Raw genomic sequence first — 144,179 nt, forward strand, 5'->3', positions numbered from 1 at the left:
AGTTGGCAGCACACTATGCTAACCACAGATTTTTTGTTTAGGTGTTTTCAGCCAAGCCCTTAATGATATTAGCCACGCCCCGTAGAGAGATCCCCCTCCCAGTTTTTTCATCCCACTTAAAGCCCTGCACACTCCCATGCCAGATGCAGAAAGTCTGCCTCAACTGCCCCGCATCTGGCACATGTGTCCTCAGCGCGCCACACAAATTTGTGAAGCTGTACGGGAGAGCAGTGGGAATGTTGTAAGTATTTAAAGTGTATTATCTTGAGGTTACAGTTTGAAGTAAGCCTATCAAACAGTGCACCATTAGTTATAATGGGGTAACCCAGTAACCCTCAGAACCTGGGTCATGAAGCTAAACAAAAACAGTGGTTCTGTGGGGTAAACAACAGAACCACTGGGCCTCTTTTATGAGGCTGTGCGTCACTTTTACGCCGACGGTGCGTCACTTTTTGTGACGCACCAGTGGGGTAAAAAATGCGCCTTGTTGCGCCATATTTACAAAGTGACGCATCTAGGTAGATGCGGCACTTTCTAAACCCCTGCGCCACATTATACCTGTGCCAGGTATAATGTATGCAAGGGGGGGCGTATTGACGCAAGGAAGGGTCGTAGAAGTGACGCAGTGAAATCTAAGAGATTTCACTGCGTCACTTTTAGGACGCCGTTGCGTCACAATCTTGCCCCTGCCTCACAGCAGGCGTAAGACTGACGCAGGCCCTCTCACATGGGGCTTGCCCCATGTGAATGGGAGCATTGCTGGAGTTGCGTCACTTTTGTGACACACTCCAGCAATGCGTCACTTTTGCGCTTACAGATACATCAGAAATACGGACGTATCTGTAACTCCTTGCGACATGATGCGTCATACATTAAATATGACGCATCAGGAATGTGGCAAGTAGTGCGCACTGAGAAGTGACGCAGCGATGCGTCATTTCTCATAAATGAGGCCCACTGTTATTATCAAACAGTGCACAGCAAAACTCCCAGTCTGCCTGCGCCATCGGGCCCCCAGAGCTACCTCCCATTTCTCCTTAGCTTTATCTATGGACCCTCTATTCTCGCTCTGCGAGGTGCTGTAGAGTTTTTTCCTGTCAGCGCGTGCCAGCAGGGTTTGCAACAGTATCAACGTGGGTGGTTCTTGTGGAAAGCTTGGGAGTAGTGCTTTCAGTGTTGCTGTCTTTTTAGTAACGCTTGGTCCGTTTGAGCTAGAAACAATTTTTCTGTTCTTAAAATCTGCAGAGAATCCATAATTATGCGGAAAATACAGCAGCCACAGAACTGCAGTAATCAAGTGGCCCTGCTTCTAGCCTCTAGGATATGTGATCAAACATACCACAGCAGGCTTAGATAACTATAACTGTGCTAAAATACATCAAGATGTACACACTCTTCTCATGCACCTTCAAGGGGAGAGCTTCAACGCCTCATAAGGAATATGAAGCGCCTTATAAATGCAGCTACAGTAAAATACAATGAGCACCCTGCTGACCAGACTCAGCGTGTACTAAATCTACCTTGGTTCATCAAACGGAGCACCACGGAATAACCTATTACTGAACATGTGTTAAACAATGAATTAGAATGAGCAATCCCAGTTTTATGGTATTTATTTTGCAAATTTAAATCTTTTTATTTGGTAAAATACCAAAACAGAGTAAACTGTAACCAAAAAATTTAGATACAGCTAAACCTATTGCTCACAGCACTGGAAAATAGGAAATAATAATATAGTTTCTATTGTTAATATTATGGGAAGCATGCCGTTCTTTTGAAAACCAAAATATCTTAAATTGGTTAACAGACTACTTAGGGGAGGTGTGTTTGTTGTGGCAAATTTGTGGCAGAAGTGCATCCTAGGTAAAACATTACCATTGCTGCAGACAGGCTGGTGGCTGGTAGCTGATGAGGTCACTTTTGACTCGCACTCCTCACCTTGTCATCTAAAGGCCATTGCTTCACTCAGTTGCTATGGGCAGAGACCTCAAGCTTTAGCATGTTACATGCAAGGGTTATGGGAGCATGACTACAAGCTCAACAGGGTCATCATTACATCCCACACTCCTGCTGCAACATTTATTTATTGATGTTAAACCACAAAAAGGAGTCTCCCACTGAAACTGAGAGTCTCACCTGCCAGGCTGCTGCAAAAGGTTGAAAGGTATGCCTGATCTGCACAGACGGTGAAAACCCGCTCCTACAGCCCCGGTGATTACACTAGGAAAAGAACTCTCATGCGTCCATCAGATCCACCTGCTTTTTTAACATAATATTGAATCATTCCCTGACCTCTCTCCTATGGATGGATTTGTGACCTAGCTAGATTTAATGCAAAAAGAACAGATGATGGACGGAATGCTGAATTAATCAAACATTCACTCCCAGTCACAGATCTGGGTTAAATCCATTGATTTGTTGCACGCTATAACATGCTGATGAGGGGCAATGCCTCAAAACCGGTCCCAGGATGCTTGTTTCCAGTCCAGGGAGGATCTGTCTTGGCAGTTCGGGCTGGACTGATCTCATAAGGCATATGGCTGGGTATAAACTGGGGTGGCAAGGTGAGCAAAAGAATGATGGATTTAACTCAGATCTCTTGACTAGGGGTGAATGTTTGATTTGCTCTGCACCCCTTCCATCACCTTTTGCTTTCTCGTCCTTAGTGCACCGGACATACCCAGATATGGGTCCGGGCGCACAGTGCCACTGGATTCAATCAAGCATGGCTGATGACAGGTGATGTCCCAAATCCATTTCCAGGATGCTTGTTTCTGGTCCAGTGAGGATCTGGCTTGGCAATTCGGCTGGACTGTTCCCAAGAGGCACAGGGTCAAGACTGTTTTGAATATGGCTGTATTTAAGTCAGATTTCTTGACTGCAAGTGGATGTTTCATTTGCTCTGCATTCCATCCTCATCTGTGTGTCTTTTGCTTTCTTGCCCTAAGTGTGCCAGGTATGCCCAGACGTGGTTTACGGGCTCACTGTGCCACTGGATTCAAGCTAGTCTGGCTGATGAAGGGTGATGGCCTGAAACTGGCCCTAGGATGCTTGTTTCCGGTCCAGGGAAGACCTGGTTTGGAAGTTCGGACTGGACTGTTGGCATGAGGCACAGGGTCAAGACTGATTTGCATATAGCTGGGCCTAAACTGGGGTGGCATGGTGAGCAAAAGAAGGATACTGTGCCACCGATTGAAGCTAGCCTCGCTGATGATGGGTGATGCTCCCGAAACCAGGCCCAGAATGCTTGTTTTCAGTCCAGGGAGGACCTGGCTTGGCAGTTCGGGCTGGACCATTCCCATTAGCCACTGGGTCAAGACTGATTGGCATATGGCTGGGTCTAAACTGGGGTGGCATAGTGAGCAAAAGAACGATGGATTTAACCCAGATCTTTTGACTAGGGTGGATGTTTAATTTGCTCTGCATTCCATCCATTATTTGTGTGTCTTTTGCTTTCTCACCCTAAGTGCGCTGGGTATGCCCAGATGTGGGTCCCTGGCTCACTGTGCGCTCCAAAGCGCTGCGAGGCCTCAGGGCAGTTATGCGCTATACAAATTCAATTTTTCATTTCATTTCACTGTGCCACTGGATTCAACCTAGCCTGGCTGATGAGGGGTGATGCCCGAAGAAAACGGTCCCAGGATGCTTGTTTCTGGTCCAAGGAGGACCTGGCTTGGCAGTTTCCATAAGGCACAGGGTCAAGACTGATTTGCATATGGCTGAGTCTAAATTGGGGTGGCATGGTGAGCAAAAGCACGATGTATTTAACCTAGATCTCTTGACTGGGGGTGAATGTCTGCATTCCGTCCATCATCTCTGTGTCTTTTGCTAGATAGGTTTAAGCTATATAACTTCAAATACTTACATAAAAGCTTAACCCAAATTTCTTGACTGGAGGTGAATGTTTCATTTGCTCTGCATTCCATCCATCGTCTGTATGTCTTTTGCTTTCTCGCCCTAAGTGCGTCAGTTACGCCCAGAAGTGGCTCCTAGTCTCACTGTGCCACTGGATTCAAGCTAGCCTGGCTGATAGGGGCGATGCCCTGACACGGGTCCCAGGATCCTTGTTCAGGTCCAGGGAGGACCTGACTTGACAGTTCGGGCTGGACTAATCCAATGAGGCACAGGGTCAAGACTGATTTGCATATGGCTGGGTCTAAATTGGGGTGGCATGGTAAGCAAAAGAAGGATGGATATAACCCAGATCTATTCACTGGGGTGAATGTTTGATTTGCTCTGCATTATGTCCATCATCTGTGTGTATTTCGCTTTCTTGCTCTAAGTGCACCTGGTATGCCCAGACGTGGGTTCCAGGCTCACTGTGCCACTTGATTCAAGCTAGCCTGGCTGATGAGGCGTAATGGCCCATAACTGCTCCCAGGATGCTTGTTTCCAGTCAAGGAGGACCTGGCGTGGCATTTTGGGCTGGAATGTTTAAATGAGGCACAGGGTCAAGTCTGATTTGCATATGGCTTTGTCTAAACTGGGGTGGCATAGTGAGCAAAAGAATGATGGATTTAACCCAGGACTCTTGACTGGTGGTGAATATTTGTTTTGCTCTGCATTCCATCCGTCATCTGTGTGTCTTTTGCTTTCTTGCCCTAAGTATGCCGGGTATGCTCAGATGTGGGTCCCGGACTGACTGTGCCACCAGATTGAAGCGAGCCTCGCTGATGACGGGTGATGCTCCCGAAACCGGTCCCAGAATGTTTGTTTTCAGTCCAAGGAGGACCTGGCTTGGCAATTCGGGTTGGACTGTTAACATGAGGCACAGGGTCAAGACTGATTTGCATATTGCTGGGTCTAAACTGGGGTGACAAGATGAGCAAAAGAACAATGGATTTAACCCAGATCTGTTGACTGGGGTGAATGTTTAATTTGCTCTGCATTCCATCCATCATTTGTGTGTCTTTGCTTTCTCACCCTAAGTGCGCTGGGTATACCCAGATGTGGGTTCCGGGCTCACTGTGCCACTAGATTCAAGCTAGCCTGGCTGATGAGGGGTGATTCCCTGAAGAAAACAGTCCCAGGATGCTTGTTTCTGGTCCAAGGAGGACCTGGCGTGGTAGTTTCCATAAGGCACAGGGTCAAGACTGATTTGCATATGGCTGGGTCTAAATTGGGGTGGCTTGGTGAGCAAAAGGACGATGTATTTAACCCAGATCTCTTGACTGGGGGTGAATGTTTGATTTGCATTCCGTCCATCATCTGTGTGTCTTTTGCTAGCTAGGTTTAAGCTATGTAACTTCCAATACTTACATAAAAGCATACACAAAAATTAAGGAACCAAAAAAGCATAGGCCTGGTAGAACTACTCACCCAGGATGTTTGCACTGCTAGATTTTAATTCTGACAGTACTTAATTTGAACTAGTGCTTTCCAGTGCATTGTCGGAATTGACACATTTGTAGGAGTGTGATGGCTGGTAGTTGTGTTGATATTGTCATTGGCAGTGTTGGCAAGTGCAATGGGCAGTGCAGGCTGCAGTGGATTCCTGAGAAGGGTCCTGATACATATTGTTTTTTACAAATTAAGAACTGCATTCTGGTAAATACTGTCTGGCTTTTTATACAAGTATGTGTGATGATCCTGTGGGTTGTGACTGATCCTGAGGTCATACTCACTTGGTTTGGAAAGGGCCTCAAGTTCTGTGATCTGCAGTCGCCAGTGGGTATGGGAAGTAGTGTGGTCTTAGTTTGTCTTGAAATAGGAGTGTATCCACCTAGCTTCTTATTAAAGGTGTTGAGGATATTCTAATGGGCTGTGGCAGCGAAAGCCCACTTCTCCCCCTCACAATGAAAGTGCTTTGTCACGCAAGGTGGTTTTCATCATTCAAAGTCCTATCTTTATCTGTGGAACAGGGACTTAGGATCCAGCCTTGTGGTGTAAGCTCCCTAACTGCCCCAGTGCATGTTGTGAATTGTCCACTAAATACTAAGACTCACACTATGGGGTTGAATATGATGCAGTTCAGAAAGTCTCAGAATCGGATTCGGGTCTTCTGAATCCAATTCAGAACCTGTCTTTCCGACCGATTCGGAAAGGTTTCCGAACAACCGATTATGTTTGTAAAGCATTCAAACTTTCCGACTCGGTTGCTGATGGAATTCGGAGGAACTCATACAGGTCTATGCAACGTGTTTCTCACCGAGCGATTACGATGTCAGATTCAGACAGCCTTTCCGAATCGGCTGTTCTGACTCAAATCGGCTGTCGGAATCTGACTTTAGGGAACCGAAGCAGGCCTTCCTTCACCAGGTACCTTCTAATTGGGGCCCGTGGGGGTACCCAAGGAACCCACCCCCTTTCAGACATGCACATTCAGGAATTATAAGCCGCTACTCACCCGTGAGGGTCTCAAGGCGCTGGGGGGTGAGGGGGTACTCCACTCCGTTCAGCTGAAGAGTCAGGTCTTGAGAGTGTTTCTAAAGGTGTTTAGGGAGGGGGTGAGTCTGATGTCTGCCAGTAGCTTGTTCCAGGTCTTGGCTGCAATGTGAGAGAACGATCTTCCGACTGCCCTGGCCCTGCACAGAGTTTCAGCCAGTGCAAGGTTGGACGATCGCAGGTTTCTTTTGGGTACATGGAAATTTATTCTGTCATTGAGGTATTTGGGTCCGTTGTTGTGTAGGCATTTGTAGGCGTGAGTGAGGATTTTGAAGGTGACTCTCTTCTCCACGGGGAGCCAGTGTTGTCGCCGTAGGTGTTGGCTGATGCGTTTGTGCCGGGGGATGCTGAGGACGAGTCTGGCTGCGGTGTTCTGTATTGTTTGGAGTTTGCGGAGTAGGGACTTGTTGATGCCTGCGTAGAGTGCGTTGCTGTATTCAAGTCTGCTGGTGATGAGTACATGGGTGACTGACTTTCTTGACTCAGGGGAGATCCATTTGAAGGTCTTGCGGAGGATGAGGAGAGTGTTGAAACAGCTGGAGGTGACGGCGTTGACCTGTCGGTTCATGGCGAACAGTGTGGCAGGCACCAGGTGGTGCCCACCACAGGGTGCACGATTCTTGCCAACCACCCATTTGTAGATCTGCTTCTTATGGTTATGCTTCGGGAGAGACGATGTTTCACGCCTCAATGCTTGCGCAGAGTAGGGGATGCGTCTTGGTCCTTACTAGAGAGGAGGTGATGCCTTGATTCTCGTACTGCGGCCCGGTTACGATGCAGCAAGATGGTGCCTCGATTCGATGTGACAATCGTCTGGGTGAGAGATTCTGGATACATATTACATCTAGATTATATCCTTCCCTAGGCTACTTCCTTTTTCTCAAACTGCTGAATTGTGGTGTATTCCATTTTATGGTTCTCAGATTTTACATAATTTCTTCAGACGCCCAATGATTTTGTAAATAATTTTTTCATTAGTCATTCATTCAGTTGTCAATACCTCTAGACCAGATCCTTCTAGTAGTATGAGGTTTGATCCTGCAATTGTGCGGTGATCTACTGTTTACATCTCATAAAATTCGATTCCATAAAAATGCACTTGTAACGTCAGATTTAAGACCTTGTGAAGTTTTGGGCCTGATATTTGTGTCTGTCTCGTAAACCTGGCTAGTGTGAAATTCAGTTTACATCAGAATTGCTGTATTACCTGGCAATTGCAAAAGGTTCATCTCAGGGAATTCGGCAGCACAGGCAAAGTGGCAATTCAGTTCACTAAACTCTGATCACCTAGCCTTTGTATAAACAGTCCAATGAAACAATTTAGGCTGCATTGGACCACGCCTGGACTTTATCGCTTTCTTCTTAGACATGATATAGCTTGTACCCATCTCCTTTCCTCTAGGTATCTCTCAGTTGTCTCCCACTTCTCTCTAAGTTTGACCAATACATTTATTGCATTGCATGACAATATCTCCTATATTTGCCACAGTACAAAAAACCTGAGTACCTACAGAGACCGGTCTACAATGTAACCCTACCCAGAACCCTAAATTCAGCTACACCAGGCCAGTCTGTTAGGCTAGGTTACTATGTAACAAAATAGAGACAGACCCTTCTTAGCATAAAGCACCTGTGTCAAGAACACCTTGGATCCTCCCTAAAGCCTAAAAGCCTTGTTTATTCTTCCTAACATCATGAATGACTTGTAAATAACTCCCTCCCTAGACAATCACACCAGACCCGCCCACTCTGAATGAGCAACTGAACCCCACAGATTGTAACTATACCACAAGGGATGGATTATGGAAAGTGCCCTACGGGAGCAACGGGCATATGCGCCCACTTTGTTCTCCCCCAGAGCACCTTAGTATTACAGCAAGGGCTGCATACGCTTTTGTGGCCCTTTCTATAATACAGATAGTGCTAGTGCACATATAGCGCCAGAAGTATCACCAGAAGGTATTCCCTCATGGGGGTGTGACCATCCCTCTGAGTGTGCCACCTAAAAGGGGTGCACCGTGAGTGCGCCCCCTGATGGCAGCCCTCTGGAGTCACCCGGGCATCCCTTGCAGACACTCACTGCACCTGCCTGCAAGGGGATCTCTCTCTGCTCTTTTAAGTGGCAGTGGTTGCTCTCTCACAGTGAAATACAGAGCGGCTCCTTCAAAGCCGCTCCATTTATTACTTGAGTGCACTGCCCCCAAGGCAGCACGACTTCACAGCTGCCCTGGGGGCAGCACATTCAATGTACTAGGGTGCCTGTTTTAAGGTGCGCCATGACACAAGCAGGGAAAGTGCAGCCTATGTGTAATGGGGCCCCAAATGAACAATTCTGATGAGAGACTACTGATGGAGATACCACCTGGATAGAACCCTTTCCCACTAATCAGTGCTGTCAAAGTGTATACCTACTGCTAAAGGCCATCTCCCCAATTATAGGCCATAGCCATAGAAGAGGGCCTATAATGACTGTTATAGCCTGATGAGCTCCCATCATTCCAATGTTCTAGTAATAGATATGTTACAATGCTCATGCTCAGCACGATGAGCAGAAATGTTGCTCCGCTGCTTTTAAGTCTCGTGGACGGCACTGCTTTCTCCATCCCTGGCACGGGCCCTGCAATTGGGCAACCAACAGCAGCCTCAACATGTAGCCAGGAGTAGTCTCGACAAAGTAGCAGGGATGACAGAGGGTGCGGAACATGTGACAATGTGACTATGAAGTCAGAATACCAGATTTAATGTGGTGAACTTCCTTAAATGTATGAAGGGAACACTTGGGAGAGGTATTCTCTACTTACGTGCATAGCTAAGTAGAATGGAACAGAAAGATTAATTAAGGAGAATGGCACAGGAATAAAGGGAGTTTGCCAGCAATATCCATCTGCAAATGTCAGAGACATTGAATACTACCGAACGACCCCAAGGCCGGTCTTCCAATTTCTCTATTCTAGAGTCCCCCTCACATGAATGTAGCAAGAGAGAAGATACATAAGGAGGAAATGGGAAAGGTATAAAATAATAAAGAGTTACTGAGTCCCCACCTGCTCCTCCGCTCCAACTGGAGTGGGAGGACGTGTGACAACCCACAACTCACTACGACCGACACACTCACATAACACATGAGCCATCTCTTCTGGATTCACATTTTCTTATCTAGTTTCCTTGCTTAGTGTCTCTCAGTGGAGAATGAAGCATAGGCGGAAGTGAAGTTCATCTTTAACACTTTGGCATGTTTGCTGAGCTTGAAAGGCCGAAACAATAACATTGTGTAGTGGAAGGAGTGGTATTGTATGTGTGGTCAGAGCCCACACAGGTTTTACCTTTGAAAGGTTAGTACATATCTAAGCAATAGTTAATCGAGGCAGCGTACCAAATAGCCCGAAAATAGCCCACACATCCATGAAGAGAAAACACCTGATGAAGAAGCATGTCACCTTGTGTAAGTGAGGGTTTGCATATTTAAGACAAGACAATCAGGCAGTACAGCTGTCTGCTTGCGAAAGACACATAGGGCGATATGTACAAGAAAGTGACGGAGCGTGGCGTTAGCGCGCTCTGAAATGCTAGGCTGAACCATATTTACAAGAATGTGGTGCAACCATGAGTTTCCCCCTGCAATGGCACTACGTTTAGCAAACTTAGCGCCAACGCAGGCACCCTTGCATCATAGTGCAAGGGTGTCTGCATGCAGGGGAGGATTGTTTATGTGTAGGAAGGTGTCCCTTCCTGCACATAAACAATTCTAAAATGCCATTCTGTCACTTTCACATGTGCTGCTTCATGCAGCACACATGAAAGTGACAAAATGGCACTTTTTTAAAGGTGTGTTTATGTACAGGAAGGTGCACCTTCCTGTCATAAACAAACCATGGCATTTTGCTTTTTTCGTGTGTGCTGCACAATGCAGCGCACATGGAAAAAGCAAAAACGAGGAGAAAAAATGCATTTCTTCTTGTTTCGCCAACTAAAGACCAGGATTTACCTGGTCTTAATTTTGGCGCTGCCTCCTATGTATGCCACGTAAATAGGGGGCAGCATCAAAATGAATGGGTGTTGCAGTGGAACGCCCACCGCAACATCCACTGCCTACCCCTTTAATGCTAACCATAGTGTGAAAGGTGGCCTTATGTACAAGACAGCGTTAAGCCACTTTAGGTGGCTTAACGTAAGGTGCAGCCCCTATCGCCACCACAACGTCGGTAAAAGTAACGTTGTGATGGTGAGAGGGGCCTGTACATGTGCCCCATAGTAGGCCTACCAAGAATATACAGGGGCTTCAAGCCTTCCCATTGCTTACCATTTGTTGACTTCCTGTTAGCCTCTTTTGCATGCTTCTTATTTTTATCCCAGCTTGTCAATCGTGTGTTTGTCCCTCCCATGGAACATAGCCTCTTGACTGCCTGGCTTTTACGCTTCCACAGCCTGATTTTCTTCTGTGCTAAGGCCTCTATGAGAAGGCATTGGTTTTCCAGCTCTCTCCCTCTTGTACTTCTCTCCCCCTGCACTCATGTTGTTTTTTTGTCACCCATGTGCTTCTCCCAGCACCTTCTCCATGTTACACTCGCTCTCATGTACCTCCACCCCATTGCTTTCTTGCCCATATGCTTATCGTCTGCCTACTCCATGTTCCTACTACACCTGTCGCTTCTCCTCTCCTTCCTCCAGGTTTCTTCCCCCAAAGCACCCTGCTTCTCTCTTGCCTGTTGCTTCTTCTTCTTCCCACCCACGCACTCTTTGTTTCTTCTCCCACATACGCACTTCTTCCCTCTTGCCCATTGCATTTTCTCCCCACCCCGGCCTCTGTATTGCTACTGCCCAAAAACACTCTTAAAAAAAAAAGCAAAACAGCTTGCATCATTTTGTAGGTGTGCTTTTGCGTGGTGAGCACACCTACACATGACCTGATGCCACATCATAGGACCTTTGTTTTTATTTACTATTCTTTAGCCATGCTGCACAGCATTTGGGATGCCATACAGTATGGCTAAAAACCATTGGCAGAGTAAGTAGATCCCAAAGGCAAGAGCTATTGGCTTTGCTAATGCTTCCCTTTATACAAAATAACGAAACAACTGGACTGTTTCTATTGAATTCGTAGAATTACTTGCCCTATTTTTCACTGACTATATCTGGAGCACATGAACCTAATTGAGCCTCGACCACAAATCTACAATGTGGGATTGTCGGCAAATAACCACATGGATTGTGGTGCAAAAAAACATATTTTGAGTCCAAAACATTGGTGCCCACATGGCAGAGCCTTTAACTCCTGGTACGTGGTACAAGAAAGTTTTGAACCTTAAGACAGCTTCTGTCTACCAGCCTACCTAGCAATGTATGTACTGGAGTGGGAGGGTGGTGTCTAGCGTAAACCCAGGAGGGACAGATCCATGCTAAATATTCAGCATAACCACTGATTACAAATACGTCCTATTTAGATACTTTGTAATAAATGAATCTTCTGTAGATATCCTACAAATCTGGTATGGATTGGTCCTCCTGGACCCCTGTTGGCTCGTCCTGTAACACAGACCACCAGACCTGTTCGGGATTCTTTGAGGTTGTAAATGTGGACACTTGGCTAAAATACCCCATCCTTACGACCATTTTTATTGTCTATATCTTAGTTGTCTAATCTGGAAAGCCATGGAGTGGTCATACATGCTGAGTGATCACAAGTTAAACTCCTGGGAATGGGGGACAGTCTGCCTGTAGGCTGGTTAAGCCAGATTCTGGGAGTTTACCATGCCATCTACCAACTGCTTTAAGCAGATGGTAAATGGCTGCAGACCTCCTCACCCCATTCCTTGGCATCCACTGATGCCAAGGGTTGGGGTGAGGAGGTCTGTGTTTGCCAGGCTGTGGCCTGGCTGGGGGTGGAGCATTGTTTACTCCCCCTGTAGTCCCTGGGAGGTAGTGGCATGGGGTTAGGCTGTGCTTCTCTGTATCCCTCTCCTCCAGCTGTGAATTTACCTGTGCGAATCTTACCTACCACTAATTTGGCGTCCAAAAATAGTGGACCACTTTCCTGAGAGGTAGTTCCCCTCAGACACACCACTCCAGGCAACTCATGATGGGTTCCTAAATGTGTAGGGGAGAAAGGAGTCTGTTTCAGAAGAGTTAGTGGGAACTGAAGCTCTGTTGTTACAAGGCCCAACTGGAACACTTTTTGCACAACTTTAATCAGCACCGGTGCTCGCAAAGTGCCACGTAAACATGGAATCACTATAACCCGATCCAATGGGGTTACAGCTTCGTGGGTATGCAGAAACCCAGCCAATGGCTTCCACACCAAATCTGCCTACCTAATTTCAGTGCCAAAAAGAGCTGGATAAAGGCTGAAAAGTCGGTGTGAACACCTATAGGTTTGAGGTTTGTAGAGGAAGAGATTTGTGTTTTCCCTGTGTGAAAGAGTAACATCCAGTTGGAGAAAGAAATTAAAATTATATCTACAGTGTAGTAGCGGCTACTCCCGGGAAGCAGTAGGTGGGCTGAGTGAGGATGGGGGTTTAAAAAATGTTTTTAAATCACTTTCCTGCCGGCTGGCTCTCCTCCGTCATCTCCGTCCTCTTCTGTCTGTAGAAGAAGTAAACACCCAGGCTCCCCAAAGCCAATCACAACGCTGGGGTCTGAGCGCAGTGGTTCAGCGCTCAGAGAGGGACTGGCAGCCTGGGCATCTTCTCCACCCAGGCTGTACAATACAGCCACTGGATCTCATGCAAAGTGCGCATGACTGTTTGGCCAGCCCAAGACGGCCAGCCAAACAGCAATGCGCACTTAGAGAGTGCAACCACTCCTCTCCCCTGTTCTGCCCTGCCCAGCCCCAGCCCGCAAAACTGCCTCAGCACAAAAAAATAAATGATAACATTGCGTTGCACACTCCTGGGTCACTTTTGCGTGACTTTAACTAAAAGAGAGAAAATCTCTGAATCTGAATGAAACAAACTAAAAATGTGTACATGTCTGCATTTTCGATGATTTTAGTAAATCGGACACACAAATAACTATTTGAGTAATAGATTCTCTTTAGTTAAGGCTTATTTTTCCAATCTGCCTTGTGCTATAAAAGTTAAGACATTTTGTGAGCTGATGATTTACCAACGGAGAAAGAATAAATGTATGTTACAAGTTGATTCACTGTTCAGCATAGGATTTCAATGCCTTGCTCGTCGACCTTTAAATGAAAACTAAAATGTTACCATTCTGTGAATGCCTCTGTTGATTAGCACATATCACGATTCCGCCCACCTACCAGGGAGAAAGCATCAGGAAGGAAATCGCTGCCAGATTTCCTCCTCCCTGCCGGCAACGGGCACTGTGACCTCCAGCACCACCTGCAAGTAATTAAGATCACCAAACGCAAATGAAAATTCTAATTTCTTTCTACCTACTTCCCACACACATCTTTGTGGGGACGCCATCTTTTTTGGCTGCATCACAATTGACTGAAAGTTGTCCCCACATTATCATTTTCAAAGTGCACGAAAGATAAAGAACGAAGGCTCTAAGTAAGGAAAGCAAGTCATGCTCAACCAGTGCTTAATTTGTAAAAAAAAAACCATAAGTCCCAGGGCTCTCGTCAGGAGGCCAGTACAGAGCTTGCCCCAAACATTGCCCTGCTATGCTGCCAGTGATAGTAACAACACAACTACTAACCATCACACTCCTACAAGTGAGACAATTCGGACTATTCCAGGCCCCCAAAGTTATTAAAAAAGAGCTTGGGCGGTTTGTAATTGTAATTTTTAATGTATAATGAATGAATAGTTAACTGTTGTTGTGGGCATTTCTAAATTAGCCAGACCACCTTGTGGCAGATTCTGACAGACGCCGGCGCTGACAATTCAGTGTCAGTGCAGAACACAGGAGATCACCGGCTCAAATTAAGCACTGATGCTGACCCCCTGAAATAATTTCATAGTCTTAGGGTGACCAAATTTTGAAAACCAAAAACCGGGACACTACGCACACATAGATTTACTACAATTTTACCTCAACTATGAGCACAGAATTACTTAAATGTCTACACTCAACATGGAAACAGAGTCTACGAGACACTAAGGGAGTACATTAATGCAACTTTTAATTAAACCCAGTCCCATGCCTCTTAATTAAATTGTTTCTGCTAAGAGCTGCTCACTAGTCCTCTGCTTCAGGATAAACAATAACATCCCTCGCTCTGTATTCCATCAACCCTTTCTCAAAACTTGGACATATGTTACATTTGCTAAATTCTGCGAAGACAGCTGCTGAAAAACAGGGACTGTCCCGGCAAATCCAGAACGCCTCGTCAACCTACATAGATTGCATCCTCAGTATTATCAGGGGAGGTTCATAAACTTTTTTATGTATGCAGAAAGTTTAATCTTGATGTGAGAATTCCAGTTCCTCAATCGCTATGTCAGGACTTGCAGAATTTTCTGACAACTTCTATCAATCATGCAGCTTTTTCAGCATTTGTGGGAAACGTGTAATAATGGTGATTTTTCTTAATCATTATTCACCTTGCATCAAACCACAAAATTCTGTGTCCCACCAAGTTGGGTGTGACCTTATCTAATGTGTTACTGTCTCTATGTACAGCAAATATTGCAAAATAAATAAAAAAGTGGATGTGCCTAGTGGTGTGCTAAACTGCAACTTTGTGCTTCTCGCAAACATTTGCAATTACATACAAACACTTTTCTGTACTTCCAAAATTACCCCTAATAGTACAAGATGTTAGTGATGCAATAAGCATTGGAAGTACATGCAACACTTCCATTTTAGAGTTGGTGGAATAGAAGAAAATTCTTCATATACAACTTTATTTGAATAAATTGCAGCCGCCATTAGATAACGTGGGACTTGGACCAAACATAAGGAGCCAAAAGGAGGTCGGAGGAGCATCCCCTGTCCTCCGTGCACCAAGTGGGGTGCAGGGGCCCTGGTGTTAAAACATTTTTTACATTCAGATTTCAATACAGGATTGGCAAACATTGAGGCTGGGTTCACAACCCCCATTATGGATCCCAAAGTCTGCGAACAATGCCCTTGGATGCCTTGAGGCCCGCGGCCCTTGTTGGGGATCCAGTGGGATTAGCAGCGCTTGTGATGGGTCTGCGGACCCAAAGATATGCCCAAGAAGGGTTTAGGAGTTTGCCAGTCTGTGGGCACTCAAACAGAGGGCCTGATTTAAAGTTAGGTGGATAGGTTACTCTGTCCCAATGATGATGGATCGACCATCCGCCAAAATATAAATCCATAGGATATAATGGAATTTATAATTCGGCGGATGGGAAATCCATCACAGTTGTGATTGAGTAACCGTCTGCCCAAATATAAATCAGACCCAGAGTCCACAAACCCTTAAATAAATGTACAAAAAAATGAAGAACTAGGCCACTGGCACAGTTAGTTGCATTGCTGAGCTCTTTCACCTTCCTTCACTGTGCACAACTGAAGCATTGTGTAAATTACGATTTTGTCATAGCTCCTCTGGTGACAAGGGTAAACTTAGTTCAATACACCACGATGAATGTGAAAGACAAGTTATTGTAGCCCCGCAAACACTACTCAATGTATAATTGATATAGAGGTATTCCTTTTGGGTCACTAACAATCCCATAAAGGGATCAGGGGAACAGTGAAAACAGCAACAAACCTTACTTCGTTATTCACAGAATCACACACCCTGTATTAAGAATAATGAACACTTTTACATTAAAAGCTTATATCAAAAATATGCTATAAAGACGGGACCTGCTTGTTCTCTGGGAGTCTCCAGCCAAAGCTAGTTCACTACCTAAGTTAACAATCAAAACAAGTTGAAGGTATATCTCTGGGAAGAAGAAACACAGAAATGTGAACCAGGTAGTCTGACAGAAAGATTTCTTGACTACAAATCCTTTCTCCTGTGTGAAACATCATTCAACAAGATATCTTGTCCTTTAGCCAAGCAATTGTACATTAAGTTCAGACATGGGATTTTACCAATTAACAGCTTTCACATTTATTGAGGTTATTGCACCAGCACTTTATGTCTGTCATGCAGTTTAGAGATTGAAACATTGCCTAATTTTTTCTTCTTCTGCAACGCTTTTGTAATCCACACAAAAAGTGGATCCACCCTGTGCGACATTTTGTGGGAATTAGACAATGTGAATTTACATTGAGAATTTTCAATTAATCAGGGTGCTTATATAGCGCGCTACTCACCCGTGAGGGTCTCAAGGCGCTGGGGGGGGGGGCCGCTTTGGGTCAGTCGAACAGCAAGGTCTTGAGGTCCTTCCTGAACGTGTGCAGAGTCGGGGAGCGTCTGATGTTCACAGGGAGCTTGTTCCAGGTTTTTGCCACGATGTAAGTGAAAGCTATCCCACCGGTTCTGTTTCTGTGGATGCGGTGGACCTCTGCGAGGGTGAGGTTGGCGGAGCAGAGGTTCCTCTTGGGTATGTGGAAGGGTAATCTCTCGTTGAGGTATTTGGGTCCGATGTTGTTGAGGGATTTGTAGGCGTGGGTGAGGAGTTTGAAGGTGACCCTCCTTTCGACAGGGAGCCAGTGGAGGCCTCGTAGATGTTGGGTCGTGTGCTTGTGGCGCGGTGTCCTGAGGAAAAGTTTGGCTGCGGCGTTCTGGATGGTTTGGAGTTTGTGTAGAAGGGTTTTATTGATTCCGGCGTAGAAGGTGTTGCCGTAGTTCAGTCTGCTGGTTATGAGTGCGTGAGTGACGGTCCTTCTGCAGTCAGGGGGAATCCATTTGAAGGTCTTACGGAGGATGCGAAGGCAGTTGAAACTGGTGGAGGCGACGGCATTGATCTGGCGGTTCATGGGGAGGGAGGAGTCAAAGATGATGCCGAGGTTCCAAGCGTGGTCTGTAGGGGTGGGTGGGCTCCCGAGTGCGGAGGGCCACCAGGCGTTGTCCCCGGCGGCGGTGCAGTGTCCGAGGATGAGGACCTCGGTTTTCTCTGAATTTAGCTTGAGGCAGCTGTCCTTCATCCAGGTTGCCACGTTCTTCATTCCCTCCTGGAAGCAGAGTCTGGCGTCTTCGGGATTTTTTGTGAGCGAGAGGATGAGCGAGTGTCATCGGCGTAGGATATGATGCTGAGCCCATGCTGTCGGACGATGGCGGTGAGGGGGGCCATGTAGATGTCGAAGAGCGTGGGGCTGAGTGATGATCCCTGGGGTACTCCGCAGGTGATGTCCTTGGGTTTGGAGAGGAAGGAAGGGAGTCGGAACCTCTGGGTTCTGTCGGAGAGGAAGGATTGGATCCAGTCCTTGTATTCCCGCGTCGTGCAGTCTGGCTGAGGGTCGTGGTGTGTCCCTGATCCAGTAGAATGCGGATGTCGTCTGTGGCGGCGAGGAGGGCGGTCTGGGTGGTGTGGTTGATGCGGAATCCAGACTGGGAGGCATGCAAGATGGAGTTCTCTTCTATGAAAGCGGTCAGCTGGGTGTTTATGATTCTCTCAGTGACTTATACCACGAAGGGGAAGAGAGAGATGGGCCGCTAGTTTTTCAGGTCCGTAGGGTCAGGCGTTAGTTTCTTGAGAAGGGGTTTAACCTCTGCCCATTTCCAGTCGTCTGGGCAGATGCCTGATCTTCGGGAGGCGTTGATGGTTTGTCTTAGTTCGGGTGCAATGACGGTGACGTCCCTGTGGAATATTTGCAGTGGGCAGTGGTCCGTTGGAGCTCCTGAGTGGGTTTTCATCATGGTTGCGGTGATGAGTTCGATGGTAACAGGATGCCAGGACGTGATGGTAGTTTATCGGCGGCGGTCGTTAGGGGGGTGGTGTTCATGGTTGATTGGCTGAAGTTGTCGTAGAGGGCCTTGATCTTCAGATGGAAGTAGTAGCTGAACTTGTCGCAGAGTTCCCGGGAAGGTGTGACGTCCGTGGCTTCGCTGGGGAGTTTTGAGAACTGCTGTATGACGTTGAACAGTTCCTTGGCATTGGTCACGTTGGTCTGGACTTGTTCTCTTATGAAGGTCCGTTTGGTGTCTCTTATGCGTTGGTGGTATTCCTTCAGGGCACTCTTGTGGTTGTTACGTGATTCTGTGGTTTTGCCAGGTTTTCTCTAGGCATCTGCAGGAGCGTCTGGCTTCTTGAAGTTCTGTGGTGAACTAGGCGGATTTTAGAAGGTGTTTGGCAGGGGGTCGGAGCGGTGCGAGCTTGTCGGCACAGCAGGAGATCCAGCGGTGAAATTCCCTGTCCCTGGCTGCGGATTTGGTGTTGTTCGTGGTGATACGGGGGTTTTGATGGAGGGTGGTGCAGTGGTGTTCCTCTGTGACTTTACTCCAGTTCCATCGTGATGGGCACGGGGCAGGTTTGGGTGCAGTGGTGGGGTTGAAGGTGAAATGGACGCAGTGGTGGTCAGTCCAGGGTGACTGGGTGGTGTGGCTGAAGCGGATGTTAGTTCTTCCCGTGAAGATGGGGTCGGGGTTTGACCCGCTCTGTGGGTGGGCATGTTGACGAGCTGCATCAGTCCAAGGTTGGCAAGTTGTCGAGGAGAGTGGTGGAGTTGGGGTCATTGCCGTTGTCGAGGTGGAAATTCAGGCCCCCGAGTAGAATGTAGTCAGTGGAGGTGATGGCGTAGGGTACGACGAGCTCGGCGATGATGGCTGGGTGGTTAGTGCGAGGTCCTGGCGGTCTGAAGCCAATGAAGTGAGCGTCATTAGTACTACCAAATGTTTGTATTCAACATGGATTAAACATAAGAAGTTTGCAGATTTTGAGGCTGATCTTGTCTCAATTGGTTGTTGACTCTGTTACTGGTTACTAACCCTTGCTGTGCTTCGATTTTTAGTACATAAAAAATTGATTTATATAAGTAGGGTTCAAGCCACAATATGCCCACACTAGAAGCATACTTCTGCTTAACTGTATAATTATTTTTATAGTTGAAATTGTTTACAATTGGTATTTTAGCCAAATGTGGTATGGACCTTTGACTTTTAGAAGACTGGTTTTATGTGATTTTAATGTAAGTTGATAAACTGAATTTTAGATTGTTAGGAGCATGGCTATGCTCAACATTTTTGTGATAAGTATGTGATGAATTTATATGGAATTTAAGTATGCTTTATGGATCGTATATCTGAAATAAACAGAATATGATTGTTTGAAATTGGGATTCTGGGTCGCAGAGGTATGCACCCTGTCCAAGCAGGAAACACAATCCTAGTCAAGGGAAATCAGATACACACCATAAATTAACCTATGCTCACCCTCTGGCAGCTTGGCACAGAGCAGTCAGGCTAAACTTAAGATGTAAGGTGTAAAGTATTTGTGCAACACTTAAAACAGTAAAATGGTGAAAACACCACATAAAAAGATACCACACCTGGATACAATAAAGAGCTTTCTTTATTCAACAAAACAAGACCAAATGACAATAATCCAATGAGTGTAACCGGAGTTATGAATTCTTAAAGAATATCTTGAAATATTGTGCTTAAAAACATAAAGCACCAACTGGGGCTAACTGCTCGTGCTAGACTGGGTCTAATCCAAAACTTCAGGCTAACAACAATGGAGCGGGTTGGACACAGGGACAAGCCATAGCCAGCCTTAACCCGCTGAAACAGTACCTTGGAAGCAAAATAATCAAAGATATCTTAGCACTCAGTAGAAGTCCAAAAAAGTGAATCCATAAAGTAGGAATTCTTGTAGAGGTTTCAAATCTGTAGGTGATTGTAAACAGAAAGCAGGTATTTTGTGATCATCTTTACATGCGTATTGAAAACAGCAGAAAATAGCCGACACGTGTTTACCCACATAGTGGCTGGGCAATCTGCAAGTAGAGGGATCTGGAAAACGAAGTCTGGTTGTCTGTTATAAAGCGTGACGCGCAAGATGATGCACCCATCCACCAAGGATCATATGGGTCAGTCCTGCAACCACTGTTAAGACGTTAGGGAAATAATTTAGTGTTGTAAATGCGGTTGGAAGGGGTAGTTTTGTCTATTGTTCTCACGGCGTCCCGGAAGTGTGAAACAGGCTACCTTGGATGTGTCGACGCCAAAAAAGGTGTGTGGTTGTTGATCATTTCAAAGAAAGTGAAGGGTCATACCGAGCTGCACAGCGCCGAAGATGCATTAAAGGCGAGAAGCACTGAAGCGATGCATCAATGTTGCACCACTGGTTTAAAAGCAATGCAGCAGCCCCTAGGTGCGCAACGTCGAAGATGTGCCAAAACCTCAAGGCGATGTGAGGTTCATAGACCATTCAGCAGAGGCAATGCATCGGCATCGAGGGAGATGTACCAGTTCTGATCGGCGCAATAACGTTGATGCATAGATTATTGCTAGAGCAGCACTTTCTATCAACATTCCACGGTCCCAGTACTGGATTGTCACCACTTGGTAGTGCAGGAATCAAAGATAGCAGAGTGCGGGTGCTGTAGCAGGGTTGGTGGAAGCCTTTGATGTCCCTGAGAATTAAGAACAGGAGGCAAGCAGGCAAGCCTTTTGAGTCACTTTGGTTCACTTTGGTTCTGAGGTGGAGAGATGCAAGTCCAGTCCTTCTCATTCCAGACAAAAGGGCAGCAGGCAGCAATTCAGTACAGCAGAGCAAGAGTCCAGCAGAGTAGCAGTCCAGCAGAGTGGCAGTCCTTGCAGCAGCAAAGTCATCTTTCTTCTTTACAGAGTATCCAAAGGTACAGAAGTGTACTGAATTGGTTGTGTCAGAGGTCCAGTACTCATACTCAGTTGGGCCTTTGAAGTGGGGAAGACTTCGAAGAGATGCCTTTGAAGTGCATATGTCCCTTACTTTCCTTTCCTGGCTCCAGACTCAGTTCAGTGGGGTATGCAGCCCTTTGTGTGAGGACAGGACACAGACCTTTCAGGTGTAAGTGTCAGTGCCTCCCTCCCATCCTGCCGAGGATCCGCATGTGGATGGCCCAACAGTCACAACTAAGCTCCATTTGTGTGTCGCTATCTAGAGGGAATGCCCAAAGCCAGCTGACACCCACTCCAGATGTGTATTCAGAAACAGACAGAAGGCACCAAATATTTAAAGTAAGAATATGTCTACTTTCTAAATTTGTAATTTTCAGAATTGCAATTTAAAATCCAACTTCACTATAAGTTGAGTTTTGAAATAGTGATTCAAGAGACACCAAATGTGGGGGTTCTATCTCTTTCTAATTGGAAATTACATTTATAAAATGTAATAAGGCAATCCCAAAGTTCCCATATTTTAAGCAGAGAGCACATGCACTTTAGCACTGGTTAGCAGTGGTAAAGTGCCCAAAGTCCTAAAGTCAACAAAAACTAATTCAGCAAAAGGGGGTGAAGGAAGGCAAAATGTTTGGGGTGACACTGCAGAAAGGGTCATTTCCAACGATAATGATTAAAATTATTCATTACTGCAGCTATATTGGGTATCAGATAAATTGGGGCAAATCGTTGGTGTTTACATTGACTGGGGATCCCCCCCCCTGCCATCCAATTGTGCGGCATTGATGCGGAAAGATGAGTTTCAATACCTGGGTATCCGCATCACTCACTCCGAGGGGTAATTTTTATCCCTCAATATACTCCTGCAGCTGCTGAGATTGAGGGAGGAAGTGGCCCACTGGTGATGCCTGCTCATCTCCTTGATGGGTCAGGCTGTCCTGTTTAAGATGATGACCCTCCCACTCCTGTTATATGTACTCGAGAGCACCCCCTACAGAATCGCATCTAAAGTCCTGCAGACAATCGACTCTGAACTTCGCACAATGCTTTCGGAGGGAGGAACCTCGCGTATAGCGTTGCGTAAGCTCCAGCACGGAGTATACGAAGGCGGACTGGCGGTTCCAGATATCAGATGTTACTATCTGGCATCCCAACTCATAAACATAAATGGCTGGGTGTTTTCAGACACCTTGGAGCTGGCATACCGGCTGGAATGGCATGCCATGGGATTGATGGGCTATCTAGCGGTGCTCTATCGGAAAAGCCGCGAGAGGGAGCACCTGGCACATACTCAGGCGGTAGTGTGAGCTTGGCAGCAAGCGACAAACTGTTGGGAAGGGAGAGCAAACTGACAGCCCTCTATGGACCAGGGATGGACTGAGAGATGTGGGACGACTACAGGGTTACGCCTGTTGGAGCCTTATTGGGACTGATCGCTTAGGGCACAGCTGTCCAAACTTTGTGGCGCGACACGGTAATGTGTCGCGACCCACGCGTAGGTGTGTCGCGCGATGCGACGCAATGACGTCTGCCGGCCGGCCGATATTAGGGGAGTGATCGCGACATGCACGCGACGTGCGAAGCGGAAGGCGGAACCTCGTGGTCAGGAGCTCGAACCTGGCATCCCGAGACTCAGTGTGTGTGGTGGTGTTGCAGCGAGATCCGGATCCTACAGTGGGTGCGATGTTTACTTCCTGCCTCTGCACTGACATGACTAATTAGCGTGTATCCCAGGCAGTGATAGATTTTAATGATCGTGCAGTCGTTGGAGGTGGAATTATGTGCCTGTTAGGCGATTTCTAAACTGAAACGTCATTTCATTATTTAGGCCCATGATTCTTTTATGTAGCTGATGTTTTTGAGGTGTATATTACAGTCTTGCTTTCTATATTGACCTTTGTTGATTAATATAAACGGATTTAAACATATCTATGTATAGAGAGCCTTTCAATAATGAGGTTTGTCTAACCTCGTTTCAGCATTTTTTCATTGGCAATGTAAAAGCAAATTGCTCTATTGTTTGTTTGTTACGCAATTATGTCTGTACAGTCAGAACTGTATAATTTGGTATACATTTCTAAGAAAGTAGAAGTGTTGTGGGCAGTCTCAGCTGACCTCTACTCCCCCAATGTGCCTCCTGCCACATCCCATTCTTAGGGCCTTCTTCCCAGTTGGACTTCTCTTGACGTGGCAGTGAATACCTTTCCAGAGTTTAGTTCAAAAGCAAACAGTTAAGTACAATAAAAAGCTTAATGCCACCAGTTAATGATAAATGATAGTCTGTGTATGAATTGTGTGATGCAGGACACCCACTGTATTAAACACACAAAATATTGTGATCATTGAAACTTAACCCCTCTTTTTAAACTTTGTGTGTAGGGTGTGGGGATGTGTGGGGGTGTGTGTGGGGGTGGTGGTGTGTGTTTGTGGGGGGTATGGGTTTGTGTGTGTGGGGGGGTTGTGTGTGTGTGGGGGTTGTGTGTGTGTGGGGGGGTGGGGTGGTGTGTGTGTGGGGTTGTGTGTGTGTGGGGTTGTGTGGGTGGGGTTGTATGTGTGGGGGTGTGCGTGGGGGTGGGGGTGGGGTTGTGTGTGGGTGTATGTGGGTGGGTGTGGGGTTGTGGGTGTGTGTGGGGTTGTATGTGTGGGGGGTTGTGTGTGTGGGGGGTGTGTGTGGGGTATGTGTGTGTGTGGGGGGTTGTGTGTGTGTGGGGTTGTGTGTGTGTGGGGGGTGGGCGGGGTTGTGTGTGGGTGGGGTTGTGGGTGTGTGTGGGGTTGTGTGTGGGGGTGGGGGTGGGGTGTGTGTGTGTGGAGTGTGTGTGTGGGGGGTGTGGGTGTGTGTGTGTGTGAGAGGGGTTGTGTGTGTTTGGGGTGTATGTGTGTGTGTGTGTGTGTGTGTGTGTGGGTGGTTGTGTGTGGGGGTGTTGTGTGTGGGGGGGTTGTGTGTGTGTGGTGTGTGTGTGTGGGTGTGTGTGTGGGTGTGTGTGTTTGGGGGCTTGTGTGTGGGGGGTTGTGTGTGTAGGGCTGTGTGTGTGGGGTTGTGTGTTTGTGGGGTTGTGTATGTGTGGGGGTGTGTGTGTGGGTTGTGTGTGTGGGTTGTGTGTGTGGGTGTGTGTGTGTGGGGGTGGGGGTGTGTGGGGGATTATATTATTGTTTCATTAACCTTCCTGCTTTCTCAAATTTGCTTGGAAATGCACCATTTGCCCACTACTTTTTCAAGTAGTGGGCAAGTGGGATTCGGCTCACGTGCTGCGGTCGCTCGCGTTACCGTGTCGCTGAATTTGTTTTCACAAAAAGGTGTGTCACCAACATGAAAAGTTTGGAAAGCTGTAGCTTAGGGATTATCTGGCGAGATGGGGCAATAATCTCGTTTGACGATTTGCTGTCAGAATACCAATGGGCAGACACCGAGCACTTTCAGTACCTACAGTTGCGACACGCCCTGTGTTGCTGCCTACCTGAGGTCGAGCTGATTCCAGACTGCTCTCCCCTTGAGTACCGGCTCCTCCTTGGTCCAATGGAGGAGAAGGCAATCTCCTGCACCTACCAAAAACTTCTTAATAATTTTCTGGACCCTTTGGGCCCCCTGAGAGAAGTTTTGGAGACGGATTTGGGTCTTTTAGAGGATGATGACTTGGTGGAGGCACTGCAGAGAGATATCAATTTGTGCGCGCTTCTGCTTGGTACAGATCCATAATCTGCATTGATCATATGCCTCCAGGACACTACAACATAGGTGGGGCTGGTGTGACTCATATGGACGTGCCCAAGTGTTTGGCACTACTGGAAGGGAGTGAGTGAGGTCATGCTGCAGCCACGGGTCTCCAGGTACCCCTAAAGGCAAGGTGGCACATCCTGGGCATAATGAGGGAGGAGCGGTGGCCCAACTACCTCGGCATTTGGCTCATGATGGCCTCAGCGATTGCAAAGAGGAACATTGCCAAGGTGTGGGGGCAGCGACCCTGCCAAGGGTGGGTGACAGGGAGCATGGAATGGACTAGTGCCAGCTGGCGGAGAAGCCAGTTTACCAAAGTAGAGGATGCCCCCAAAAATGGGAAAAGATCTGGGCCCACTGGGGCGAGTATAGGCAGGATTAGACAACAGCTGGGAAGGGGTGTTCTGATGGAACTGAACTGCAGGGGTGGGAAGTAACGATGGGAGAAGGGAGGACCCACAGAAGAAAGCCCCTCACTTTCCAACTATGTGTACCATCGATTGTTTTTCACCTCTGTATTTGTGTCAATTGTATTGGTGTATCCAGCAACTCTTTAATAAACAGAGTATTAAACAAACAAAAAAGTATTCATTACTACAGGAACAATCTGTTTCTTAGTACTCTCAAAATATTATAAAAACAGCAACTAGGCACATTTTAAATATTGAGAACAAGATGAACATTCCTAGCATTGTTAAAATGTCATTTAAAATGTTATCTAGAACCTAACACCCTAATGTCTACTTCTATGCGCTATACTATGAGTACATGAAAGGCAAAGCAACTTCCAGTCTAGAGTTTCTGAGGGGGAAAAGGCTCACTGCATACATTGTTGACAGCAAAGCCTCTGTTTATCACCACGAAGACAGGATTCCCTGCGAAGGACAAACACCCACAGTTGGTCTTCCTTGGTACGTGGCTTTATTAGCTTCAGGCTTCAAGCGAGATGTATCATCCTCTAAGTGTGAAGTGCGCTGGCAGTAGGTGAGACCGCCTTTAGCAGAATCTCAGGCAGTAGCTACTACCGAACAGGGGTGTTGGGCAGGAGGGGGCTAGAGGAAGCGGAGAAATAATTTGTTTTAAAAAAGCACTTACCTATACCGAAGACCACCAGCTCTTCTTTCTCCGTCCTCCATTCTCTTTCCGCAGGAAGTACACAGCTTCCCAGAATCCCCTGATCAATCACAACGCTTCCTTACAGCAGTATTTTGATTGGTCTGAGCACCGTGGTTCGGCACTCAGCCAGAGGCCGGCAGGCTGTGCTTGTTCTCCATGCAGGCTGTAATACAGCCTGTGTGGAGAACATGTAGAGTCTGCATGACGCTTTGGCCGTCCCGAGACGGCCGGCCAAACCATCTTACGCACTTTTGGTGCTGCCACCACTCCTCCCCCTGTAATGCGTGGAGCCTAGCCCTACCCCCCCCCCCGCCTTCAGCTGCAAGCTGAAAACAGAAAACAAAATGATAATAACAAACGTTATTATCATTTTATTTTTTGAATTCAGCGTGCAGTTTAAGCAGTGGAGCGATGCTCCTACGCCTTGGAGCAGGATCCGCCACTGATCTCAGGCGATAATCTTGCCGAAGGACCTCTTCGGATGAGTGGTCAAGTGAAAGCCCTTATATCCTAAATCTTATCAGAGATTGGGATTTATCAAATAAGTTTAGGATTGTCTGACATAGATTATGTGCATCAAGATATGCTTTTCATATGTCTCCTTATAGACATATATGGCTAACGGACATCAAATCATGCTACATTGTTTTGGTTATGTCTATATGTATTCTTCGTAAACCTTGACATAATGAGGAAGAGACATATGACCCAGACAAATGTTGTCTTCGATGCTATGTCTATTTAATGAATCAAAGAACTTGATAATATCACAGTTCCTAGAAAGATACTGTCTAGCAACATCTGCGTTGAAAGACAGGCACGACAATGATTCTGCATTAATCCCAGAAATTAGCAGACCCATTGTCTAAATTGAGGAACTTTCATGGTCTAAAATGCAGTTGAGGCCTAGATAAGATGGAGTTAGAACCCTGGGACTTTACGTCAAAAGGTCATTGCAGTAAAACTAAAAACCCACTCAAATTTGCAAGATATGGTTAGGTTCCAAAACTATACCTCGCACAACAGCCAAGCAAACCATAACTCACACCAAATGCAACGCTTTGCTGTCCTAACCATAACAATTTTAGTGGTTTTTTTCCAGCTTTAATTCATAGCCATAACTCCACTTATGCTGTGTTATTTTAAGTGATAAGTTGCCATTGTGTAATTCTAGTTAGATCAGGGCTTCAATGAGGAGAGCGTTTTTTGTTTCATAATAACTTTGGTCTCATTTTACGGATCTTCACAAAACTTTCCAAAAAAACTGTTCCACTGCCTCAGCTCCTTCCAGGTTAGTTTTGGAATGGTCTGTCTTGTAAGGGTCAGAAAAAGGGGGTCCTAAAATGCAAATTGTAAATTTCTGAATTCAATTTCTATAGTGATTTTTGAACAGCGATATAAAAGAAACAGCTGAACAGAATTACACCGAATTTGACAGAAAGCTAGAACTTTACACAGAAAGAGTGCTTTATGTTAGTTAATGTAAATCTGTTCAGCTGTTTTAGAGATATTAATGATAAAAAAATAGAACTCTCTAGTCCTGAAGGAGTCTATAGTGAGTAGTACAGGATAACAATGCAAATTAAGCATTCTGATTGGCTGGACTCCTAGGACCGATAGCTGTGATTGGCTGGATGCATCATGAAGAGAAATGTTGCACCTATCATTACAGGACTCGGGAACTCGGTCCCAGAGTCCTGAGTTTACAGTAAAAACAAGGTATAAGGGTGCAGGTTTTTTGGAATCGTTTGCCCGCTGGGGCGGCTCAGCATAGCTCTCAGCGCTGTTTGGTCAGCGCGTTCGTTTTAAATACCCGTTTTGTATTTTTGTTTGTTTGTTTTTACCTTATTCCCTGCTTTTACTAGGGAGTGCCCCCTTACCTGCATGTAATAGTTTTCCACCGCTGTTTTAGCGGGTCCGGGTCTGGGGCTGTAGGGGTTCCGTAGCGCTACCACTTTGGGCGCCATCTTGGGTTGGTCAGTGACGCTTTGGCGGCGCCATATTGAGCGTCCTCGTGGGGCGGTCTCTACCTCACCTGGAGGCCCTATTTAAGGCGGTCCTCTGCCCTGACGCGCTGTTTGGAATCGTTTGCCCGCTGGGGCGGCTCAGCATAGCTCTCATCGCTGTTTGGTCAGCGCGTTCGTTTTAAATACCCGTTTTGTATTTTTGTTTTTACCTTATTCCCTGCTTTTACTAGGGAGTGCCCCCTTACCTGCATGTAATAGTTTTTCACCGCTGTTTTAGCGGGTCCGGGTCTGGGGCTGTAGGGGTTCCGTAGCGCTACCACTTTGGGCGCCATCTTGGGTGGGTCAGTGACGCTTTGGCGGCGCCATATTGAGCGTCCTCGTGGGGCGGTCTCTACCTCACCTGGAGGCCCTATTTAAGGCGGTCCTCTGCCCTGACGCGCTGTTTGGAATCGTTTGCCCGCTGGGGCGGCTCAGCATAGCTCTCAGCGCTGTTTGGTCAGCGCGTTCGTTTTAAATACCCGTTTTGTATTTTTGTTTGTTTGTTTTTACCTTATTCCCTGCTTTTACTAGGGAGTGCCCCCTTACCTGCATGTAATAGTTTTCCACCGCTGTTTTAGCGGGTCCGGGTCTGGGGCTGTAGGGGTTCCGTAGCGCTACCACTTTGGGCGCCATCTTGGGTTGGTCAGTGACGCTTTGGCGGCGCCATATTGAGCGTCCTCGTGGGGCGGTCTCTACCTCACCTGGAGGCCCTATTTAAGGCGGTCCTCTGCCCTGACGCGCTGTTTGGAATCATTTGCCCGCTGGGGCGGCTCAGCATAGCTCTCAGCGCTGTTTGGTCAGCGCGTTTGTTTTAAATACCCGTTTTGTATTTTTGTTTGTTTGTTTTTACCTTATTCCCTGCTTTTACTAGGGAGTGCCCCCTTACCTGCATGTAATAGTTTTCCACCGCTGTTTTAGCGGGTCCGGGTCTGGGGCTGTAGGGGTTCCGTAGCGCTACCACTTTGGGCACCATCTTGGGTTGGTCAGTGACGCTTTGGCGGTGCCATATTGAGCGTCCTCGTGGGGCGGTCTCTACCTCACCTGGAGGCCCTATTTAAGGCGGTCCTCTGCCCTGACGCTTGTTTGGAATCGTTTGCCCGCTGGGGCGGCTCAGCATAGCTCTCAGCGCTGTTTGGTCAGCGCGTTTGTTTTAAATACCCGTTTTGTATGTTTGTTTGTTTTTACCTTATTCCCTGCTTTTACTAGGGAGTGCCCCCTTACCTGCATGTAATAGTTTTCCACAGCTGTTTTAGCGGGTCCGGGTCTGGGGCTGTAGGGGTTCCGTAGCGCTACCACTTTGGGCGCCATCTTGGGTTGGTCAGTGACGCTTTGGCGGCGCCATATTGAGAGTCCTCGTGGGGCGGTCTCTACCTCACCTGGAGGCCCTATTTAATCCTGTCCTCACAGCGCAGCGGGATCGCGCAGCGGGGTTGCCTTCGCTTTGCCTGAGTCTTGCCAGAGTCCTGCCCGTCTGCGCCCGTCAGCGTCCCGGAGGTGTCGGGGGGGCGGGTAGGCCTGGCTGCATAGGGCTCTCTGTTGCGGGAAGATGGTTGGTTATTCACCGCAGGAACTTCGCTCTCTGCAAAAATCTTCTTGCGCCTGTCGATCCGTTTTCCCGGGTCGCTACAGGGGAAAAAGGCAATGTCCTGGGTGTGGTTGGACGCCTGGTTATGCCCCCGCCGCCTCACTGCAGAGAGGAGAGGATCGTGTGAAACACCTCTGCTTATTGCTCAACCCAAGATCAGTATGTAGACATGCCCTGGAGATCTTTGACCTCCTTGTTAGGGAAAAACCATTATGTCTGATGCTGACTGAAGCTTGGCTGGGGGAGTTGTCCAATCCTGACATCATGGCGGCTATTCCACCGGACTATAACATCTTTCCGCAAGATAGAGCGAAGGGAAGGGGAGGTGGGGTGGCTTTGGTGGTGAACAACCTTGCTTCGTGTTCTATTCTCCCTCTGGAAGCGATCGCAGGTTCTGAATCCCTCGCCTTTACTATTATGCTGGCCCCACATAAAGCTCTGAAAGGGTTGCTGGTATATAGACCCCCTGGACCAGTGGGTTCCTTCTTTGATGACCTTCAGGCAGCCATTTCTGGATTAGCTCTGAGAGCTCAGCATTGTCTGCTGGCGGGAGATTTTAACTTTCACATGGACGTGTGCGAGGATCCGGATGCGAACAAATTGTTCGATATTACGGCCCCCCTTGGCCTCGTCCCTTTTCTTTCTGGCCCCACACACGACAAGGGGCATACCTTGGATCAGGTTTTTTCCTCGGTCCCTTTAGTGGATATTGAGCTTCTCTCGGTGCTCTGGACCGACCATAGGTTGGCCAGGTTCTCTGTACTGGGCAGGGAGAAATTATCTAGTAATGCCCCTAGACAGCATGGATCTGCCTCGAGGGCGTTTCACCGGGTGACTCCTGAGTTGTTAGCTCAGGCTTCTATGGATCATCCGTGCCCCTTTTCAGGCGACCTAGAGCAGGACGTAGAGTCCATGCAGGCGTGGCTGATGGATAGGCTGAATTACCTAGCCCCTGTGATGGCTCCCCGGGCCACGGTAAAGCGGGTTTCTGCCCGTGGTTCACTGAGGCATTGTATGCCACTCGCCGCCAGTGTAAGGTAGCTGAGAGGGCGTGGCGCCTCCAGTATGACCTGGAGGCCAGACTTGCATATAGGACGGCGGTCAAAGCCTATCATCGCGACATCCTCCGTGAGAAAAAGGACTATCTTGCCAGGAGGATAGAGGCAGCTTCCAATTCATGCAAGGAGATTTTTACTGTGGTGAGGGAGTTTACGGCCCCTAGATCCAATTTGCCTCAAATTGCTCCATCTGAGTCGTGGGTCTGTGATCTGGCCAAGTTTTGTACGGACAAGATTAAATTGATCCAGGACTCCTTCACAGAGAGGTCGGCTGAAGCGCTTTCCAGCACGGTGGTTGCTTTAGCTCCTTTGTCCACTCGGGACTCCGTCTTGGTGGAGTTTCCTCCCATCTCCACCGATGCATCTCTGGCACTTTTGGCCAATCTCAAATCGGGGTCGCCATTAGACTCCTGTCCGGCCAAATTCCTGACCAAGATGGCGGCTGTGGTCAACCCATTGGTTAACCCACTCTTGAACCTTTCTTTGAGGGAGGGGATGGTCCCGCAGTCCTGGAAACGGGCAATGGTGATCCCCCTCCTTAAAAAGCCTGGTCTAGACCCGGAGGTTTTGGCCAATTATAGGCCCATTTCCCTCCTTCCGGCGCTGGCTAAAATCACGGAGAAGCATGTGCATGGCGTACTCTCGAGCTTCTTAGAATCCAATGACCTGCTGCACCCTACACAATCCGGTTTCCGCCCTAATTTAAGTACGGAGACGGCACTCTTGGAGGTGTCAGAGGCCATCAGGGAGACGCTGGATTCAGGAGGCAAGGCCATGCTTGTCATGCTTGATCTGTCGGCGGCCTTTGACACCGTCCCCCATGAGGGTCTCCTCGCCAGACTTTATAACATCGGTCTGAGGGGGACGGTGCTCAACTGGTTTACATCTTTTCTTGAGGGTCGCCGACAAATGGTCTGGGCCTCCCCGATCTCCGCTGAGATGCCGCCATTGGGAGTCGGAGTTCCGCAGGGTTCTGTGCTGAGCCCGACTCTTTTTAACATCTTTATGACCCCTTTGGCGGCACTGGTGGAGTCCTTCGGGGCCCAGATCGTTTCCTACGCTGATGATACCCAGCTGCTTTTCACGTGTAGGAAAGATCAGGTTTTTGACGGAGAGAGTATTCGGGGCTGTCTTGGGATGGTCTTCAATTGGTTTCAGCAGAACAGCCTTAAATGTAATTCTAACAAATCGGAGGTGCTGTTCTTTGGTTGTTCCTTAGATCCTGATTGGCTGGCTTGGTGGCCAGTGGGTATGTTCCCCCTGCACAGGCATCCCAGGTGGCAAAAAATCTGGGAGTCAAGATTGACAATAATCTGACGCTGAGATCCCAGATCCTTGGTTTGACGGGTACTTGCTTCGGCATTCTTAAGATGCTTCGGAAGTTTTTGCCTCTGCTCACAGAAGAGCATAGAAAGATCACCGTGCAAGCCTTAATTGGCTCCAGATTGGACCATGCCAACGTCCTCTATTTGGGTCTTCCGGACTATCTTGTACAGCGGCTGCAGGTTGTGCAGAACTCTGCGGCTCGCGCTATCTTTGGCCTCCATAGGCGAGCTAGAGTGTCCGGTTTGGTGCAGTCGCTTCATTGGCTGCCCATCCGGAAGCGGATTATGTTCAAAGCGTTGACCCTGGTTCACAAAGCGCTTTTTGGCTCAGGAGCAAAGTACTTGCAGCGCAGGCTTGTCTTCTACCGCCCGGCTCGATCTCTGCGGTCTGAAGCCTTGTTTTTGGCCGTGGTTCCCCGAGTGATGAAGGCTCGTATCGGGGGGCGCTCCTTCAGTCTGAGGGCCCCACAGCTCTGGAATACTTTGCCTCTAGCCTTGCGCGGTACATCTAATCTTCTTTTGTTCAGGAAGGGCCTTAAGACCTGGCTTTTTAACCTCTAGTGTGTCTTTTGTCTCCTGTTTAGCTGTGTTTTTTTATGGTGTTATGTTCTTTCTCTCTGAGCTGCCAAATAAAGCGCCGGGACACTCTTATTGAGTAGCCGTGCGCTATAGAAATTAAATGTAACATAACATAACATAACAGTGTAGGACTACCTTAACAAACCTTGTCCTTGTGGGAGGGTATCAGAGGGACCCTCTTTGGGGACAAATTTGGGGTTGTTACCATCCTGTGGAACTGCCTCAGAACTCCCAAGGGAGTCCTGAGGGACCATAGTAAAAACAGAAAAAGGGATAATGTGGGGTTGGAATCTGTGGGGGTTTGGACGTCCGGAGGAAGGGAGCATGCCCAGGCCCTATGCAAAGGTATTGTGAAAAGGTAGGGCCGAATTCGACCAAGAACCCTTCAGTGTTTGCCCGGCGTTAGCCGCCTCTCATACCATTCAAGATTACCAAACAAAGAGGCAGGCGCTGGAGACGGAAGGCAGGAAACAGGAGTTTATTCCGACGGAGCAGAACACGTCAAATCAGACAACAGGGTATCTTCTCGAGGTGCTCTCACCGCATCTCTGAGGCCTGGCCTCTTATACACGAGTTTATGGCTTTATTACATTTATGACATCCGTGGTATTGCTTTGAAGTATGATAAAGGCATCTTTGGAATCCCCGGTTCAGGCCCGTTCTCACACATATCTACAGTAGGAGTCCCCACCCAAATCTCAGCATGATGGCTATCGCGCAGCTGGACATTCCGCTGGGGTCTAGGGGTGTGAAGGCATTGATTAATCCCCGCTCCTTTGATGTGAGGCGAGGTCCTACTGCAGGGGGCAATAAACCGTATCTGTAGAGCTAGGTGATGGCCTGGGATCAGGCCGGACAATCGGGCAGGGAGGAAGAGGTTATCAGAAGGGCCTGTTCTATGAATGTTCTATGAATGAGATGAAAGAGTGAGGGGGTTCAGCACGGGATGTGGCTCGGGGACAGGGTCGCGCTGGAGGTGCATTTATGGCCCAAGCAGGGGAGACCGGGGCTGTCGGGGCGCGGGGGGGGGGTGCTTGCGAGGCCGGGGAGTGAGGGGGAGAGACGCGCAGGCTATTGGCAGTGGGCAGAGAGGCCATGGCACACAAAATGGCTGCCACTTACGTGCACGTATGGATCCGAAAAGGACAAGATGGCGCCGATAATGTTTACGCCACAATCCAGATTTTAACAGTCCTCCCTTTTCAACATATCTAGCCAGCTTGTCAATTTATGTCTATCCCCATTATATTACGTATTTCGATATCATACAGAGCTTTCATACGTTCAGCTTCGAAGTTCGGAGTCTTAGGGCAAATGCAGTTAGCAAACAGTGAGCACAGAGGCGGCAAGCATTGAATACCCAGGCAGAGTCCACATATTACGACGATTGGTATCAGTACAATCATGAACAACCTCCATCCCCAGTCTTTTACAGCACTCCAGAACCAAGTGCCCATCCGTCTTGTTCCTGATGAACTTCTGAGGAGAGTCTGTGGAGGTGTTCAATGGCTTTGTAGACTGAGGGCGAACTGTCTGGTATGTAGGTACAATAGCTGGACCCGATGATACGGCATGCTCCTCCACGGTCCGCCAGAACCACATCTAGAACAAGGCGGTTTTGAAGAGCCACCAGACGGACCGCCTGAAGCTCGGCTGTATTGTTTGTGAGGATACCAGCTGTAATGTTCATCGTTGTTTCGACTGCCTGGGACAAATGCCGAATGGCACGACTGTTCGCCATCGGACCCCAAAGTGGAACAAGTCCCTTTATTGCATCCAAGAATTGTGCTCCAGTGGAGTCGGCCTGCTCAATGTCCTTTGCTCGTTTTTGTCGGTGAAGGTTTGCCGGAGCCACATAGGTCGGAGGAAGGATGAAGGCAATGTAGCAGGTACCTCCCCAGCCCTTTGGGAGCCAGGTGTAGGCTTTTGTACCGCAGACGAAGTACATGTTTGGAGAGGTGACAAAAGAGGGCGGGTCGGTTGAGTCCAAAGTTCTGGTGATGCGGCAAGCGCTGTGGCCCACCAGTTGGGTCCCATGGCCTGTGATGCATACAAGGCCCGAGACATTGACGACAGATAGGGCCACAGTCAGGGTGGCAGCCGTTCGTTTCCGGAGGTAGGAGAAGGTGGGTCTGGCTGGATTGTTGAATACTTGCATCTCCACCCTTTCTTTGGCGGGGATGTCCATGTGAACAGAAGCATTGGAGGATAGAGGGCAGAAGGGAGCAGCAGTTCTTCCGGTTTTGTTCAGCCAGACCCCATGATAAAAGTGCGACATAGTTCTGCTGGAAGTGGCATTGTCTCTGTAGCTCTCTTGCAAGAGGATCAGCCAAGCAAGGCAGGAACCATGAACAGAGAAAGGTGAAGGGATGAAGGGGATGGAATGTCCGGTGGCATGTGGTATCAACCCACAGATCCAGCAATTCGTGGCATTGGCAGCAAGGTTGTGTTGGTGCAGCAACTGTACGAAGGAGTTGTTCCAGAACTCCTTACGCCTTTCTTGGATTTGAGGTGAAAGAGAGACCAGGTAGTGTTCTTTCATGGTGGTAGGCTGTGCAGTCGTCAGAAATGTCTTATGAGCCGGTGCGTTCTCTTCCACGATCCAGAAGGTAGTCATGAGGAGGAGGCAAAAGAGAAGTGCGATAAGAAGAGCAATAGTCTTTGAGCTGTGCAACCTGTCAGTTTTCGGGTTTCTGTAGTGGGTCTTCAGATGTCCGGTTGCTTCCATCATCTTCGTATCGGGCACTTCCATCATCTTCAAGGTGCTCGGTAGTGGGCAGAACCACAAACTTCGTTGGGCTTCTCTCCTGGCAGTCTTCATAGTGTTAGGCCACCAGTCTGAGAATTGTAAATTAGTCAGTGGTCTGCTTAGCCGAAGCTCCCTTCTTTCGTCGCAGGTTATACCCTTCTCTGGATGGCACAGTGGGATCAGGGAATTTCGCCAATTCGAGTGTCTCTGTCTCAGGGTAGCAGCTCAGGGATGGTCGGTCTTTGTTCAGGAGCTCTTCTTGGGTGGTCACGTCTTCGGTCGACGTCAGGGTCGGAGAAATTTTCTTGCAATGATGTGCATGCAGCCAATTTCGCTTCCCCTCCACTCGAAGAGCTGTTCGGGTGGTGATCAAGACTTGCCAGGGGCCCGTCCAGCGGGGTTCCAGACTCTTCTCCCGCTGGAAGTTCCGAATTAGGACAAAATCTCCAGGCTGGATGGTATGTCCGGGGCCCCTAGAAGCATCGGGGATGGCCTGCAGCACCTGATGATGAATAACAGACAGTGTTTTAGTTAGGTTATACAGATAGTCAGACATTAGGACGTCCGGGACGTCGTGAATGGATGTCGGTTTGGGTGCAGACCAGATACTCATAGGCCGGCCGAAAACGACCTCGTAAGGGGTCAAGTGGTGTTTGGTGGGGGTGGAACGCATTGACAGCAATGCCAGGGGGAGAGCGTCTGGCCATTTTAGTCCTGTGGTAGTCACTATTTTTGCCAGTTTTAGTTTCAATGTGGCGTTGTGTCGCTCGACCAGTCCAGCTGATTGGGGGTGAAAAACTGCATGGAATTTCTGTCGTACCCCCAGCCCCTTCAGTATAAGCTGGATAACCTCGGCTACGAAATGGGGGCCTTTGTCACTCCATAAAATACGGCAAAGGCCGTAGCGAGGGAAGAACTCTTTCAGTAGTACTTTTGCAGTGGCAATGGCAGTGTTGTCACGCGTCGGGTAGGCTTCCACCCATTTGCTAAAAGTGCATACAACAACAAGTACATACTTCAGTCCTTGACATCTCTCTAACTGAATATAGTCCATCTGTAGGACTTCAAATGGATGGTTGGGGACCCCGAACCCTCCTCGGGGTACGACAGTTCCTTTCCCAGGGTTGTGTTGCAGACAAACTAGGCATTGTTGGACAAGACGTTTGGCTGAGTCTGTAATTTTGTTGTTATGCCACACTCGGGAGCCAAGTTCAGCCATAGGGGCTGCTTCTATGTGTGCAGGGGAGTGAGCCATGGTCAGTATAGGGATCAAGTATGAATTGGGTAGCAACCATTTGTTCGTGTCTTTTGTCCGCCAGCAGCCTTCATCGTCCTTCAGTCCCACCCGTGCCTATTCAGTCAATTCGTGTGGTGCACTGGATATCTGGATGTCCCTAATGGTCTCCCTAGCGTCCTTCCATTTTTCTGTTTGTGACCTGGTCACGTATATGCGTGTTGTCGTCCTATTCGCTGCTGTCGTCCGGGCGGTGATGTCCGCCAGTGTATTCACCTGTCCGACGATATCTGTCACCCTTTTGTGTGCCTGACATTTGATCACAGCAAGTCGTTTGGGAAGGAGAACTGCCTCAGTCAGAGCGGAGACTAGATCTCCGTGTAGGATTGGGGTGCCGTGTGAGGTCAGGAATCCCCTTTCTTTCCACAGGAGCCCAAAATGATGCACCACCCCGAAGGCATACTGACTGTCCGTGTAAATGTTTGCTGTCGTCCCTGCTGCTAGGATACAAGCTCGTGTGAGGGCAATCAGTTCTGCTGCCTGTGCAGATTTCTGTGTGATGCGGGCGGTCTCAACTACAGTTCGGGCTGTGGTGACTGCATATGCGGCTGAGGTGGTGCCATCGGTGAGTTTGATGCAAGAGCCATCCACCCATAGCTCACCGTCAGGATCTGGGAAAGCTGTGTCTCGAAGGTCCACTCTGCTCCTAGTCTGTTCGTTCGTGAGAGTCACACAGTCATGTATAGGGGGCACATCGGGATCATTCTCAGGCAGAGGCAACAAGGTGGCTGGGTTCAGTGTGGTGCATCGTTTCAACGTGATGTGAGGTGCGAGCAGTGTCAGTTCATACCTAGTCAGTCGTGCGCTGGTCAGGTGTTGTGTCTTGGTCTGGTTTAGGAGGGTGTCAACAGCATGGGGCACTAGTACAGTGAGGGAATTCGAGAGTACGATCCCCTCACTTTGTCGGATAGAGACAGCAGCAGCAGCTACTGCTCGAAGGCAGGCAGGCAAAGCTCTCGCTACAGGGTCAAGAGTGGCGGAGAAATAGGCACATGGTCGTTGTTTGGGGCCGATGGTTTGGGTCAGGACAGACAAAGCGCATCCCTCCCTTTCGTGGGTGTAGAGAGAGAAGGGTTTTGTATAATCAGGGGTTCCTAGGACTGGAGCTGAACAAAGGGCGTCTCGTAGTTCCTTGAAGGAGGATTGGCATTCAGGGGTCCAAGGGAGCAGGAAGGGGACATCTTTAGCCAGTAGGGAAAGTAGTGGTTTCACAATGAGGCTGAAATTTGGCAACCACTGTCGACAGAAGGAGGTGAGGCCTACCAAAGAGCGGACTTGCTTCGGGGTTCTAGGGATAGGGGTCTCTAGAATATCCTGAATTCGATCGGGTGTGAGTTTTCTCCCATCTTTGGACAAGAGGTGGCCTAGGTAAGTGACTTGAGGTTGGCAGAATTGCAACTTCTTCTTGGAGACCTTGTGGCCGTTTTCCGCGAGGAAGTGCAGGAGTTGGATGGTGGCTGTGACTGCAAGTGGAGTGGTGTCGGCCGCCAAAAGGATATCATCGACGTATTGTATCAACACCACTCCATCCGGTAACTGGACTGCATCCAGCTGTCTCTTGAGGGCCTGGCTGTAGATGCTTGGACTTTCAGTGTAGCCCTGGGGTGCTCTACAAAATCTATATGAGCGGGATTTTAAAGTGAAGCCGAAAAGGTAGCGGCTGTCTGAGTGGATGGGGATGGAGAAAAATGCGTTCTTGAGATCGATTACCGTGAAGGTGGTGGCAGTGGAAGGAATCAGGGTCAGAATGGTGGTGATGTCTGAGACCACAGGGTACTGAGGTACGACTACTTTGTTGACTTCTCGTAGGTCGATGATGAAGCGGTACGCTTTTTCATCTCCCTCACCCTGCTTCTTCACAATGGGTAGGATAGGGCTGTTGCAAACATTGCTAACTACTTCTTCTACCACTCCTGCGTCTACCAGGGACTGGATGATTTTTACCAATGCCTTCTCGCCTTCGGGCGATATCCGATACTGTGGGAGTTTTGGGAGCACTGCGTCCTGTCGAACAGTGATGTGCACAGGGTCTATCATCATGCGTCCTACGTCCGAGTCAGTCTTTGCCCATAGGTACAGAGGTAGGGTGTCGAGTAAGGACAAGTCAGCGTCAGTGATGGAAAACATGCGTTGTGTGTGACAAGATCTGAGCAGCGTTGGGTTGTCGTACAGAATGACTCGAACTCCGTCTTGTGAACACCTAATAGTAGCTCGAAAATGTTTCAACAAGTCAAGTCCCATAATAGCGTTGGGGGTGATGGAGGAGAGCAAAAATGTCGTGTCAGTGGTGTTATTGTCCAAGTTAAAAGAGATCAGTGTGGACAAGGGATTAGTGGAGGGCGTTCCATCAAAACCTATTGATGTCACATGTGAGCCAGGCAAGGGTGCCCTGGGAATCAATCGTTTAGACAACGCACTACGTGTTGCACCAGTATCTACCAGAAATGGAGACTTCGTACCTAGGACCTTAGCGGTGACATAAGGACCTTGCTGGTCAACATAGAGCTCGACTGGATCCCTTCCTTGCCCTTGGCAGTCCTATGCAAAGTCGTGGGCATTGTCGTAGTCAGACTGCTGGCACTTATTCTGTCGGGGACGGTCAAACGTGTTCGGTCTGCCAGTTCTGTCATTGTAGGTGTCGTTTGTGTGCCCTCGTCCCTGTCCTCTATTTCTTGGCCTGTCCGCCATGTCTCTCGTGTCTTTATTTCTGAGTGCTTCTTGCAGAGCTGGACATTGAGACTTCCAATGGCCAAATCCTTTGCAAAACGCACACTGGTTCTCATCGAGGTCTGTTCGTGGAGCGCCGGGCGCGGGTGTGGGTTCTCTAGGGGGTGGATTTCTAGGAGCATTCGACTGGTAGTTCCCTCTATACTGTTCCCTTCCTATAGTCACCCCTTGCAACTGAGCAATCATCACCCTCTCTTTCAAGTCCTTTTTCTTTTTCTCAGTCGCTCGATCGTTCTCGTTCTTTTGTCGCTCATAGTATTGAGCCATCTGAAGGATAGCTGCGGGCTTGGAGGCCGCCCAACTACTCTCGCTAGTCTGTAGTTTCTGCAAGACTTCTGGTGTCAGGCCTTTCACATAGTTCTGGACAAACAAGTGATGTCCGGTTGCAGTGGTCATGTCCTGGCCGCTGTAATCGGAGAACACCGTTTCAAACCGGGAGAAGTATTCTGATACGTCTTCCTGGGGTTTCTGGTGACAGGCCGTTACTATCGACCAGTCCACCTTCCTTTCTGGGACTAAGGTTTTTAATTTCTGCACGATCTTATCTGGTAGGTCTAGAATGGCTTTCAAAGGTTTCTGTCCCAGCTCTCGCTGTTTGTCTACATCACCGAGTTGTATCCAGGTATGTCCGAACAGCTCAAGGTGGTCGACTTTCCGGATTTGCTTCCACGCATCAGCTGGCAGACATAACCCGAAAAACAAATCGATACCTGCTAGGGTCATAATCGTCGAACCCAAAGCGGTGGCTAATTCTGTATAGAAGGCTGTGGGGTTCTTTCGCAGATCAGGCAAGGACTTTCGGAAAGTCAGGATGTCTTGCCGATCCCATGGTTGGTAAACCCAGTTGTAAACTACCCTCCCTCTCGCATCTTGGTGGTTAATATCGTCGTGTGTTCCCTGTCCTCGTGGGGGGACCCAATAGGGAGCGGCCTCCTTTATGGGCATCATAGTGTCAATTTTTTCTACTCTGGCTTCAGTCGCTGCAGGAGTCGTGGCGTTAGTCTCTGGTTTCAGTTCCGTGAGGTGGCGGAAAACTTCAAGCGTAAGCGTGAAGAGGTTCGTCACATCACACTCGCCCCCACCTCTGACATCAACTTTGCTATACAGAGTCGTTAGGTTTTCAGGGCCTTTTCCTTGGTATCGGTCCTCGTAGGCATTAAGGGTGTGATAACAAAGGCGAACGACAAAGTGTCGTCTGTGGCTATTGGCATATGTATTGTACATATCCGTTACATAATCCTCACTTTCCTTTCGCACCACCAGTGTCTTTACAATCTTATCGATCCCAGCTCGTTCATCCTTACTTAATCTATTCGATCTCGCAGGGTCTTTCCTCCCAGCTTCGGGATCATCTGAAGTCGCTGCTCGCGCTGCGCTGAGTGCGAGGGGTTCGGTCGGCGCAGAGGCCATGAGGACCGAGGCTCCGGCACTACTCTCGCCTGTCGTCGGGGGTTGCGGGTGCTGCGCTAAGGGTTGGGAAGGGGCATATGGAGGGGGCATGTAGATGATCGGGGGACCTAGTAGTAAATCATCATTCGTTCGCTGTTTCGAAGGTAGCTCGGGGTAAAGTATAGAGGGTGTCCTGATGGGACACTGGCCCGATGATTCGGAATCTTGTTTTAGCTTGGTTTCCTCTCTTTCTTTTATTTCTTCCTTCAATTTGTTAGCGGCTAGGTGAGCTGCTTTGCGTAATTCCTTTTCTAACCTGACCTCATTTCTCTTTTTCCGCTGTTCTGTTTCTTTGCGCCACATGCCGAAGCTATCGAGCATAGTGGGTGTTGTCTTATTGTTATAAAGGGCTGTTCCCAGCGCGTTTATTTTATCGTTATCAAAGGATCCTATCAGTGGCCACTGATTTTCCCGATCCTTTCTCGTGTATTTATGCCACAGCTTACTATAAGCCACGGTGACTAGTCCATATTTAGTAAACATGTCCTTATTAGGGGTGCTCTCCAGTGGAGCCGGATGGTTCACCTCTAATAAGCGGTCCGGGTTGAACCAACTACCAACAAACGGGGCAAAGATAGGCATGACGGGTTACAAAGGGGACAAAAGTCTGCACTACCTATCCTTCACTATCCGCAAAGACTAAACAGAGTATTGCGACTCTGTGCTTATTTGTGAATAGAGAATAACCCAAAGAGAACCAATTCCGAACGATCAATGTTCGGATAAACAATCAATCAAATGAGGGATAAAAATAGGCACGACGGATTACAACGGGGGCAAAAGCCTGCGTTACCTATCCTTCACTATCTGCAAAGACTAAACAGAGTATTGCGACTCTGTGCTTGTTTGCAAATAGAGAATGATCCAAAGAGAACCAATTCCAAAACAGTAAATGCTTGGATAACAATCAATCAAATGGAGAGGGAAGCAGGCACGACGGGTTACAACGGGGGCAAAAGCCTGTATTACCTACCCTTCACTATCTGCAAAGACTAAACAGAGTATTTCGACTCTGTGCTTGTTTGCAAATAGAGAATCTCTCAGAAACAATCAAATGAGTAATACTAGTATTTTCAAACAATCAAACAATCAATTCGCAATTCGTCGTGTTACACCACCTTACGACCGGACCGCATGGACGGTTTCTCGTCTTCCGCTTCCAGCGCCCGATCGTCCTCTATTCTCCGTAATTGCTGTGGCACTCCTGATGGTTCCCAGTCAGGACCGTAGATCACTCGAGAGAGGTCTGCTCAGAACCGGTGAAGTTCGGATGATCGGCTGCCAGACGAGGGTCTATCGGGCAGGAGCTCTTCCCGATCGTTGCAGTTCTTCACACTGTCGTCGGGACCTCTCCCACTGGATCCACGTGTCGCTGATGGGCCCCACGTTTGGGACGCCAATTGTGAAAAGGTAGGGCCGAATTCGACCAAGAACCCTTCAGTGTTTGCCCGGCGTTAGCCGCCTCTCATACCATTCAAGATTACCAAACAAAGAGGCAGGCGCTGGAGACGGAAGGCAGGAAACAGGAGTTTATTCCGACGGAGCAGAACACGTCAAATCAGACAACAGGGTATCTTCTCGAGGTGCTCTCACCGCATCTCTGAGGCCTGGCCTCTTATACACAAGTTTATGGCTTTATTACATTTATGACATCCGTGGTATTGCTTTGAAGTACGAGAAAGGCATCTTTGGAATCCCCGGTTCAGGCCCGTTCTCACACATATCTACAGTAGGAGTCCCCACCCAAATCTCAGCATGATGGCTATCGCGCAGCTGGACATTCCGCTGGGAACAGGAATGCGGGCGATCGGTCAGATCTAGGGGTGTGAAGTCATTGATTAATCCCCGCTCCTTTGATGTGAGGCGAGGTCCTACTGCAGGGGGCAGTAAACCGTATCTGTAGGGCTAGGTGATGGCCTGGAATCAGGCCGGACAATCGGGCAGGGAGGAAGAGGTTATCAGAAGGGCCTGTTCTATGAATGAGATGAAAGAGTGAGGGGGTTCAGCACGGGATGTGGCTCGGGGACAGGGTCGCGCTGGAGGTGCGTTTATGGCCCAAGCAGGAGAGACCGTGGGCTGTTGGGGCGCGGGGAGGGTGCTTGCGAGGCCGGGGAGTGAGGGGGAGAGACGCGCAGGCTATTGGCAGTGGCCATGGCACACAAAATGGCTGCCACTTACGTGCACGTATGGATCCGAAAAGGACAAGATGGCGCCGATAATGTTTACGCCACAATCCAGATTTTAACAGTAAAGGCATGGTGTTGCGGGAGATTGGCATAGTCAGGTATGATAATAAAATCTTACCATACTTTAAGAAATACCCCTAAAAATTAATTGGAAAAAAGATAAAACTGGAGTTATGAATAAATTAATAACATTTTTTTAAGCGCGCTGTAACTCTAAGATAGGGATTTCTTGCGCTATGCTAAATATCAGCTAGCTTTAACACTCAAACCAAAATTTGTGAAACAGCCAGATTTTTAAAGACTTTCTGAAATTAAAAAAAACAGGTAACAACCTAGGTACAGCTGGCAAGGAGTTCCAGACCTTGGCCTTATGGTAAAAGAAGGGAGTCCAGTCTTGCAATAGTGTCTGAATTAGGTAGCTAGAGTAGACCAGTTCCAGAAGATTGCAAATTATATGCAGGAGAATTAAGGTAGGGCACCTTCCTTTAAGTGCATTAAACGCTGGGCAGCGAGCCTTAAAAATTGGGAGCCACTGAAGAGAAAGCAGATGAGGTTTCACTGAAATTCTTCAGGAGAGGTTTAGGATGACCCAAGGAGTGGCATTCTGGACAACCAAGTGCAGGTCCAAAAGTAATGAGGGCCTACCCAGGTAGAGAGCAATGGCATAATACAACCAAGATGAAACAAAGCCTCTACCATGGTTTTTTGGGCAAATGTGGGCAGATAGGACACGATTTTACACATGGCAAGAAGCATCATTAAACACTTGGTGGTCAGCTCTTCACTGTCAGAATTCTCTTTGGCGCTGGGAAGCCCCTGGGCAGCCATAAGCTCTATAAATCTATACATCAAATCAATCAAATCAACTGACATGATATGAGATAAAAATGAAAGATTAGTATTGAATATCACTCCTAGGTTTCTAGCACAGGAAAAAAGAGATGTTAATGGGCCAAGGTCACCCGGGCAGGTTTTCAGATCCCACATTGGGCAGTCGGCTCTATAAAGTAAGATTTCAGTTTTTCCAGCATTGAGCTTCAGAAAACTTTGTTTCATCCACACAAGCTGAGAAACAATCTTGTGTTTCCTCTAGACTGCTGGAGATGGAAACACGAATCTGGGCATAGTCTGCGTATGCCATGCAGGAAAAACCATAGGATTTGATCAGCACACCCAAAGAAGCCTTGCATATATTAAACAATGGGGAAGATAAAATTCTCATAGGGATAGGGGGGAAGAAAAGCAGTAACCAAAGATTTGTTACAGATTTCTTCTAGTTTGGGTGCCACAAGACCTTGTACTAGAGCTACGATCCAATGGGGGAAAGGGTCGATTGGCTAACCTGATTTGATCAAAGACAACAGGGAGTTAAGAGTTCATATAGTGAGAGGGGAAACTGCGGGCAGCCCAGGGCTAAAAGAGGAGGCTATGACTAAAATACATCAGGTGCCGCTGAAAAAAAGGATCTTATCTTTACTATTTTATCTTTGAAGAAACCCACTACAATGTTAAACTGTTCTTGAGAATGGATTACGGTATGAGGCCAGAGAGCTAGAGATAAACAGCTCTTTAGGATGGAGAGTACCACTCTCGAGAAGTTCTTTGCATTTTTGATCCTGCCCGCAAAAAAAAGGCGGATCTAATTTTATGATGGTAGTTCTTAATGACGTTAGAATATAGCACTTTCGTCTCCTTGGTGCAGTCTCTCTTCCATTGAGGTCCCAGGGCTTTCTAGTGTAGTGTCATCACATGGCACTCTTCAGAATACCAAAGTGCAGAAGTTCTGGCTCTATCAGATTTAAAAATCTGGACCAAAGCTTTTTTATCTAAGGAGGTGAACAACCAATTGTTAAATGCTAATACACCTGCAGATAAAGACACCAAAGAGTAGAGTCTGCAAAGCAGCTAAAACCTAACATTTTAATCAAAAACAAAATCGAAATTCACTAGTTATAGTTTAATGAAGGAACAATAATTGGCACCCTCTCTATGCACTGCTTATGACCTTGCACATTACATCACTCAAGACATGTTCTTTGACACCATTGTTGATTACATCTGAAATTACATCATTGATGACATCACTATGCATGGCAGGGGTGCAAGTTATAGGAAGCTCACAATATTTGAAAGGTTTCTGGGTCCCCTAAACTCTGTAAGTTCTGCAAAGCTACCAACAATTAACAAAGCAATATGTACTTTGGGGCCGATTATGATTGCGGTTTTTCCGCATCCTCCGGGCCGGTGGAAGCCACCGCCGGGCCGGAGGATGCGGAAAAACCGCTGCGGAGCCTCCAAAGACCCACCGCCATATTAGGATGGCTGGTGGGTCTGGAATTCCGTCCGCAGCTTTTCCGCTGCGGTCGCCTTCCGACCGTGGCGGAAAAGCACTAACATGGCTGGCCGTGTCTATCAGACACCGCCAGCCATATTAGGATGTTGGTAAAGGCATGCTTTTCCGCGGCGGCTTTTCCGTCATGGAAAAGCATACGGACTTTCACTTTGGGGGCCCGTTGCAGGCCCTCTGGGTGAAGAGGGGGTGGGGGGGTGCACATGGGGGGTACCTATGGTACACCCCTGTATTTGCGTGCACAAAGCAGCAGGCACTGCGCGGTGCCTGCCGCTTTGTGCATGCAAATGCGATGCATGCATTTTTAACCTTGCGGCGGGTGAAGCTTGAAGCTGCACCCGCCGCAATGTTAAAGATAGAGGATGTGACCGCCACCCTGGCGGTCACATCCTAATCTGCTCGGAGGGAACGCCGCAGCCCTGGCGGACGTTCCCTCCTCCTCAGGGGTCGCGGACGGACTCAAGTCCGTCCGCGATCATAATCGGCCCCTTAGTACGGATACATCTCATAGTGATTCACTCCTCAAAGGTGGGTCATACATGATATAGTCTACCATTCATCATCTTACAAAGGATATAGGTTGTGCATGTCTTGCAGTGGCCCACTATTGAAGGCAGGCTGCCACCTTGGTCTGGTGGTGAGCTTTGTTCATGGTCCGAGTTTAAGTTGCCATTTTTAGGTTCCTCTCAATCATCACTCGGTGTTGTTGCAGTTTCTGGGGGGAAGGGACATGGTTTTGTCTGTTCTTGGGCTTACTTCACCTGCTTCCTGGTGTCTTGGTTTGTTGGTCTGTGGCTATATTTTATTTCTGAGTATCGCACCATGGCTGTCATAAGACTTTTTGTTCCACCACTCAATCCAAGGAAGATCCCAGAGTGCTGAAGAACAACGTTCGGGTGTTTTGTATCACTTTGAGCCTGGCGGGGAACAGCACTGTATATTGTAGTTGCATTGCTCACATCTCCTTTGTTACCTCCTAAACTATTTTCCTTATGTTTATCTGACAATTTTGATACTTACAGGACATTTTTAGAACAGGATCTTGGTCTCTATAGATGAAGAAGCTGGCAATGAGGGGTGAAAATGGGCCCTTGGTGGTGGCTTTTCCATCAAACATTATGGGTCCTCACAATTACAAAACAAGCAGAGAGTTTCTATCCTGGGATCAATGTCTGAGACAGCCTTCTAGGAATTTCTTTGGGTGTCTGCCCTCAACTCCCACTGGCATATCAACTATCCGCAAGTTTGTTCTGTGAGCTCAGCTCTCTGCATCCCCACCCTATTCTCCATTGAGAGGGACGTCACTGCAACTTGTTGGACTTTGGTCCACAGTGTGTTCATCTCGTCTTCTTATTCTGACACTCATACTTCCATGTCTGTCATGCAGCCATCACATCCCTCAAGTCCTGTTGCAACATTGCTACATCAATCCCAAACTCTCTGATCTTGCTCTCCAGTGTGGTCTGTGAGTCACTAATACCCTGCAGGGTGTTGTCTGTGTTGGTAGTGTCAGTTGACTGCTTCTGGTCCCTGCGTGAGTACAGCTGTCTTATTTCCTCCTCCCAGAATAGATGTTTTCATATATTTCTCCATTTTCCCTTCATTGAGTAACTTCCCGATTGTCTTTCACCATTATGTTCGCCAAGATGGATGTTTAGTCTTCATAAGGGAGTCTGTAGGCAGTGGAGTCAACATAAGGGAGTCTGTAGGCAGTAGAGCAGTATGGTGCAGGAGTGGGCCAATGGAAAAGTTCACGCCTATTCCTTTTAGTCGTTGGTCTGCCTGTAATGATACTTTTTTTCAGTGGAGAGGTCCTTCAGGCAATGTCTTCAGGCCATTGTGTGTGATGGGACAATGTCATGTACTTGGGACAGGCAACAGTGGAGGTAGACTCCAACCAGCATCAGAGGAAAATCTAGAAGACTGCTAGTTCATGTATCTTGTACAGACTGTCAAGAATGTGCTACCACCTCCAGTCTATCCAGGGGGAAGATGGGTCTCTCCAGCAGAAGGAAAGGGGTGAGGCACTCACAAACACCCATCTTATCGTCCAATTAGGCCCATTGCTCCTCTCATGTGCACTTCCAAATAATTGTGTCTGTGGCCATCCAGACTTCATGTGGCCACAATCTGGCACAGAGTATGAGAAGTTGGGGGTAAAAGAAGGCAGTGATCAGGACCTGGAGAAAGTCCCTACCCCCTGTATGTCCTATAGAATTGTGGCTATGTAGTCACGGCCACGTAGAATCTGTTGAGATTCCACCAACTCTGGTCTTGACAGTTAGACATGGTTGGAGGCAAGCGGACTGCTCTGTGTCTGTCTAAAGAAATCATCTATAATCCCATCCTCGTCGCCAATATGTAATGATGTCTCATTTCTGTAAATCAAGCTGTATGTCAAGTTTTGCATGACTACAGAAATACACCTCATGGTTCGACTGGGAAAAGTCCTTCAGAGCTGATGTTTGGCCAGTCTAGACAACACATCTACCACAAATGCCGTTGAACCCTCCTAAGGAACATTCACAAATTGCAAAAAGAGACAAAATAATGAAAGAAAAGATTAAACAATATGCAGAGCAAAGAAAATATGTTCACACAGGAAATTACAAAGTAGGAGATCTCGTTCTTGTAAGACAAAATCAAACATGAACTTCTGTGAGCAGATTCCACCCATCTCCTTTGGAAGTGACAAAAGTAAAGGGTTCAGCTACTACTGCTCTGAATGGAGATAAAACAATAGTAAGAAACGAGGCACATTTCAAGAAATGTATAAACCCACCTCCAAATGAAGTGCATGGAGAGGGGGATGATGTCAATGATTGCATTTCTCTCAGAAGAACCGGAAGTATAAAAAGAAGACATCAAAGACTGATTGAACAAAATTAATGATTCATTTCTGTTTTATTTTGTTTTGTTATTTACTGTGTATAGATTAACAGCAATGTTCCATTCTGTTGAGAAAGGGGAAGAGGTAGTGATGTCATATAGAATCGTGGCTATGTAGTCATGACCACGTAGAATGTGTTAAGATTCCTCCAGCTTTTGTCTGGATGGTTAGACACGGTTGGAGGCAAGCAGGCTGCTCTGTGTCCGTCTAAATAAATAATCTATAATCAATAATGAGGCTCCGCATCATGACACCCTGGTGGCAGTAGTCATTATTACAGGCTACGGGGCTCCTGAATCTTCATCACTCACCATTGTCCATGGCGCCTTTCTCCACGTGCTTCCATTGCCCCATTCTACTGAGCGTTTCACATTGCTATCTGCTCATGGCCAATTCCTTCAGGAGTCAAATAGTAGAAATAAAATGTCCCCTAGTCCAACTGCACCCCGGGCCTAATACTAAAAGTCGACTGCTAAACTGCTGTGTCCACAAATGTTTTCTCCTATGTGTTGATTACACTCTTTTTTCTCCCAGCACATCGAGTCTTAACATGATCGTGGTCTATTCTTCTGGGGTCCGAGACAGCAGGCCGCCCATGCAATCCTCCTAGTCGCATTCCGTATTCTCTCCCACTGAGTAGTGCAATCCCAGAGTGGCTTTACCCTGGTCAGTGCAATGGGATCTTCGGTGTGTCCCACATACACACCAGCCTCACTTACTGCCCTGTCTGTGGCCTCAACCCCAACCCCAACCCCTTATTATTATTATTATTATTATTTTTGAAGCTTGTAAAGCGCATGGCTACCCCCAACGGGGGTGTCCTGGCGCTATAGACTGCAGACTTAGAAAGGAAAAATGACACTTAAGGGATAGTGAACAACCAGGTTTTCAATTTGCTCCGGAACAGTGATTCAGAGGAAATAAACCTAAGATCCAATGGAAGGCTGTTCCAGAGCTTAGCGGTCATTGCGCCAAACGCTCTGCCACCAATTCTAGAACGGCGAAAGCGAGGAACAACCAGGATGCGCAAGTTGTTCGACCTCAGAGATCTAATCGACTGGGACAGTTTAAGTCTCTTTCTCAAGTATCCCGGGCCCGACCCATTGAGGGCCCGAAAAGCAAGAGTCAGAGCCTTGAACTCAATGCGACGGGCAATAGGAAGCCAATGTAGCTTCCTGCGATAGGATGCGACCGAGTGGTGGTAAGGAATATTGCAATCAATCTCGCCGCCGCATTTTGTACAATTTGCATTCGTTCAATTTGGTACAAGGGGGCACCAACATAGAGACTGTTGGCGTAGTCAAGGTGTGAGGTGATCAGGGCATGAATGATGGTTCTACGGGCATCCAGCGGGAGGTACGGGAAGATCTTTCTAATCATGCGCAGTTTGCTGAAGCAAGCTGCCGTGACCTTATTAATTTGTGGTTTGCAGGATAGAGCATTATCAAATTGAAAGCCCAGATTTCGAACTGTTTGGACTGGAGAGGGAGGAGGATTGAGCACAGTCGGCCACCACAGAATGGCCGGCACCGAAGTTTTCTGATTAAAAAATAAGACCTCCGTCTTATCAGTGTTAAGTCTGAGATGATTAGAAGTCATCCAGGAGCAGATATTACTAAGACAATGGCGAAAATTGGTAAAATTAGTGTCAGAGTGATCTCTAAATGAAAACACAAGCTGAGTATCATCAGCATAAGAGATCACTCTGACCCCCCAGGATTCCACCACCTTAGCCAGAGGGGCCAGATAAACATTGAAAAACAAAGGGCTCAAAGCGGAGCCCTGAGGCACGCCGCATAATAGAGGTTTACCCTCTGATTCAAAAGGTCTGAGAAAGACCTTCTGAGTCCGTCCTTTAAGAAAGGAACCAATCCAGGTCAAGACCAAGCCTCCCATTCCCGTCTGACCGAGACGATCCAACAGTATCTCGTGAGACACTGTATCGAAAGCGGTGGATAGATCGAGGAGGACCAACATGGCCTCCTCGCCCCTATCCACACACTCACGGATCGTCTCCGACACCTCTAGAAGAGCGGTCTCGGTACTGAAACCAGTTCTAAAACCAGACTGCGAGTCGTGTAACAATTGGTTGGCTTCTAAATAATCAGCCAATTGTATCTGAACAGCCTTTTCCAGGATTTTAGCCGGTTTAGGAAGGAGAGAAATTGGACGATAATTACTAAATTGCGCAGGATCAGCGTCTGCTTTCTTTAGGATTGGGACTAGCATAGCCTCCTTCCATACAGTCGGAAATTGGCCCGTGCATAGCGAAGTGTTCCAGATGGAAAGGAGTGGGTTGATCAAAAGAGGAGCCAGATTGCCCATCACCTTAGCAGGAACAGGTTCTAGAGGAGAGCCAGATTTGCACTGGGCAAGCAGACTCAATGCAGTCTCAATAGTAAGCTCTTTAAAGGATACCAGTGATACTTTCCAGAGATCCATGTCACTAGAAATAGAGGGGGCCATAACAGGAGTGAAAGAAGATGTTATATTAGTGAATTTATCTTGAAAGTAGTCCGATAATCCATTTCATAAGGACTGGCTGGGGGTACTCTGAGACACCATGGCTGGGGGATTAACAAAATCCTTTACAATATTAAAAAGGGTTTTAGAGGAGTTATCTGCATTCTTAATTTGTAGGGCATAAAAATCTCTCATGGTAGACCGTTTTAATTTTTGAAAAATGTTCTGAGCAGTCTTATAAATAGTTTTAGACTCAGAATCATAAGTCTGCCGCCATTTGCGTTCCAACTTTTTACAACAGCTCTTTTCCTCACGCAACGCAGGGGAGAACCAGGGAGCAGATGGCCGGGATCTGGCAGAGGCGATAGGTAGTAATGGGGCAATGGCATCAATGGCAAGTAGAAGGGAAGAATTGAGTTTAGCCACTCGTTCATTAAGGTCATTAGATAGAGGGTCTAGTTGGTGGGAAAAGAAAGGAGCCAACGCGGCACAAGTTACTTTATGCCATTTTCTCCCATACTCCCTACCAAGTGCTAGAGGACTTGGTACTAAAGGAAGAGTTAAATCAAAAGGGAGAAGGTAATGATCTGACCATGTGAGGGGGAGAGAGGGATGCACTATGATCCCGGGGTGATTTGTAAGTATTAAATCAAGAGTGTGGCCCGCTATGTGGGTCGGGCCCTGAACTAATTGAGTCAAGGTCAGGCCCTGCAAAGTCTCTAATAGATGGGTAGCCTGTGTGCATAAGGAATTTTCAACATGAAGATTAAAATCACCAAGCACTATAAAGTGCGTATGTCTAAGGGAAACATCCGCTATCGTGTGTAATAATAGTGCTATGAGGAGGCTAAGGCATTGGGGGGGTTGAACACTAAGATACCAGCCAGAATAACTGAAGCCGAATCTAAGATGGTAAAGTACATGGCTTCAATAAGCCCAATTTTCGAGAGTTTCCTGATAGTCATATTAAAATGTGATCTCAGGATGATAGCAAGAACTCCACCAGTTTTTGCGCCTTCTCGATTAATACCCATCAATCGATAACCTGAGGGTGTTGCTAGGTGGATGTCAGGTTTAGATGTGTCTTTTATCCAGGTCTCGGTAAGAAACAGGATATCCCAGGCATGAATGGAAAGTGACATCCAAATATCGCTAGCGTGGCGAGGGAGAGAGCGGCAATTGATCAAACCCGCCTTCAGCGTCATAGGGTGACTAGGACGTTTGGCCGGATTCGAATGGTGAGAGGAACGTTTCAACCATGGGGTTAGAATATGGTCACAGTGCGGGCATTTGAAAGAGCGTCCCTCAAGGCTGCATGGGCAGCAACGGGTAGCTGGCACACACGTACCTAGTCTCAACTCTAAGAGCTGAGTTCTAGACCAGCTAATCTGTCTGACAACGGAGCGACCGACATGGGGACTGGCGCTGGTCGCGGGCCAGGCGCGGACGGGCGCAGACGGGCTTGCCTTTGGCGCGCCCGCTGCGCGGACAGGAAGTCCATCGGTTTTTATACATAAGGAGGAGGGTGGGAGGCATCCAAGAGCTGGACCGCTACCCTGCCTTCCACTAAGATGGCAGCTAGCCCTCTGACTCCCGGCGTCAGCGCCTCAATCGGCTGCGCCGGTGGGGAATCGAGTGCAGGGAGCCTTGGTGCGACGCTAGTCTCGCACACCAGGATCGACACAGATGGTAACCCCTTGGCAGTCTTCTGCCACCTCCCGGGCCGAGCCTGACACCACTGGATCTCCAGCATCCACCTGAGCTCCAGGGCCAGCCACAGGACATGGAGTATGGAGGTAAAGCCTGATCTCCCTCTCTCGTGCCACACCTTACCGGTTTCCATTTCAGCCTCTAAATCAGTCATGCCATGCCTTGCCTCTTTGCTGAGGTTTCGCTATCACCTAGGTCGCCACAGATCACACCAGTCCACTGGGACAGTTCACATAATATTCAGTGGCATAGCAAAACTTGTAGTCCCCCCTGAAGAGTACTTAGAGACCCCCCACGCCCCTGAGCCCAGTCAGGAGCCACGCCTAGGCACAGTGCTGGAGGGGTCCCTCTGGCGCATGGGGCCCCCACAAACCGTGGGGCTACAGGGGCATTTGTTGTGCCACTAATTATCTTATGGATATGTCTGACTGTCAAACAGTCAGTATTGGGTTATGGTGGCAGGGTAAACATCCTTGACGATGAATGTGTTACAACGCATGCCATTACTTCGCATTTTTTACTCCATAAAATCTTTTACAACGCTGGGCTTTACAATGCAAACCATTACAACACATTCCCCAAAGTAACGCCCCGGTGGAGTTAGAATAGTAAATTGCGTTGTAGTGGAGAATGCGTTTTAATGGATTGAGTTGTAAAGCCCTGCATTATAAAAGATTTTGCAGAGTAAAAAATGCGGGGTAATGGCATGCGTTATAAACACGTGCGGGGTAAAGCGTCATATTTTGTGGCAGGTTTATGACAAGATAATGACAGATTAACGGGGATGCCTGTTGGAGCCTCATAGGAGCACATTCACCATGTTTCATGCCAGGCCATGACTCACCCGAAACATTTTCTAAATGCTAATTTCTCAAAAGCTGCTGAAAAAAATTAACACTAAACCAAACAAAGGCACTTACTTGAGTAAAGTTCTACGTTCATGTAAAGTCTGGGGTAATTCCGTTCAACTTTTTTTTATTTATCAGAGAGAGCCTTGATGGGTGTTAAAATAGGACCTTACACTTTTGAACCCCGTTTTTTCCACCTTCACATATCTGCACAAATCGGATGAATTTTTGGAAAGGTTCATGCAGATACATTGAACTGTCCTTATCATAGCTAATCAGCTGATATCTATGACTGTGTAATATGTACAGAGAATACATAATCCGTAACTGTGTAATATTGCCTATATTGCCATGAAGGGATCTGGTAATATTTACAGACTATTGGAAGCCCAAAATGTCAATATAGAACTATATGACACATGTTACTTAATATGTATTTTATTATATTAATTGATTTAATAATTGTTTTTTATTACTTATTTTTTTCAAAGGTTTTATTGTTTCAAATACCACATACAGTAAATGCAGGGACATCACATAGACACATCGGCAGATCATATTCCAAGCGATACATTTCTGAATCATCAACTTAATCCCACCCACCCTTCCACCTGTGTATCAAGAACCTCCCTAGCTGACATGAACTGGGTACAAAATCTCGCCATATATTAAGCCTAATGTGTATCAATCCTCCCAGTTATCCACCCACAGAGGGTTGGGTGCAGGGCATGAGTGGTAGCCACCCCTTAGGGCCATGTGCAGTGGGAGGATGGCTGCAGGGTGCCTGAGGGGATTGGTAGTTTGCTCAATAATAACTATAAGCAAAGAAACTGAGAAATTCACTGAAAAAAGGTTACGGTAACATTACAGTTAGGCATGGTAAAAAGACCCGAGCTTACATTAAAAAACACAGACCAGTCCAAGTGATATTATAATTAGGCTTTGAAATGAGATAAGAACTAACAGATAAAAATAGAAAAACCACTTAAATTCGCCAGTTCTAAGTTAGTTAACTAACTATAGCGTGCAGCCATGTCATGCACTGCTTATGAACCTATTACATCACTCATGATATGCTAATGGACATCATTGATGACATCTCTGATGAATTCACTGATAACATCATCTAGGATACTGTGATTTACATTACTCATAATTTTTTTAAAAAAAGAAACGTATTAGTAGAGAGCCTATAGCCACTAAAAAAATATTACTTATTAAGTTTTAAAAATATAAGTCATACAAAAAGTGCTTCACTTATTGCACGTCTTGCTCAAGGCAAATTTCCTTTTTCCTGCCTCCTGTCACTCAGAGGCCCATGAACAATCAGGGCTCACTATTTCAGCTCATCTTTGCATTAGTCTCCGTCGTGGGTGCTGAAATTCAGGTTGGTGTGTGTCCTATCTGAGTGTTTCGCGTTTATACGCCTATCACGTGGTTGCTCAGCTAAGGTGGGGTCTGATGTCATTTTTGGCTCCACCTTTGTGATGTATACATCCCAAACCAGGGCCATAGGGCCACGTTTAGTTTGCATTCTGTGCCATATGATGGCAGCTGCTTCAGCCTCAGCCCATGTCAGTAGATCAAGCATCCGCAATCCTACTTATGGGGCTGAGTTTGCCTTCCATGACATAACAATGTGACGCTTAAATAGTACCAGGGCTAAGCCTATGAATCTACATAGCATTGTTTCTTTTTAGGTCGAGGGACCGTCGCACTGCGTAGCAGTGGGCGGAGCCCGAGATTTAATGATTCTTAGAGGGGGCTTGGAACCCGCCCCTCTTCTCCTTTGGCTGGCCTAGTAAACGCTGGCCAGCCATTGGAGGAGAGGGGCGTCACTCGGTTCAAGCCCCGTCTTTTTCGGATTCGGGGGCGTGTTTTTTGCGTTCTTTCTACCTGTGACGTCATCCGTCACTCAGCAAAAAACACGCCCCCGATTCCGAAAATTTCGGACTTTTGCGGCAGCCATTTTTGAGAACCCGTGGCTGGTCCGCGCCTATGCCTCTTCCGCCGTGCACCCCTTCGCATCGGTGGCGGTGCATGAAGTTTTCCAGAGCGCAGTTATCCGGTCGGATACCGATTTCCAAATCTACAGGTGAGTTTTCTGTGTGTCGTGACAGGGCCTGAGAACCCGTGGCTGGTCCGCGCCTACGCCTCTTCCGCCGTGCACCCCTTCCCGTCGGTGGCGGCGCAGGAAGTTTTCCAGAGCAGATTTATCCCGTCGGATACCGATTTCCGAATCTACAGGGACTTTGGAAACATTCCAGGTAGGTCAGGAGCTTAGAAATTCTTTAAGCAGCTCACCCGCGCATTAACAAACAATTGTAATTTCAAATATTTATGTGCCCATTGTGCTGCGAGGCTCAATAAGGCACGCTGTAACTTTACACTGGGTGCTTTGATTTTACATGGGAGAACAGCCTGGAGAGCGAGCCTTTCAAGTGGCTTCCACAATAGGATTAAAATAATAAATAAAACGTGATAGCATAAGAAAATGAAATTCGAGGTCACCAAGGGGCGTTTCTTCCAAAGTCGGCTTTTGTCTTCTCGTGTCTTTTTGTCACATGGATGTCTGATTCTCAGTGAGGTGAGCAGAGCACACTTCGATGTCTGGTTCGCTTGGGCAGGTGAGCAGAGGACACGTGATGCCTGACGAGCAGTGCACAGAGCATGTCTTCTTCACTTGAGTAAGCAAATAGAGCACACTTGAGTAACCAAATAGAGCACACATGGATGTCCGATCCTTTGGGCATGTGAGCAGAGCACATATGTTGATGTCTGATTCTCTTTGGGAGACCAGCACAGCACACGTGGATATCTGATTAGCAGAACAGAAATTGATGCTTGATTCACTTTATGAAGCGAGCAGTGAACAAAGGGATGTCTGATTCTCTTTGGGAGGTGAGCAGAGCACACATGAATGCCTGACTGTCTTTGGGAGCCTAACTGAGCACACGTGGATGTCTGATTCTCAGGGAGGTGAGCAGAGCACACTTCGATGTCTGGTTCGCTTGGGCAGGTGAGCAGAGGACACGTGATGCCTGACGAGCAGTGCACAGAGCATGTCTTCTTCACTTGAGTAAGCAAATAGAGCACACATGGATGTCTGATCCTTTGGGCATGTGAGCAGAGCACACATGGATGGATGCCTGATGAGCAGAGCACACATGGATGTCGGATTCTGTTTGGCATGTGAGCAGAACACACGTGTATGTTTGATTCTGTTGGGCATTTGAGCAGAGCACACATGGATGTCTGATCCTCTTCAGATGTGAGCAAAGCACACAGGGATGTCTGATTTGTGCTTTTTCTTAGTTCTTTGCTGTGAAACAGTCAGTTCCACGCCTTAGCCATGACTTCCAGGAGTCCCACGTTGTAGAAAGAGAACAAAGGTTGAGCTCTCTCTCTGCCCCCTCGCTGTTCTGTGATGCCATCAAATTCTTTCTCTTAGCATGAACTTTTCTTTGTTATATCATGACTTTGGGAGAGGTTGCTCTTAATTCTGGGGAGCTGGTTTGGTAAAGCTTTGGCTTCTGTGTGAAGACATCGTGCCTGAACGGCAAAGCATTAGCTAGCTTGTATGATGTCATCATAATTTTAGGTAAAGCATGGCATTGTATGTGTGTGTGACGTGATTATGGCCCACAAATAAGCTATGGTGTGTACCTACCATGTCATTGTAACTAGAGACTAAGCACAAGACTGTCTGAGTAATATCACAACTTTGGACAAAACATAAATTTGTCTCTATAATGTCATCAATGCATTTTTTTTATTAATTACTTAGAACAAATTATAGACTTAGTTGTATGAAGCTGGGATCAACAGTGTTATAATTTATATATCCATCGCTCTGTGGCTGTTTACTATAACCACTTCTCAAATGTGTTTTGTTTAAAGACGTGCAGCATGTACTTCTAACTGGTTGGAAACCATGCTTCTATGCTATAGAACAGAAGTTACTCTTGAAAAGATGTTGTAAATGTGCAAACACATCCTTCAGATCCTTGTAGATATCAGGTCCTGCCACTGTGCTTGCTCCCCTGCCCCCTCGCTGTGCTTGCTCCCCTGCCCCCTCGCTGTGCTTGCTCCCCTGCCCACTGGCTGTGCTTGCTCCCCTGCCCCCTGGCTGTGCTTGCTCCCCTGCCCCCTGGCTGTGCTTGCTTCCCTGCCCCCTGGATGTGCTTGCTTCCCTGCCCCCTGGTTGTGCTTGCTTCCTTGCCCCCTGGCTGTGCTTGCTTCCATGCCCCCTGGCTGTGCTTGCTACCCTGCCCCTGGCTGTGCTTGCTCCCCTGCCCCCTGGCTGTGCTTGCTTCCCTGCCCCATGGCTGTGCTTGCTCCCCTGCCCCTGGCTGTGCTTGCTTCCCTGCCCCCTGGCTGTGCTTGCTTCCCTGCCCCCTCACTGTGCTTGCTCCCCTGCCCCCTGGCTGTGCTTGCTGCCCTGCCCCCTGGTTCCCCTGCCCCCTGGCTGTGCTTGCTTCCCTGCACCCTCGCTGTGCTTGCTCCCCTGGCTGTGCTTGCTCCCCTGCTCCCTCGCTGTGCTTGCTTCCCTGCCCCCTCGCTGTGCTTGCTTCCCTGCCCCCTCGCTGTGCTTGCTCTCCTGTGTATGTATGTGGCTCTGGGTGTGTGTATGTGGCTATGGGTGTGTTTGTGTGTCTGTGTGTCTGTGTGTCTGTGTGTGGCTCTGGGTGTCTGTGTGGCTCTGGGTGTGTGTGGGGCTCTGGGTGGGTGTAGGGCTCTGTGTGTGTGTGAGGCTCTGTGTGTGTGTGGGGCTCTGTGTGTGTGTGGGGCTCTGTGTGTGTGTGGGGCTCTGTGTGTGGGGGGCTCTGTGTGTGTGTGGGGCTCTGTGTGTGGGGGGGCTCTGTGTGTGTGGGGCGGGCTCTGTGTGTGTGGGGGCTCTGTGTTTGGGGGGCTCTGTGTGGGTGGGGGGGCTCTGTGTGTGGGGCTCTGTGTGTGTAGGGCTGTGTGTGTGTGGGCTGTGTGTGTGTGGCTCTGTGTGTGTGTGGCTCTGTGTGTGTGTCTCTGTGTGTGTGTGGCTCTGTGTGGGTGGCTCTGTGTGGGTGGCTCTGTATGTGTGTAGGTGGCTCTGTATGTGTGTAGGTGGCTTTGTGTGTGTGGCTCTGTGTGTGTGTAAATGCAATAGGTCATGCATTTGCGAGCTATTAAGCTATTGGCATTGTAAATGACAATGCCATTTATTTAACGACTAAGCTATTGGCAATGTAAATGACAATGCCATTTATTTTTGATTTAAAAAAAAAAATAAAAAAAATGTCATGAGCAATGCCAATAGCTCTACCTTTAATAATGCCGAGACCATTGCATTGTAAATGCTTGTTTGGGTCTTGACATGAGGCCCATGAGGCATAGGTCAGTGTCGCAGGGTTTCTGTTCTCACACAGAACTGTGCACAGAGGATTGGAACCTCGGCGAATTAGGGTGACCCAAAACTCACCTTAGTACCCAACTTACCCCTTACCAAGCTAGCTACAGTGTCTCATTGGTCTTATCAAACTCCCAATGTTTAGACAAACCAGAACATGAACTTACAGTACCTCAGGATACGTGGAACTCATGAACACTCTTTCGTTATATTATCATTACAAACCAAAACATGGAGTAAAGAAGAACACATGTGCATTTGAAATGTTTATTTACTAATGCCGTCTTCTCAGGCGCAGTATCTTAGATAATACAAGTATACTTATTATCAGTAGCAAAATTACCAGCGTAGTTACTAATACATAAAAAGCGAATGGTGACAGCATGTTAACATGCTGTAATGAATAAGAGTTAACAACACTTATATCTCACCCTCCCTAACACATATATTATATTATTAGCTAAGAAAGTCTCTTTGGGTTGGTTTAGGGCGGGCCCATACCTTAGTGTCCTAGCATGACGGAATCACATCAGCATACACCAGCTCTCTCTGCATGTGCACCGCATCAAGTGTGTTCTATGTGCCTCATGCAAGGCAATATCAATCCTGCCTAAAGCCAGAGTTGGCAAAGGCTGCACTTGTGTTATGACTATGAAGGCGTGGAGATCAGACCTCATAACAATTCCATATCGTGTTGTTCCTGAAACTTCAGCACTCTTCGTGCAGACATAGTTTATTAAGCAAAGCTGATATCAGAGCAACAACACATCATTCTCACATAAACCACGGCAAACTACTAGGTCGAAAGCTAAGTCAACAATTAAGTGTTGTGTGCAGAAGTTGCAAGAATGGAAAATGGCGTTTAAACCTCAAATGTACCTATGCTAACTTAACACGATATAAGGATATTCAGGAGCTACATGACACCCCCCCTTGATCCGAGAACGGACTAAATATGATAACAGAAGTGCCATCTCATGAGAGCAGAACTCAACAGAAAACGAGCATGATCCGAAATTAAACATCAAAAATTAATGCTAAAAAATAGCCCAAAAATATAATGTGGCTCAAGCCAATAGGCAAGAAAATAATATAAAATATGACAAATAAGTCAATAAAATCAATGAAATGCTATTGATCAGCATGTCAATCCGAGGCAGTGTCTATGACAAAACTGTATATGCAAAGTAAGTAGCAACAGCCTCCAATAGGAAATCACTGTCCTCATCCGAAAACAGTTCAGCCATCCAATTTAAAAGATGAAAAGAACATACGTGTTCTCCCAGCACCGGATCCTCTATAACCATCAGAGGACAGCTCGGTGGGTTTTCAAGAAAACTTAGTTCCAAGAAATTCTGTGCTGCCGACAATATATCCCAGGGACCAATTAGTCCATGCGCCACTGCTAAGGCCATAATCCTCTCGTCAGAACAAACCAACTCGTGAGCAATGATAGGACTCATCAGCTGATTAAAATCGACGTCAGGAGAAACCGGTCCGCAGAGACACAAATCAATGGCCCAATGGAAATCACAGGTCAGGCAGTGAAATACAGGCTGGACACAGGTGAAATAGGAGAATCGAAAAGATAATCCATATGCCGCGCTCAATGTCGCCAATGGCAGTGTGCCATAATATTCAAGCATGCGGTTGCGAAACTGCGTCAGTAGCTGTTGCGCGGGGTCTTGCACAGGAAGGACATCCATATTTAAAAAGACAGAAAATCACTAGAGCGCCAGCCGCTAATGCAAGTAAAAATGGGAATCCTCCAAACAAGGATGAAAAAATAGAATGGAAGAAAGCAGGGATGACTCCAAAAATCTTTTCAAAGGAAGTCACGAGACCACTACTAACAACTTTAAAAAAATGCGCTAGGCCTTTTGTGGAGGATGCGTTAAAGATAGTACGAACCATCGCTCCGAAATGCAAAGGCAAATCAGTATTCAAAAGAGCCTGAACCTCTGTACGGGTGTTTGCAATATGAAGCACGAAAGTTTCACGGGCCGAGCTCAAGGCCACCTCTTTCTGGGACAAAAGAGCCCTTATTCTCGCCATGCCGCTGAATTCTGCTCCCAAGGTTGGTATCTGTGGCCAGATGGAAGACTCCCTATGTTCATGTGTGGGAGGATAAAGCACATTTCTGCAGCAAATAACCCGCTCACTTACTGTTACGATGAAAGCTATACCTTTAATTAACCCACAACAGTCTTCATTATTGAGCATTAAATAACTACCATTTTCTAATAATTTAAACGTGGGGATGATAGCAGGAACTGGCGTGCCTTGCAAAACGCAAGCCATATTCGGTCGGTCTTTGTTGCATGAACCGTGTAACGTTATGTGTCTACACATTAAAGAATGATCTGGTGTCTCAGTACACTCCTCCCCATTCAGATAAACTTCTTGGTCATCCTTGAAACATCTGTATGTGTATGGAAGCGACCAGACTTCATGAAGGAAACCGCTACCTAAAGGTTCATAACGACCAATGGGTACATATTTCATACAATTTGAAAACTTATATAAAGCAAAAGGCAGCGTTATTAAACCGTGGATAAGCCACGTTGCAGCAGTGGCCTCTGCCACGGAAAAAGGTAAAGATTCTAACCTTTCAATATGTAACATAGAAAAGGAAGCATCACGCATTGAAAGCAAGCGTTGTTTGTCAGTTAAATTAAACGGTGCAAACAAAGAAGAAACGTTCATGTACCCCCAGGGAACTTTACCATTTTTCAGAGTCTGAAGGGTCCATGCAAATTGCATGATTGAACGTAATTGATTCTGACCATGGTATAATACTGACACTTCATCATGCACAATATCGACAACTGACGACACAATATTATCCAATGTGTAAATTCTAGAGGAAAGCACGTTAATACTATTGTCAACAACTGCAAGCACTTTCTCAAGATTCGCCTGATCAATAGCCCTAAGGCGTGTAGCAGCCTCAATCTGTGATAGTTTCCAAATTTCATTGTAAACTCCATATATCCACCTTTTCGACCTGCCACTAGCCGGGCCTTTAATGAAATCATTTAAATCCACGTCTGCATTCAGTTTAGATAGGTGACTCTTCACTGCAGGTAAAGTTGAATGTTTCAGCCAATTTTGACACAATTTGCCTACAGAATAAGAGGTGACAGTATGAACCAAGTCAAACCTGGGATCAGATCTAACAGTTTTAAAACCGTCAGTTAAATTCAAAAATCTATTTTGGCAAGAATCAGCACTACGGTGCCAAAGCAGCCAACCTTTAGGATTCATACTGGAAATGTTAAAGGAGGAATTAAGGAGTAGAGCCTGTAATTCTCTAATGGACAACTGAGTAAAGTTACTCCAACCATCATATTCCTCCAACTCCGGGAAAGAAGGAGTGTTTAACTTTTTAGAAGTAGCCAATCCATAGCATGTAGTCTGGGAAATTGTTTCATTTAAAAACAAAATATGATTCGGGATGAGACATGCACGGTGCAAAGCCTCAGTGCCTTGTACCTGCCAGGCCCTTGAACCCCAAACTGATTTAAGGTCTATTGTTTCCTTCCATAGCTCATAGCCTCCAGTAACTAATTGATCAAGGAAGGCCTTTGAATACAACAATTTAGTATCAGTAAGTCTAACCTTGGACATTGGCTTGTTATGAAATTTAAAATAAAAGGACTCGGGATTGGATTGGTTAAAGTCAGTGAAATAAGTATACTTTTTCAGAAACGTTTCTGAACTCCCTTGTTGAGGTGCTGGGCAATGTTCCCACTGAGTAAAATTAACAGTATCCCTTCGGGATGATGTTTTGTGTAAGAAGTGATTGCCATAATGTTGGTAGCAGAATAATTCACCATAATTAGCAGATTCTAAATATAAATCCTCAGCATCAAAGGCAGCATAGTATTGTAAATCAGAAAACAAACTTTCTACAGCATTAACATCCCAGTCATCAGAACGAATGTTCTGTTTCACCACATCCCCCATATTCACTCTAAGTACATTAGGAACATTAACGACTTCCGTCGGGCCATGAATCTGAAACCGAACTGCATCCCACACGATTCCATCAAGGACAGGCCATGCTGTGATGTTAACCAAAGTCAAGTCTCTTTTAAATCTGTGTGTAGAATGTGACGAGGAAAGTGGGGCCAAAGTTCCATTTAAATGAGTAATGCATGTTCTTTCCTCGACATAGTGTCCATTGATGATTCGAAAAAAATAAAACACAAAACCAATTGACATAAAAAGGTAAACTGAAAAAAGGACCAGCCAAATGTATGTCCAAGGGGGAATCAAAAAATGTTTTTTAAACAGGCTAGCATAAACTGCAAGTCGAGAGGGTTTCTTCGAGGCAAGGGAAGCAGAGTCAAATGAAAATCTGGATTCCGTGGCTAAACGTGCTTGCAGGTCAGGCATGGACAAATCAGTGGGGTAGGTATAGTCTATCTCATCAATGTTAGTTCCGGGTAAATTATTTAATAACGGACTGGAAACAGCAGGTAATTCGATGGCCACTTCAGGTTCAATATTAGAAGCAGTGGGCATAACTGAATTTCTCACAATGGAAGGACAGGAAACAGCCGGTGTCATGCTAAGAAGAATCGGCCACTCTGTGTATCTTGACATTGTCAATTGAAATAAACCTGTTTTCCTTACGACCAGGAAGTGGTGGTAAAATGACTGTTCTTGTGCCCTTCACTCCAAGGACTGGAACCGGAGCTCGATAGGAAGGACCAAATTCTTTCTTGTTATCGATCTTCTCTCGAACCAGTTCGCCAACTCGGGGTAGCCAGCCAACTACCGGGATCTGCAACGCATCATCCGACGTGGAGGGCAAATGTTCCTTTGCAAGACTGTCTCTGGTCTTTTGTAGATTCTGTAAAACATTGCAATGTTCATCTGCGTCAAAGGAAGTGGCGCGAACCACACAGTCTAGACCGTCAAGGTCAGGGACGTACATCTTGATGCCAAAGAGCATTTCGTATGGGGTCCGCCCACCCAGAGACCTTCTAGGGAGATTATTAAGAGCACGCTGCACGCCATAGAGGTGAGCCAGCCAGTTTCTGCCAGTGCCTATAACTCGGGCTGTCAAAGATTGCTTTAAATCACGGTTCATTCGCTCAACTACACTGTTACTCTCAGGTCTGTAGGGAGACGAAAACTTGACTTGGACCCCCAACGAAGTCATGGCATCCTTATACGCCTTAGAGGCGAAAGCCGGACCCTGATCCGAATGGAAGGTACCACAGGCAAAAATCCCTATAAAGACACGCAAATCTCTAATGACAGTCCGTGAATCAGCGCTGCGATGTGGCCATACCCACACAAAGCGTGTGCATGAGTCAACTGCTACTAAGATGTACTTATACGCAGTATCAGATGAAAAAGGACCGCAGTGATCTAAATAAACACAACCTAGCGGTTTATTAGAAATGTACAACTGAGTCTGTGGCGGACGCGCAGCAGTCGAAGGTTTAATCTGCTGGCATATGTCACAAAGAAGGACATAATCACGCGTCTGTTTGTACAGTCCCCGCCACCAGAAACGTTGTTGTAATTGAGTTACAGTGGCCGAGACGCCCGCATGCGCAGACGCCACACCTTCATGTGCCGCTGTAATCAAGTCTGCTCTGCGATCCGAGTTGGGAATCAGCCGTTCCCCAACGTCAGGAATTGTCACAAAAGGAACCTTTTCGGGACTTAAGTGGTATTTGTACTTCGAAGGGAATCCCGCAGGATGTTTACTTCCCTTCTCAGAGGCAGCAACAGCCGCCAAGATGTCGCTATCAATCTTGGTTTTGGATCTAGTAACCGCTGCAACTAAGTATGTAGATACTGCTGATTTCGCCGCTTCATCAGCAAGCGAATTGCCAACAGCGTGAACTCCCACGCGCTGATGACCGAGAGTATGAATCACAAAAATGAGTGGCAACTTAGCCTTAAGCTCTGCCACTCGAACCCAGATAATTTTATGTTTTATTGTGCTACCCTTGGAATCATGAAAATCATTTTGAATCCAAAAGAACAAGTTCTCATTGTAAGACTGAACACAGTAGTAAGAATCACTTACAATCAGAGTAGTAACACTTGGATCTGCGTACTCCAACGCTAGTAAAAGAGCACGAAGCTCTGCCAATTGTGCAGTGCAATCGCCCAGGGGCAACGTGTGTACTTCCCTGGAAATGAACTCATCGTTCAACATAGCACCAACCACAATAGCGCATGCGGAAACGTAGGCATGTTTAGAGCCATGCGCAACCTGCGCCGACCCATCAGTGTAAATGATGCAATGTAAGTCCTCCAAAGGTCGCATAGCCAGAGGAGCAGGATGAACGAACTCATACTGCAAGTACTCTTGCGACCGTAATGAGGCGTCAAAAATAAACGTGACATCCGTGGACGTCAATGACGCTGCCCATTGAATCCACCGTGGGTGCAAAGCTTTAGAATTCGGTACACTGGCTTTCGTCACTGCCTCCAAATGAGGACAGGGTGTTACCACTAACATGCGCTTGCCCTGTGACAGAGCTCGTTCTTTAAGAATCGCCATCTGTACAGCAGTTAAAACTTTCTCCACAGTGGAAAACCGCAACTCAGCCGAAGTGTACAAGTGTGACTTGTAAGCAATAGGTACTGTGTCACCTTCATTAAAAGTCAGGTACGTGAAACCCACCGCCCCTGGAATTATTCTTATCACCAGGTTGGTGTGGTTATCACGAGTCAGTAAGTATTTAGAGGCGAGCAGATCAGCCTGCAATGATTGCAAAATGGCCGAATGCTCAGGCAGCCAGCATGATTTTGAGAAAGTTGGTTGTATCAAAGCATACAAAGGCTTGATACGCTGGGCATATTCCGGAACATAAGTTCTGCCGAAATTCAAGAAGCCCAGCAAAGACTGTAACTTTTTCAGTGTTGTAGGAGCGCGCAATTGTGCGCATTTCTCCAAGAAGTGAGGAGCCAAACCCCGACCTTCATTGTTCAGCTCATAGCCGAGGAACAACACTGTGTGTTCTGCAATGTGCGATTTTGCAAAATTAAATTTGTAACCCATATCTGCAAAGTTACAAATGATCGAATTTACACGACACAGATGCAACCAAATCTCGTCGTCTGTGAGATAAATATCATCCACATAAGAACATGCATCCGGACCGATACTCTCTAAAAGAGTGACTATTCGGGAGGTGAAAACTCCAGGACTATTCTTGTAGCCCATCGGGAGTCGCCGGAAGCGTTTTTGCACACCAGCGGACGTAAAACTTGTCCATTGGGAGCTAAAGCTATCCAGTCTGTGGGCATAAAAACCGTTGGAAATGTCAAGCGTTGTCTTGAAACGCTTACGCACTAGACTATCCACCAGGGCAGAGCCGTGAGTATTCTGTACTGCACAGTTACGGCAATGCGAGTTCAAATGCCGGTAATCCAATACCAAACGATATGATCCGTCAGGCTTGGTCACAGTAAAAAGGGGATTATTCATCGGTGACACACACGTTTCAATAACTCCCTGATATTCCAATTGTTCAAGGATTTCTGCGACGGCAGCTTTTGCTTCCCGCCGTATAGGATATTGAGGCTGAGGCTGCGGCTGAGACCGCAACGGAATCTCGTGGCAAGGAGACAATTTATCCCAACCACATTGGTTGCGGTACAGAGCCGGCGCAAGAGCCCGAGCCCACTCTTCTGCAAAATGCTGCGCATGCTCAGTTGAGACAGTTTTCGCGAAACTGGGAAGGATTACCTCCTCCCCTCGCGGCGCCGCGAGCACAAAAGGTGGGGGCCAGTCAGTCTCCGAAAGCAAAATGTCATAAGTAGAAGAAAGATTCTCCCAAAATACCCCTCTGACAGTACGCTGTATGTCACCTTCAATTAACAGGACAATTTCAAAAAGTCTTTCAGGGGGAGCTAGTCTCGTATCGGCTGTTTCTATTACAACGAACACTTCAGTCGCTGTCACCCTCAGTAGTGGACGGAGCGCCTCTCTGACTATGGTAATCTCCGCCGCCCTGTCCAGCAAGGTCAGAGCCCACGTCAGATTCCGAAGCCGCGTTCTCACTATCTGTGGCATATCTATGCGCTGTTAAGGCTGCGACTTTCTTTTTTGCAAACTGCGGACGCTTAGGCGTAGAATCCTCCTGCTTCACTGCGCCGTCCGTCTGGCGGGACTGACCACGTCCTTGTTGGCCACCACGTCCACGTCCACCGCCTCCTCCACCGGTCTTCCGGGCCGATGTTTCCTGAAAGGAACGAGGAGAGCGTTGATCAGAACCCTGAAATCGATCAGGTGATTTAATCATCGCGCGATCGCGCAAATCATAAACTTTGTCTGTCGGCGCAGGAGCTTGTATTGCAGGAAAAGAATCCTGAGTCTGTTTATTTTGCTTCCCCTGTGTCTGTTTTTTAGGCCAATTCTGTTTTTTGGACTTGGGCTGGACATCTGTCACTGCAGATTGTCCCTGAGGTTGTTTTTTCTCCTTTACTGAAAAATATTTCAGACCTCTACTTGTGCGGCCAATTGTCTTATAAGCGGCCACAACGATCTTTGCTAACTGCCGGGGTTTATCGGCATCGGGCAGAGCAGCCAAAGCATTCGACACCTGAAAGTTCACTGCATCTCCTTTAACATTGGAGAGTATGAGATCACTTACAATCTCAAAAGAACCACACAGGCGCATACCCAATTCAACCGCTGCCTCAGGTCCGTGATCATTCTGAACACGTTTAATGATCTCAGGCAGTGCATTCATAGACGGGGTGCCAAAGCATCTCGTATAAACGGCTGCAAATGTTTTCCCCCAGCTTTCACAGTCAACAAGCTCAGGAGTTAAATCCTTCGGTAAAGTGATCGTCAACATTCTATGCTTATCAGCAGGAGTAGAATTCGGAAATACCGCCTCGATCCAAGGGAACGGCCGCACCCCCCTGGGGACCACCAGGTAGATGCCGACCGATGTATTGCACTAATGCTCGAATCACGGAAATGGAAACCACATGTAGCCAACGAATTTCTGCAAGGGTACAAGCGCCGTGATTCGGGTGCGGGGTAAACCCACCCAACGCAGGCCAGTTTGCACCTGGAATTGAGAGTGGACCTAACCTCGCAGCGGACAAAGAGTGGGGGAGGGCGCCATCAAACCAAACGCGATGCTGCCAATGATCAATAGGTATTTCCAGTGCCCTGTACGGTGTATATTCAGCCGGGACAGCGGAGGCGGTGTAGGAGTGGAACAAACCAGAAGTTGCGTCCACAGCCGGAAACGTAACCCAAGAGTAAAACAACTCAAAAGGGAACGCCGGATCTTCACCCACCACTAAAATCACAGCCATACCGTCCACTGGGACTTGGTACGCCTGCAGATGTGTGCGCACCGCTACGCGACTATGTTGCGCAATGGCCACCGCCATGATAACACTGGAAACAAGAAAACACAAAGAAGACTTTGTAGCACAACTGGGTAGTAATTCAAAGAAACCGTTTAAGAAAGAATCAAGCTTGAAAAAGACCTAAAAATAGGTAGGTTTCACCGACACCCCGTTTTCCGGATACGGAGGTGAAGGGGTTAAGGATTGAATGATATACTACTCGAGTGTCATGATATAAGACCACCGAAAACGTTGGGCGCCATGTCGCAGGGTTTCTGTTCTCACACAGAACTGTGCACAGAGGATTGGAACCTCGGCGAATTAGGGTGACCCAAAACTCACCTTAGTACCCAACTTACCCCTTACCAAGCTAGCTACAGTGTCTCATTGGTCTTATCAAACTCCCAATGTTTAGACAAACCAGAACATGAACTTACAGTACCTCAGGATACGTGGAACTCATGAACACTCTTTCGTTATATTATCATTACAAACCAAAACATGGAGTAAAGAAGAACACATGTGCATTTGAAATGTTTATTTACTAATGCCGTCTTCTCAGGCGCAGTATCTTAGATAATACAAGTATACTTATTATCAGTAGCAAAATTACCAGCGTAGTTACTAATACATAAAAAGCGAATGGTGACAGCATGTTAACATGCTGTAATGAATAAGAGTTAACAACACTTATATCTCACCCTCCCTAACACATATATTATATTATTAGCTAAGAAGGTCTCTTTGGGTTGGTTTAGGGCGGGCCCATACCTTAGTGTCCTAGCATGACGGAATCACATCAGCATACACCAGCTCTCTCTGCATGTGCACCGCATCAAGTGTGTTCTATGTGCCTCATGCAAGGCAATATCAATCCCGCCTAAAGCCCGAGTTGGCAAAGGCTGCACTTGTGTTATGACTATGAAGGCGTGGAGATCAGACCTCATAACAATTCCATATCGTGTTGTTCCTGAAACTTCAGCACTCTTCGTGCAGACATAGTTTATTAAGCAAAGCTGATATCAGAGCAACAACACATCATTCTCACATAAACCACGGCAAACTACTAGGTCGAAAGCTAAGTCAACAATTAAGTGTCGTGTGCAGAAGTTGCAAGAATGGAAAATGGCGTTTAAACCTCAAATGTACCTATGCTAACTTAACACGATATAAGGATATTCAGGAGCTACATGACATCAGTTGTGCCGGGGATTGAGCGAGCTACTGTTTCTGAGATAGTTTCTAACACTGTCATCCATGTGTGTTGTAGTGTTCTGCACTCCCATACCATATGATAAAAACCTGCATCACTGTGTCGGCAATGGGGAGAGCCATTGGGAATACCCCTGAACGTCTTGTGTTGTGATGGGTGTGAGGTACATCTGATGTACAGCCTGTCTCCTGCTACGACAACCCTGCGATCTGTCTTGCAACAGTGAACTCTGAAGCCCCTAGGAGGTCTGTTGTCTTCAACAAAGACTCCAATCTCCCGTGGGCAGTGGGCCTGTCCAGAAGAAACCAACTCCAAAGACTCCGGATTCCGGCAGATCCGAATCCCCAGCCCACTCTGCATCTGACACCCACGGTCCAAATCTGAGTGGCTCACCTGCGCAGTGAAATCTCACCAGTGATCCTTCCCTTGTGTCCAGAGTTGGCTGACCTCTCCTGCCCTCCACGACTTCGCCTGCAGTGTGAATCCAGAGGCTCCCCCCGACCGCGACTGGCTCCGATAAGAAGACTCCGACGTCGAAAGGCACCCCTGCACCCGAAGCCCCTGGGCTTTGGTGTGCCGTACCAACAGTGCCCCAATGACCCTCTACATCCCAATTTAGCTCTGCTGTCATTGGTCTTCCTCCTTTAACCTCTGGTGCCACGCCTGCAGACTCTTTGCTGAAATAAGAATCCCCATTGAAAAGCATTGGCCGCCCAGTGTTGAATTCGCACCCTGCACCCGTCCGCCCCTGTGCTGCTGGTGGTGTATCTTTGAAGCTGCTCTGTGGCTCCCCCTGTGCTTGTGCTAACCCCCAAAGCTTGGCCCCTGGAGCCAATTTACTTAGCTCAAAGCAGTGTGGCTCCAGGCACCCACTATCTCTATTGGAAAGCATTGGGTCGAACCCCGATTTTGACCTCCGCACCTGACAGCCCCTGTGCTGCTGGTGGTACACTTTTTTGTATTTACCTGGCCCTTGCTAACTTTTGGCTCAGAAGACTGAGATTGTAAGTTAAACACTTTATAACCTCAATATTGTTTTCACCATTGGAGAACATTGGACTATGTGAAAAAGTTTCTAAGTGTTGACTTTTCAAAGTGAAAAGTATTTTTTATTAAAAATTTACTTACGAAGACCTGGGTCTTTAAAAAAAAGTACAAACAAAGTATAATTTTATAAAATTGGTCTGGATCTCCTTCTTGATTCGGGTTTCTCAATATTGATCACTGTTGTGCAAATATATTACACTCCTCTGTGTTAGGCCTAAGGCTGCTCGCCCACACTACCACTAATAGAGCACTTTGGGTTTTAGATTGAGCCCTGTACTCTTTTGGGGAACCCCTGACTCTCTGCATGGTGTTACCACCTAGTGATAATTTCATATACAGAGCCAGCAGATCTAATTATAGTTATCTCAAGTAACAAAGGGGCACATCCATCAAGCAAAATACTGGTCGCAACGGGCCGATTCACAGAACTGACCCCTTTGCGACCAGTATTTTGCCATTTGGGATACATCAACCCAAAAGCAATTCACAAAATAGGTAATCGCAAAATTTGCGATTACCTATTTTGCGAATGCAGTTAGGACATCGCAAATTGTGATACATTATGCATTCGCCAATTGCGTTTTTGCAATTTGGAATCGCAAATTACCATCAACTTCAAGTTGACTGTAATTTACAATTCCTTTGAAAAATGCAAAAAAATTAATTTTTCAAAGTGCATTGTGGTGCATACACATGCCCTTAGGGCATGTGTATGCACCACATGTGCATACTTATCTTTTTTTGGGGGTGCATCAGGGTGGCCTTTTGGCCCCCTTGAAATTGTGTGCGCAATTTGCGAGTAGCTATTTGGTACTCGCAAATTGTGAATGCAAATGCAATTCCATTCATTCCTATGGGCCTCTAGGCCCTAATAGCAAATCACAATTTGTGTTTCGCTATTTGGGAATGTGTTGGAAATCGTAATTTTTTAATGATTACTACATGCATAAGGAATTGTGAATCCTTAATAGCGATTCCTTAATAATCGCTATTAAGGAATCACAATTTCTTACTTTGATGCATGTGCCCCTAAAACTCGTGCACTAAGGTAAATAGAACTTGCGCCCTTGCCATGCACTGTTAATTACATTACATATTACATTACTCATGACATCTTCTATGACATCATTGATAATATCACTGCTACATTTGCAGTGAAATTATTGATGCAAAAAACTGTGTATGGCAGAGGCATGAGTTAATGAGTTATAGTTACCTTAGGACACATGTTATAGTGACGTGAGATAATTTTATAACTGCTGAATTTCTATGGTTTTGGTGTGAAAAAACTGAACCTAACTATAACGTCCAGTCAACGTTTGGTTTTATAGTGAATTTCGAAAGTTTTTTCAATTCTAGTGCCAGATGTTGGTAAATTAGATTTACCGATTCATAAATACTGAATTTTACCGATTCGGTATTCATGAATCGGTAAATCTAAGGTAGGTAATTATTCTGTAAAAAATACTGAATCTGTAGGATTCGGTATTTACCAATTCTGTAATTACAGAATTGGTATTTGTCATTGATTCCTATGGGTCTTGAAGCCCATAGGATTCAATGGCAAATACCGATTCGGTAATTACCGAATCGGTAAAAATACCGAATTGCCAAGGGTAACAGGGTGTCACTTTGACACCCTGTTGCACCCCTGTTTCTGGCTTGTGTGCCATGTGACACACAGACATGCCCTTAGGGCATGTCTGTGTGCCACATGGCACAGGTGTACATGCACAGATGTGCATGTACACAGGAATTCGTTATTAACCATGCAATAGTATTACATGGTAAATAACGAATCGGTAATGGCCTGTGGCACTGTTTTCAGTGCCACCTACATCTGTATTTACCGATTCGGTAAATTTACCGATTCGGTATTTTACAGAATCGGTAAATTTACCGAATCGGTAAAAATACCGATTCTGTATGTTTTGAGGCCCCTACATCTCCATTGGCAAATACCGGTCGGTAACGGCCGAAATCGGCCGTTACCGACCGGTATTTGCCGACCTACATCTGGCCCCTAGTTCCTACGTCCCGGTAACCTTTGTTTTTTTCAGTGAATATATATATACATATATATTGCACCAAACCTTCCTACACTACACTCAAACCTATGCATTCTTGGCGACCATAACATATGTTTTGATAAACCTAATACGCTGCACCCAATAACCATCCTCTTTTTCCTAGGCAAACACAAGCTATAGCAACTGATTTCTAACCCCACACACATCTCTGGGCACACATTAGATATGATTTTTGCCAACTCAAGCCCAGCCATACTCCAAACAATTGCTCCTGTATGTGGTCAGACCTCTTCAGCATTGGCTTCCATCACCACAACCCACTACAATTAAAACTATCCTGCCCTCAACCACATACCCACCATGGAAGAAGCTGAATTTGGAGGAACTAGAAAAACTGCTTACCTCCAACAAAGATAGCACTTAAAGCCCAGAGTAAAAAACTACAATCAGCATCTTCAAGTGACACTGCATTTATGTTCTTCCTCCCATCATATTGTAAAGTGCTCTGATATCCTTCGGGATCTTGTTCGCGCTATATAAAACTTTATAAATAAATAAATCTGTTCACCATCAATTCTGTACAAACACTTTATGGATGGCTCCAGAGAGCTTTTCATCTCCAAATTCCTCTGAAGATATCTAAGCATAACAAAAGAAAGTACACACCTTGGATAAATACAGAATTAAAAAAGATCAAACAACAAGATGCTAAGCTTCAATGCAAATAGCTCAAACAAACAACCCTGAAGACAAGATGTGCCTACACAGAGACAACAGACTATACAAAGCAACAATCAAAAAAGCTAAAAACTATACTATTCAAACCAAATCCACAATGCAAAGTGTGCCAATAAACATATCTATCCGAGTCTCATTGAATTCCATAACCCAAAATGCACAGAAGCTGCCAAACTCATTTCTCAAAATTTTTGTAACAAGTTGCCGGCCCGTTACATATTTAATACATATATAAAGGGGTCCCGGAGGTATGGCGTATCAAGTAGGAGTACGCAATTAGTAGATAAAAACCTTTATACTTGCAAATTATATCTCATTTTATTTAATCAAGCAACATTGTCAATTAATCACAATATGCTGTTAAATTTATTACAGCACACAGCTCCTTCGACGAACTATCACCAACTTAATTTCTGGATCTTGTCAGAGCAGGTAAGCTAGCAGGCTTCCCCTCTAACCCGTGTCTACTACAAATCTCCAAAAACAACGACAGGTAGCAGTAACTACCGTAGAAAGCTGGCTGTGATGAAATTGTTGGAGATGTCAACTAGGATCACAGACCCAAAAAACGAAGTGATGGAAGGAATGTTTGAATTCGATTACCCAAATAAAGATTGTGTGTGTCAGATACCAAGCTATCGTTTCTCGCCCACTGTCACTTTAGACAGACACCATCCATATGCAAAAAAGTTTAGGTCCTACTCCTATAGAAAAATTCCTGACGAAACTTCCTGGACAGGTCCCTTCAGACTATAACACAAGCAACTCCAGATTGGTTTCAGTCTATTTAGGCCCAGTTGGTGAAGTGCAATTTTGGACATGTGGCGTGGTGAGTATGCTACTCACCTCTTTGCAAATCCATTGCACAGAGCGCATACACTGAAACAAACAACAAAGTCATAGAAGAAGTGCTTAAATTAATCTCAGTTTCTAGCTGAGATTGCTCACAATCCAGTTCAGCATTTTTCACCCACTGTGCCACTCTAGAGAGAGAGCAACCATATGCAAATCAGTCTTGATTCTACTCCAATAGGAGATGTTCAAGCAGAACTGCTGAGCTAGGCCCCCTCCAGATGGGGACGCAAGTAACTCCAGACCATTCTTTGCTTACTTAGACCTCATCTGTGAGGTATGCCTTGAGACCTGTGTCCCTTTCCCATTGACATCCACTGAAACAAGTAACAAAGGAATGCTTGAATCAATCTCATCCACTGGCGATCACTCAGAGTCACATTATATTCAACTGCTTGTCACCCATTGTGCCTTTCTAGACAGACCAGCCATATGTAAATCATTCTTGGTCCTGCTCCAGTAGTAACAGTCCAGCCTGATCACAGGAACAGTGCAGAATGTTTTGCTTGCAAGCAAAGTTTTGCAATTGTGACACAATATTACGTCGTTCATAAACTGCAATGTTATAAACTATACAGAGGAAATTTTTAATTTAGACCGCCAACGTTGCATAAGGTTAGGTCTTTTATCTGCTATAGTAGTAGAACAATAAGTTTCACTGTGCCATTAATTCCCTGGCATGTTCACTGCCCATACGGGCCAGCACAGTGCTAACATTCCCACCCAGGCTTTCTCCTATCATCACCGGCACATTACCATATGTGTGTGTGAGGGACTACATAACGGTGTGATTGTAATATGGCAAAGTTTGGGTTCACCAACCACACGGGATGATTACTGATTCCCCAGATGGGGTATTTATTGGGTTCAGAAAATACTACTAATTAGTTTGCCAAGAAAAATTAAGAATTTCTTACAGGTGCCTCATATACCTGTTATTGCTTGCATCAAAACATGTATGCGTATTTCCCCCGAAACATTTCAACATGTTTTACTTGACAAAGTCTACCAGGGAAAACTGCTGGGGGTGTGGTTTCTATGCAGGGATCACCACTACTTGGTAGGGGACACCTATAGTGTTGCTGTGGTAGCCTGAGCATGTGCAAAGAATTACATAAATAGAATGTCATGATGCAAGAGAAGCTCCATGCATCCTTTGAATACAGGAGCAGGTACTTTGGTGGTGGAGAGCTGATGATGGCTGAGGCGGAATACAGATACACTTAATATCTCATCAAAAAACATTCTTGGTAACCCTTCTTTTCAAGCTGTGGTTGACCACTGACATCTTTAGAGTAGCCTTGTTTTTAGTGCCTTGCGTGATATTGATACGTTTTGAGACACCCCCGTACCTATTTACCTTACTTCATTCATCCACTTCTACAGCTCTGGAACAAACTCTGTTTTTTCTAGATGATAAGTAAATGAAAAATCAGCACATCTCTGCCTACAGGTTTGCCTGCGGGCTTCTAGTATAGCAATTCTGCAGGGTTCTGCACTTCCTAGTTATTCCTTATGTTGCTTCCAGAGTAAAGAAGGTCAGAAAATCGATCCAGATAATGATCCAAGAAAGGTCACAGCTTTTCCCTGGATCCATAGGACATACAAGCCAAGAGATTGGCAGGAACTCCAGGGGTTTCCCAGAGTTTCCAGAAGCGGGAAGTGGCAGATTAATTTATTGTGTCAATCTCACTAACTTGATGTCAATCAAAAGAATCAAACTCAGAGTTGGTTTCTCCTGAGGCGGAGGAAATTAATTCCTCAACATAGTGATTGCATGTTTGCCATACATGGATCCTTTGGGTCCAGGCATTTGATTAAGGAGGGTTAATATTCGACTCCATTCAACCAGCAACTAGCACCAGAGATTCTGCACACCTGCAAAAATGAGGAAGCCCCTCTTCATTCCCAGCTGCCTCTGCTGCTCTAGCCACAGATTCACCGACCTGGAAACTGACTTTTGGAACAGGTAACATTTGATTTAATTGATTTACTGACGCATTATTTACAGATTTGAAGATGTCATTTCTGAGTATCGCGATTAGGAAATTGCTATTTCAAATATATGAAACAATTTTGAGTCATTCATTTGGGATTCCTTGTGGGTCGCGAATATACCTACCTCATGAATAATGAATGAGGCAGGTCACAATTTGTATCCCACTAGGAATCGCAGCCATCGCAGGGATGCAGGCGTGTCGGGTCAGCAGACCACCATGACTTTGTCTGCTGTTAAATAAAGCATTTTTTTAAACACATGCCATTTTATGTAAAAGAAAACGCGATGTGTTTAAAAAGAAAATAAATGAAACTATGAACTTTCATTTTTTACGAGAGTTTTTACGAGAGGCAGCTTAATTTGTAAAATAAAAGGTGCGAAACCCGAAACTCAGCTCAGAATCCCGACGCTAGTGTAAATAAACGTTGGCGTGCCAATTTACAAGACTGGTAGTCTAAATCCACCTCATGTCTTCTATAATCCACTATCAGAGACTCCCTGCCCCTTTATTTCATTCTTGAAGGCCCCTGCTCTCTCCCTTTGTAAAGGGTTTGCTGTCTTCCTTTGTTGTTTATCTCTTTTTTCGTCTTTCCAATCTCTGTGTTTTTTCCTGTCTTGTGGTCGTTAAATATCAGATGGGAAAAAAATAAGCACAGGTCCCCACAAGTAAGTGCTGGTTAACCACTGGCTCAAATAAAATACTGCCCTTACACCCCTGGCTGTGGTGCCACAGTATCTATTGCACCAATGAAACAACACATATGATTTACAGTTGTTATTCCTCATTTAAGTAGAAGTTACAATACCTATCGTTGTCCCATACATTGAGCCATGGTAGGCCACCAGTGGATATATTATTGGAAAAGTGTTCAGGAAGTCGCAGCTGCAAGTGACTGCTAAGTGCTGCATCTGTGTACTCCACGCAGTGGCCTACCAGGAATGGCGAAGGCACTCTCTCCTGTGGTGGTCGATGAGACGCACTAGCCCAGGGCTGCAGAGATTACAACATGTCCAAAACATGGAAAATACAAGTGGGAAACAAGCCTGCAGTGATCCCTAAATCGTCTGGTCAGCATGTCAAACAGTTTAAGATATAAAACTTTATTTTCAGCTCAGGCTTCGAAAATGCGAACCTTTTGAACTTTCCATGTTTTACTCCCCACACCTGATTTGGAAGTAGAGGTCTTTTTGTTTCCACTGACTGAACCCGCTTGGTATGCATGTATTGTGCACTTTTAAATAGAATTTACATGTATTAGAGACACCATCATTTCTGTATGCTGAAATTTCACAATGACATTATATTCATATAAATGTAACTGTGTGTTGTTTAAGTTGCCTGCACAGTAGGCCCAGAGCTCGGAGAGGTGAACAAGAAGTGGGTGCCAGCATCTTTCTGGAGCAACATGTGAAAAGACTGGGCGCTAAAACAGAATGCTTCACACCTTTAATCTGAGCCTCCACCACGTCTCAAAGCCTATCCCGAACTCACCCAGTCTGCCTCAATCCAGCTCTGCCACGAGCCAGCCCTCAGCCACGACAATCCAATGAAAACCATATGTACTTTCGCGACAGGCATGTGTGCTCCGCCGACATCACCAACGTGATGATAATGATGCACATTCAACATGCCTGGACAAGGGCAGGTCAGCCCGCGAAGAACCACCAGGCAGACCCTAAAGGATAGGCAGATTTATCCTTAATAATTACCAGGCCTAGCGCCAAGGGGAGAAACATCACATAGACCTGGCACTGTGAGATAAGTGATGGTGCTGAGCACCGGACAGCACCGGCACAAATTAAGCAGGAGTACTGCCTGCTTAAAAAAAAATGTGTTTCCCATTCTCAAAGGGGAATGGGTCTCTTGATGAGGAGCACTTTTGCCGGGTGGTATTGAGGGAATCTGAGGAGGAGGTCATCATTAGCCAAAAAATATTGTCACACCAAGCGCCATTAGCGCTAAAGTCAGCCCTCAATTGGACAAAAAACAATAGTACAGTGGATTGTAAAGCCTAGAGTATCCTGGCTTTTTGCTTGGATGTACCGATTAGAATACCATGACATGGGCCTGAAGAGTCCTTTGAGGCAATCATGTAGCCATTCTCTAGCCAATCCTTGCTGCATTTCCCTGTGGGTGGGGGGGCGGAAGTTAATTGGCGACTGTGGAGTGTGGGTGCGGGGGCAGGCAGCGATGAGCAGAGAGGAAGGAAGAGAGGGACAAGGCATGAAGGGAAGAGAGAAAGGGTAAAGCACAACAAGTAGGATGACTAAGGAAAGCAGACAGGCAGGGGTGGGACTTGCAGCTGTGTACCAGGTGAAGAAGTAAGGAGAAGTCATGGAGAAAGAGAGAGAGAGTAAAAATACAACAGCTAGTACGCTTTCTTGCACAGAATAATAACCATTGACAGGAACACATTTCTTCTCCTGTAACTCCTAGTTTTCATGTGTGCCTGCTCTCATAAAGCTGAATCTCACAGGCCTTTACCCTTCATCTGAGTTTTATAACACATGGTTTATCAAACCTACCACCCATTCTAGACTGCTGCCCCCTCCAACTGGTTCAATGACACCCTCCGGTTGGTTAAAAAGCACTGTAAACACCTTGACAGAATTTAGCGAAAATCCTATGATAATGAAGTTTCAAAACAAAGTAGCCTTGAAAGAATATCATAAAGCTTGCCATTTCACTCAGGCTACTTTTCATTCAGACAAGATTACCTTACCTCAAAATTGTCCAAAAACACTTTTTCCCCTCAGTCCCTCTGACGGTAGAAACAGCAAACTTTTTCGCTGGCTGAGGTAGAAACTAACATAGGTAGGATAGTCCCCGCCAAAGCTCTGGGCCCAGATGGCCTCCGTGGGGACCTGTTTCTTGCAGATCAATTAAACTGGGCACGTTACATTCTACTCTTAATTAATTCCATCTCTAATGGTTGCCTAGTACCGGAATCATGGAAGGGGGTGGAGGTGGTCCCTATTTTTAATAAGGGAGCTAGAGAGGACCCTGCCAATTACAGACCAATTAGTCTGATTGATGCTATTCAGAAGGTAGTTGGCTGGGTCCTGCTGCAGAGGATCCAAACTTGGGTTGAGGATGAAGATATCCTCTTCCAATATCAAGTGGGATTTAGGGCCAATATGGGCACAGTGGATCAGGTCTGTAGGCTTCTTATGATTTATTGAAAAGTCGTTGTGAGCGGCAGAGGCAGTCTTTACCTAGCTTTTATCGATTTAAGGACTTCCTTTGACCTGGTCCCCAGGAATAGGTTGTGGCAAATACTAGAAGAATTGGGCATCCCTCCACTAATTCTTAATTTACTGATCAGGCTCCATGAGGCAAACTATGCACAGGTGAGATGGTGGTCCCAAGGACAGCTGACGGAAAGGATACCTGTAAACAGGGGAGTAAGCCAGTGCTGATGGCACCCACCCTGTTCTCTCTTTATGTGAACGGGGTGGTTAGCTTCCTACAGGAAGTTCCAGCTGATGCCCTGTCCCTGGCGGGTGACAAGGTACCTACACTCCTTTTTGCGGATGACACACTACTGATCTCTAAGACCCCAGCCGGGTTGCAGAAATTACTGAACAGGTTCCAATCGTTCTGTAGCTCCCAGGGGCAGATCATAAACACCTCTAAGACCAAGTTTATGACTTTTAACCCCCACAAATCCTTCAGAAATAATCTCACCTTAGACGGACACTTTGGTGAGAGTCAATACATTTGACTACCTCGGTATTCAGCTCTCAGAAAAAATGCAATGGAGGCCTCATCTCGATAAAATGCTGTTGGACCATAAACGTGCAGTCGGGGCACTAAGCAAAGAACATCACTCTTCGCAAAGTAGGCCAGTTGCCCCGGCACTCACTGTTTATGATGCAAAGGTAGTTAGTTTGGCACTTTATGGAGCCGAGCTATGGGGTTTTGATAATGTTGATGAGATTGGTAGGTCGGAGCATACGTTTTTAAGAGCTTTGGTCATGCTTTAATATGCCTGCTCACTCTCAATGTCTTTGGCGGAGCTGGGTTGCTGGGGCATCCATGCGCGTAACAAATTTAACAATAAATAAATAAATAAATGCTACCCTCTTTGTTTGTGGAGTGGCAAAGTTCCTAAGCTCCGCCTGGACAGTCAGACATAAAGCCTTACGAAGGGCGACCTAATTTTATATCATAAACTCCATGCAGAAAGCACTAGAGCACAAGACAAACAGTCAAATATCGCTTGAGCAAATACCTATGCACCGTCACTTATATAAGGCACATTGGGTTTTATTCTCTTAATGTAATTTTTACCTATGGATCTTATCAAATATCAAATATTTTTATCATGGTGAAATGGTATTTTATCATGCCCTGATTGACCAAATGTTATGTATTTATGCCCTTCTTTGATAAGTTTTATCTGTACAGAGTTTATTTTTTTATCAAGGATTGTTTGATGCTTTTATGATACTTGTTATCTAATTAAAGCAATTTGACTGACTGACTGACATTTTCAAGTGGTAAGAGAGCCATCAGATCCTGAGTTGATCTCCCCCTTCTCTTCTCTTCTCTTCTCTTCTCTTCTCTTCTCTTCTCTTCTCTTCTCTTCTCTTCTCTTCTCTTTCACAGGTGCAATGTGAAGAATTGGCCGGCTTCTTTGGCAAAAAAGTGGAAGGCATTCAGGCCTCCATAATGTCCATGTCCTCAACCTCATACCTTAGGCCACAACCGGGAGAGTTGTTAATATGACGGCTGCCAATATTCAAAAACAACCTGGCAGTGGTACTTCTTCTGGACTTTGTTCAGATTGCTGCTTGGATGCCTTCCTACTCATTGATAGGTCTTCCATTCTCGCTCAGTTGAGCTCTATAAAGTCAGGTTCTCCACTAGACCCTCTCCCGCCTTTCTATATAAGCAAGCTAGGTCCTGACTTTTTGCAAATTATGATCTCAACCACTCATTTCTAGAGAGCCAAGTTCCCTGCGCATGGAAACATGCTATGATTAAGCCTCTTCTTAAGAAGCCAGATCTTGATCCCCTTAATTGGTCCAACTACAGACCAATTTCACTTCTACCTTTATTCTCTAAAATTCTTGAAAAGCATGTGGACCAGCAAATCTCATTGTATGTTGAAATTAGTAACCTTTTTCATAATTTTCAAACTGGTTTTAAAGCTGGTTACAGCTCAGAGTCTACCCTGCTGGGAGTCACGGAGCAACTCAGACTTCATCTTGATTGGTGGGGCGTGGATTCCACTTATCTCGGTGCTGCTTTTGATATGGTATCACACAAGATACTTCTAGAAAGATTGGAGAATTTGGTTGTCCGTGACCGGGAGTTGACCTGGTTAGACTAATTTCTACATGACCAGACTTTCCAGGTTTTCACCACCGACTACACCTCAAGCTTCCACCATCTTCCCTCTGGAGTGCCCCAGGGGGGTCGGTTCTTAGCCCTTTGCTATTTAACGATTGTGTCTATTTGAAATATGCCATGCATACTATTTTTGCTATAATCAACTTATATTGTCATCTATTTCTACTGTTTTTATATGTTTTTGTCCACTTTTATGGTATATTACCGAAATAAAGATTTCACGATGATGATGATATTTAACATCTATATAAGTCCCCTGGCAAATATGGAAAGCTGTGGTCTGACTCTTTTTTCCTATGCAGAGGATAGTCAAATCATCTTTTCCTTCACACTTGAGGGCCACAGGTCGTACACTTTAAACAACTGTTTTGTGAAGGTGGCTACCTGGATGAGCAACATCTCTGAAGCTAAACTGAGACAAGACAGAGGTTCTGCTAGTGGGCAATCGCCCTCATCTTTGGGACCCACATCTCTGGCCAGACATCCTCGGAACGCCTCCAGTCCCTGTTTCCATGGTTAAGAACTTGGGCTTTTGGCTTGATGAGGTGCTCTCAATGAAACATCAGATTTTCAAGGCAACCTCTACCTGTTTTGAAGCCTTAAGGTGGTTGGAGAAAATTCTCAAGTTTCTTCGTGTCTCAACCCAATGAACAGTAACTCAGGTTCTGATTCTGTCCAGACTGGAGTATGGTAACATTCTAAAACTTGGGCACCAGCGGCTGCCACTAGAGTGCGCCAGTGTGCCACCCACCTCGTTTTTTTCAAGTTATGTGGATGGCAATTGTAAAGAGCAAATGCCATACACATACGTTTAAAAAAAAAATTAAATAAAGGCTTTAAGCTCATGCTGAGGACTGCTTAAGTGCCTGGCTGCCTCTCGCACTTGCTGCTTGAGTGTCAGACACTGAGGCACTATTGAGTGGGAAACATACTCTAGTGTGCACAAGTACCTCAGCAGGTTCCCTTTACAATGCAATTGGTCTCGCATTTATGATAGTTCAGGCTATTGGCATTGTAAATGACAATGCCATTTATCTATGTATGGTTTTTTAAAACTCATAAGTAAAAGGCATTATCATTTCCATAGGCAATAGCTTAAAGGCTCGCAAATGCAAGGCCTATTGCATCGCAAATATGTTCGGCACCCGTGCTATAAATATTTTTTTTTAAAGAGTTAGTAGAGAGCGTGTCCTGCCTGCAACAGTAAGCAGGACAAAGCTATTTGAGAAAATAGTGCTCGTAGGCTGTAAATAAAGCCTACAGAGTAACAACAACTGGTTTATTCTGTGAAAGTAATGTCTGGATAAAACTGACCCAAACAGGTCAATAGTTGAAGAGGATTCAACAAATCCCCCGTTGTGAAAATTGTAAACAAAAGGCTATGGAGATTGCTGTGAAGCCAGACCAGTCATTTTCAAAGATTCATTTCTTTTTCTGAGTCAAATGAATTGCTCACTATGTTGTGTTTACGTATATGAAGCCATGCCGCCTGATTCTGAACAAACCATATAAAAAATAGATACAATCATTGCCCCAAATGGCACCTGGGTGCTGTACCATTAGGTCGGCAGTGCACTCCTGCAAATCTCTGGCTCAAGAACGGGAAATATACTTTTAGAGTTTTTTTTTATTTAGCTCTTAGCAGCAAACATGAAATACGTGTCGCTAATGCAGGAAAATACTAAACCCTAAACATTCCTGCCTTATCTTGAAGATAACATGAAAGCAGATTTTAGCCTTGCAAATTTAGTACCACTGGCAGGCTGCTTTCAGCAGAAAAGTGCTACAATGGTAATATCAGACCCTGTTACATCATTGCCTGTTATAATGTAACATAATACGACATAAAATGTACACAATATCAACGTATATATGCACATACATATGGTTAAAATAAAGGTAAACATATAGCGTGCGTAATGGGGTTCAGCTGAGTGGAAGTGCTCAGGAGGGGCCCATAACCTGTGTAATCTGGAGTAGTGGTTTCCCGGGAGCAGTGTCAAGTGGGCAAGCCTTTACTACCTATATTTAGCCTTCATTGAGGCGCTTCAGGAGAAGCCGGCTGTTACCGGCCTGTGTTGACCACTCCACACCTGCCGGGGGGCCACCACTGTGTGCACGGGGAGAACCCACTTAAGAAACTACCTTTACTTTATTAGGACACAGAGGCCCGAAGCTGCTGGAGACTCCTGCTGTGAGAACTGTCCAGAGGGAGGTGATACCTGACATTGGGGAGACACGGCTCTTGACAGGCCCACATGCCAGGCTGGACTCCATTCCCAAGTGCAGTCGGGCAGCTGTCCACATGCACTGGAGAGAGCGGGTACACACCGCTGCGGCCCGAGTCGGCCTCATCAGGGCAACGAGGCTGTGAGCGCATATCCGACCCGGAATCCATAGCACAATGCAAAGCCAGAGGAGGAAGCAGAGGGGCCCCTAAGCTCCGGGTGAAGTCATTCCTGGCACCGTTTGTGTGTGGTAATGCTGGGATTTGAAGAGTTGCCCACTGACTATGGACAGTGCTGGAATGAAGGTAATACTCGATGAGCTCTCTCAATTGGGCACTGGTCCTGTCCGGGCACGTGCACATCTCCTGTCCAGGATGATTTGGAGCTGACGGGAAAAGGGAGGGAAAGTGAAAGCGAACACCATGAGCCGTACACTTGCACATCGCCAGTCCGGGTGCGTGCACATCTCCTGTCCCCCTTCGGCAGAATCGACAACAATAGATCTCACCAAGTGATCAGCGCCTGCGCTGCATCGCTGGGCGAGACCTAAAAAGCCTATGCAGGCTAAGGGCTTATTTAGCACCAGCCCAGGGCTGCAAAGTTCGGGGGTCTGAAGAGACCTCCCATTCACTCTGCCAGCTGCGTCATATTTACAGGCACTCCCAGGTGTCTAGGGCACAAGCCCTGTATTCCCTGGAATGCCTGTCAATCACTTTCACAGACCGTAAGCAACACCCTTTCGCAACTCGTCACCTGTGATGTGTTTGGAAAGGACATTGCTTGCAACTGGTGAAAGACAGCAGGCATGTGACTCGACTCGACGGCTTCAACCACGAACCAGGCAGCCAACTCAAATCCGGACGAAGGGTCATATATCAGAAAACCCCAGTGACAAACCATTTTGGCGTCACAGTCCACTGGCAACGGCGCGGACATTGAGACCTCGGAAATCAGATAGACCGAATCTTACCCCAGAACATGACAAGATCCCGACCCAATGAGGTGGGCACGTCACGTGTTTAAGATCTCAGGAGCCCAAGTAACCTGGGCGGTTGTCTTACATTTACAGGCAGGCAAATGTCAAATTTCTGTCCTGATGACGATCCCATGTAATTAGAGCATAAGGGGATTGAAACGTCGACTTTTTGTAGCACACTCACAACTTAGCCAATGTGTTATATCTCAGTTGCGTTTTGTGTTTTCTGGCAAACACTTCAATTCGAAATTGACCCTTAAGTGGCCAGTATTGCTCTCTTTTTGCCTGTGAAATCTTTTCCCTTATATGTTGTTTGTCCTTCTTGAATGTGGTACAGGATTGTGCCAGTAATGATCTGTTCAACTGTTCTACAATTTGTTCAAATAAATACCCTGTCCGGGTGGACAGAGGACAAATATAGTTTCCTACTATGGCCTATATTTTATCTTTCAATTTGATTCTGATAAGCTAAGGACCTTTGTCTCTTAAAGCATAACTTCCCACGGTCCTCAGCCAACTGTTTGGGTTCCCTTGTTAAAATAAGAAGCGTCATATTTACAGGCACTCCCAGGTGTCTAGGGCACAAGCCCTGTATTCCCTGGAATGCCTGTCAATCACTTTCACAGACCGTAAGCAACACCCTTTCCCAACTCGTCACCTGTGATGTGTTTGGAAAGGACATTGCTTGCAACTGGTGAAAGACAGCAGGCATGTGACTCGACTCGAGGTCACAGAGTCATGAGACTCTGTGACCTCAAGTCACATGCATGCTTTTGCATCAGAGGCACACTTGCCCCCCTCTCCCCCTCCACCTGCACTCTCCACCCCTGGCACTCCCCACCCCTGGCCTCCCATTCTTGCCTGGAACAGCAGCAGCCCACCCTGTTGCGGGCAGCCGTGCATGTTCCAGAGCAGGACTTGCCAGGTGTGTGGGACGGGTGTATGGAGACCATCTATCATGCCTGCCAACCTGTGGTTCGTTTTTACTGTTTTTAGAAACAAAAAAACACAACCAGCAGGCTGGCACAGCAGAGCACACATCCAGAACTCATGTATTTAAACGTGTTCCTTTTGTGGGCTTTTATCGTGCTGGACGTTTTACTTTCAGACATTAGTTTATATCACTATATTGAGAGGCATTTATGAAAACTGTTAATAAATGCCTCTCACAAGCGACCTGCCCTGCGCCCACTACAGCGGACTGAGTAGATCATCTCCAAATCATATGTTAGAAACGGGTTTGATAGAATTGGGAGGGAGGTGTGATATACGTATTAATCAATGTATGCTTAGGTCAAAGAAATGTTCTCAGATTTGTACTATGGTAATATTGTCATCAATTAAAAGATTTTGTTTTAAAAAAATAATAAATGCCTCTCAGTATAGTGATATAAACTGATGTACTAAAGTAAAACACACATGCATATTAAAAGCATACAAGAGAGCATTTTTAAATATATGAACTCAGGATGTGTGCATCCTAAAGTGACATATTTTAACAGCTTTGATGCGTCGGACGGCCGGGGGTCGTCCGACGTTACGGTGGGCGTGGGTGGAGGACGGCCGAGGGCCATCCGAACCACGCCCACCTTTTATTTCGCCCGCATCGTGGCGGAATTTTCGCCGCAGTTAAAGGTTTAAAGTGCTCCAGTCTCTGTATACGTTTAGCATGCAGGAGTGTTTCACTTTAGTAAATCAGTTAATATCACCATATTGAAAGGCATTTATTAACAGTTAGAATTAATGCCTCTCAATATAGTGGCATAGCCAGAATACCAAATTGAAAAGCTTGTGTATGTTAAAAGCAAACAAGAGAGCGCTTATAGATATGTGAGCTCAGGATGCATGTCTCATGAACAAAAGTGCTCTAGTCTCTTGTAAGCTTATAACATGCATGTGCGTTTCACTTTAGTACATCAGTTGATATCACGATAGTGAGAGGCATTTATTAATAGTTTTAATAAATGCCTCTCTTTATAGTGATATATAAACTGATTCACTAAAGTGAAAAGCTCCCACATGTTAAAAGCATACAAGAGGCGCACCAACCCATTCAAGTTCCTCCAGCCATCACTCATCAATCAAATGTCTGCAGGTGGTACAGAAAGCTGCGGCTCGACTGCTTTTCCTTCTTCTGAAATTTTCTTCTACATCCAATCTTCTCTGAGACCTTCACTGGCTCCTGGTGGAAAAAAGAATCCAGTTTAAAGCATTGTGCTATATGCACAAAGCCTTAGCCAGTTCAGTTCGCCACTGACTAAGATAACCGGTTACACACTACTGTCTTACCTGATAGCGACACCCCCACCACCCCCATGGTCGGGCAACTGTATCCTTAGTACATTTTTCAGAATCAGGAGAACTCGTCAGGGAGGCCGCTCTTTCTCCTGCCTGGGCCCTAAGCCCTGGAATGCACAACCTCCCTAGATGAGAATATGTACCATTCCCTTAGTGCGGTTATGAAACTCTTGCAGATGCAGCTCTACTAATTCAACCACTGATGTTAATGTTAATAAAAATGTATAAAGCGCACGTACGCCGGGTGGCTTCATGGCGCTAAAGGCTCTAAGAGCTGTCAGAGAGGAACATGGGAGCTAGGCCTGTGCAAATAGCCAGGTTTTCAGGGATTTCCTAAATTACAGAAGATCTGTGCAAGACCGTATTTCCAGCGGGAAGGAATTCCACAGTTTGGGGGCAAGGGTGGCAAATCTGCGCCCACCTTGACTTACCCGTTTTAAACGCCGGAATGGAGAGAAGTGTGAGATGGGCTGTGACACATGAGATTATGGGCAACACCCAACCTCGAAAGAAATTCTTTTACAACATGACTACCTCGGAGAAACGAGCATTGTCTGCGCTATCAAATGATAAATCCCTTACCATCAAGCCCGCCGACAAGGGCGGTGCCATAGTGCTACAAGACACCAGCATCTATCATGATGAATGCCAGAGACAATTGAGCGATACCAGAGCCTATCGACGTCTCAATGAAGACCCCACGGTAAGAATCTCGAATGACATCAAGAGTCTAGTAGAAGAAGGATCCTCGGAGGGCTGGATTACCCCTCAGGAAGCAAGATATCTTATCACAGCGCATCCAGTGACTCCATATTTCTATTGCCTTCCGAAGATTCACAAGGCCCAGAGACCGCCTCCTGGACGACCAATTATATCGGGTATAGGTTCTTTACTTGAGCCCTTGTCTACTTTTGTAGACTTTTTCCTGAAACCAATAGTGAAAGAGACACCAACGTACCTACAGGACATGGGGGATGTGCTAAGACTTCTAGCAGACACAGAGTTCAACATCGAGACAGACCTATTGGTTAGCTTTGACGTTGAGTCTCTGTACACTTCCATCCCGCAACAAGAAACGTTGGATTGCATTAGAATTCTCCTAGAGGCCAGACAAATGGATACAATAACACCAGTAGCATTCATAATGGAGTGCGCCAGGCTTGCCATGATGGAGAACTTTTTCCAGTATCAAAATGACCTCTACCTACAAGTCTCAGGGACCTCAATGGGGAGTGTCTTTGCACCCAGCCTTGCCAACCTCTACATGCACCAGTTTGAACAAGATCATGTATTGAACCACAGTAACCCATTCTTCCAACAGGTGGTACTGTGGAAAAGATACATCGACGACATCATAGTGATCTGGAGAGGTTTGTCCACCGAGGTACTGGCCTTTCACACCTGGCTAAACTCAAGAAATCAGTTTCTCAAGTTCACTATGGAGAGCAGCAAAGAAAAACTTGCTTACCTTGACCTCCTTATTTTCCCAGGAGAAGGAGGACTACAAAGCGAACTTTTTAAGAAACCCATGGCGCGAAACTCGCTGCTATCGTTTCAGAGTTTTCACCCTCAATCTCTTCGTGAAAACTTACCGGTTGGACAATTCCTTAGAGTGAGACGAAACTGCTCCTCTAACAGTCTATTTGAACATCATGCTAAAGAATTGTCATCAAATCTGAGAGACCGTCACTACCCTAACCACCTCGTGCGTCGAGCATGCAAGAGAGCCTCCAATAACAACAGAGAGGCACTCTTACAACATAGTAGATCAGATGCCACCAATGAACGGATGACGATGGTACAAACCTTCACCACATCATCTAATGGAGTGAAGAAGATCATTCTAAAACATTGGAAAATCCTCAACACAGGGGCGGGAGAAGTACCTCGCCCACTTTTCGCATTCAAAAGAGGACCATCCATCAGGGATAGTCTGGTCCATACCAGACCTCGGAATGACATGAAACAAACCACGAACACTCTCTGGAGAACCAACCCAGTACAAGGTCACTATCCGTGTGGTAGTTGTGCGGCCTGTCCACAGACACGAAAGACCCTGATGATAGACATTGGCACCACAAGACCCTGGAGGTTAACCAAACATACGAACTGTAACTCAGAGAAACTGATCTATTTGATCACTTGTCCATGTATGAAGCAGTACGTGGGCCACACAACAAGAAAGATCAAGTCTCGCATCAGCGAACATAAGAGCACGATCCATTGTAAGAAACAATCTACATGCCTCACAAATCACTTTCTAGAAGAAAAACATAAAGCTGAGGATCTAACATGGGTGGTACTTGAACAGCCATATATCCCGCCACACATTACGGACATCTCACGTTTCCTCTTTGTCAAAGAACAACGATGGATTTTTAAACTGAAGACTGATATTAACGGGCTCAATGACAACATACCATGGGTCTCGATTTGAGTGTCACACTTACCATACTGTACTCAAGTGAACGATAACCTCAGTCGAGTGAATGTCTGCACAATCTGAGGCTTTATATTTACCACTAGAGCCCATTGAACTGACCAGGCTGTCTATTCCTACTGGAATTGCTCTATAACGGTAACAGCTAGACCTCACTGATCATTGAGGTTTTCATAATACTGACTCCCTGTTAGTCTACTAGCTCCGTAATGACATTCACTTTATGAACTATCATCATAGGAGTTGGTCTTTCAACACACCTTTTAAACTCAGATATACCACAGCAACCTGAGACTGTTGCAAACTCTGTGTATGGGTATTCATTTTATAAGATATGAGACTGGCAAGGTTAAACTAACTATACAGTTGATATATGATAGTTTGGCATACAAGGTTTTGTATGATTGAATACTGGAGCCGGTCTTAGTGTCCAATATGTAGACCGGACGCTCCCTGCAGTAGGAGCGAGTCTCCTCAAACCACCACATTCAGTAATTTTGGGTATTCCTGAGTGATCTGCTTTTGATCCACTCCAGATTCAGTGTACTGGCATAGTTAGACCGCCAACCAATAGTAGGGGTAGCTTCGCTGCTTTTAAACAGCAATTCAGACGCAGGATCGCGGTGCTGTTGTATTCACCCGCGGCCACACGCATGCGTGAGAGTGTAGTGCCTTAAATCCACGCATGCGCGACCGTCGACACTTCGAATCTGCGCACGCGCGGTCACGTGTGAGTAATGTGACAGTTGCACGCATGCGTAGACGAACGGTTTTGCCTACCACCTGAAGACGATTTCGTCTGGAGCCGCAGTATTTAACCGCGCCCTCGCCTGACCGTCGGTGCCTCCCCTTCGGCTCGAGACCACGCCGAGAGGTACCGACGGACATGTAAGAGGGCAGCGCAAAGGTAGAGGAGGGCGGTTCTTCTATTCTGTTTGTATTACAACCTGGGGGTTAAACTCCTTTAAAACAGGTCAGGTTTTCTAAAATTTCCGCAGAATGGATGGGCAAGGTGGCTAGATGCATTTGATAAGCTTCATTGTAGCTACACCTTGAGAGCGCGAGTTAAGGACTCAAGCACCTTTATGGTTCATCTTGTGTAGTCAGGTCTACTTGTCCTGATACTACAACAGTGTGACTGAGCTCTCATCAAGGGTGACCCCTTTTCCTTTGGTTATAATACACACCCACTCGACCATGAGTTGAGTAACTTATCCAAAATAACCACTGTGATGTAGGGTAACTGCAACCCTTATAAGAATTGATTTCCCTAATAGATATTCCTGTTTTGGGGGGACATATTCATGTTCATCACCAGTAAATGCCACTCAACTGGTTGATGTAAGACAAATCTGCGATATCCATCAAATACGCAGTCATAAGCTAGGCTATGTGAGGGGAGGGTTTTTGAATTGTAGTCGTCGAGCGCATCCATCTGGGTCCCGGGGTTCCTGTAACCATGATAGACAGTTCAGAAAACTGTTGGGTTTGTAAACTGTAAAAGAGTCATAATGTGTGACAGGTATCTAATCTAGGAACTGTCCTTGCTTACATGTTTAGAGCGGGGCCTCATTCTTCCGAGCAGTTGCCGGGTGAGGTGAGGCTATCTTCCCACGTAGAGTTGGGTAAGTGTTTAATAAAGTCTTTTTGAAAGTATACACAGATTATCTGCTGGCGACTTAATATAGCGCACATTTCAAGAGGCCATCATGATATAGTGATTGGCATAGCTGAGTTATATTTTGACTATCACTGGTTTTGCACAGAATAGCACTCTTTATTAAGTGCGCACTTAAGTTTTATTGAACTTTTTATTTGTATTTTCAACTAGCAGTATTCTGATGAACGGAGTACATTGTTCTTCCCCTTTTTTTACAGGGAAGATCTCTTCTAACAACTGTGCCAAGTGCGAGGACATGGTAGGATGGTCCTAATGACCGCTCATCAGTTCCTGATAATGGTCTGTTAGATTTGTTATTTTTTATTTCTTATCAAGCACGATTGATAGTGTAATTGCAGTAGCATACATAAGAGCTTGGCCCTGATGAATGCCGGTGAACTTCCACCTTACGGCAGAAACATGTTGGCCTTATATATAATTTTTACCAAGCAATCCAGACAGTGATTTTGTCACACTGTCCCTTCACTATCTTTTAGTCTGACGTTCAGGTGAACACTAATAAAGTTCTTTGTTTGCCTTGACAGCCATTTTAAAACACCTCACTTTATTCATTTTTTGCACTGCACAAATCAGCTCCACCTTCTGTAAGAACAATTGCGGTGACCAGACTATGGCCTAGTGACACGAAGCCAAAATACACCAGGGCTTTCGTACACAGACCTAGTTTCTGGGGGTCCTACATGATGAGGCTCCGCCATTTGGGTGGGCTGATAGGACTCCAACAGCTTTTGTTGGAAGCCAGTTTGACTTTTGATCACTGATGTATTGAAAGTCTTGATGTGCAATCTGTCCAGTGTTAGTTCAAGCATCTCAGCTATATTCGACCTTCAGGTTTCTTGTTATTTACGTAGTTCCACTGGGGGTATCTACCTGTTTGGTCGTTAAACATTTCCCTCTGACCCTCCACGATTCGTTGTTGTTTCACAGACCTTAAATTGCGCATGGGGGTGTGCCTGAGTATCATACTGTTGATGAACACAGGGCTGGTGCCATGCAGGGATTTAAAAATAAGGCACCCTGTTTTAAAAGCACAGTGCAGAAAAATGGGGAGCAAATGTAGTTTCTTCAACAGGGGGGTTGCTGATTGCCATTTAGGTTGTCGAAAGACCAATCGGGCTGCATGGTTCTGGACCATCTGCAATTGTTTAAGCAGATAATGTGGCATGCCTAGGTACACAGAGTTGGCATAATCCAAATGAGATAAAACAGTAGCTATTATGACCTGAGTCAGAGCATCCTGAGTAAGAAAGCGGTGATACCCTGCTTCCGGATGCCTTTATATGTTCTAGCACTGGGACACCCTATTGAGTGGCTAAGTGCTCTATAAAACTACACAATAATAATAATAATAATGATGGTTTTTATACAGGGGCCTAGCTTAGTCAGTTAGATTGAAGGGGTGTGAGCTTCAGAGTACCCTACCATCATGCTGGCATATAATGTTAAAATAAACATTACGATAAGCACGATAAGCACGGACAAGCAAGAGAGGGACTATAGTGGCACTGAAAAGGAATACAATTGCGGATTGGTAGGGATACTAAGTGAGAGAAAACACAATATTTTGTAAAATAAGCAACATTTTTTAAGACTTTCAGAACAGAGAGGGAGAGAGTGTGTGTGCTTTTGTCTATGTGGATGTGAAAATTACTGGTGAAATCCAGCCAGCCTTGCCCGACTGAAAGTACTTGAACCAAACTATTTACCAGAAAATACATTTATTGGTGGGGAGTGTAACACATTCAATACACGGAAGGTGCTACAGGTCTTTAATGCTTTAGCATTAAAGACCTGTAGCACCTTCCGTGTATTGAATATGTATAGTTGGGGGACAAGGTGCAGGTAGGTCTATAACAATAATTCCCCTTGGGCCCTACTCTACTCTGTAGTTTTGTGGGGAGTGTAACACCCCAAATACTCCCCCTGAAGCTACAGCCCTGTTTTTATATAACAATTTGTCTGGATATAACATCTTAATGTTACCTGGAATTTAAACTGTACTAACATTATCAATGTTGTCGAACACTGAAAAGAAGCTTGGCTTGATCAGGGCTACCAAGGGAGAAGGGGTTTTGATGATTATTGGCAGCGGTGAGACATTACAACATTTCCTTGGGTTTTAGCTTCGGGGTGCTGGATTTGGAAGTCCTACCGGTGCTTGATACCCACAGCGAAGGGTGAAATACCTTGCAGCTGGTATCCTGGCATGACCCGACTTGGGAATGAGGATAATTCTTGTCATCGCATGCCTGCATACAATTACCCTACTTGTAGATACCAGCTTTGAAGGAATGGAAAGTCTAGATGCCAAGTGGCATATGTAAGTTGTCAACACGTTTCTCTACCTATCTTTGAACTGACACCTTGCCTTCATCTGGCTATTGCACAAGTGTTCCAGAGCATAGCCTTTCAATTGAGGTTAATGCCAGTGAGCAAAGAAAGAGATAGGCAACGAGAGAGAGATAAAGAGATCGATCCAAAGTAAGAGAAAGAGGCGTCCAGAGTGAGAGAGAGAGAGAGAGAATAAATGGGGAATGGGGGAGATTCAGAGAGAGAAGGGGGAGATATTGAGAGCATTTGCAGATAAAGATGGGACAGAGTGAGAGAGAAGGTGAGAAATAGAGAGAAGGATAGAGAGCGAGGAAGAGCAAGAGAATAAGTCAGAGGGGTATGAAATCACAGAAAGACATACAGTGGAGAGAAATAGATGGACAAGTGTAATGATACAGAGCAAGAGAAATGCGTAGACAGAGAGGGAGAAAGGGATATAGCAAGGTAGAAACAGTCGGGTACAGAGAAAGCATGGGAAATGGAGTCTCGACAATAAAACTGGAAATATAGATAGAGGCAGGTGTTGAAACAGAAAAAAAAGACTGAGAGAAAGAGTGCCAGAGACAGGGAGTCTAGAGAAATCTAGAGAGCGAGAGACACAAGCACATTTGTGTTACAACAAAGGAAAGTTGTAATAAAAAGAACCTCTGCAGAATGTCATAAATTCTGCGCATTTTCAAGCATGATCAACCTTGTCAGAAATGTTCTTTTAATTTCTGCTTCCATTTCCAAAGCAGTACCTAGCAATACAAACTGGTCTCCTTCTAGCTGAAAGTAGACGGGCACCACACCAGACACATTGCATCATTCACTATTACAGGACGACTCATGAATAAAACACACCACAGCAGAAAATAACGAGATTGTTTATCGTGATTTGTGAGCAGCCTCAGCCTCTTGAGCTATTTTGAAAGACTCCGCTTGTTTACTGTGTAAGTGCGCCTCTGGGTGAGAGAGCCAATGGCCACCGGCCAAGGCCGGCATTCCTTGGCTGGCTACAGCTCTGGCATGCCCATGTCCCGCAGATGCCTGTACACACCTGATAAGAGGAGGAAGTGCTTGCAGATAACAACGGGCAGAGGCCAGTGCAGCCTTGGGCGTGCAAGGCTTCCAAGCGCTAATCACAGGCCAAGGCTTCTCTTTCTTTGAGCACCGACTGGAGAAAGGTCGACCTCGCAGGTGGTCGTCTTTGAGCGACGTCACTTCCGCTCCCTGCACTGAATGCACGGGGGCTGAAGAACTATCCTTAGCAGAAAACCCACGAAGAGCTTCTCTGTGAATGGTGTATCTTGTGTGGTTCTACTGCATGGCAGCCATTTTCCAGGAATCCACGTTGTTTACGAAAGGTCAAAGGGCATGATTTAGAGTTTGGTAGTAACTGGAAATCCTCCTTTTCCTGCAAGAAACTCTTCATATGGAGCTGAATCCACTAACTGCATTTTCTCTGCTATTCTTCACCACTGATAGAGTAAATTCATCATATAGTATATACTCCCTAATTAGTGTTTCCTCCTAAAATTAGAGGGTTTTCAGTTAAGAGTCTGAGTTGAGCCCCAAGTTTGTTAACAAATTTAAACAAGCTAAAAGCCCTCCATACAGGCAAACCCGAATATCTGGCGTCCAAACTCAAAAAAGCAGGTCAGAACAGGAACCTTAGGAGCTCTAATACCTTACTTCTTATCCCGCTTAAACCACGAAAACAAAAAACCGCGACCAGATCCTTCGCCGGAAACGCACCCAAAATAGGGAACTCTATACCTCCCCACATCAGAACTTTGCCCTCCTTTGCTAAATTCAAAAGTCAGCTCAAAATCCTTTTCCTCGATCGATCCCTACTGATTAGATAGGACCAGGCGGAGCGCTGAAAATGACACTGATCCTCTTCCGACTGGGGGCTACCAAACCCCTGTTACTGAACTCTTCAACATCTTATTCACTGTGTCTCTAATCCGGAATGTCTCACTTTACCGCAATATGTTCTGCTCTCTTTTGTTCGCCTAATTGTAATATTCTCTGCTCTCGTGTGTAGGCCTACAAATTCTTGAATGGAAGTCTTCTATATCCTCTTTACCATGACTCTCATCCCTCTCCATTGCATTATGTTCTGTCTCTTTTGCTCCCGTATTGCATTATGTTCTTTTCTCGTTTCCCCTCCCCTTGGTAACTGTTGTGAAGCGCTCCGATACCCTCCGGTCAGGCTAGCGCTATACAAAACTTTGTAAATAAATAAATAAATAAACATGTTGTGGCAGACCACAATGAAGCTGTGCAGCGGCTTCGCTGAAAGTCTAAAAAAAAGATCGCTTTTCAGCACATTACCCTTTGACTTGCACTGGAAAAGCCACCAGGTGAAGGTGTATCTGTTGCTACACTTCATGCATGCATGCATGTTTGCACTCTCCTACACTATCTGGTGCATGCCCCAGTGCGCTGCATGCTAGATGCCTCATGAAAGAACATTTCTGCTTTGCCAAGGGTCATGGTGACAGATGTTTAGGCCACATTGCTGGTGGAGAGGAAGCATTAAAGTACCTTTTTGAAGGAACTGACTGGGGAGAAATGTGGCTCAGCAGGGGAGGCTGCTTCAGACCCTGGGGCCTTGCACAGGGAAGTACTGATCCCCATGACTGGTGTGGTGTGAGATGTGGCAAGGCGGAAGAGGTTGGTGAATGGGTCTTTGATGGACTTAGAAGGGTATATAACTGTAGAAGTATAAGAATTGTGCTCTGCACTGCCAGGTGAGGCTGAGGTTTTGGAAGATTTCATCCTGGACCATGCAAGGATACTTTGCCACATTTGATGGACAAGAACCACAAAATCATTTTTCTACAAGTTGGTCCTTAACCTGGCAGCAGTGTTTACTACTTCTGGAGTCTGCTAGTTGGTATTTCAGGAGGTTGATGTCGGGAGCATTGTCATGGTTCTGGCCACTAAAGTTACATGTGCTTCTAGGTCTATGTAGGGGAGGGTTCCTCTAAGTTGTCTGACTTGGAAAAGGTTGCGGTCATCACAACTGTTCTTGTTTGCATGAACAATTTTACCCTACTGACTATATAAGTAACTTTGTTATTGGAGGCATAGTAAAGATAGCCGGCTCGGTAAAGAACACACCTAGCATGGGTGGTGAGTGGTTAGTTATGTGTTGCTGCTCTAGCAGGACCACCACTGCCTTGCATCCATTGAGTACATTGCAGCTGCCTCTTCTAGGTCTTAGCGATGTCTAGACCTTTGTAAAGGTGCTCACAGGTAGTGAGGTCTAGAATCCATCTGTGTAAGTGCAAAAGAAGATGTGAAGATTCCTGAGAATGCTCAAGAGGGGCATGTATGCATGTGTTTGGGTTTTGCGCAGCTGAACGTTTGCACATGAGCTGCTTGGTGCTAGAGAGCAAACTCACAGGGAGAAAGAAACTAGTCATACCTCGCCAGGTCTTCAAAGCCTTCATCAACTTTATTTGATGTGGCTCCATCCATAGGCTTAAGGGAAGACTACTCCAAGGCTTGCTTGCTGCAACCAAGAACACTCTTCCAGCTAAATAGGATTTTTAGTATCCTGGGATAAACGAAGCAGGTGAATGAACAAAGATAATTGGTGGAATGATATTGGTAAAATCAGTAAGTTAAACAAGAGGTTCTACTTCCAAAAATTACCTTATGGACCAGCCGTAGAGATTTAGGAGGTGACGCACTCAGATTCCAGAAGCAATTAAACATTTGTGTAACCCTCTAAGCTGGAGAGATATGGTATGATCGTTTCAGTATTAATTGAAATGTATTGATGGATTATTTTTTATTTTTAGTAGCTGTTTTACCATTGACTCAAGCTGGCTAATGATGTATTGGTGAACTGCAGAAATTGATTGGGTACAGTCCTGTATTGCATTGGTTCTTAACATTTGGACTTCTGTGGACCCCCACTTTATCATTACTGGAACCCTGGACACCCACTAAATCTTTATTGGAATCCAAGGAACACAACGGTGTCATTACTGGAAGTCTGGGACAACGCCCTAAACATTTTTGAAGATTTGAACCTCAAAGCAATACACAAAAAATACAGAAACAAGAACTCATCAAGCAAATAAATACACTAATGATTAAATATTTTATTTAATTCACAAACAAATATATAAAAAATGGAAATTTACATTTTAATGGGAAAGTTTGACCTTTTCTAAATTGAACTGAGCCACTCATCTTTCATACTATATTCTGCTTGATGTGCTTGCTCTGCTACCACAATTCAATCTGAGGATACTAATTTATTTTGTTTCAGAATTTTCACTTTTACGCTTTCCTTCTTTATTTATATACCTGTCATTAATCTGTTAATATTATTTAATTTTCTAAGCAGTGGTGGATCCCTTGAGTAGGCTTTTGCTGGGGTCCCTGCACTACAGGTTAAGAACCACTACTGTACTGGATTAGAACTGCAGCTCCAAGCAAGATGACTCAAGTCCACTGTGTCAACATGGCAGAGGGGGCACATTGAAGCGTGTTAATTTTCCATGAGGTGCAATCATTTAGGGGTATGATATATTCTATTGAGGATATTGAAATGTTGGAGCCTGTGTCTCTGAATTACAGAAACTAACCCTGGCTTCTCATAACATTATCTCCATGTGTTTACCGGGAGCACTACCCTCAGGTGTCTCTTTCAATTCAATAGAGACTTTATTTCGGTTTTGATTCAAACCACAAAAGTACATATAGAATATTAGCAATTTAAAACACAGTAGTTTTAAAACATGATGGATAAAGTGCAAGAGTGAAAAAATAAAGCGTATTTCATACATAAAAGTTCATTATAAAGACAATTCAGTCAGCAAGGACCATCATTGGTCCAAACAATTTCTCAACTTAACAGACAATTTTAAAAATTCAGTAACTTGGAGAATACTGTCACTATGTAAAAGTTGCAGATACATTAATGCTGGTCTGATCTGGTTAAAATTGAGTTTCCTTAAAAGATCTACCAGATAGCGTTTGCGCGGGTATTCATAAAATTTACATAAAAATATAAAATGCAGCATATCCTGTGGAGACTTTCCGTCGCAGCCACAGGATGCAGCAGATTCATTAAAAATATCATGTTTTGGTCTAATCAGCAGATGATGAAAGAGATTTAACCTAAACCTTGTTAACAGGAACTTCTCATGGGACGTCAGCGAGCCCGTCAAGTAGGGCTCCATCGTTTCACATGTTTTAGCATAACAAATTTTCTTACACTAGGTTTCAGGAGCTCCTCTCCTTCTCTTTTGACCTTTCTGTCCATAAGGAAGGCTCGCTTAATTACCTCCACATCGCCCTTTACAATCCCGCTCGGGTGTTCAAACAGATCCAAACGGCCGAGCCTGGAAAAACTAGATTTCAAATATTTTAACCAAGGGGTACCCATTGCCTTATCCTGAGAGAGGTAATCTCTCATGATCAGATGTGTCAGTGGAATGTCCTGATTCAGTAACGGTTTTAGCCAACAGGTCAGCAGGCGTAAAGAGAAATTGTCACCTAAGTATTGCGACCCTAACTCTTCATTTACTACAGAATTGGATGTACCTGCTGGGACACACAGAAGACGTTTCAAAAAAGAGTTTTCAGCAATCTGCAGCTGCTCTCCGGGCACATAGCCCCATAATTCACTACCATAAACGGCAGTTGCCACTGATTTTGCATTGTACAGTTTCATCATGGCATTATTAGGTTTTTTCCCCAGTTTCGATGCAAAGTTAAAAATAGAAGCATTCACCCTTACCAATTCCCTTTTCTTTTTATCAAGCTCGGGACCCCAACTAAGTTTGTTATCAAAAAGGACCCCTAGATACGAGAATGATTTAGCAATGGGGATTGCTACATCATCTATTTTAAATAAAAAGTTCCTTCTTGGTTGTTGGCCAACTTGCATGACGAAGGATTTAGAGTTATTGACCAGGAGGTCTCTATCCGTCATGAACATTTTAAAAGCATTTAATAAAGCTTGAAGACCCCTCTCGGTTCTAGAAATTAGTACCGCATCATCTGCGTATAAAAGGACAGGAATACACCGCCTGCCAACTCTGGGGCAGTCAGCCTTCACATTCTGCAATACGTTATCGAGCTCATTAATATAAAAATTAAAAAGAAAGGGGGCGAGAATGCATCCTTGACGCACCCCCTTTCTGATGTCAAAGTTACTAGTTATGCACAGATCTTGAGAATACCTAACATTAGCACTGGTGTTGCTGTGTAAATCGACAAGGAAGTTGACAATCCCGCTGTCAACACCCTTATCCCTCATGGACTGCCACAGCTTTCCCCTGTTTACACAGTCGAAAGCAGATGACAAGTACATGAAGGCAAGGTGGACAGTACCCCTTTGAACAACAGTGTACTTGCTTAATATTAAAAAGAGGTTAAGGCACTGCGTAATAGTAGAGCGTCCACTGCAGAAACCATACTGAGAAATGGACATGATATTGTTTTCCAGCGCCCAGTCAGAAAGTCTCTGCAGTAGAATTCTGCCCACTATTTTAACCATAGAGTCAATTAATGAAATAGGTCTATAACAAAGTGGGCTACTCATGTCCCCCTTCTTAAAAACTGGGGCAATCGTGGAGACCCCCCATGATTGTGGGCAGCCAATTTTAGCAGCTGCGTTAAAGACCGACTCTAATATGGGTGCCCAAAAACTAGGTTCAGACTTATATAAATCTGGAGGGATCCCATCAGGGCCAGCAGCTTTCCCGGCTGTAAGTCCCACTATACCCTCAGTGACCTCACCTCTATCAAACCTAATAATATCTCCACTATTGCAAGGAGAAAAATTTAAATTATCATTCGTCGTACAGCAATACAATTGTTTAAAATGTGTTTCCCACTCCTCCTTTGTTATGCAGCATTCCAGACCATCCCCCAGGTCCTGCACCAGGAAAGGTCTCTTTACTATCGCCCAGAATCTAGAGCTACACTTCAGGATAGAGGGGTCAAGAATCTCACCCCATGCTTCTTCTCTTAAAAATTCCTTGCGTATTGTGATAACGGATTTGTATTCTTTCCGGCACTGTTGAACATTCTCCTTTATTCTGGGATTAGCTGCCAGGGCTAACCTTAAATTGCGTGCCGCCTTAGAACAGTCATGATTAAACCATCTTGGTCCCCCGATCTCTGTGTTCTTTACTGGAACTGACATCATCTGGGACACCTTGACCGATAGGCTCTGAAAAGCACTAAGGACCTGGCTCGGGTCAGACCCTTCTTGAGTGCAATTCGCAATTTCCTCTATGCATTTGTCCTTGATGTTTTTATACAACGAGTCTGGGGTAATCATAGACCATTTAAGACGCTGTCTCCCATCAGTTGTGCTCAACCTGCCTGTGATACAATTCCGACCTTCCTTAGCCACCCTTCAAGTGTACAGTCAATGGGTTATGATCACTAAATTCACTATGTTCAATAGTGAAAGAGTCCACAAAAGACTGCATTGACAGAGAGAGTAAAACATAATCAATGAAGGTTCCCCTCCCATGACCCTTAAAGGTTGGGATCTCAAAACACTTTAAAGGATCCCTCAATGCCATAGTTAATGATAAATCTAAATCATTCAGTAAATCGTTAAAAACTTCCCCCTCCGCCGTATGTTCCAAATGCAAGCCCTCGGAGCGGTCACAATGCAAATCCGTGATGCTTTTCAGCAGAGGGTCACCGCAAGGATGGACATTAAAATCGCCCATAATCATAAGGTTATGGAGACATTCCTTCATTGAAGTACTGATAAATACATTTAGTGCTGATATTGGGCTGGAAACTGAATATAAGTTGACAGCGTTATAAAAATTCACCAAACCAGTCAAACAGTTATCTCCATTCAATACTAAACCAATAATTCCTGAATTGCCTGTTAAAACTCTATGTATTTTACAGGAGAGTGCAACAGAAATAAACATGACCAGGCCCCCCTTAGGTCTACCCCTGCTGGATGCTTTCACAGGAACGTAGAAGGCCTTGTACCCTTCGAGAAAGAGGTCACAATCCTGGTCTCCTGCAGACAAATGGTCTGAAACTGCTTAATATACCTAATCCAGTTACAATCCACCATCTTTGTACCCAGTCCCGTAATGTTCCAAGAAATTACATTATTTCCACTTGTTTTCACATGTGCGATTTCCGTATGGCTCTCTTCAGCTGGTCTTACAGTTTCCTGGCCCTCAAACTCCTCACGTCAATCGCATGCCTCAAGGCCTGAGAGCAAATCATATCTATTCTGTGTTTCCACAATAAACCCATTCCTACTATGGTTAGCAACATTATATAGATATGGTGCTGTCAGAGCCGGAGCCTGAGTTTGGATCAGTGGCCTAAAATTCCTGTAATTAGGCGGGGCTTTAATCAAGTGGGTGTAAAAATATCCAAGTGGACGAACACATATACTGTGCACATTATACACTAATGAGGATGCTCTTAATAATACTGTGGCCACATGTTGGGGATGTTTAAAATTAACAACAATGCAATCCCCACTATTTGTCTTTCTAGATGGGCCAATTCAATTTACCCTTCTAACTGATAGTATTTGATCAGTGAATGTGATTGGAAATCCACAATTTGTATTCAACCTAGCAACTGTTTTATTTTTTAATGATTCATGGGATTCCCCATGGGACTGGTCAGAATGGCCATCAGTAGTTAGGACATTAGTCAGGACAGCCACATAGGGTGCACAATCGGGTGGAAGATTAATATAGCGACTTTTCCTTATTTGTCTAAGATCAGATCTGCATCAAGATCTGCTGTGGGCTGTATAGTCAGATCAGTTTTTGATGGGGGTTCAGGTGGAGCGTTTTCCGCTGCAGAAACTTGCCGACAAGTCTGCTGTACCTTCTCTCTCCTGAGTCCCTGCCCCATTTCCACTGCCTTAGGTCTGGCAGGCGAGGCTGATGCCAGGTGTGCTGAAAACAGCCCACCTAGTCTGTCGACCTCTAAAGCCAAGGTATCCAGCTTACATATCAAAGATCTTATCAGCTCTTCCATTTTTTCCTCAATTTTTCCTTCTAAGGTGCTGATCAGTCGGGCAAGTTGCTCAAAATGTGTTTTAATACCACCCTCAATATTTCCCTCAGATAGACAGGGTCCCGTGGCAGAGCCATTATTGACTAATTCGGCTGTGTCAACTCTTTTTTTGCTATGCCTCCCCCCACGTTTCAGTTGTACTTTTCTGCCGTTTCTCACCGGTCTCGGTGCTGGCGGTGCCTGCTCTATTTCCTCAATAGAGGTATCTGGCTGGTCTTCATGCCTCTCTGCATGCACCTGAACTATAGCCGTTATAACATCCCTATCACTAATATCAGAGTTATTGGGTATAGCTGTGTCCACCACTGGGAGAGGCACCTCTTTCTGTAACAATGGAGGGCTCCCCCGACCCAGAGAGGCCCTTCGATCATTATTAATCTGATTTACCTTTTTAACCAAGTAGTTGTCCATGGTACCCAACCCAGAAGCAGTTTTAGCAGTTTTACCTCTAGACATCGAGTCAGCTTATTGCTACACTCAAAATGAAGGCTAATGTAATGGAACAATACTCAAGCTTTCAGCGCACCTTACACATACACCAAGAATTAAAATATAAAGTCTCACTTCAATACAAATAGTCCTTCATTAAAAGACCAAAGTCTATGGCCCAGCCCAGTCTCTTCAGGCCTCTGAGGGCAACAGAGGGCCCGTCCTTTGCCCGGGCTTCACCCGGCGTCCCGCGAGACGGGGATGAGGCTCAACTTTATGCGCCTCCTGGCGCGTAGCGGTCATGCGCGGCTTCCGGCCGCGTTGGATGCTGGGGATTGTAGTCCCCGGGGCACGCTCAACTCACAGCAGCCGCACAGGGATGGATGAAGTGCGGCAGCGGGCGGCAGGCACAGCGGAAGACAACAGCGCTCAAAGGCTTCCACAGCAAAAGGTAGTTTCAAAGTCCCCTCCGTTTCAGCTCAGGTGTCTCTCAAAAAATCCTAATGTCTACAACCAGCATCTATATGATAAAGTCGAGACACCTACGCCTTTGTCTTAGTCGTCAGGTATATATGCGTCAGCGGCAGATACTCCACAGGTTTGGTGCGTAGAGTAGCCAGTGCTCAGAAGCAGCAAGGCATATCCTAAAATAGGGGAGCAGGACAAACGTATTACCTGTCCCAGAGGAGAAAAATGTGTCCAATAACATGAACTTGCCTACTATAAACTGTTTCCTCAGTCTTGTAAGAGTCAGTTACTCCAGTGTAAGCTGTACCGTAGTGGGTGTCAGAGCAGGTTGTTTAATAATAATATTTCAGGAGAGGTCATATACTTGCAACCGGCGTATGTTGCCAGGGCATTGAATGTCCATTGTGTACAGCGAACAGTTTCATGTTTAAGGCACCAGGTTCAACCAGATCGCGTACAATATGAAGGTGGGGTGTGGTTAAGTGTGCATTCACCCAAAATATGGCGTAGTTTTCCCGGTGCATCATGAAATATTGTTCCCAGTCTGGTACCATAAATCCTCCCTCTTTATATGAACGTATCCAAACTATCACGTGACGTTTTGTCCCCCCAACCTAATGTGAGGAGCATGGAGCACACCCTCTGGAAAAAGTGTTTAACAATGGGAATAGGAATGTTTACAAAGAGATAGAGCAATTACAGAAGAATCATCATTTCCACCTGCCAGCACCATTTGACAAACAATGGTGTCACCAGGGCGGACCCGACTGGGGCCAATGCCACAGCTGTATTCCTTCTGCCCCCCCCCCACCCCCACCCCCCTCTTGTGCCTCATCACAACATGTATTGGGCAAAGATAAGAATACTTTCAAAGAGAAACAGAAAGTAGTACTTGAGTTGTTTATCTAGGCCTACAGAAAGGAGGCAGGGTTGAAGGGTGGCAGGATCTCCCACACATTTAATATACTTTGGACTCCTACTAGTGGGAACAATGGAGGGCAAGGTAAAGTACAACTCACACCGAGCCTACAAGGGAAGCAACAGGCACACAAATTGTATCAGCATGTGCATGATATTGCCCATAAATGGGTGCTGGGTTGAAATCAATGGCCTAGTGGGATGCGAAATCTTGCAAGACGATTTGAAGTCATGGTGGCCATCTTGAATCATGGGCCTCATTAGAATAGAAAGATCTTGCAAGACAGCTCCATTTTGGATGCGTAATTAAAGGAGCAACACCCACATGACAGTTCTGGATACTGTTGTGAGCAGATGGTGATTTTCAGTCTGGATCGCTTGGTAGACAGACGTCTGGTGCCACTGTACTCAAAAAGGGTCCTGGAGTGTTGCCTCCCTGAACAAGAGAAGATTCAACTCTTCTTGGTAAGAAATATTTCAATTTGATAGCAAAGAGAGTGATATAATTAGACAAAGGACTAGGGGAGGCAGTACTCGTGGACTTATCCGCCGAAGAATTCCGCTGACTTACATAAGACTCTGCAAGATTTTGCAGGATTCTGCGAGTGGGTGGAATTCTGCATATTGTGCTGCTCGAACTGATTTTTCGCGCGGGAGCTTGTTCCACGCTGTAAAATCAGCGTGAACAGCACCACGCTGTGAGCTAGAGGACACCTCTTCTTTCTGATGCTCGAGTAGATTTCCTACTCAAATGGCAGCTTTCTTGACGTGAACGGTCGCGACCTACCGCAACCGCCCGCATTGAGAAATCTCTCCGAGAGGCATTTTAGCGCCTGAAAATAGCACGAGGGAATAGAAATTCTCACTTAGGCTTGCCTACTTAACTTTTGCGAGTCGCGCGCGAGAAGAAACTCGGCCATGTGGTGGTTGGTGGAGTTTTGCCAGAATTCTGCGGTCGAAGCAGAACGCAGTTGTCCACCCACACCTAAGAAGGGCCTATTACAGACTAAATCAAAGAATTAATTAGCAAGAAATAGTTACTAAGAATCTTGTACTTGATTTAACTGGATAAAAGAACTCACAAGGCTATTGTTTTTCATAATTCCTTAGGGACACTAAACTAAGAGAAACATCTGATGGAATGTTGACAGTAAATTATTCAACGGTCTGGCAGAGACGTGGTCCCAGCAGGGCCCTTGGAAATGCCAGGAGTATTTGAAATTAATGCTGCCCAAGCGAAGAGGCAGAGCAACAATGACCAAGCCAGTCACAAATGCAGGGTGCATTAGTTAGGAATCAGTGTGGGTAACAAGGTAGTCATCAATCAATCAATCAGGGAATTTTAAAGCGTGCCTTTCACCTGTGAGGGTCTCAAGGCGCTGGGGGGAGGGGGAGGGAGTGGGGTGCAGCTCCGGGTCAGCCGAAAAGCCAGGTATTGGGGCTCTTAATGAAGGTGTGCAGCGTAGGAGAGCGTCTGATGTTGATCGGGAGTTCATTCCAGGCCCTAGCCGCGATGTAGGAGAAGGATCTTCCACCCGCTCTGGTTCTGCAAATGCGCGGGGTTTCTGCTAGGGTGAGGTCAGCAGAGCAGGTTTCTTTTGGGTACGTGGGAGGAGAGTCTTTCATTGAGGTATTTGGGTTTGGTGTTGTGGAGGGATTTGTAGGTGTGGGTGAGTAGCTTGAAGGTTACTCTCTTCTCGACAGGGAGCCAGTGGTGGTCTCTCAGGTGTCGGGTGATGTGCTCATGTAGTGGGATACTGAGGACGAGTCTGGCCACGGTGTTCTCGATGGTCTGGAGTTTGCGTAGCAGGGATTTGTTGATTCCAGCATAGAGGGCATGTCTGTAGTCCAGTCTGTTTGTTATGAGTGTGTGGGTGATGGTCTTTCTAGCTTTGGGGGGGGATCCACTTAAAGGTCTTGCGCAGGGTGCAGAGGGTGTTGAAGCAGGTGGAGGCAATGGCGTTGATCTGGCGGGTCATGGTGAGGGAGGAGTTGAGTATGATGCTGAGGTTCTGGGCATGGTCCGTGGGGGAACGGGGGTGCGAAGGACTGTGGGCCACCAGGTGTTGTCTCAAGCTGAGGGGGTGGTTCCAAGGACGAGGACTTCTGTTTTCTCAGAGTTGAGCTTCAGACAGCTGCTGCTCATCCAAGCTGCGATGACTTTCAATCCATCCTGGAAGCTAGTTCTGGTAGTTTGGGGGTTCTTCGTGAGGGAGAGGATGAGCTGGGTGTCGTCGGCATAGGATACTATGCTGAGTCCCTGCTGTCTGACGATGGCGGGAAGGGGGGCCATGTAGATGTTGAAGAGCGTGGGACTGAGCGATGATCCTTGGGGTACTCCGCAGTTGATCTCTGTGGGTTCGGAGAGGAAGGGTGGGAGTCTGGTCCTTCGGGTTCTGCTGGCGAGGAAGGAGCGGAGCCAGTCAAGGATGGTTCCCTGTATGCCGGCTGAGAGAGTGTGGTGGGAGGCGGTGTGGCCTTGGTCGAGGAGTGTGCGGATGTCGTCTGTTGTTGCGAAGAGGGCGGTCTCGGTGATGTGTTTACTGCGGAATCCGGATTGGGAAGAGTCGAGGATGGCGTTCTCTATGATGAAATTTGTCAGCTGGGCATTGACGATCTTCTCGGTGACTTTGGCTGCGAAGGGAAGGAGAGATATGGGTAAGTAGGTTTTCAGGTTTATCAGGTCTACAGAGGGTTTCTTGAGGAGGGGCTTGACTTCTGCGGGTTTCCTGTCATCGGGGAAAGTGCCAGATTCGAAGGTGGCGTTGATGGTGCATCGTAGCTTGGGCGCTATGGCGACGGTGCCTCTGTGGTAGATGTGCGGCGGGCAGGGGTCTGTGTGGGCTCCTGAGTGAGTGCTCTTCATGGTCGTGGTGGTATCTTTGGTGGTGACCAGGATCCTGGCGGTGATGGTGGGCTGGCTGTTGATGCTGGAGGGAAGGGTGGTTTCTGGGGTCTGTTTGCTGAAGTTGTCATATAGGGCCTTGATTTTCAGGTGGAAGTAGGAGCCGCGCTTGTTGCAGAGGTCCTGGGAAGGTCTGACATCCGTGGGTTTGCTGGGAGGTTTGGTTAGTTGCTGGATGATGCTGAAGAGTTCCTTTGAGTTGCTGGCGTTGGTGAGGATTTTGTTTCGGAAGAAGGTCCTCTTGGTGGATCTTATGAGTTGGTGGTATTCTGTCATGGCGTTCTTGTAGGTTGTCCGGTCTTCAGTGGATTTGCTGTTCCTCCATCGTTTTTCGAGACGTCTGCAGAAGCTTCTGGCTTCTTGGAGGTCGGTGGTGGACCAGGTGACCATTAAGGGGCATTGTCTGTCTGGGTTGTGGAGTGGAGCGAGCTTGTCTGCGCAGTTGATGATTCAGCGGTGTAGTCCCTTGGCTTCAGAGTTGGCGTCGGTCGAGGCGGGGGGTCATGGATGAGGGTGGAGTTGAGGTGCTCCTCAGTGACCTTGCTCCAGTTCCTTAGCGGTGGGCTTGGAGTGGGTTTGTGAGCGGTGTCAGTGCTGAAAGAGAAGTATACGGAGTGGTGGTCCATCCAGAGGGGCTGCGCGGTGTGGCTGAAGCGGATGTTGTTCCCTCCTGCGAAGATGGGGTAGAGGGTCTGTCCTGCCTTGTGGGTAGGAGGATGACGAGCTGTTACAGTCCAATGTTGGTGAGGTTGTCCAGGAGGGCGGTGGAGTTGGGGTCGCTGAGGTTGTCGAGGTGGGAGTTCAGGTCTCCCTTGAGTATGTAGTCCATGGAGGTGATGGCGTGGGGTGCGACAAGGTCGGCGATGGTAGTGGTGAATGAAGCGTGAGGCCCGGAGCGGTCTGTAGGCAAGGGTGCCGCGAAGCGTTGTTCTGGCGCTGGTCTGGATCTGGAAGTGGAGGTGTTCAGTGGTGGAAGGGGAGTCGCTCGTGCTGGAGGTGGAGAGTCGGAGGGAGCTCTTGTGTGCGATAGCGAGTCCTCCTCCTGGGCAGTTGGGGTGGTCCTTCCTCTGGATCTTGTATCCTTCAGGAATGGCAGTGGCGATGTTGGGGCAGATGAGGCATTGGCCCAGGATTCCATGAAGAATGCGACGTCTGGTGAGAGGGTGTCGAGGAGGTCCCGGATCTCTACAGCATGTCTGTGCAGAGAGCGCATGTTGAGGAGGATGATCTTTAGGGCTTTGGTGGTGCTGGCGCCCGGCATGGGTGCGGCGGTCGTGGTGGGAGGGGGCGGAAGATGGTGAAGGATTGTCGGCAGTGTCGGCAGGAAACTGGCCGTGGGTGGTGTTCGGCAAAGACAGCTAGCAGTTGTTGTTCCTTCCAGGGTTGAGTGCGAGGATCACTTGGAAGTATTTCACCCCTTTTGAACAAGAGACATGGGGAGTGGATCAGAGTGAGAGGTACCAAGATAACTGCGGTAAGAGGAAACATGGAAGTATCAACAAATATATCCTGGTTCAAGAAGATTCCATAGAGAGCAGAGGAAGGGATCATGGAGACAGGGTTTGAGAATATCCGGGTGGAAGATCCCAAAGGTGGTCTAGGAAGCCAGAAAGCTAGGAAGCCGAGGTCTGGGGGGACCGTGATGTGACGGTGCAGTCTCAGGTAGACGGATGTGCAACAATTACTCCACCAACCATGGGGAGCCAGAGAGGTGGGCCGTTCTGGCTGAGGGGCATACCCCAACCCAGCAAGAAGCTGAGAGACTTTTTAGGTCTCGCTAGACGAAAGCAAAAGCGAAGCTTTTGCTGTCTATGCGAGACAACTAATGTAATCACTTTTAGGGGAATGTGGACAGCAGACTGTCACGAGCTTCTCCTGCCGGAGATTTGACCTCGTGAGCGCGCACGCCCAGCCCGGTGCCGTGCACGTCCCCTGCCACAGACACACACATGCACACGCAGGCCCACACACACACACACAGACACACGCGCGCACCGCGCCCCCCCGCCGCCGCATACATAGAAGCGCCCCCGGCCGCCGCATACATGAGGCCTCACGCCCCTCCTCTCTATTCGGGACTCACCGGGTCGGCTGGCGCTCGGCGGCGGGCCGGTCTCTCCTTCTCCAGCGGGGGCTCCCTCTTGTGCACGCCCCCCCCGTCATGGTTGGCACGGCATCTCCGGTCTCCCTCACGACTCGGGAGACCAGAGGACAACAGGCAAAGCTTCCGCAAGGCAGTCGGAGCGGACCCACCTCTTCCCGGCCCCGCCCACAACCAGGCGGCGGGCCGGACATCTGCTTCCGGTGTTTTCCTCCGGGCTGCGGCGGTGATTGGTTTTTTTAATTCGTGCCCGCCGGTTTTTTTAATTCGTGCCCGCCGCTTCCCCAACACAGGAGCAATTGAGAAGAGCCCCCTCCTCTATTAACGTAAGTATTGGTTCTTCCTCGGCCACGCGCACTAGGTCCTGGGACTTGCACAGAAGCAGCCTTCGCCCTGTACCTCGTCCTCGAGCTTACATAGCCTAGTTGTAGGTTTGGGAGCGAGGGTTGGCATGTTTAATGTGGAGGATCAAGTAAGGGGATTGAGTGCATGTGTGTGGAGGAGACAGGACGATACAGTAGCAGAGTGTGGTCTGTACATGTGCAAGTTGTGAAAGGGTGTTTATAGGTGGGACAGTGGGTGTTAAAGGGATTAACTGAGGTGGTTACTCTGTGTGCAAGAGTGATGCACACGTGGTGTGGGTATGCATGTCTGTATGTTTGTGGTAGTTTAAATAGCACTACTCCTCAAACGATGGGCATAATTTGCATAAAGTGTTTGTAGTTTAGGAAAAGCATTTTTTGTTATTGCCGAAAGGTATATTAAATGTTTTGAGAGAGATCTTTGCATTGCAGTCTAAACATTTTGTTGAAACAGTGTTTTAAAGTGCCCACTGCACTCTTTTGGAACTCAAGACGAAGAGCGAGTTGGAGCAGAGATGCTAAATTCTCTGGTAACTAACCACAAACAAGCATTTGCAATGCAATAGGTCTCGCATTTGCGAGAGTTTAAGCTATTGACATTGTAAATGACAATGCCTTTCATTTATGTTTTAAAGACCAACACGTAAATAAAAGGCATTGCCATTTACAATGCCAATAGCTCAAACTCTCACAACTGCGAGACCTATTGCATTGCAAATGCTTGTTATATATGCGGGCCAAGGGCTTAAATAAAGGTGTTCAGAATGCTCCTGGTCAGAGCATGTTACGAACCAAACCTGAGTGTTGCGTGTTATTAGCTCTTTATCTGTAAGACCCGAGGGGTCCTACCTTCCCGACTTCAGCTCACCATACTATCTAATTCACTAATGGAGGCCACTATTTTTTTGGTGCCCGGGCCTATTTTCTGTCCCAGTCCACCCTAGTTCCTGCCACTTCCTTCCTGACCCTGACTCTAGGGATAGCAAGGGGTAGCGAAGGGAAAGGCAGAAGTAGTAGTAGCAGCAGCGATTCTATGCCGATCCCAGTTACCGTCCATAGCTCACCCATCATCAGCAACCCTTCCTACACCATGACATGGGAAAGGGTGGCTGGCACCTGGTCCATCGATTCCACGTGAGGCTGCAGGGGAGAGGGAGGCGCTGTCTCATTGGAGGGTGAATGACAATGCAAAATTCCTTCCGGGTGACATCACTGGTGAGCTTAGAGTGAATGAGTCAGTAGAACAAGCGATTAATTAGCCATTAACGAATCGCCGCTTTCCGTAGCCTTTGCAAAGATTTTACAGCTCTTAATGTTGTGCACAGCTGACGTCAGAATTAGATTATGTCCTCCGTCCTGTGTCTGCACTGAATGATAATCGAGCCAGAGACCGGCAGGGTTAAGCAGGGGGATTAAGGCTGGGAATTTCCATAAATATCCGCGAACCCTTTGCATTAAAAAGTGCAGAGCTCTGAATGCCTTTGAAAGATGAGATTCCTGCACTCTTCAACTGTGCCACCTGCGCGTGCCCTTCCCGTGTTACACTGCGCAAGAAACAAAATGATATGCGCCCACTGGGAATTGTGCGCGAGGTGTGTCTTAAAAATCATTCCGTTTTTGAAAAACTGTCTTCAGTGCTTCGCAATAACAGCTGCTCGTTTGTGGTCAACGAGCTGCAGAAATGTTAATTTGTCTGTTTTGCCCCGAGGAAATTGCAATTAATTATACATGTTTTTTCGAGTGTGGGTTTTAAAAAGGTAAGTTATTTAAAATATCTACAGCATAGTTTGCCCTTGATCACCCCTGGCACTGCCCCTGGCCACCCCTGGCACTTCCCGCGCATCCCTTCTCTTCTCGACTCACACAGGCAAGAGCAGGAACTGAAAGTAAGGAGCTCTGTGCGCTTTCTGCAGTTACCTTGCCCTTAGTCTACCCCCTCAGCGGCAAATGGGACTGTTGAGGGTCTTGTAGTGGGGCGATGGTTCAACCCTGTCATGTCATGGTGTGATGTCACGTCTGTTATCCCTTGCATGCTGGTGAACTGATGTCCATGGTTTTAAATCCTGCTTTTCAGCATATGTGGAGATCACAGGCCATGAGACAAACCACAATGACCCAGGGTAGCCGCACATCCCATGTTACACCAAGTTTTCGCTCATGAACCTCCTCTCCTTCACCTACTTCTGCTCACCAATCTGCCACATCTTCACACCCCCTTGAAAGACCTTATAGATAGGGCATACTTTCCATTGTGCACCAGGTGCAGTGACACCGGGGCCCACAGGCCTGGGGGGCGCACTGAACCCTGATTATTGCTGTATTTCACAGTTCAAACAGCGGCAGGGGCTCAGTTCTCTCTTTGCACTAGGAGCCATAACACATTGGCCACACCACTGCTCATAGGTTGGGTTTGGGGAAAGATCCCTGCGACAGGACCTCATCCTTGACTGTGTCATCAGACTCAAACTATAGAGAAGAGAGCAACTTTGTGTAACAAAGGGGACAGGGTTCCTAAGACCAGACAACAATTAATTTCCCCTTTTTAAAAAAACCAATATTGCTACTACACCTTATTGGGCAATCTCAATAACACATGCATGCTGCACCTATTACCATCTCCCCATCAATTTCACCAATCAATACCTATACATCTGCTGCTTTCTTTCTTTTGTTTATTAAAAATACATATATCTCATAACAGGAAAATATATAAAAAATTATATACACAATACAATCACTACAATGTTCTTATATATATCCCCCACAGCTGTCAATTGACGACCACAATCCCCAACCGTCTCATGCTGAGTGGCCTCACCTCGGTGACCCTAAACTCCAATGGCACAGTATTGATCCAAGCCACCAACAACAACCTAGATGCATTTGACTAACTCTTCCCCTCGCTATGCAACGCCCCCTCTCACACACGGCACCCCAGACTGAACAACTTCCTACCCCCAGACGGACTGACCAGCAGGATTCCACCAAAATCCAATCCCGCTCCCGGTGCCTAGTGCACTAACCCCTCTGAACACCGCTACCCCCACTCCGTCCCCCCTGCACCGACCGTGCGCTCTCCATACCACCCTTCAACCATTAGCAAAAGGGACGGCACTAGTGAGGCTCCCCACCCCCCTGTGGCCCAAAACCTTCCCCCTCTTGCCTCACTCTGCTCCCCTCAACAAACAACCAGCGCCGCCAACCTGCAATCTAAGCCACCCAGCTCCCTCTCACTTCCCACACGCAAGCTAAGGCCTCCAAATTTTTGAGGTAAACCCTCTCACCCCTTGCCCATGACTACCCAAAGAGACAACACAGACAACGAGAACACCAAAACCCACTTTATCAACGAAAAGCTCCCGCCGTCTCAAGACGCCCTTCTACAGAACACCCCCATGCCCCCTACCAGGTAGATGGCACTACGTCTCGCCTTGCTAGAAAGGCAACTAAAAAAGGTATGACTAAGCCTCAAAGAAATCACAATGAACCTCTCCTAACTCCGTAGACTCAGCCAACACCCGCACCCAACCCCCACCACTACCAAAAATAAACGCCTAAGGCCCTCCAGGGCTCCATGGCCCTGTTGGAACACAACTCCACTCCTTGACCCGGCACAAAGTCCCAGAAGAACAAGAACTGCAATGTCCATGTGTGAAGCTTTAGACCTTGCCTCCTCTTACGTTACTTCCCTGACTGCTACCCCCAATACACAGATCCTGGTCCTCACTGGAGTTAGAAGAGATCGCTCTCCACACAGATTTCAAAGACCTCCAGCATGCCTCACGATTATTCAGAGGACCTCCCCAGTAAAGAAACCCAAAAACTGAGAGACCTGCACAAACTGCATGCTTATTAACTGCAGATCAGCCATCAAGCACACCACAGAGCTGGCTGAAGCCATCCTGACCCATGACATAGACATCACGTTCATCACCGAAACTTGGCTTAATGAGTTCTCCTCCCCAATCATGGACATGCTTGTGTCCCCATGCTTTGTAATCACCAACAAATACTGAAAAATTAATCATGGAGGGGGCATAGCAATCATACACAAGAATACCATCTCCGTGACGGAAACTAAAACCCTCCAGTACAACACTTTTGAATGCCTTACCGCCAACATCAAAACGAGGGAAAACAAAACACTATCCTGCCATCTCCTCTACCATCCGCCAGGCAACAACACCTCATTTGGAGAACACCTATCAGATCTGATATCTAACTGTGCACTCCGGGACGCCAGCAACCTAATTCTAGGAGACCTCAACCTTCACTGGAACGAGGAAAACAACCTGTTGATTCAAAACTTGAATGAACTCCAACATAACCACAACCTCACCCAACACTGCTCAGAGGAAACCCACAGCAAAGGATCAATCCTGGATGTCATCATTGCCCAGCCTGACGCAGTCACGATGGACCGCACCATGCCCGTCAACTGGTCTGCCCATCACAGCATCCTATTTCACATCAACCAATCGATCCTATGCAAACCCCCCAATCAGGACCACCCCCACTGGGTAAGAAATCTAAAGCAGATTCCCATGGAAGTTTTGGAAGAAAGGATAAGCTCTCTCCCACCCATCTCCTCTGATGACCTATCCAATACAGAACTCACCTCTCACAACAACTCCACTATGATCAACATTCTGGACCAAATAGCATCCTTAAAACAAAAAAGAGCCAGAGCCACTCCCTCCAGATCCTGGTTCAACAGACATAAACCCTGAAAGATCAATCCGTCCCCAATCCTCCTGGACCAATTCAACTCAACATGCAAAAAGTACAAAAACCTCATCAAGCGCGAAAAAACGTCCTTCTTTCGCAATGCCCTTGAAAACGCTAAAAACAGAACCAAAGAGCTCTTCACCCTCATCAGGCAACAAACTTCCAAGCCCCCATATCCACAACAAAGGCCTCTAATGCACTGTGTGAGAACTTTGCCAACTTCTTCATAAATAGCTCCCCGAACTCAGGAGTCATTCCGGACTGCCTCAAAGTTGGCCAAGTCACGCCACTACTGAAAAAAACAGGCTTGGACACCAATGATTTGAACAACTACAGACCTGTGTCCAATCTACCTCATCTGGCCAAAACTTTGGAAAAGTGCGTTCTCCTTCAACTGACCCCAACACATGGACAGTATCAACCTCCTGGACCCCCACGAATTGGGCTTCAGAAAAGGTGCAGCACAGAGACAGCGATCCTTAATATCATGGATGATATACACCAGTCCCTCGATACAGACCAATGCTCCCTACTCATCCTCCTGGACTTATCGGCAGCCTTCGATACGGTAGACCACCAACTACTCATTAAGGTACTCCAAGAAAGGCTAGGGGCTGAAGAGGTGGTCTTACACTGGTTCGACTCCTTTCTCCAGAGTCACTCTAAAAGAGTTAAAATCAACAACTTCACGTCGGACCCTCACCCTGTCAGCAGAGGCGTCCCCCAAGGCTCAGTCCTCTCCCCGGAACTGTTCAACATATACTTGGAACCCCTCACCACTATACCCAAAAGATCCAACATTCCCTTCCTCTCTGTGGACGACACCTAGCTCTATCTTGAAACCTCCTCCATTGAAGACATCCAGAGACTCAATGACACTCTTAGAGAAGTCCAACACTGGCTGTCTTTAAACCACTTGAAATTGAATCAAGACAAAACAGAAATCCTCCTCATTTCCAACAAAATGGAAAACCCCCAAGTCGCAGAATGGCTAAAAGCAATTGATGCTCTCAACGACAATCTCTCCCTGGCCAACTCCGTCAAATCACTGGGAATCACCCTGGACCCTAATAAGCATGGACAAACACATCAAGAACACTGCAAAGAGCGCCTTACTCAACCTAAATTACTAAACAAGATAAAACCCTTCATCCCGACCAACGACCTCAAACAAGCGACACAATCCTTGGTACTTTCCAGATTAGACTACGAGAAGGCAGCCCTAACAGGCACAGCAAAATCACACCTAGTTCCCCTCCGATCAACCCTTAATGCAGCTGCAAGAATGGTCACCGGAGTAAAAAATATGTCCACATCTCGCCTGCACTCAGAGCTTTGAAAAAGCTTCCAGTTGAAATGAGTGCCAATTTCAGAACTGCCTGCTCACGCACAAAGCCCTCCACACAGGGAAACCCGCATACCTGGCCTCCAAACTCACGAAGGCTGGTCAGACAAGAAGCCTCAGGAGTTCCAACACTCTACTCCTCATCCCGTCCAGCACGATCCTTCTCTGGAAATACACCCAAAATCTGGAACTTCATCCCAGTTCATATCAGGATCATCCCCTCCTTTCCAAAATTCAAAAGGCAGTTCAAAGACCTCTTCCTCAAGAGTACTCTCCCAAATGGATAGATTACCACGAAAACTCACAAGCATGCACACTATGGAATGCGTGCCAATTTCAGAACTGCCTGCCTCACGCACAAAGCCCTCTACACAGGGAAACCCGCATACCTGGCCTCCAAACTCACGAAGGCCGGTCAGACAAGGAGCCTTAGGAGTTCCAACACTCTACTACTCATCCCGTCCAGCACGATCCTTCTCTGGAAATACACCCAAAATCTGGAACTTCATCCCAGTTCATATCAGGATCATCCCCTCCTTTCCAAAATTCAAAAGGCAGTTCAAAGACCTCTTCCTCAAGAGTACTGTCCCAAATGGATAGATTACCACGAAAACTCACAAGCATGCACACTATGGAATGCGTGCCAATTTTAGAACTGCCTGCCTCACGCACAAAGCCCTCTACACAGGGAAACCCGCATACCTGACCTCCAAACTCACGAAGGCCGGTCAGACAAGGAGCCTCAGGAGTTCCAGCGCCCAAAATTTGGAACTCCATCCCAGTTCATATCAGGACCATCCTTTCTTTTCCAAAATTCAAAAGGCCTCTTCCTCAAGAGTACTCTCCCAAATGGATAGATTGCCACCAAAACTCACAAGCGTGCACACTATGGCAAAACGACACTTCGAAACTAAAACCTCTACCTCACTCCTACCCCGACTCCTTCCCATTATCCCCCAGTTCTGAAGGATACGCAGCTTAAACTACTGTGCTCACTATTACTAGACTATGTAACTTCCTGGTCTCTAGCATTATAAAACATGCAAAGTCTTCTACTGCACCTTGAGGCTTCCTGTTTACCACTGCTATAATATGTGTTTTCCTCTTTACTAAGTGTTGTAAACGCTGCGATACCTTCAGGTCTGGCTAGCGTTATATAAAACTCCTAAAAAAACTCCCATTTACATAAAAGCTATCTTAAAAATACAAAATAAACTGTTCAAGCAGCGTTTCGGTGGTTTCTTGGGTCTACTCAGGACAGAAAAAAGTATAACAAATAACCTTCAGTGTTGATCTTCAGTCACAGATGAAAAACGGCATTAGACCACACTTTTATTTTCCTCTTCCATTGAGCATTCACCTCAGTGCTCGATACCCTTAAGACTTCAGCTACAGGATGACAATGTGACCAGGATGTGTGTTGACCACTATTCAAAGTTATTTCCTTTTTTTCTCCTTATTTTTCTTTTTTCTTTCGTTGCCTCATTTAATCAATTTTGAGTTATATATCTGGGCTGTATCGTGGCGTCTGGGCTATGGTTCAACTGTTCCCATTTTTAATCTCCACTCTCTTTTGCTTATTTTGTTAATACTTTTTATCGGTCACTGTGCTTGACAGATCTGCCACCGCTCCATCCCTCCTTCCTATTATATTAATTGTACTTGTGGTCCCCTCTGGAGGGCTCCTTGTCTCGCAGTTCAGAACGGACAGTTCCCCTGCAATGAGGTGCAGGGTCATAACTGATTTGCATATGTAGGGTCTCTGCTTAGAGTGACACAGTGGGTGAGAGACAGTAGATTACAATACTTCATGTTTGCCAGTGGTTTAGAATATTTAATAGTATTCTCTCATCATCTTTTGTGTGACTGATGTTTACCCAACAGTCTTTCATATGTAGATTGTAAATATCAATCCATACAACAGTGCTCAGCACACATCAAGTATACTTTACAAGTGAAGAACATTTGAAGAGTGGCAATCCTTTGCATACTCAATGAGCACTCCCTTGCAACCCCCATGAGGTTGGAAGGGAGAATTTATCTGGGAATATGAAGAACATTTTAGCTTCCACCTTCCACATAAACTCTCTATGATGACCTTTTCTAGGAGGCAAAACGTATTCCTGATGTTGCTGTCAAACCTCTGCTGATTACCACTATTTTCTAACTCCAAACTGTACAGTAGCTTGCAGGCTCCACCTGTTCTCAAAGACATTTGAAAACTGAGATCTTTATTACGGATACGGCGGTCCATAGAACCGCCGTAGTCGGGGTCCATTGACCGCGTCACTGCGGGACCGCCCGCATATTACAACTACCACGATCGGACCGTCACTGGACCACTGCAACCGCCAGGGACCTGTGATTCCGCGGCGGTGGCGCAGCAGTCTGAGGCAGCAATATGCTTGTGGTGCTGCTGTGGTACGGCCAAGCATATTATGAGTTGCCTACCGCCCTCCTTTCAATGCCAGGGAGCCTGCCATGAAAAGGGGGGCAGTGGGGAAACTAAGAGGGCTCTATAGGGCCATCTGTTGTCTCTGGGCCAAGGGGTGCAATAAGGGGGGGCACATGGTGTGCCCCCTGTCTGTATGCACCCCTTTGTCCATGCACAGCATGGACTGCACAGTCCAAGTGGTGTAGAAACATGGCTTGGCACTCCCATTGCAGTTCCTTTCTAGGGGTCAGATATGAGCCTTTGAGAGCCACTGCCGTTGTACTGCCAAAGCACCGCCCGTCAGACAAGGATTAAACTCCTAATTTGGCAGGCAGTGTGCGGACGGCTTTGGTGGTCTCGCAGTGGGGCGCTGGCGTGGCGGCCTTCTGCAAGACTTCCAAAGCCTTTATCAGGTCATTAAATGTTAGAGTGACATTTGAATACTGAACGGTGAGCTGTACCCTTTGCATACTACATTGAACATATGTATAGTGGCATGTATTGAGTTAACTATCTAAAAGTGCTGGTCTTCTCTATATGCAGAGAAACCACACAGCACTCACAAAGAGAACAGGCGGAAGGTTGAAGGAATGAGGAAACTCTTTTTTTCTTTTTTCAATCCAGTAAAGACATATTTGCCATAATGTAACCGATATCTGTCAGGAACTCTAAACATCCACCCTTCATCATTGTAGGGATGACAAATATTGTTTGTGTCTTCGAAGGAGCTTAAAGAAAATACCAGGCATGTGGCAGTAATGTGTGACTATCCCCAGTCCCTAAGATGTTTTACCTTGTCACTTCATGTCAGAACATTTTGAAAGAAAAGAAGATTGGAACTGATGCACAGTTCAAGGTTGCTTCTAGACTCCAGAAGAATGACCACTGTACTGATTCAGCAGAATCCAGCATTTTCTCATCCACTCTTAAAGTAACATTAGATCGGTTCATCATGAAAATCCTTCATTGAGTCAGAAAGCCCATTTTACCCAGTAGGGTCCTCCTAGTTTAGTGAGATCATGAGCGAAATCACAGGTCAGTTGCAAATTCATCACATCACAGCACCTTTAGGGTCATCCAAATGTAATGTAAGTCCATACAGAGTATAAAAAATAAATGGGCAATTAAAGGACTCATTCGCCTCACAACTTCCCTAGTAGTTGTCTAATTAGATCGCAGCAGCTCTCTGCTTCTTACCCTGATGCTCCATGTAATATTCCAGGTTCGCTGTTGTTTTCTGTTTATCATTGTGGGTGGCCGAGCGAAGAGCTGCTACCCCATGATTTGCACCTGAACGCCCTGCTCTCGTCAGCGTTATTTCATTTTGAGAAAGTTTACTATTCTGTCATCTGGAAAGTGGGGGAGTATTTGTTGTGAGCACGTTAGTGGTTGTGCTTTATTTCCTTGTAGGTGATTGTGGGGGTCCATCAGGATAAATCTTTTAAAGTTTGCAAACCAGCGTAGTTGCCAATCCCAGGACAACCTGGACACCATGTCTAAAGTCTTTACATGGCAGAACTTTGCACACATGGGCCAGATGTATTGTGTCACAAAGGACCTGATTTACAGAATCAGGATTTTTGCGAACGCAAATAGGCATTTTGGGATGTATTAATCCCAAACTGAGATTCAGTAACACCTTATTGAATCGCAATTTTGGATTTCAAATACATAACGAATAAGTATTTGGAAGGGGCATGATCTTTCAAAATACTGAATTGGAATCGTAGGTATTAAGGTTTTGCGACCAAATTCCGGTCGCAAAACATTAATACTTTACTGACTACAGAAGTGGTAATTCATTAGCTACAAAGAAGGGGTCCACAAGGGACCCCACCCGTTTGTGAATGTGAAAAAAAGTGTTTGATGAAGAAGAGGCAGTGGTCCACAGGACCACTGCCTCTTCTTCAACAAACAAAAAAGAAACTTTTATTTTTAAACACGGTGTGTATTTAAAAAAGAATGGTCTGCTTTAAGTAATCACAGACATGGTGGTCTGCTGACCCAGCAGTCCACAATCCCTGTGAGGCTGCGAATCTTAATGGGTCGCAAATTGCAACCTACCTCATTAATATTCATAAGGTAGGTTGATTTGCAACCCACTAGGGATCGTCATTTTAAAAATAAAATTGTCATAAATTTGGAAATGTGATTTCCAAATTGTGATTCGGTAAGAATCACAATTTGGATATCACAATTCCTAACGTTGAGACATCTGGCCCTTGGTTCTCCCCGCCACCAGTGTTTATTTCCAATCATTTCAATGGTATGATTTCCCAATATGAGAAGAGGTGGCTAGTGTCCGTCCTCATGCAGGCTATATGACAATCTTTGTAACCCTCTTGGAGAATGAGTATCTCAATGTTTCCAAAGCAAACCACAGCAGAGGGGTAATTTGGCTATTCAATTAGTTACCTACATATATAAATGACTTAGACAATAAATCTCTGAATTGTAATTAACTGTAGAATGGATCAAAGAGAGGCTTACATTTCAAGAACAAAATTATATACTATATTGCAATCAGAAAAACATGTAATACAAGCCATAATCTATAATGTAATCAGATAAATATTAATCTAGTACAATTCATTCTCTATAACGTAAGGATAGACTGATTTAAGAAAAACACAAATAAACATATATCTCAGCGCAAACAAATTGTTCCAGAAAACTGCTGGATGAACTTGCAGGAACCAAAGATTTAAACAGCAAGCATGTAAATGGTTTCCATAGCTTTAAATGACAAATTAAAGCAGATTTAGCAAAAACAAAAGTCTATTTTTCGGTCAATTTCAGACATTTATGCTCTCAGGGCCATTCTCAGGGCGTTGTGCACACTCTCTTATTTGCTCTCGTATCTTTAAATAGACATAATATACCCATACGCAAATTAAAATCCATATCTATACACATTACATGTTAATGACAAGCAACTCTAATTATCATACCAATGAGGTAGCATTATTACCAAATTTTCAATAGCAAACACTATATGAGAAATTACATGTTTATTCCCAATAAATCATATCAAACAATTTATAAGTTAGTCCCATCTATTCCAGTATTTTTTTATCAAAGTTATATTATGTACTAAAAATTCATAACAGTTTTGCAAATAGATGCCATTAATTCAAACTCATCTTGATGATCAACTCATGTACCTGCTTGTCGTTGTCAGTTGACAATTAAGGGTGTAGTTCACACTAATACATATTTAGGTAAATTAGGTCAATTGGCAATCAATTAATAGCACTTTTGACAGCAATGCATGGTTAGGTGAGAATTGCGACACGTCGTTCATGACTGGACGTGTTTGGCGTTATCAGAGTCTGTGAGACCGTGGCTGGAAAACACTGTTTTTGCTTGAATATACTCCATAAGTATTAAAAGACAGCTGTGAGAAAGGCAGCTAAAAATATATACTAAATCACTACAATCGAACCTGTACATTCATGCTTATGTAACCCTATTAAAGTGTTGATAAGAAAATGTACACACATTCGATTCTCAGGATGTATACTAAAGAAATTTGATGATGAAAGAGCTAATAAAATGTATTTTGTATGGAAGTAAAGGACAGACCAAATCCAGAGTTCTCTACTATAATGAGTGCTTAGAACATCATTCCCTTGCAATCAATCAATGTTTGTAAAGCACGGCTACTCACCCGTGAGGGTCTCAAGGCGATGGGAGAGGGGGGAGGTTGATGGTCCATCTGCGCTTTGGCGTTCAGTCGTAGAACCAGGTCTTGAGGTCCTTCCTGAATAAGATCAGCAACGGGGATTGTCTGAGGTGGGTAGGCAGGGTGATCCAGGTCTTGGCGGCAAGGTAGGAGAAGGATCTTACAATTCTTAGTTTCTGCACCGGGAGAAACATGAGAAGAATAGTTCCATAATTACATTGCTGAAAAAGTTGAATATATAGTCTAACTGTAGTCATAATAGAGGCTATTGTTGCATGTGTTTAGTCCAGAAAGCTAGAGAAATTACCTTCAATTGCCAAATGAGGAAATATGAATGAAGGTATTAGGACATTTTGGGTGCTCTAAATACTTATTACCATCCTAGGATGCCTAAAACCATTGACTCAAATATGTTTTTTAAAGAAGAGTTGCAAAAGAGGAACGAACTTTATGACAATTTGTCAGATTTGAAGGTATTAGCAATCAACTTCAGATTTTGACCTTTTAGGAGGAATAACTCAGAGACTAACTAGTAATGCAACCAAGGATGAGTCTGTGTAAGAAAAAGTATGGTTGGGGGCGTGGCTAGCGGCCGATGCCAGCAGACGCAGCCTAACGAGGCTCCCGTCCCTGACCCCAATAAATCCTCTTTTTATCCTTTAAACAGCGCGGACTCCCCGTGAAAACTGGGTCGAGTCCGCACCAGATATCGGAGCCTGCCCGGGGAGCGCGCCAAGCGTGTGCATCGCCCGCATCCAGTGCTGCGGCCCCCGCCGATCCCGGCCGGGACGAGAGACCCAAAATGGCGGCGTAGGACTCCGCGACCCGCCGGACTGCGCCCTGGGCGACCTGGCACCCAGAGATCGAATACTGCCGACTGTGCTGGGTGAGAGCGGTCCTAGAGTGGCTGCTTGGGTGCGGAGGGCTTAGCGGAACCAGCGGCGGCTTTGGAGGACCCAGCGACGGCGCTGCGGAGGAGGGTGTGATCCGTGCCCCTGAGGGGCTCCAAAATTGAGGTCCCGGCTTCTGGGCCTGGGCGGCTCTGGCGGCGGCACTGAGGCGCCTGATCCTGCGCTAACGAGAGGAGACCCAGGGGCAGGAAACGAGGAGACCGCCAAGCCCGGAGCGCAAGCAGAGCTCCTCCACGGGCAATCAGAGGCGCCTGAGTGGATTTGGACCGGGGCAGAGTGAGAGGTGGCCCAGCGCCGGTGAGACGGAGACCAGGCCCGGACTGAGGACCCAGCGGCCCCGTTTTGCAGAACCTGGGTGAAGGCCCGGAGGGCTCCGACACTGCACTGAGACACCGGGCAGGGCGCCCAATCCTGGGGGTCGTGACCCTCCCCCCTCTCGCCCAACTGCCCCGCTTAGTTGCCTACCACCCGGGAGGAGCCTGCCAGAGTAAGCGACACCCTGCGACGGCCTGAAGGGGCAATCAGCGTGGCACTGACCAGGGGGACCACCCAGCCACAGCGGGGTGAGCTCGTGCGTGTGGACTTCGGAGCAGTGGGTGGATTGGGGCCCGGCAGTGAGCTGTGACACTCTCCGACAGCTGCGAAGAGGCGACTGCCTGGCGACTGTGGACTTTGCCGGCGGGTGGCTTGCCTGCTGGGTGGCAGTAGTGGCTGGTGACCCTACTTCTGGAACGACGACTAGGACCGCCACTGAGAGACCTGCACCGGCAGCAGTGAGGATCCCCTTGAACGCGGACACCCTACACGACAGCGGAGGCCCCGACGGCCCGCAGTGGTGGGGGGTGCGAGAAGTAGGCGCCTGTGCGCGGCACGGGGGCTGGCACCGACCTGCGGTGGGGAGCGGATAACGGCGGGCCTACTTCGGGTGAGCGCCCTTGGCCTCAAGGACTGCGGACTGCAACTGTCTGATCGGTGACGGCTCTACTTCGACGAAGCGACCGGCCGACCGGCTGAGTGACCTGTCCGTCTCGACCACCTCCGCGTTTGCCCGGCGGTTGGCTCGGAGGGGACATGGGGAAGCCGAAAGGACCAAAAGGTGACGCAGGAACGGCCACAGAGGCTCCGGACGCCATGCCACATACCCAGTCGGACTTGCTAACGATGCAGGACAGAATCCTGGAAGCTATAGCGGCCACGAGGACCGCATTGCAACAAGACATTGCTCAAGTGTCGACGGGCCTGGGGCTCCTGCGGGCAGACCATGGGAAACTGGCCGACAGGGTCAAAGACACGGAAATAATCCTGAAGGAAGTGGTGCCGGGACAGAAAGCCTTGGAAGGACAACTGACGGACGCCCTGGAGCGAATCCAGACGCTGGAGAGGAGAGCGGAGGATGCGGAAAACCGAAGCCGGCGGAACAATGTACGACTGGTAGGCCTTCCGGAGAAAAGCGAGGGGACGGACATGCTGGGTTATGTGGACAACTGGCTACGGACAGTGGTGGCGCCGGAAGGCCTTTCCCCCTTCTTCACGCTGGAGAGAGCCCATCGAGTGCCTGCCCGACCCCCCAAACCGGGGCTCCCCCCGAGACCGGTGGTGATCAAAGTCCTCCACTACAGGGACAGAGACTGGCTTCTGCAACGAGCAAGGGAAGCGGGCCCGTTCCAGGTTGACAATAGCGCAGTCACGTTGTTCCCGGACTACACCTTTGAAACCCAAAAGCAACGAGCTTCATTCCTCTCCATTAAAAAGGAACTGAGAACGGAGGGGCTGCAATATTCCCTGTTGTTCCCGGCGAGACTCCGGATTTCGGTGGATGGGAAGGCACTGTTCTTCAATACATCAGCGGATGCCTGGGACTGGTGGGACTCCTACAAGGCTGGAACGGATGGGGCCCACCAAAGGGCGGCCGCGGAGGAATTCCAACGGGGCTCGGTCAGGAGATCAAGACGAATTCGGAAGAGGGGCCAACATCAGAAGCGACTGACGGAATCGCAGACGACGGTGGAAAGGAAGGCAGCACTGCAAGCGGTGAAAGAGGTCTCGGGAGCGGAGGTACCACAGCAGGAGGAGGACTCGAAATCGATCTCGGAGGACAAGCAGACAGGGTCGGAAACTGAACTGTCGGAGGTGGACAGCGTGAAGGGCCCGACGGTAACGCCACAAACGGCGGAGGAGGTCTTCGGCAGCTGAGTATTGAACTGGGGGTTGTGGGGGCTGGCAGCGTCGACCTGGAGGGAATGGCGAACCTGGCCGATGGAGCAGGCTGACGTGAGACTGATCAATCGTGAGTTTGGATGTACATAGAGGGGTGAATGGGAAAAGGGACGCTAATTTTTGCTGCGGTAGCTAGTACACGCACCCAGAGGCCCCTAAGGCCACCGCAGTACAGACTGCGGACTAGAGAGTTTTGAGAGCACCTTGCTCAATTGTTTGGACGGGGGTAACTCTTCTGCAGTTAGGTCCTGTTCTAGGGGGGGGTGGATGTCTGGAGATGTTGGGGTTACTCAGGACAGGGAGGGGGGTAGGGGAAGGAGAGCGGAGCTGGGGAGGGATGTAGGGCGAAGGGGGTGGGGAACGAACCGGTTGGGGAAGGGGGACGGGGGGGCCATTACTGGTGTCTGGCCACTGTGGAACAGGGCTCTTAGCCTTCAATGCCAAGACTATGGATAGTGTGGGATCGTTAAAATGTGTATCATGGAACGTGCGGGGTCTGAACTCAATGACTAAAAGGCACAAAGTTCACTCTTACCTAGTCCGCAGAGGGGTTCACATCGCCTTCCTACAAGAAACACATCTGACCAAACAGGAGGGGGTAGCGCTCCAAAGGAGGTGGCGGGGTCACCTGTTTTACACCACATATTCGGCATTTGCCAGGGGGGTGCTGCTATGGATTCGGGCTGGGATCCCCTTCCAAGTCACTAGGAATACTGTGGACCTGGAGGGTCGTTTTGTAGCAGTTGAGGGTTTACTCAGGGGCCGTGCTATAGCGCTATGCAGCGTGTATGCGCCCAACACTGAACAGGCACCTTACTTCACTAAACTCTCCATGCGCTTAGCAACCTACTTCGCAGGTCCAATATTGCTGGGGGGGGACTTTAACTCTATAGCGGACACTACATTGGATAGGTCACACCCACCGCTCAATGCTTCCCCAGTGCACAGGCTAGCGAAACATAGGATGCATTGGCAAGGGCAGTGGGATCTCACTGACGTATGGCGCGCACAACACCCGGCTGAGCGGGACTATTCCTTCTATTCCAGCATGCACGACCTACATGTCCGCATTGACGCATTCCTATGCTCTCATCAGGTTCTCCCGGCAGTTGCTCGCACAGAATACCTCACACGTACAATATCAGATCACAATCCCCTGCTGCTCACCCTGGCCTGGATGAACGGGTCTACACCGATCCCAACATGGCGGCTCCGGCCGGACACGTTGGATGACCCGCCCTTTAGAACGGACTTGGAACTCAGAATCGCCCAATATTTTACTGAGAACGAGGGGACCACCTCCTCCAGGGCCGCTGAATGGAACGCATTCAAGGTGGTGGTAAGGGGGCACTGTATAGGGAAATTTGCGGGGCCAAGACGGACGCTAGTAGAGGACGTGGACAGGGCGGAACGGACGCTGCGAGAAGCTGAGCGATTGCGGCCCGGCCACCCCGAATTGCAGGGTAGGGTTAGTACGGCGAGGGAGGCAGTGGCGGTTGAAGTGGAGCGCCTACGCTGCTTCGATTATAAAGCTTATGTGACCAGGACACTCGCTGAGGGGGATAAGACGGGGACACTCCTAGCCTGGCTGGCCAACCCTCACAGAGGATCCGCCCCAATACTGTCCCTGGCGGGAGCGAACGGGGAAACCTATCACACGCAACCGGACATAGTGCGGTGCTTCCAAGATTACTACGGCACCTTATACAGGCAGGGGTTGGAGAACCGACCCGAGGCGACGGAAGCCCTGTTGGCGGAGACCCCATTGCCCCAGTTAGACCCGGAAGACGCTAAGGCTCTCGGGGATCCGATTGGCCTCGAGGAAATTAGAGGGGCCATCAAGAAGATGGCGCGAAACAAAACACCGAGGATGGATGGTCTCCCTATTGAGTTTTATGTGAAATATATGGAGCTACTGGCCCCGAGACTCAGAACGGTGTATAATGAAGCCAGGGAGAAAGGTGAGCTGCCCCAATCGATGCGCGAGGCGATCATGATCCCATTGCTTAAACCGCGCAGAGATAGCGCGAACCCGGCGTCATACCGACCGTTGTCGATGCTGACGACGGACTACAAAATTTTGAGCACGATTCTGGCCGGGAGATTGATCGCTCATATGACAGGTTTGATTCATAGGGACCAGTCGGGCTTCATCCCAACCAGGAACACGGCCCACAACATTCGGCGGCTGCTCAGGCTGCTGGCGGACCCCCCACAAACGGCATTAGCCCCAATGGTGTTGTCAGTTGACATTGAAAAAGCCTTCGATAGCCTGGAATGGGACTATCTATATGCGGTGATGCGGAGATTCGGTCTCGGGATGGTTATATAAAATGGACCACAGTGCTCTATGCACGGGCGGGTGCGAGGGTGAGAGTTGTAGCTTTGATATCGGACCGCTACGATGTGAACCGGGGGACGAGGCAGGGTTGCGCGCTCTCTCCACTGTTGTTTGCACTGGCCATGGAACCGTTTGCAATGCTGGCCAGACGGGGTGATGCGTACCTCGGACTGGAAGTGCGAGGGACCTACCACCATATATCATTGTATGCGGACGACCTTTTGCTGTTCTTGGATAACGCTGATGAGGCGGTTAGGGGTGCAGAGGATCTTCTACAGAGATTCGGGGCGCTTTCAGGCTTAAAGGTGAATTGGGAGAAGACATGCTTATTCCCGCTCCGGAAAGGGGAGACATGCCCGACGACCAACAACAGAGTGCGCTGGGAACCTGATTGCCTGCACTATCTTGGGACCTACATATACCACGATCCCGCCAACTTGTTGGATGGGAACATCGGGCGATGTATCCGAGGATTGAAGGGCAATATGGCTTTCTGGGCTACCCTCCCCCTGTCTATGACGGGGCGAGTGTCCCTCCTCAAAATGATCGCCCTACCGCGACTATTATACTTTTTTAGGACCTTGCCGGTATGGATACCGGGAGAAGTGTTCAGGCGCCTGAAGTCCAGCATAATAGCTTTTCTATGGGGAGGCGGCAGGCGGCGCATAGCACTGACGACTCTCATGCGCCCCAAGGATCAGGGAGGGTTAGCGGTCCCAGACTTTGAGCTCTATTATCTGGCGGCGCAGCTTCAATTCTTTACGCAGGAAGTGGCAAGAGTGTACAGGGGGCCGGAACACGAGAGGGACGCGGGCACCCCCCGCCATGTGCTGGCTTATGTAGCCCTCCAGCAGAAATTATTACTGAGTGGACTGACCCAGGAGGAAAAGACGCTGAGGTTATGTTGGAATCGCATGCAAAAGCGTGCAGGCCCTGGTCATCCATATGCCCCAGAGATACCGTTGGGGATGTTGACGGCACTTCCACATGGGGGGGACTGGTCGAACCTCCAACTGTGGGAGGAGGCGGGACTTCAGATGGTGGGGGACTTATACTCAGACAGGGTGCTGATGGAGTTCCGTACTCTGCAGGAACGCTATGATCTTCCACGGGGTGACTACTTGGTGCATGCAGCGGTGGTGCGGGCGATTCAGTTGAACTGTTTATTTAGATGGAGAGAGATTATACACAACTGTAGAGCGGGGGGGCACGATAGGCGTTGACAAAATAAAAGCGGAGAATATAGTAAAGATGAGCTATTTCTACATGAACCAACTGCACCATGCTACATGATTGACCGCCACCCAACCTCCGGGATGTGGGTCCAAACGATTATCGGACACTGACTGCAGTTGTACTGGGGTTCATGATGGTGTGTATACTGTATGATTGACATTATCTCTGCAATAAAAATTGTTTTACAAAAAAAAAAAAAAGAAAAAGTATGGTTCACAGGAGAATCCTCACTCCAGGAATCAACAGAAAGCAACAGTGGAGTTGAAATGTCAGGCAGGTACGTCAAAACAGGTAGGGAAATAGCACAGAAAGATAAAATGGCATAACACAATGAAAGCATAGGCAAGGAACCAAACAAAGGCCAGGGCATACTTTAAAAATCGTGATGGGCAAAAAAGGACATTGAAGAAATAAAAAGTGTAAAGTGTTATCAGTGTGTGTGGCAGGTTAAACAAATCTCTTACAACATTTAAGCGCTCAGCAATATAAACCTAGTGTGTTTACTGTAGCAACTGGAGACTTTATGCAGGAGAAGAGTGGGGGCACAGGAATCTTATCCAAGAATATCGATGAGCATAACCAGATGTTCCTTTGTGCTGAGGTGCCTCAAGGACTGTAAGGAAGGAATATGTTGAGGGGTGTATACAACGGCATTAGAGGAAGATTTTGATGTGGGACAAACAATGGTTGGTACTAAGGAAGCAATGGAAGTTAGTGGTTTGGAGATTTGAGATGTGGTGACGTGGAGTGAGATGCTCAAATTGTGATTAGCCTAGGTGAAGAGGATCGTCATGTTGGAGAAAGTCCAGTGCAGGATTGTACCGAAGAATGTGGGGCTGTCGAAAAACAGTCCCTATACAGTATGGTTTGAGGAGTAATTGCATTTCATAGAAGTAAGATGGTTTATAATTGATATTTTTGTTTTAAGCTTTAAGGGGAAGGATAGTAGTGTGGATATGTGGGAGCCCAACCGCAATATTCGACTACACCCCAACACTGTGATGACTACAAAAAAGTCTCATGGTTCTTCCACAAACCCAGGGTTTTTATTCACTTTTTCCACATAGTTAATAAGCATAGCATGACTAGCGATAACACATATAGCACAAATCGGAATGATGATCATTGCACAAAAAATTATAACGCTAACCCATTTCTAAAGTACAGGAAATCTTCCATTGGCTTCCACAGAAATATGAAAGATGAGTAACTCAATATGAAACATTTTCAAACAAAGACTCGTACACCATTGTGCTAGCAAGCCTGCATCGGAACTTCCCACGGAAGTGTGATTCAGAAAGTTACATTAGGAACACCAAGAAATATTCTATAACAAGACATTCTCTCTAAGGAAAATAATCAATTGCATCACAGGGGGGCGTGGCTTGGGTGGCTGCAAGATGGCCGCACTGTAAGTGGGCTCTGCCGGCCAAGCTCAGTAATCATTCATCATCCTGCGGACATCGCTTTACAATCGGCGCTGCCTGGCCCCTCTCTGATTCCGGAGTCCCTCCTGCATGGACTGACCCCTCGTCGACTCCGCTGCGAGCCTTACGGGTGGAGCCCTGCACCTCGTGGCGGGCGCCACGACTTGAATCAGAGGCCTTCCCTGGTGCGGCTCGTGGGCCGCGGGCTGCCGTCGGACAGACATCGCTGCCGCTGAAGCAGATGAGTGGCGCCACCGTTTGCGGGTACTGCTAGCGGGGTAGGGGTCCGTCTGCTGAGCTGGCCGGTCCGTAGGCGTCGCGGCCCGTTTGCCGCTGTTCCGGGCCTTGGGGGTGTGCTGCGGCACACGGCAGGTACTGTGGGAGCGGCGGTCCCCCAAGGAATCCCCAGCTTGCGTCCCCCTCTGGTGGGCACGCCCGACACCTTGCCCGCCGACGACCGGGGCGGAGAGCTCCCCGTCATCCTCCACTTCTCCATACAGAGCCGCCAACTCCTGGCCTGGGCCTACGCGGTGTTGAAGCCCCGGCCTAAATTTTCGGGGCCCGCGGCTGTGGTTGGCCTCGCTGCTGCTCTTCGCCGCCCACTGCTCCTGGGTTCCACCTGCTGTGCCACCGCTTCCTTGCTGCTGCTGGCTGGAGCCTGCCTGCTCATCGTGGGCTCTCCCTTGTCTTGGGGGCTGCTACTGCACCATCCGCCGCTGCCCGGTCCTGCGGGGCTCTGCGCTCCACTGGCCCCCTGCCCTCGGTGCTGCTGGCCTCACATCGACTCTCCTTTGTCCTGGCGTTTGCTTGCGGCTCTGATGGCCCGTGAGGGGGCCCCAACTGTCGCTACTGGCCTGCTGGATCGTGGGCCCCCGGTTCTTCTGCCCTCCCCCCTCCTCTGTGGCTTCCAGGACGCCGTACACACTATTACCGCTGACCTACTTGATCTCCCTCTGGGCCCCCATCGTGCTGTCTGCTATTTTTTCGGGGGGGGGGGGCAATTCCGCCTGGCTACGGCGCCACCCGCCGCTGTCCTCCTTGATCCACTCGGGGGCCCAACTCGGCGGTGCTACAGCTCACTCACCCTCCACCCTAACGCCCTCTGGTGCCCCTAGCTGGCGAGCGGTGCGACTACGGACTGGAACGTTCTGGGTTTGGGCGGCGGCTGGTGCCTGCTGGCCGGGGTCTCTGCTGTGCCACTTCAGTCTCCTTGGTCCGGTGGCGGGGTTCTGCCCCCTATTGCCTGGCCGGGAGTCCCCAGGGAAGCCCGGTCTCCACTACATCGGTGGCCCGCAGTCTAATATCGACCCGCCCCCGCTCACACCATGGGGAAGAACGACCCTAAGCAGCCCAAGATTGCTTTTGATTTGCGCCGCTCTTCTCAACAGGATGTGGCGGGTGCCGTGGGCATGAACTCTGCTGCCGGGTCATCTGAGCTCACGCCTTCCTGAGATGATGACCTTAAAGCCATCATGCTTGACGTAAAGTCCACAGTCACGGGAATTGCTGCTCAGTTGGATCAACTTTCAGCCCGCCTCGACCACGTGAAATCTCGGGTGGACTCCCATGACAATCGCCTGCTCCACGTCGAGTCCCGCCTGTCCGACGCCGAGGACTCGGCTACCCAGGATCGACAAAAGCTACTGCAGATGGATAAGCTTCTGGCTGTCATCCGTGAAAAGAATGAGTACTTGGAGGCCCGTTCTCGAAGATGTAACTTGCGAATTACGGGTTTGCCAGAGACAACGAACATTGGCAAAATGGAGGACTTTGTGGAGGAGCTGCTCAGAGAATTGTTTTGTGAGATCTTATCCACTGTCTGTCGTGGAAAGGGCACATCGTGCGCTTGGTCCTCGCCCTCGTCCCGGTCTCCCCCACGTCCGATCATTGCGAAGATCCTAAACTACCGAGATCGTGACGCCATCCTCCGCGCGGCCCGTGAGAAGGGGACCATCGACCACCGAGGAAACCACCTCTCCTTTATCTGGATTACACCCTTGCTGTGCAGGCCACCCGGAGAGAATTCCTCCCTGCTAAACGGATCCTACTCAAGCACGAAATCTCATATTCGCTAGCCTACCCGGCTAAACTACGAGTTCGCCAGGGTGCTAAGACATTGGTTTTTCAGGACCCTAGGGAGGGTATGACCTTCGCAAAGAAACTGGATAAGGAGTCCCGCTCTACTACCTCCTCGTCGCAGCCTGAGGGGTCCGGACATCTCAGTGACATTGAATGGACAGTGCCACCTTCACTTTCCGACCAAGTATGACTTTCCCTTATTGATGTCTGGTGCTCACCGGCTTGGCCACCCTGCGTTCCTGCAGGGGTGTATGCTGGGTCCTGCCATGCCCCCGCGGGATGATTCCCTGTTCTACTCTTTTGTTTGTCTCCTAGTTGGGGGTTTCCAGGGTGGGGTGGGTGGTTCGCTCAGCCTGATTGGGGGGTTGGTGTGGGTGGGGGGTGGTCTGAGGGTATGCTGCTGGGTTCTGGCTCTGGTGTTTTGGGGGGATGGCTAATTTTAATTATTGGTCCTGGAATGTCCGTGGCCTGAACGACCATCGTAAGGCCCGGCTTACCCAGGCCCACCTCCAGCGCCATAATGTTGACATTTGCCTCCTGCAGGAGACTCACCTACTCCCTAGCTCATCCTCCAGGCTTTGCGCTCAATACTGGGGAGAATCCCACTCCTCCATGTACTTCTCCTACGCGAGGGGAGTCTCCGTCCTGCTGCGTCGTGGTCTCCCCTGGCAAACTTCTCGCCAAATGACCGGGAGGGCACGTGCATGTCGGGCGCCAGGGGTTGCTGGTCGCGCATTGATCTCTGGCTAGTCTCGCCGGACGCCCTCTCTTGGACTGTGGACGCCGCTCACATGGCGCGCACATTATCCGATCACGCCCGGTCTGTCTGTTGCTGCGTCCCCTGGATTCCCAGCGTCGTGCGTTTACTTGGCGACTACCTTCCAATGCCCTTCGGGATACTGTGTTTCGTGACGAAATCCAAACCGCTGTTGTCAACTATTTTGAACTTAATGTTGGCGCCGTGGACTCGGCCTCCACGTTATGGGAGGGGTTTAAAGTATACATCCGAGGTGAATGCATTTCCAAACAGGCCGGCGTCCTTCGAGCCATTCGTTCCACACTCACTAGGCTTGAGGGGGAGATTCGGGACCTGGATGCCTCCATTGCGAACGGGGCTGGCCTGGCGCTTTTGCGTCAAAAGCACTCTGAATTGTCGGAGGAGGCTGGCCGTGAGCTCTCCTTTCTGGGTAGGGAGGGCTGTGCTCGCCGCTTCGGGGAGGGGGATCGCCCGGGACGCACCCTCGCCAATCCTCTTACATTACCGCCCTCGTTGACGGTGGACCGAACCGCACTACTTCTTCTGAAGAAATACAATCCCGTTTCCTAGCCTTTTATTCCCGGTTATACTCGGCAGGCACCCCCCCTCATCGGAAGACTTTGACCGATACTTCGAATCCATCGCAGTGGTCTGGCTGGCGGACTACCACAGCAAATTTCTCGACGGGCCTTTTTCGAAGGAGGAAATTCTGGCAGCAATAAATAGCTTGCCGTGCGACAAAGCGCCTGGCCTGGACGGCCTTACGGCCACCTTCTATAAGCAGTATGCCCCCATTCTTGTTCCTCACCTCGCGGCCATGTATAATGAGTCCTTCGTCACTGGCACGCTCCCGCCATCGCTCCGTGAGGCCTCGCTTACGTTGCTCCTTAAACCTGATAAGCCTGCTGACCGGTGCGATTCCTACCGCCCCCCTCTCCCTCATTAACATGGACAATAACATTTTTGCTAAACTGATCGCCTCCGGCGTACTCCTTCTAATGCCGATCATCGCCCTCCCCGACCAATCCGGCATCATCCCTGGCAGGGCGACATCCCACAATCTTCGTACCATTTTTTCGGTTCTGCATCAAATCAACCCCAATCTTCCTGCTGTTACCGCGCTGCTCGACACCACTAAAGCGTTTGACACGCTGGAGTGGCCTTTCCTCTTCTATGTCCTCTCACGCATGGGCTTCAGTGCGCACTGCCTGAGGAACATCAAATTGCTCTACACAGACCCACTTGCTCGGCTTCGTATCAATGGCCAAATCACGGATCCTATTCACATTTTGCGTGGCACGCGGCAGGGCTGCCCCCTGTCGCCCATGCTGTTCGCCATTGCCGTGGAGCCTCTGGCCGCCTCCCTCCGGCAGCACCACACCCATAGGGGCATCAGTTTCTCGTCCCGCTCCCTCTTGGTCTCTATGTATGCGGATGATGTTACCCTCTACATTCGTCACCCCCAGGACAACCTTAGCCCTCTGGTGTGCGAGGTCATTCGGTTTGGCGGACTCTCAGGGGTTCAGATCAATTAGAATAAGTCCATACTTTTCCCCCTGACGGATGCCACTCTCCCTTTTTCGCCTGACTATCCCTTTGAGTGGGCAACAGGTCCTACCCGCTATCTCGGCATCTGGCTGAGCAGGGACCCGGATGACCTCTGGAGGTCCAATTTTGGCCGTGCTGTGGATTGGCTGGAGTCTAAGATTCCCCAGTGGACTCGGTTACCCCTCTCACTCTCCGGCCCCGTTGCCATTGCGAAGATGGTGGTCCTCCCCAAAATCCTTTATTTATTTTCTAATATACCCATCCCCTTAACTGCTTATTTTTTTCGCAGGTTGCAATCTCTCATGGTGTCCTTAATCTGGGCCTGACCCTGCCGCTGTCTGCCGGTGGTCTTGGCGCCGGTGGTCTTGGCGCGCTGGATCTCCGCCTATACGCCCTTTACGCTCAGGCCAGCTTTCTGCACTTCTGGCTACACCCCACCCCCTACCAGCCTCATGTGGCGGTGGAGGCTGATGTCGCCATCCCCTGGCCCCTCACCAGGATGATTTTCCCCCGTGCGGTGCGTCCTCACTCGGAGGTCAACACGGTGGAGACGCTGCGTTGGGCATGGTCCTACTTGCGCAGATTGGCTGATCTCACTCTCCTATCGGCGGGCACTATGCCTATCGCCAACCACCCGGACTTCCCCCCCCCGCTCCAGTCCTCCTGTATGTCTCGGCATGCAGCGTCCAGAGGCCTCACAACTGTGGCTGACCTCTACCCCGATGATTCTTTTTATCCGCTCCCGGCGACGCCATCTTTGATGGACACGCTTCTTTATTACCAGCTGCAGGCCACCTGTCGGACATTGCAACCGACCTTTCCACGGCCTCCGCCCACTCTACCCCCTCTGGATTTGTTATACACCTCCACCTCCCCGCGTAAGCTTGTTACCAGACTGTATGCCTCTGCTCTGTCGTCTTCGTCAGCCTCCACGACGCGAGCGCACGAAGCATGGAGTGCGGACCTGGGTCTGGATATTCCGGACGCTGACTGGCTCTATTGTTGCAATCAAACCACTAAACTTTCCCCGAACTACCGGCTCCGTTTAATTCATTTTAAGTTTTTGCACAGGTTCTATCGCACCCCTCGACATCTTCACCGCCTTGGGCTTATCCCAGACGATTCCTGCGTTCGGTGTTCTGCTCCTGCCGCGGACTTCGCCCACTTGGCGTGGCTCTGTCCTCGGGTGCAGGCTTTTTGGCTTGGGGTTTGCTCCGCGATCTCCGACATGGTCGGAGCTACCGTCAAACCGGACCCCCTTCTTTGTCTTCTCGGCTTCGTCAAACCTTGTTCTGATACATCGCGCCGGCTGATTTCGATGCTCCTAGTGCTGGCCAGGTGCTGGGTGGCTATGTGCTGGGGCCGCCGGCCTGCCCCCTTGGTGTCTGCCTGGTTGGAGGATGCGTCCCGCTGCCAACTATTGCTCTCAGAATTTTGGGATCTGCTGCCGGCTAGGTCGCGCCCGGTTGACATCTGGGGTCCCCTGGTTGCCTACCTCCAGTCCCCCCCCGTACCCTCCAGCGAGTCCGCGTCCCCTGCTCCTCCTGCCACCCCGGCCGCTGCGGGCGGAACTGCCTCGGCCGACCGGTAGTCGCCCCGGGTCGTGGTGTTACGCCTGGGGCCGCTTCTATCCTGTCCCATTGTGCAACTGGCTGGCCTTAGTGGCTGTCGCGCGCCCCCTCGGTTTTTACCACTGCCTCTCCCGCGCTCCCTGCCGGCCCTTGAGCCCGCGGCAGCCGCCAGTAAAGCAGAAGTTACATGCTGCTGAACTTTGAGCAGCGTGCTAGGGGTGGAGCGCTGGACTCTCGGGATGGCGAGAAATACTGCGCAAGGACAGGGATCGAGAGGCCTGCTGGGGAAAAGACGAAACGGCTGTACGGGTGAGGCTATTCCCGCTGCCGCTGCCGTTCGGGCTGCATAGTGGTACTGCGACCGGGGGGGTATGAGGAGGGGCCATAGTCTCGGGGGCTGCGGTATGAGGCCACGCTGAGGCCCCCCGCGAGTTCACAACACAGCTGAACAGATGCCGGTGCGATACAAACAAGGAGGCACAGCCCACGCTGCATTGCACCCCAACCCTCCTCCCCCCTGCCTCTCCCCCCCGGGGGCACCACCAGAGACCATAGCCTGCCCCATAACGGTCATACCGGCGGCCGGGCGCCATTTTGTGCATCATAACACTCTGAGGGGGTGCACTAAAGGGGCACAGTGTTTACAGCATGGAGCAGCAGAACCTGCACAGGGGAGTGTGACCAGCAACCCCCGCCCTTATGTGACAGACGGCACCTGGGTGGAACCAACATACTGTGATTGAGGGACATACTGAGGCCCCCCCACCCCTCCCGCCGGGAGCACGACCAGGAGCTGAGGAAACCACGTGCGTGTAACTCGGACTGCACTGAATGCGGGGATTGGTCGCTTGGCGGGGTGGGAGCTTGATGACTGCGGAGGCCCCCATCCTTTGATCCACGCGTGGGGAGAGGGCTGACAGGGGCTTGCTCCTGAGGCAACGGTGAGCTCAGAGAACAGACGACTGAAGACGTGCAGTCGCATTTGCAGCCACGACAGGCACGGCACTTGCCATAAAGCACATCACTTACCCCCGCCATATAGACGCACTGAGCACTTGACAGAAGGCGTAGCCCCTGCGACCCCCAGGAAATCATACTACACGGCCGAAATGGGGCGCACCGAGGCCAAACAAGCCAAGCTTTCGTTTGACCCCCGGAAAGGACAGAGATCGGAATCGGCGGAAGGCAGGGGGCGCCGGATCAGCAGTATCACCCGAGGAAGACTGGAAGACGATCCTGCTGGGCATGAAGCAGAGCCTAACCTCCATCGACGCCAAAATGGACACAATGAATGCCAGAATGGACTCTGTGGTGCACAAGTTAGAGCAACGTGATCATATACTTAATGACGCCGAAACTAGGGTGTCGGAATTGGAAGATGGGACGGCAGTTGCAAATACTCAAATGCTTCAGATGGATAAACTACTGAAGGTAATAGCAGAAAAGAATGAGGATTTGGAGGCGTGCTCTCGGTGAAACAACGTCCGAATCCTTGGCCTGGCGGAATCCACCAACACGGGCCGGATGGAGGACTTCATAGAAAAGTTGGTGGTGGACCTGTTTGGAAGAGATGCTTTCTCCCCGCACTTAACGATCGAAAGAGCGCACCGCTCACTGGCGGCGCGTCCACCACCGGGAGCTACGCCCAGACCAATCATAGCCCGTTTCTTAAATTACTGGGACAGAGACACTGTTCTACGGTTAGCCCAGGAAATGCAACACGTGCGATACGAAAACACCACACTGGCGTTCTTTCCGGACTTTGCACAGGCAAGGCGCAAATATGCTGCTGTCAAGAAAAAACTGCTTGCGCAGAACATCCAGTGTGCAATGCTCTACCCGGCAAAGCTAAAGGTCACACACTTGGGAAAGCGCCAATTTTTCACTACCCCACAGCAGGCAGAGGAGTACCTTAAAAGACAGCGCCGAGCCGCATCCCGAGAAGCAGAGGAGCGATGGCAATCCAGATCCCCATCGCTGATGGCGCATCAGGACTAAACTCCGAGGTGGACACTAGCCATGCAGACTGATATACTAGGCGTACCCTGTTTCCTACTTCTGAGATGGTGATGTATCTCTGCTGCTCTATATTACATGTCTCTTATACACCTGTAATCTGCCTGGACACTCCCCTCTGTCCCACTGAAATGGCCAGCTCCCTGAGCGGTGCTGTGGGCGGGTGAAATACAGGAGGAGAGATTGCGGGTCGTGGGCCCCTGGTGTCTCCATCTACGAGGGCATACCCCTGAATATTCCTCTAGTGAGAGGGAGAATTTTGTGGACTGTTGGGAGTTGATGCATGTGGAGGGAGGATTGCATACCCAGCAAGTTGGGGATGTCAGCGTGGATGGGGACAGGGAGGGTGAGGGAGGGCCAGACTAGAGGGGGGAAGGAACTTCACGTGCCACAATGGACAAACACGTATCCTGACGGGAAGGATATTGTAGGAATGGATGGACACGCAGTTGGTAGGCCGGGAGGTCTAGAGCGGGAGGGTAGCGGCAAGTTGGGGGTGCCGGTGAGGGTGGGAGGACCTATCGTTTTGATTATCACATTGCTATGTACCTAGGAAAGTTATGATGCATTTTCTGGTATAATGTCTTACACGCGACGACATGGGGGCGACAGGTGATGGGCAGGCACTTCGACACATCACGGTGGCCTCATGGAACGTAAGGGGTCTCAATAACCCTAGGAAGCGCAGACAGATACTGGGCTATTTAGACCGACACGGGCTGACAGTGGCAATCCTGCAGGAGACACACCTATCACCAGTAGGCACTCCGCAGTTCGCGTCGAGGTGGGCATCATGCCGGGGGTTTGCTTCCTACTCTACTTACTCTAGGGGGGTGACCATCTTAATTAAACGGGGGGTGGAATTTACACCACAGGGAATGGAATCGGACACGGGAGGCAGATTCTGCATAGTGTGGGGCTGACTTTACTCACATAATATCCTCTTTGCGAACTACTATGGCCCAAACACTGATAATACTGACGCCCTGCTTCTGTTATGGGGCAAGATACAGACATTGGCATCACATACGTGGTCCTAGGAGGGGATTTTAACACGGCACTACATTCTCAGGTGGACAGATCGCACCCTCTCTCGGCGCATTACACAGTCACACAAAGAACACTAAGCGACATAGTCGGAGAACACTGCCTGTTAGATGCCTGGAGGCACAAGCACCCCACTCTTAAACAAGGTACTCATTACTCGGCGGTCCACTCCACTTGGGCGCGTCTGGACTATATATTCCTGACGGCAGGGATGACACATTGGCTAACACAGGCAACACATTTGGCCCGCACATTCTCAGACCACTCCCCAGTAATTGTGTCTCTACAGATCCCAGTAGAATGTGCCCCATATCTGAGCTGGTGGCTTAACCCCTCCCACCTCACAGACGCGGTCTTTAAGTCCGAACTAGAGCAGGACATTCGAGATTTCTTTGACCGTAATCTGACGTCCGTATCCAGTGTAACAACAGTCTGGGAGGCCTTTAAAGTCACTGTACGCAGTTGGTGCCTGGTCAAGGGTGGGGGGATACTTAAATCCCTACGGGGGGATCTCCAGAAGCTTGAATTGGAACTTCGTGACCTGGAACACGCACTGGCACGGAATTCAAATGATCACTCGATTAAAGCCCAAATGAGGGACAAAATTACTGAGTACGAGACGGTGGTGGATAGAGAGTGCAGGTTCCGCGGGAAGCCACACATAGCACGCATTTACGTGGAGGGTGATCGCCCAGGAATGGCTCTGGCGAATGCTGTTCGACCCCCTAGGTTTGCTAACTACGTAACCGAACTGCAGGTCGCCCAAGGCACGATGTACAGAAATCTCCCGGACCAACTCAGGGTCCTCAGAGATTATTACAACACACTATACACCTTGCACGGCGGTGTGCCAATGGACTTGGACGACTTTCTGAGGGACACCGCGATAGCCTGGCTAGGGACCACGCAACAGAAATTCCTCAACCTAGAACTGGAGCCTGCCGAAATAACGGACACCATAATGAAGACAAAGTCAGGCCGAGCCCCCGGTTCGGATGGCCTTCCGATTACATTTTATAAAGCCTTTGCCCCCATATTAGCTCCTATTCTGAAAGACTTTTATTACGCTGCATTGGAAGAGGGAAGCTTGCCTCATACCATGCGCGAAGCTCTGATAACCTCCCTACTAAAGCCGGGCAAGCCCCCGGCACAATGCGACTCATATCGCCCTCTGTCTCTGTTAAATTGTGACACTAAAATCTTGGCAAAAGCCCTCGCTACACGCCTTAACCTCCTGATGGAGCGTCTGGTTCTACCGGATCAGGCCGGGTTTGTTCCAAATCGAGCCACATCACACAATTTGGCACGCTACATGCGGTGCTGCAAGACATAGACCCTAACTGCGAGGCGGCTGCTATATTCCTTGACGCCACCAAGGCGTTCGATTCGCTCGAATGGAATTATTTATTCGGTATCCTGGAACGTATGGGGATGCCCTTCAGCTTCGTGGACTGGGTGCGGTTGCTCTGTTGTTGAACGGGTCCAGATCTGCTCCATTCAGAATTAACAGAGGCACACACCAGGGATGCCCGTTATCCCCCGTCCTTTTTGCACTGGCCATCGAGCCGTTAGCAGCAAAGCTTAGACAGCACCATAATCACCATGCTCTGATCTATCCCGCCCTCCAGCTACTCATCTCACTCTACGCAGATGATATGACGCTCTATGTCAAGAAGCGTCCCCTCCTGCGTGAAATCACGAAGTTTGGAGGCATTGCCGGCATACAAATTAACTGGTTCCACCCGCCACCCTATATGGCGCACTTGGCAGTAGAGGATGGTTACATGAACCCTGTGACCACAACTGGATATATATTCATATGTGTGGGAGAGAGAGAGAGCGTGACCCGACCACGGTAGATTGCACGGCTGCGTCGTGAAACGCCTCGCCGCGGCCATGGGGTGCCCGTTTATGTATTCACCACGAATGACCCTAATGAATGACCCCCGACTGCAGGTCACATGCGAAGAAATCTGTCGTAAGATGCTATCCAAACTTGCATATCACAGCTGGGGAGACCTATATGTTCAAGGGCAGTTCCGCACTATAACTCAATTCTTTGGAGAACATACACCCATGACCATGGATACCTTTCTGTATACCAGACTCCGATAGAGCATTCGGGCTTCCACCCCCAGCTTCCCGAACGAACCTGACACACTAGCACCTTTACACGCCCTCCTGCAAGAAGATGCCCCACAACACTTTGTATCACTACTCAACAAGCACGTAAAAATTGCACCACTGCATATCACACTGAGGGCACGCATTGACTGGGATGGGGACCTCGCTGAGCCGCTGATGAATGAGCAGTGGGAGATCAGTTGCACACAAACTAACGTGGTCACAGGCAATTCCAGGTTGAGGCTGGTTCATTTCAAATTCCTTCACCGCCTGTATTATACTCCTGCTAGACTGCACAAGTTCCGCCTCAGAGGGAATGATTGCTGTGATCGCTGTGGAGGGGAGGGAGCGGACTTCTTCCACCTTGCGTGGACCTGCCCCAGGGTTGCCCAATACTGGACGGAGGTTTTTGCGGGGCTGTCGGACATGCTGGGAGTGGAGATAACACCGAGCCCACGGATGGCATTACTGGGCCTCACACACACCACTTTGACCGTACACAAAACGTTTTTGGCATTGAGCCTATTTCTGGCCAAGCGTCAGGTGGCATGCAGGTGGGGGAGAGGACGCGCCCCCAAATTCAAGGCATGGATCTCGACCATGGCAACATGGAAGGACCAACTACACGCATATGCAGAGTTGCTCCCCCTCAAATCGCGACCAAAAGACGTATGGGGACCACTCACGGCCTATCTTTTAAGGCAACACGAGGATGCAGCAGAGAGCGCAGGAGAGCCTGGGGACACACACACCGGGGACACCAATGCTGATCACTAATTTAATGGGGCAATGCTTGCACACCCCCCTTTGCGGACTGGAATTGGCCCACATGAAATGCCTGCACCGACGGCACCACTATATGGGAAGGGGTCGACGACCAGACAGAGGGAGTGACTATGCTGAAGGTAGGCCCAATGACACCATTGTGGTGTGGGCCTGATTAGACTTGAGTACCATAAGCCCTGCATGGCGGCACACTTGTCGTGTTGTTAATACCTTTATTGACATTCGCTAACATGAATTACCTTGGTATGCTGGTCAATGTATTGGGCATGGGTGGGGGGGAAGTTGGCATTTAACTTTGGTTTGTTTCTTTGCAAAACATCATCAGCACGAGTGGGAAGGTGCATTGTAACCTCTGGGATTGACCATCATTGTGTTGGACATACTTATTGCACTGATGTACTGCACCACCTTTTTTATGCTTATAATAAAGGTTTTCGAAACTTTAAAAAACAAAAATTAAAAAAAATAAAAAACTTCACATACAGAAAATTAACAGATTATACAAATCGGCTATCAAGAAAAGGTACTATTCACACAGAATTCAAAACGCTAAATGTGTCAATAAAGAATTCTATAAAATACTGAATTTCGCAAACCAAATTGCCTAGAAGGAACTCATCCTGTTACTCAAGATTTCACAGACAAACTGGCAAATCATTACACGGACAAAGCAGACACGTTGGACTCGTACTTAAAACAGAAACAAAGCACCAGTACTAACCCTTGTACAAAACAACAATCCAAGAATGCTCTAATCAAGCCTCTCCGTTCCTTCCAACACATCTCACATGATGAATTTATGGACCTGGTCAAAGCAAGCAGGCCTACCGGCAGCCCTTCTGACCCCTGTCCCCCATAAACCTTCCAGACAATTCTTATAACAACCTCTGCTGCCACTCCAGTAAGAAGAATCATCAACGATTCCTTAGCTACTGGAATATTTCCAGAAGAACTCAAAAAGTCATACATATGCCCTTTACTGAAGAACACAAACTTGGACCCGCTGAACCCTGACAACTACAGACCCATTACGAATGGACCTTTCCTGGGCAAACTGATAGAAAGAGCAGCGTTCGCCCAGATGTCACAATTCATTGAAGAGAATGACATACTTTCAGACTTCCAAACAGGATTCCGTCCGGGAGGAGGCACTGAGTCTGCCCTCCTTGCCATCTGGGATGACCTAAAGAATACAGTTGACCGCAACGGGGTTGCTGCGCTACTCCTCTTGGACCTCTCAGCTGCCTTTGACAGGGTTGACCATGACACTCTGAAACAAAGACTCTATGAAGCCAGCATGGAGGGAACTGCTCTAGACTGGATGGCGTCCTACCTTCGAAACAGAACTAATGTCATCCATACCCCACCTTTCTCATCCAAACCATACTCCACAAAAGCAGCGGTTCCTCAAGGTTCTATCATCTCGCCCATGCTTTTCAAAATCTACATGAAGTCATTACCAGTACTGATCAATAAATTTCACCTCACGTGCTATAACTATGCAGATGACACGCAAATACTCCTTCAACTGGAATGCCCCAAAGACATTGGAAAATCACCAATTTTCAGCTGTCTCAGAGCCGTGGATCAGTGGATGACTTGGAGCCATCTCAAATTGAATGCTTCAAAAACTGAAATACTCACGTTTGGCGATTGGAAACATTACAACCCACTTGCCGCATGGCCTGATGAACTGGGATCACTGCCTAAAGCATCGAAGGAAGTAAAAAACCTCGGAATGACCATGGACTCCAAGCTGTTAATGAATGCCCAAGTGGATAAACTAGCAAGATCAAGATTTGCTACTATAAAAACACTGCAACGAATTTTCCCTCATTTGGGATTTCCACACAAGGTCCAAGCTGCCACCTCCCTTGTTCTGTCCAAACTAGATTACGCCATTAGCCTCTACCACGGATCACCTTTAACGACCATGAAAAGACTACAACGGATTCAGAACTCGGCTGCCAGACTATTGCATATCAAACCGCGAGACCACATCTTCCCTGCCTTGAAAGCCCTGCATTGGTTACCGGTTGCCAGAAGATCCACGTTCAAGCTGCTTTGTATCACCCACAAAGCAATACATGGAATGGGACCACTCTTCATCAGGAATAAAATCACCAAACACATTCAACAAAGGAACCTCCGCTCTATAGGAGCCTCTCGCCTCAAAATCCCACCATACAAGAAAGAAACCATGGGTGGCACATCCTTCTCTGTTCAAGCAGCCAAACTATGGAACTCTTTACCCCCCAAAATAAGGTCCACCGACAACCACCTTATCTTCAGAAAACTACTCAAGATTTGGCTCTTCCCCACATAAGCACCATATGCAAACAGAAATTTACAGCATATCCCTCTGTATTTAAGCTTTTGTTTTCACTATAGATATGTACCTATCTTTGTGTATTACTTTGTATAAACATGTAAAATAATTATGTTGTGGTCTACATGTACATACTTCCATTGTGCATCTATGTACCTTCCATGTACTTGGATCTGTGTGTCTGTTACTTTTCTCCTGAAAAAGCATATCCAATGCACTACCCTATTTCTCATACGGTGCCTCTATCAATATATTTAATCTACATATAGTTACCTCCTTTATGTATCTATATACTTTCAATGTACTTATGTATCTATATATTTATCACTTTCTTCTAATTTAGCTTTTCCAATGCACTACCCTATTTCTCAG

This window comes from Lissotriton helveticus, chromosome 3_1 (assembly GCF_964261635.1).
Source record: "Lissotriton helveticus chromosome 3_1, aLisHel1.1, whole genome shotgun sequence".
NCBI lineage: Eukaryota > Metazoa > Chordata > Amphibia > Caudata > Salamandridae > Lissotriton > Lissotriton helveticus.